General features: G+C 36.5%; 1 protein-coding gene across 2 annotated transcripts; it reads right to left on the minus strand.

Moving 5' to 3' along the window:
- Positions 1-26,406: 26,406 nt before the first annotated feature.
- Positions 26,407-96,657, minus strand: Rgs18 (regulator of G protein signaling 18). 2 transcript variants are annotated; one of them, XM_060364417.1, is made up of 5 exons: positions 96,532-96,657; positions 43,476-43,577; positions 42,070-42,131; positions 29,635-29,801; positions 26,407-27,760 (listed from the first exon to the last, which is right to left on the minus strand). In XM_060364417.1, the coding sequence occupies exons 1-5, from the start codon at positions 96,540-96,542 to the stop codon at positions 27,503-27,505; spliced, it is 600 nt and encodes a 199-aa protein (XP_060220400.1). In that variant the 5' UTR covers positions 96,543-96,657; the 3' UTR covers positions 26,407-27,502. The 2 variants fall into 2 exon arrangements, with proteins under 2 accessions (XP_060220400.1, XP_060220399.1); XM_060364416.1 differs by lacking the exon at positions 96,532-96,657 and adding an exon at positions 44,026-44,360.
- Between the last annotated feature and the right edge of the window lie 47,522 nt (positions 96,658-144,179).

The raw sequence follows: 144,179 nt of genomic DNA on the forward strand, positions 1-144,179 counted from the left end.
GATCTCAATTAACATTTTCATTTGTGGATCAATACCTCAACTTCCAGGTAGGCACAGCTATACAATGCAGTCATTTCCCTTTGCTGTCTTTGCTCTCTAGCTCTTCAGCATAATGTAGAGCACATTATTACCTTAGGAGAGATTTTACAGATGTAGGGAGGGTAAGAAATATAGCTTCATGTTATTACCTTCACACTTTGAGAGATTTCTCTTTTATACTGCCAAGCAAAGGTGTGGGTGACATTTGAAGTTTGGTTAACAGATTTAGAAGACTTTTATTTATTACATAGTTCTAAAAGCTTTTCAAAGTTTGAGTGGTTTCCTATAGCAGGTGGTGAATGACCACTGTTTTGGCAGGATGAGAATATCTGACATCTTCATAATATACACGTTTCAAAATCAAAATATGTCATGAGTGTAACTGGTAAAAATGCACATAGAATTATCATTTTATATTGTTTTTCTTAAAGTTCCTGGTGTAGTGTTTTGTATTTTTAACATAAAACTAAAAGAGTATATAAATAAATTAGTTATATAATTTTAACCTTTTTCATTAATGACATGATTATTGTTCAAAGTTTTAATGCACTGTGTATATCAAGATAGCTGAGAGGAGTTTGAATACTCTCATTTCAGGAAACTGATGAACATTTAAGATGAATACATTGGTTATTCTAACTTGTTCACTGTTATGTATGTGCATAGAAGAATAACATATTCTATAAACAAGTAGTTTTTTAAAACTACTGTATACAAATATATGTATGTATACACATACATATACATACATACATACATACATACATATGTGTGTATACATATTAGTTTGTCTTGCTTTTATACTGCAAGTTCTTCCTCTGTAGCCCTGGCTGCCCTGGAGCTCATGTGTACCTCAGGATGATCTTAAATTCATGGTGCTCCTTTTGCATCCTCCTCAGTCCTGGTATTATAATCTAGTACCACTACAACTCTCAAAAATATTTCAAAAAGGAGAAATTAAAACCACCAATCATTTCATTCCTATTTGTCCTTTTGAAAGAAATTACTGGGAAAATTGAGAGAAAATACTAATGGAAAAAGCTTTAATTTCAAAGATTGGATATGACTTCTAATCTTATTTTAACCTCTATTAAAGTGTTTAGTTAATACAGTTCAATGACAAAACTTTGTGAAAGTTGCTTTTAGTTTTTTGTCCACAAATGCATTCATTCATTGAACATTTGCTTTCCTTAAGATTTATTTTGTTTTTAATTGTCTGGTGTATTTGTGTTTGTGGCTGGAATTTGGAGGATAATGTTGTATCCTCTGGAGCTGGAGTTATAACCAGGTGTAAGTTATCCTGCAGAATGCTATGAACTGAACTGAAACATTAACAATAGCAGGATACAGTCTTAACTGCTAAGCAATATTTTTCTCGCCCGAACATTTGTTGCCTATATTTTCCTATGTATGATCTACAAACTTTGTTCATTTTTCCAATGTGGCCTTTACCTTCGTAAAGTGAAGGGTAAACACCTGCCAACCTCTACAAATAGAAATTGCTATCATCTTCAGGTCAGTTTAGAACAGAGACCAGGAAGGTAAAGGGAGGTGAAAACTCCACACTGTATATTGAGTAATGATGAATGTCTGGCAGAGAAGGGCTGGGAATTCATCAAGCAAAATATAAGGAAAAATGGCAGTAAACACTGAAAATATGCAGAATGAAAATACTCCATTAAAAAGCAAAAGTTGTAGCAAAAAAAAAAAAAAATAGTGTTAAGTAAGGGCTACAAGGTAATATACGAAGTCCCGCTGGGCCATGGCAAAGACAGAACCACAGATTGAGGACTGCCCTGACTGGTGACATCATCGTTACTAAAATATTAATAGGCTATAATTTAAGTTTTAGCATAATAGAATTGAAAAAATACATTATTTGGATTAGTATATACTTTATTTAATATGTCTCTCAAAAATTTATATGTAATAACAATGACTATTGACATTTTATTCCTGAGTAAATAAATGAATAAATAGAAATTCACAACTTGAATAAATCCTTGCAACTGTTCAGTTTTTCAATTAATATTTTAGGACAGCTTCATTATGTTCCAGCTTCTATGCTTATCACTATTCTACATTCTTATATACTCCAGGAACTGAATTCAAGCAACATGCCATTTACAGGGTCAGTGCTACAGTTGTTTATAGAATGTAACATAGAAAAATCAGGGATGCCTAAAGTATCCCTAGAAAAAAAGGGATGTCAAAAGTAATGTCAACCCACTACATGACTTAATGCAGAGTTTATAATTCATTGAATTAACTATTAAAGAAACTTAACTATTTCTTCTGTTACTGAGATTTTAATGCTGGGGTAGAATCACTCACCAGGATAGGCAATTATAGTAATCATCAAAAAACCATACACTTTCATAGAAGAATAAAAGGTCACAAAAATGAAAAAATTATTTCCTTTCCTTTGATTTGTTTCAATTTTGTTTAATCTAACCTCACCTGATATTGTAGAACTCACTTAACCTAGGCATAATCAAGTGATTTTCCAGTTATATTTACTATTTTTATTGATGTATTATTTATTACAATTTATCCACTTTGTATCCCGGATATAGCCCCCTCCCTCATCTCTTCCCAGTTCCACCCACCCTCCCTCTTCTCCCCCTATGTCCCTTTCCTTTGCTTTCAGAAACTTTTCAGTTTCATGAGGTCCAATTTTTTTTTTTGTTTGTTTGTTTTTCAATGCAGTTTATTCAGGAACCTTGAACAATCATTGGACCCTGGGGAAAGCCAGCCCACAGCTTAAATAGCCTCTGGGTAGCCAACCCCAGCATGCCACGTGGGCAATGCAGATAGGTCCACATACATGGAAGCAAGCCAGATCCTCAGCCTTAGCCAAATGTGGAGTTGTTTGTGACAGAGAGCACTCACCATCGGGAAGGTGGAAGGCGGAAACCAGCTCCATCTTTAAGGCGCGGCATTACGCAGCTCTCTACAGTTCCCCCTTTTTGTTTTAGACGCATCAGGCAAGAGTAGAGGTCTGATCTCTGATATTAGAAATAAATTGGGACTTTGTACCAATGTTCATTTAGGTGACATCCACCCAAAGAGCATCAGACCCGTCTGATACCTTTTTCTCAGAGGCGGGACCTGGGGCATCAACCCGCATGCAATCAGACTTGCTCTTCTCTGGGTCGAAAGTGGCTGACCCTGAGTGCAGTGCTTAGCCTCGCATCCTGAGCATAACATTTTAGCTTTTTATGGTAGCCAACCATGCTTGGGGAGACTGTCCTGCTTCAATGGCTGTAAAGGCCTGAATGATCATGGCTGCATTACGCTGTTGTATATCTAAGGCATGAGCTACATTGACTAAAAGATAATTCAGGGTCTGAGCAGTCTGCACAGTATGACTCATGGCTAATGCCACGGTGGTAGCTCCAACAGCCGCCAATGAGATGGCAGTAACAGTGGCGGCTGTAGTTCCAAGATCCCTTTTCTGTCTGAAGAGAGTCATAGCGTGAGGGGCATCAACGGGCACAGGCACCCAGTGAGGCATGCGAGTAACCAGGGCATACCTAAATTCACTAGCATTCCAGCATTGGGCAAAAAAGCAAGTATCATCACCACAATTACTTGGCTCTATCTGGCTAATAATGAATAAAAATGGTGGATATAAACAAACAGGTGTGGGCTTATAGGAAATATTATGAGAAGCCTTAACCCCCTCGTTGGAACATCTTGCATCAGTTCTAGAACTAGCAGTGGTGGTGTCCGAGGTCTGAGTAGGTTCAGGCGGAGGTCCAATTTTTTGATTGTTGATCTTTAATCCTGTAATGTCTCCTGTGCCAATGAGTTCAAGGCACTTCCCACTTTTTAGTGTGTCTGCTTTTATGTTGAGGTCTTTGATCCATTTGGACTTTAGTTTTTGCAGGGTGATAAGTATGTATCTATTTGCATTTTTCTACTTGTAGACATCCAGTTAGACATGCACCATTTGTTGAAGATGTATGATTTTGGCTTCTTTGTTAAAAAAAAAAAAAAAACAGAACAAACAAACAAAAAAACAACTACCCATAGGTATGTGGGGTGTGTGAGTTTATTTCTGGGTCTTCAGTTTAATTCCATTGATCCTCCACTGTGTTTTTATGCCAGTACCATATCGTTTTTATTACTGTTCCTCTATAGTACAGCTTGAGACCAGGGATGGTGATACCTGCAGAAGATCTTCTATTATATAGGGTTGTTTTAGCAACTCTGGGTTTTTGTTTTGTTTTGTTTTTAGTTTTCCATATGAAATTGGGAATTGTTCTTTTGAGGTCTGTAACTAATTGTGTTGGTATTTTGATGGAAATTGCATTGATAGGATTGCTTTTGGTAGGATGACCATTTTCACTATATTAATCTTAGTGATCCATGAGCACGGCAGATCTTTCCATCTGATATCCTCTTCAATTTCTTTCTTTAGAGACTTGAAGTTTTTTCATACAGGTCTTTCATTTGTTTGGTTAGAGTCACACCAATGCACTTTATGTTATTTGTGGCTATTGTGAAGGGTGTTGTTTCCCTAATTTCTTTCTCAGGCCATTTGCCTTTTTTTTTTAGTTTTTTTTAATTTTTATTTCTATTAATTACAGTTTATTCACTTTGTATCCCCTCTGCAGCTCCCTCCCACCGCCCCTCCCAATCCCATCTTTCCTTTTCCTTCTCCACCCATGTCCCTCCCAAGTCCACTGGTAGGAGAGGTCGTCTTCTCCTTCCTTTTGATCCTAGCCTATCAGGTCTCATCTGGAGTGGCTGCATTGTCTTCCTCTGTGGCCTGGTAAGGCTGCTCCCCCCACAGGGGGAGGTAATCAAAGAGCAGACCAATCATTTCATCTCAGAGACAATCCCTGTTCCCATTAAAATAGAACCCATCTGCACACTGAACTGCCATGGGCTATATCCGTGCAGGGGTTCTAGGTTATCTCCCCGAATGGTCCTTAGTTTGAGTATCAGTCTCAGAAAAGACCCCTGTGCCCAGATTTTTTGGTTCTGTTGCTCTCCTTGTGGAGCTCTTGTCCTCTCTAGGTCTTTCTATCTCCTCCTTCTTTCATAGGATTCCCTGCACTCTGCCCAAAGTTTGGCCATAAGTCTCGGAATCTGCTTTGATACCCTGCATGTAGAGCCTTTCAGAGGCCCTTTATGGTAGCTTCCTGTCCTGTTCCCTGTTTTCTCTCTCTTCTGATGACCATCCTGTTTGCCTTCCTGAATGGAAATTGAGCATCTTAGCCAGAGTCCTTCTTCTTGATTAGTTTCTTTAGGTATATAGATTTTAGTATGTTCATCCTGCATTATATATCTAATACCCAATTATGAGTAAGTATATACCCTGTGTGTCTTTCTGCTTCTCGGATACATCACTCAGGATGATCTTTTCCATTTCCCACCATTTACTTACAAATTTTATGATTTTCTTGATTTTATTGCTGAGTAATATTCCATTGTGTAGATGTACCACAATTTCTGTATCCATTTCTCAATTGAGGGGCATCTGGGTTGTTTCCAGCTTCTGGCCATTACAAATAAAGCTGCTACAAACATGGCTGAGCAAATGTCCTTGTTGTGTACTTGAGCATCTTTTGGATATATGCCTAGGAGTGGTATGGCTGGATCTTGAGGAAGGGCTATTCCTAATTGTCTGAGAAAGCACCAGATTGATTTCCAAAGTGGCTGTACAAGTTTACACTCCCCATTTGCCTTTTATATGCTGGAAGGGGTACTTTTTTTGAGTTAATTTTGTATTCAGCCAATTTGTTGAAGGTGTTTATCAGCTGAAGGAGTTCTTTGGTAGAATTTTTGGTGTCATTCATGTATTCTATCATATCATAAGCAAGTGTCACACTTTGATTTCTTCCTTTCTGATATGTATCCCCTTGATCTCCTTTAGTTGTCTTATTGCTCTAGCTAGGACTTCGAGTACTATATTGATGAGATATGGAGAGAGTGGGCATCCTTGTCTTTTCCTTTTATTTTTAAAAAATCATAGTTGTAAACTGATTTAAAAAAGTAAAAAAAAAGAAAAAAATTCTGTATTCTGGGGTTTGGAATCATGACTCTGTCCTTAAGGGAGCTTGCTATTCTTCTAGAGGCCCCAAATTCAAGGCCCAGTATTCACATTGGGCACTAACAACATCCTGTAACTACACTTTTTGCCTTTGCAGGCACCCAAACACACATAACATTAACTCACACAGACACACAAACACACATAAAATAATAAAAATAAATCTAAAAAAACCACAAAGCAAAATATTTCTATTTAACTTACCCAATACACATAAATACCTACATATAAAACCCATAATTCTTCCACAAATTATGCAAACATATTAGTATCTCTCTACTGACTTCACAACTCATCTGTGGTTCATTTAAATTCTATTTTTAATAACTCCTTATGCAGACAGTTCCCTGGATATTATTCAAATATATGTTAAATAGAAGCATATATATGCAAGTATATGTGTATATACACACATATATTAGTATGTACTTATGTATCTATATAAAAGACTAGCTAACTAATAAGAAGATTAGAAAACTTTTTTTATTTCTGAAACTCAGAATAAATGAACTGCAGAAATGCAAATCAACATGCTCTATTGTGATTTCCAAATTTGCCACATGAAAATAACATCAAAATAATTTCAACAAATATTTTATTTATATCTAATGTATTCATTTACACATTCAATATTATTTTTGTCAGTTTGATCTAGGCATGCTGATAGTCTTTTCCTAAATAATCAAAGGTCTCAAAACAGCTTATTGATCCATGATATACTGCACTACACTGCAGACAGGTTCCTTATTGTTGAATTTCCCAGCAATTTCATAACAATATCTGCCGAAGAACAAAGCTATTCAAACACACAAACATATTTCTTTTCTCCAGTGACACAAAAATCTGTATTAAATTGTTTGATTGTATCCTGTGAATGTAATTTCTGCCATGTAAAACTGTGGCCAGTATTGAGCTTAGGTGACCGTCGTACTCAGCAAGAGGTGTCTCTGTACATGGAAAAAGTTCTTTATCATTTCAATGTATTCTTCTCTGTTGGAAAACTTGTAGCAGCTGAGAACCAAAAGCAGAAAATAAGAAAAATAACACAGAAAGCAAGATGAAGAGTCTGCAGGCATGGACTGAGGTCCCCAGGTTTTTCAGTCTTCACATGTGCAAAGAAAATGAAGGTGTTATTTTTAAACCATTACTAGATTTTGACTAATAAATTATCATAGAATTTAAGACTAACAAAAAGCATAGGTACAGATGCCTATTTTATTTTTTCCATCTAACTTAAAGAAATTCATATTCTCAGAGAATTCAAAGATTTAATAAAAAAACAAGTGGCTAGAGTATTAGGAGCTAGGATATTAGAGTTATTACTAGCATTTCTCATCTGATATTTTTGACAAACTTCTGTATTTCAGAGAATTCAGTTGTCCAAACCCACTTCACTCTCTATTGCTTTCAGAGTCTCTCCTTCCCTCCCCTTCCACTGTGTAACAAAGCAGATGAAAGAAAACTTCAGGTGATAAGGAAACTTTGTACAATGTTTAAAGAACATAAGTATTGTTTTTTACATGAAAGCTTTTAGGTTTTTAAAAAATTTTTATTATTAGTTACATTTTATTAACTCTGTATCCCACTCCCTCATTCCCTACCAATCCCACCCTCCCTCCTTCAATTCCTCCTCACCTCTTTCCAAGTCCACTGATGGGGTGGTCCTCCTCCCTTTTCATCTGACCCTGTTTTATCAGGTATCTTCAGGACTGGCTGCCCTCCCCACCCCCCAAGGGAGGAGCAGTCCTGCTAGGTCACAGAGGTTTTGTTTGTTTGTTTGTTTTTTGTTTTTGCTTTTAAAATGTTTATGTATTCTTTTAGACATCATAGGATTACTTAAAATAATTTGAATATTCATTAAACAGTTGTTTAGAACTTCAGGTCTTAGTGTCAATTAAACTGCCTATCAGATCAGATTTTGTATGTAGAAATCCACAAGTTATAACACTCCCTTAGATGGTTCTGGAAAAGAAAACTGCTTTCTGTTTTAGATTAACTGCACAGTACTGACAGTAGCTTCAAAATGACATCGCACTTCTGGCATGTGGTGTGAAGAACTTGCCTGTTATCAATGTTCTCTTTTAAAAGCCAAATCACTCTAAGGTAGCATTGGGGTTTTGAAGATGTGTTTTCACTATACATTTTTAAAGGATCATTTTTCTACCTCTAAGTGAAAGTCAATTCAAAGCTTTTTAAAACATTCACTGTGTGTGTGTGTGTTCTTGCCTATTCATATATAGATCTATGTGCACACAACCATACTCTCATGGAAGTTCAAAGACAATCTGCAGAGTCCTTCCCTTCAGCGAGTCAAACTCTGGTCATCAGGCTTTGCAGCAAGTGCCTTTATCTACTGGATCATGTCCCCAGCCCTAACACTGGGATTTTATTTATTAAATTTGTCATGTATACCAGAAGGCAGTTAGAAATAAAGAATTTGTTATAACAGTTGTCCTTTTAAATGACTATAGGAAAGGATGGTAATGCAATCATGGCACATTGGGCTTAAATATGTTCTAGTTAAATATGTGTTTCTCCATGTTAGTCTGTTAGTCATAGGATCAAGTACAAGGTTATATCTTAATCAACTACGAGCAGAACACATGTTAAAATTAAACTTAAAAAAGCACTTATTCTGTATGCTAGCTTATCTACTTTAATCACTTGCAGTTGCCTAGAATATTCTAAAGGATGGACTTTGATATTTGGTCTGATAATATAACTGAAAATTGAATTTGTTTTTAATAAATAAGAAATTATGACAACATGTTTGGAAAAAGGGTTTTTATGTAAGATCCCTTCTTTCAAAATGCAGAAAATGTTTTCTTTTTTAAATTTAATTTTATTTATGTATTATTTACTTATTACAATTTATTCACTTTGTATTCCTGCTCTTGCCCCCTCCCGTGTCTCCTCCGAGGCCCACCCACCCTTCCTCTTTCTCCCCTATGCCCTTTCCCTAGTACCATGAAAGGGAAAGACCCCCTCTCATTCTATCTGACCTGACCCTAACTTATCAGGTCTCATCAAGGCTGGCTGCATTATTTTCCTCTGTGGCCTGGCAAGGCTGCAACTCGCAGGAGGTGTGATCAGAGAGCCAGCCACTGACTTCATGTCAGAGACAGCCCCTGGAACCCCTACTGGAGAACCACCTTGGAAACTGAGCAGTCAACGGGCTCCCGTGGTCCCAGGTAATTTGGCTCTGTTGTTCTCCTTGTGGAGTTCCTTTCCTCTTCAGGTCTTTTTATCTTCCAGAAATTGTTTTCTAATATCTTTGTTCCTTTTCACAGAAGGCATATGAAAATAAAACAAATCTGTTTCTAAAAATGTCATTGCAAAAAAGAATTTTCTCTCTGGGAATAAATGCCCTGGCATTGAATAAATAATCAAAAATCTATTCCTACCTTTCCCAGCCTTAAAGTACGCGGTTGGAATCAATGGTCTCATTGAACTTTACACAAGTCTGAAGTCAATTGGTTCCTTTATGCATTGTGGGTATAACATTTTAAAAAAGAAATTGTTGAGTATAACTTACCAGTTCATGCATTCTCAATTTTCTTACATGTTAATATATATATATATATATATATATATATATATATTTGTTCAATAAGGCTTTAATTTATGTTAGATGATGACTATACAAATATAAAAAACATTACATTAAGAGAAAATCTACATAAAATTTGCAAAATTAAAGGAACTTATTAGGTTTTTATAACACTGTTGCATAATAAATTACTACAAGCTTAGCAGTGAGTGTGGAAAGTTGGCAGGATGGAGGAATGTGTACATTTCTGCTTATTTCTGAAATCAAGATAAAAAGGAACTGCTGACATAACTATACGAAAGAATATCTTAACTCAGTTTTCTGTCCAGTGTCTATAAATTAACCTAGTGATTAACCTCAGAGCAACCAAGGGCTGTCCATGTGTTATATCCACACTCTACCGTACATGGCAACATAAAGCCTGGGGATGAGGAGTACTGTACACACACGAGGCAAGGTATGCAAAAGGTATTACAGCTTTTTAAAAATTTTTTATTAATTACACTTTATTCATTTTGTATCCCCCCATAAGCCCCTCCATCCTCCCTTGCCGATCCCACCCTCCCTCCCCTTTCTGCATGCATGCCACTCCCCAAGTCCACTGATAGGGGAGGTTCTCCTCTCCTTTTTGATCTTAGTCTATCAGTTCTCATCAAAAGTGGCTGCATTGTCATCTTCTGTGGCCTGGTAAGGCTGCTCCCCCCTCAGGGGGAGGTGATCAAAGAGCAGGCCAATCAGATTATGTCAGAGGCAGTCCCTCTTCCCATTACTATGGAACCCACTTGGACACTGAACTGCCATGGGCTACATCTGTGCAGGGGTTCTAGGTTATCTCCATGAATAGTCCTTGGTTGGAGTATGAGTCTCTGGGAAGTTCCCTGTGTTCAAATTTTCTTGTTCTGAATGGAATTTTATGTAAGGTATTACGGCTTTTATCACAGTAAAGTAAGCAGTAAGAATGTCACAAGTAGAGCGTTGGGGGTGGCACCTTGGCCCAGATGCCCTCAGGTATAGGACACCTCATGGACCTTTAGTCTCACGTGGCCTGGGGTTGCTCCACGCTGTGGAAGCTGCGCGCCACGGTGGACTTCACAGCGGCCTAAAGTGTCCTCCTCGTTGCTGCTGAGGAGCCGGAGGGCGGAGGGCGAGGAAGTTCACTTGCGCTGATTGGTGGCTCTAGGCCTGCCCCTCAGTGGGATGGAGAAAGTCTTCTTTGGTGTAGTCGTGCGCTGCAAGCCGCCATTCTCCTGAGAATTCCTATTAAAAGCAACTGCATGCGTGTGGTAGCATTAGGACAATATGCTCAGTATAATTTAATTACTGCTTATGATTATTAAAAAGAAGCGCTATAGACAATCAAGCGGGCTTGAATGCATGATTTGCGTTATTAGAACTGCTCTTGGACAGAGATCACGAACATTAAATCAAATTGATAGAGAACAAGTTGAAAATAAGGTTTTTTTGGTAACAACAGTTGTCGTCCCCATTTTCTCAGAGTATTGACAAAACAAAACAAAAACAATTAACAAAGAGAAACAAATGCTGCAATGATCTTGATAAAATAAATCCGAATATTCAAGTATGACTGATGTGATTTCCATTATATTCAAGAAAAAGCATAAAAATAGTGCAGCGCTTATAAAAATGCACCTTTAGCCAAGGGAAATGAAGGAATATGCTCTCTGCGACTTGCCCCTCTCCCCACTCAACCTGATTTTAGTTATTCTAACAGAAAGTTGGAACAGTTCTTTCTTGTTCCCTAAAAAAATGTTTTTAAGGTAGCTGCATATATTTTCTTTTCTCTGACCCCATCACCTTGTCCTCAGCCTTGGAGTATTGATTTTTTTTTTCGCAATAATTTTTTTTTCATCTAGGTAGAAATTACAAAGTCAAACAAACATCTAGGAGTCACATTCTGTGTCAGTGTTGCTGTAGGGGAGAGGTGCTGAGAAGAGAGGGGCTGCAGCAGGGACAGACGGGTGGGAAATTTAATACTTGAAAGGTGGATGCTGTAGGAAGACTTCTGAAAGCATGGCACACCTTGAAAAGCAAGACCTGTTCTTTACAGAAATGTAAACAGACAGAGGAACAGGACTGGGCTCCTGAACTATAGCATTGTAAAAACTCTTTTGCATGTTAAATATAGTATAAGTAAATAGGACTTTTTAAAAGTTATTTATTCGTTGTTTTTATTAGAAAAAAAAAAGAAAAGCAGCATGGGAATAAGTTGACCAATCACAATACAGATTGCATTTTTTTTTTATTCTAAGAAGAACCCATCAGTAGAAGTGCTACGTTATCATGAATAAAATGCTGTTTCTGTCCTGCTCTTGATATTTAGATATAGGCAGCAGAAAACAAACGAATAAACAAAAACAAACAAACAAACAAAAAAAACCTTGTTCACCATGGTTGAAATCACTAGCATAAGTTTGGTGAGTTCCTAACAGATAATCAGAATATGCTCAAAAAGTTCAATTAAAAATGTTTGATGAGGAGAGCCTAATGCCGAGATATCTTGTTTGTTAAATTTGTCTTTGATAAGTGTTTTCTAAAATCAATGAATGTGTTACTGAGGCGCTACAAAGGATAGCTAATTGTTTTTTTTGTTACTACTTTACAGAACTCTCCATTCATGGAGAGTCACTCAGGAGGTGAGTATATTAGTTGATATCATCAAAGAAAAAGTTTGTTGTAATTGCTGAGCCATTGCCTACAGTAATTGCTTTTTTAGCCCCGAGGTTGGGTTTCAAAGCTGGATTTATGAATATTTTATATTATATTTTCATATTCAATCTGCATACCTTATGCAAATTAACTTTCTTAAAGCCTCCCGCTGACCTTTACTTCATTGAAGGAAATTAAATTGTAGAATGAATCTGCTTCAGGAAATCTGTTTTTGTGAAAACGAATCCTCCTGTATATTGTTGAGCATGAGGAGAAGCCTGTAGCATATCAAGTTATCAATTTTATCATATAGTGAAAAATAGCTAGCTCATTTATAAGGAATTAACAATAAACTACTTTTACTTAGGAAGAAATTAAACATCCAGGGTTTAGAGTATCACAGTACTGTAGAGGCTTAGGCTGTAGTTAGTCTGGTGTTTCTGTTTTTTGTTTGTTTGTTTCTGTTTCACAGCTTTAATGCTGCTTTATATGCCGTACTCTGGCCCCCTCGGCAGCGTATCAGTGCTTAAGACTGGTGAGGCACATATTAAGAAAAACTATTTTTATCCTGTAAAAATCTCCAAACACTATATTTGTACTTTGAATGATATGCTCACAGATTAAAAAATAAAAAAAATTTCCTAAGCAGCTAGATTTACACTATATACAAGTTTTACATGGAATTACACATAAAGTGTTTTCTGTTGTATCTGCTTTACTTTTTAAAGCTAGGATGATTTCTGATGGAAATAAAGCTGTAAGTTGTGTGGATTTTTTATTATTATTATTTCTAAATCCTAGCTGTCTACTAAAATCTAGAAATGTGAACCAATGATGACTCATAGTACCAATGTCTTATCTTATGCACTGAAGGAGATAAATTTCAGGCTAGCCATACTTCATTTAGCTTTAAATTCACATTGAATCTTATTTTCAAGACTCCAAAATTGTGTTGTGTGGACGTTACTTCATTTATCTTAAAGTTTTGAGTCAATTTTCAAATTAAAGTGATTTTAAATATAATAGCATACATGGAGTAAAATTATAGGCATTTGATGTTTATTCTTGCTCACAGAATAAGTTTGTTTGTAAGGAAAATTGAAAGAAAAACATCTCTAAGGACAAAATATATCAATATTAAAAAACGTCAATACATATCACTACACATAGGAAATTTCTCTCCTGTTTGAAGAACTTTTCGTTATATGTGTTTGGTATCTGTGATTGGTTATGTCTATATGTGATTTATATAATTGTAATGTGTGTGTATAATGTGTATACGAAGGTATGCGTTTTGATAACTGAGTATGTGTGCATGTTTGCCACTTGACTCATGTACATGTCAGAAGACAACCTCTTGTGCCACACCTCAGTGTCCACCAGGTTTGAGACAGGGTCTCCTTGTTTCTTCATGCCTGACCTCAGAGGGATTCTCTGTCTCTGCAACCCACTCTACCTTAAAATTGCTCATATTACAGACACAGGCCTTTACTTGGGAAGTGAAGATATCCACTTAGGTTCTCGTAGTTTCCCTGTAAGCACCGTCACCCACTGCTACCTCACCTCAGTCCCTGAAACAATTGAACAATTTTTTTCTATACCATTATATGGAATATATATCCTGATTATAATTACCCTTCCTTCTATTCCTCCCAGTTCCTTTCTACCTTCCCTCCCCTCCAGATCCATCTCCTGCCTGTTCTTGTTCATAAACAAACAAGCTTGTAAGGGAAAATAAAATAAAATAATAAAAAATACAGTAAAATTAGCACATTGGAATAGGATAAAGCAAACAGAACCAAAGGAGCCCAAGAGAAGGCACAGGAAGCAAAAACCTACATTTTCACACTTTGGGATTCCATAAAAATACCAAGCTTGAAGCCATAATAAATATACAAAGAATCTATAAGGTAAAAAAGACAAAAACAATCTCTTAAGAACTCAATAAACCCTTCTCCATTGCTGGTGGGTATGTAAACTGGTACAACCACTTTGGAAATTAATCTGGTACTTTCTCAGACAATTAGGAATAGTGCTTCCTCAAGATCCAGCTATATCACTCTTAGGCATATATGCAAAATATGCTCAAGTACATAAGGACATTTGCTCAACTATGTTTGTAGCAGCCTTGTTTGTAATAGCCAGAACCTGGAAACAACCCAGATGTGCCTCAACTGAGGATTGAATAAAAAATTGTACATTTACACTATGGAATACTACTCAGCAATTAAAAAAAAAAGGAAATCATGAAATTTTCAGGCAAATGGTGGGATCTAGAAAAGATCATTGTGAGTGAGGTATCCCAGAAGCAGAAAGACACACATGGTATATACTCACTTATAAGTGGGTATTAGACATAATATAGGATAAACATACTAAAATCTGTACACCCTAAGAAGCTAAGCAAGAAGGAGGACCCAGGGTAAGATGATCAATTCTCACTCAGAGGACAAACAGGATGGACATTGGAAGAGGGAGGAAACAGGAAACAGTGCAGGAGCCTACCACAGAGTGCCTCTGAAAGACTCTACCCAGCAGTGCATCAAAGCAGATGCTGAGGCTCATAGCCAAACTTTGGGCATAGTGCAGGGAATCTTATGAAAGAAGTAGGAAATAGTAAGACCTGCAGAAGACAGGAGCTCCACAAAGAGAGCAATAGGACCAAAAAATCTGGGCCCAGGGGTGTTTTTGAGACTGATACTCCAACCAAGGACCATGCATGGAGATAACCTACAATCCCTGCACAGATGTAGCTCATGCTGTCTCAGTCTCCAAGTGGGTACCCTAGTTAGGGGAACAGGAACTGTCTCTGACATGAACTCAGTGTCTGGCTCTCTGATCACCTTCCCCTGATTGGGGAACAGCCTTACCCAGCCACAGAAGAAAACAGTGCAGCCAGTCCTGATAAGACCTGATAGGCTAGGGTTAGATGAATGTAGAGGAGGACTTCCCCTATCAGTGGCCTTGGAGAGGAGCATGAGAGGAGAAGAGGGAGGGTGGGATTGGGAGGGAATGAAGGAGGGGCTGCAGCTGGGATACAAAAGTGAATAAACTGTAATTAATATAAAAATTAAAATTAAAAAAGTTTAAAAACAAAAAATTAAAATAAAATAAGTACTATATATATATATATATAATAAAAGGTAAGGCCCTGGCATGACATTTTGAGATAAAAAAAACCTCCAAAGATGCCCTTGAGTTTGTTTTCTGTTGGTCTTCTACTTCTGGGCATGGGGCCTATCCTTAAAAGTAGTTTTTTACCCCAGTCAGACTGCCTTTAAGGAAACTAAATGTTTATTTGTAAATGGTTATCAAGTGGAGATTGTTTCTGTGCTAAGGATTGGCCATTTATTTGAGCTCTAGGATCCCATCTGTAGTAGAAGATTTCTGGCTCATTCTCTTTGAGTTTCTTATGTGTGTCAATCCTGTTTATTCAAAGTATTTTTTTCTTTATGACCTCTACCCTTTCTGGTTCCTATACTCTTCTTCTACCTCTTCTTCTATGAGGTTCTTTGAGCTCTGAGGGGAAAGAATTGATGGAGACATTCCATTTAAGGCTGAGTGTTTCAAGGTCCCTCACTCTCTGCATGTTGTCTCTGCATGGCTGGAGGTCTCTACTTGGTCCTATCTTTTTCATGAGAAAGGTTCTATGATGATGGCTGGTCAAGGCTCTGATCTAGGAGTATTGCAGAATGCCTTTAAGGCTCATTTGCTTCTTCTTCTTCTTCTTCTTCTTCTTCTTCTTCTTCTTCTTCTTCTTCTTCTTCTTCTTCTTCTTCTTCTTCTTCTTCTCCTCCTTCTCCTCCTCCTCCTCCTCCTCCTCCTCTTCCTCCTCCTCCTCCTTCTTCTTCTTCCTAGTATTATTTGGTTTCACCCCAATTTCCTGGGTTATCTAGTCTCATGTTCTTCATTACTCAAACAGTGTTCCCAGGTATGTATTCCATATTGTAGAGTGGGTGTAAAGTCAAATCAGATATTAGTTGGATACTCCTACAAGCTTTGTTCCACAATTTCACTAGCATATCTTGCAGACAAAGCACCATTGTATATCAAAGGGCTTGTGAATGGGTTGGCATTTGCCTTTCTCCTTTGGCAGGATACAGATAATCTTTCTACTACAGGTAGCAAAGATTCTAGTACTTCGAATGAAAGCTCTATGTAGGCACCAGCTTGACTTCTCATTCAATGACTTACGTTCTTCAGTAATGGGGCCTTGCTGCCAGTTTGTGGACAGCAACCTATAATCTTGGCAATAGTGAAAGTTGTTTGGAGGTTCCCATGGAGAATCTTATTGGCCATCAATTACTTAAATGCAACCCAAACCCAGTACTGGAAGCTGCATTTGGTGACAAGCGATGACCAATCAAGACTTAGACTCCTCTATTATTTTGAGATTTTGCTTAGATGGCCTTCAGATATCTAGATATTTTAGAAAGCTTCTACTATAGTACATTTCTATGCTACAGCTGTGATGACGCTTAATTTAAGCTGTCTCACGCACTATTGCCTCCCTTGACCTCAGCTTCCCTTCCTTGCCCACATGAACTTCCAATTCAAGCCCCCAATCTATTCATAACTATCGTTTATTTGCATTTCTTAATGAAATATATCTGGACCCCAGTCCCATATTCTGTGCCTAACATCTTTGGTTCTATAATTTATAGCTTGTTTATTGTTGACTTAACAGCTGATATCCATATGTGTACCATATTTATCTCTGTAGGTCTGGGAAACCCATTTAAGATTATTTTATATGGTTCCATCTACTTACCTATGGATTTCATTATTTCATTATTTTAATGACCAGGGAATACTCCGGTGTATAAATGTAATATATTTTTCTTATTAATTATTTTGTTGAGGGACATCTAGGTAGTTTCCAATTTGGGGCTATCATGAACAGAAAATCAGTGAATATGGTTAAGCAAGTGTCTCTGTGGTAGGATGAAGTACTTTCTGGTTATATGCCCAAGAATATATAGTTAGATCTTGAGGTAGATAAAGTCTCATTTTTCTATGTAATGCCCACACTGAATTCCATAGTTGCTGTAGAGTTTACACTTTCACTCACAATGGGTAAGTATTTCTGTTACTCTACATGTTTGCCAGCATGAGCTTTCACTTGTTTGACTGATCTTAAATATTCTGGCAGACGAAAGATGAAATCACAAAGAAGTTTTTATTTGCATTTTCTTGATGGCTAAGGATGTTGAACATTTATTTAGGTGTTTCTCAGTCATTTAAATTTTCTCTTTTAAGAATTTTGTTTAGATCTGCACCTCACTTTTATTTTTTTATTTTTTAATTTTTAAATTAATTTTTTAATATTAGTTACAGTTTATTAACTTTGTATCCCAGCTGTATCCTACTCCCTCATGCCCTCCCAATCCCACCCTCCCTCCTTCATCTCTTCCCTGTCCCTTTCCAAATCCACTGATAGGGGAGGACCTCCTCCCCTTTCATCTGACTTTAACTTATCAGGTATCTTCAGGACTGGCTGCAAAGTCCTCCTCTGTGGCCTAGCAGGGTTGCTCCTCCCTCAGGTACGTGTGTGTGGGAGGTCAAAGAGCCAGCCATTGAGTTCATGTCAGAAATAGTCCCTGTTCCCCTTACTAGGGTACTGAGCTAGCATGGACTACATTGGAGCAGGGGTTCTAGGTTATATCCATACATAACTTGGTTGGAGATACAGTCTCACAAAAGACCCCTGTGCCCAGATATATATGATACATATGGTATATATTCACTTATAAATGGGTACTAGACCTATAGATAGTATAAACATACTGGAATCTGTACATTTAAAGAAGATAAACAAGAAAGAGGACCCTGGGTAAGATGATCAATCTTCACTTAGGAAGACAAATGAGATGGACATTGGATGTAGGAGAAAACAAGTAACAGGACAGTAGCCTACCACAGAGGGCCTCTGAAAGACTCTACCTTGCAGTGTATCAAAGCAGATGCTGAGACTCATTGCCAAACCTTTGGCAGATACAGGGAATCATATGAAAGAAGGGGGAGTTAGTAAGACCTGGAAAGGGCAGGAGCTGCACCTCACTTTTAATTGGGTTATTTGTTTCTATGTAATCTAGTCCTTTTAGGTTTTTCATATATTTTGGATAGTAAGCTTCTAGTGAATGTGCAAAGTAAAATCTTCTCTCATTTTGTAGATTGCTGCCTTGTCCAAATAGTGGTGTGTTTGCTATAGAGAAACTATATAGTTTAATGAGTTTCCGTTTGTTAATTGTCAACTTTAGTTCCTGTGCTAATGTTCTATTCAGAACTATATTGATAGGTATGGAGAGAGTGGACAACATTGTCTTGTTCCTGACATTAATGAAATTGGTTTGATTTCTCCCAATTTAATCTGATGTTGGCTATAGGCTTGATGTGAATTGCCTGTATTATGGTTAAGTGTGTCCACTGTTTACCTAATAAGGTCAGGATTTTTATCGTGAAAGTGTGTTTGCTTTTGCCAAAGGCCTTTTATGCATCTAATGAAATGAACATGTGGTTTTTGTGTTCAGATTCTTTATATGGTACATTACAGCTACTATTCATATATGTTTAATTATCACTGCATCTGTGGTTGAAGCATACTTGATCATGAGAGATAATCTTTTTCATGTGTTCTTTGATTAGTTTGCAATATTTTATTAGGTATTATTCATTTATGCTCATAAGTAAATTTGGTGTATAATTCTCTTTGTTGGTCTTTAAGTTACCCTGATACCCAAGTGTATCAGTGTAACTGTGACCTCATAAAACAAAATGGACAATGTTTTTTTTTCAGTTTCTGTTTTCTAGAAACTGACAGGTACTGGCATTAACTCTTCTTTCAAAGTCTTGTAGAATTTGGTGCTAAAATTATCTGATCCTAGGATTTTGTAAATTGAGAGAATTTTAATTCTTGCTTTTATTTCAGTGGGAGTTATAGGTATGTTTAAATGGTTATCTGATCTTAATTTAACTTTGATAGGTGCTACATATTGAGAAAATTATCCATTACTTTTAGATTTTTACAATTTAGTGGATGTTCTCTTAATTATCTGGATTTCCTCAGTGTCTATTATAATATCATCCATTTCATTACTTATTTTGTTAATTTGTATTTTCTTTCTCCAATTTTAGTTAATTTAGATTGCGTATGTCAATCTTTTTCAATTTATTACAATTTATTCACTCTGTATCCCAGCTGTAGCCCCTCCCTCATTCCCTCTCAATCCTGCCCTTTCTCCCTTTTCTCTTCCCATAACCCCATCCAAGTCCATTGATAAGGAGGTCTTTTTCCCCTTCCATCTTATCCTACCCTATCAGGTCTCATTAGGACTGGATACATTGTCTTCCTCTGTGACCTGGCAAGGCTGCTTCTCCTTCACAGGGAAGCAATGAAAGAGCCAGCCACTTAGTTTATGTCAGAGAAAAAGAAACAGTCCCTATTCCCATTACTAGGAAACCCACTTGGACAATGGACTGACATGGGCTACATCTGTGCAGGGTTTCTAGATTATATCCATGAATGATCCTTGGTTGGAGTATCAGTCTCAGAAAAGAACCCTGTGCCCGGTTGTTTTGTTTTGTTTTGTTTTGTTTTGTTTTGTTTTGGTTCTGTTGTTCTCCTTGTAGAACTCTTGTCCCCTCCAGGTCTTTCATCTCCTCCTTCTTTCATAAGATTCCCTGTACTATGCCCAAAGTTTGGCTATGAGCCTCAGAATCTGCTTTGATACCCTACTGGGTAGAGTCTTTCAGAGGCCTTCTGTGATTGGCTCCTGTCCTGTTCTCTGTTTTCTCCCTCTCCCTCTCTTGAAAGGTCTATCTGATTTACCTTCTGAATGAGGACTGAGCAACTTACACAGGGTCCTTCTTGCTTAGCTTCTTTAGGTGTACAGATTTTGGTATGTTTATCCTATATTATATGTCTAATATCCACTTTTAAGTGAGTATATACCATTTCTGAGACAACACATGCTGGAGAGGATGTGGAGAAAGGGGAACCCTCCTCCATTGCTGGTGGGAATGTAAACTGATACAACCACTTTGGAAATCAATCTTGCCCTTTCTCAGAAAATTAGGAATAGTGCTTCCTCAAGAACAACTATACCACTCTTAGGCATATCCCCAAAATATGCTCAAGTACACAACAAGGTCATTTGCTCAACCATGTTTGTAGCAGCTTTATTCATAATAGACAGAACCTGGAAATAACCCAGCTGTCCCTCAACTGAGAAATGGATACAGAAATTGTCGTATATTTACAAAATGCAATGCTACTCAGCAATTAAAAACAAGGAAATCACAAAATTTGTAGGTAAATGGCAGGATCTAGAAAAGATCATCCTGAGTGAGGTGTCCCAGAAACAGAGATTATGTCAATCTTATTAATTTTTCCAAAGAATGAACTCTTTTGTTTATTATTTCTATTTGATTATTTCTGTCTATTTTTTTGGGTGTGATTTCTTTTTCTCTCTCTTTTTTTATTTCTATAGCTTTCAGGTGAGCTGTTGCTAGTATGAGATCTCTTATTTATTTATTTAGATTTTTATTGAAAATAGGTTCTTCTCTTTTTTTATTAATCAAAAGGCTTTAATTAAGGGAGGAAAAAAAAAAACCAAAGGTATTTACCATATATTTTAAGTATTTATTAACATTATGTAAAAACACAAAAAGTAAAGTCATCATACAAGTAAGGGTTACATATATTTTTTTCTCACATTTCATAAGCTATTTTTTTAATTATTAGTTACATTTTATTAACTCTGTATCTCAGCTCTATCCCACTCCCTCATTCCCTCCCTCTCTCATTTCCTTCCTGCTCCTCTCCAAGTCCACTGATAAGGGAGGACCTCCTCCCCTTTCATCTGACCCTGTTTTATCAGGTATCTTCAGGACTGGCTGTAAACTCCTCCTCTGTGGCCTAGCAGGACTGCTCCTCCCTTGGAGGGGTGGGGAGGCCAAAGAGCCTGCCATTGAGTTCCTGTCAGAAATAGTCCCTGTTCCCCTTACTATGGGAAAACAATTGGTTACTGAGCTACCATGGGCTTCATCCGAGCAGGGGTTCTAGGTTATATCCATGGTCCTTAGTGAAGTGTCAGTCTCAGAAAAGACTCCTGTGCCCAGATATATTTGGTCCTTGTGGAGGTCCTATCCTTTCCACTTCATACTAACTCCCCCTTCTTTCATATGATTCCCTGTACTTTGCCGCAGGTTTGGTTATGAGTCTTAGTATCTGCTTTGATACACTGTCAGTGTATCAAAGTCTTTGAGGGGCCCTCTGTGGTAGGCTTCTGTCCTGTTAATTCTTTTCTCCTATGTCCACTGCACATCCCATTTGTCTTTCTAAGTGAGGATTGATCATCTTACCCCAGGTCCTCTTTTTTGTTTATCTTCTTTAGGTGTATAGATTTCATTATGTTTATCATATCTTGTAGGTCTATATAAGCGAGTATGTACCATGTTTGTCTTTCTTCTTCTGGGATACCTCACTCAGAATGATCTTTTCTAGATCCCACCATTTGCTTGCAAATTTCATGATTTCCTTATTTTTGATTGCTGAGTAGTATTCCATTGTGTAAAAATTCCACAATTTCTGTATCCATTCCTCTGCTGAGGGACATCCGGTTTGTTTCCAGGTTCTGGCTATTACAAATAAAGCTGTTACAAACATGGTTGAGCAAATGTCCTTGTTGTGTACTTTAGCAAATTTTGGGTATATGCCTAGGAATGGTATAGCTGGATCTTGAGGTAGCACTATTCTTAATTGTCTGAGAATGCACCAGATTAACTTCCAAAGTGGTTGTACCAGTTTACATTTCCACCAGCAATGAAGGAGGGTTCCCCTTTCTCCACACTCTCTCCAGCATGTGTTGTCACTCGAGTTATTCATCTTAGCCATTCTGATGGGTGTAAGGTGAAATCTCAGGGTCGTTTTGATTTGCATTTCCCTGATGGCTAAGGACATTGAGCATCTCTTTAAGTGTTTCTCTGCCATTCTATATTCCTCTACAGAGAATTCTGTTTAGCTCCATACCCCATTTTTTAATTGGGTTACTTACTTGATTGATGGTTTTTCAACTTCTTTAGGTCTTTATATATTGTGGATATTAGCCCTCTGTTTTATCAGGTATCTTCAGGAGTGGCTGCAAAGTCCTCCTCTGTGGCCTAGCAAGCAGTGTATCAAAGCAGATACTAAGACTCATAACCAAATCTTCGGCAGAGTGCAGGGAATCATATGAAAGAAGGGGGAGTTAGTATGACATGGAAAGGATAGGAGCTCCACAAGGACCAAATATATCTGGGCTTCATTTTTAAGTTCAGTTATTTGTTTTCTTGGTATCAAGTTTCTTGAGTTCTTTATATATTTGAATATTAGTTCTCTATCAGATATGGACCTGGTGAAAATCTTTCTGTTCTGTAAAGGGCCACTTAATCCTTTTGACAATGTCCTTTTCAGTCATGAAATCCTTTATAATAATTGCTGATTTCAGTGTCTGCTCTGTTGGTGTTTTGTTCAGAAAGCCATCTCCTCTACCAATGCCTGCGTGTTTATCTTAGCATCCCATGCACTTTTGGTCGCCTTAGATGGCAGAAATTTGTGGCACTTACCATCTCAAACTCAATTTTCTCTTAAAATCCTTAGGGAAATATATGCATCAATATGTTAACTTGAATGTTTTCCTAATGGATTTTGTTCTAGCACAACATCAGGAAAAATAATACTATTCTGCAGATGAAAGAATAATTATAATTATTATTATGCTTTAAAAAAGGTAAGCTGTCTATGTAAGTGTATGGTAACTTGAAACTTTTCTTATTAGTAAATTCTTGGAAAATATGTACCAGAAGGAAATATAAAACTGACAAAAAAATGAAAAGAGACAAAACAAATTCTGGGCTGATCATCAAAAGAATAATTTCGGGACAAAAGGGAAGCTCGTTGTTTTGTACATGCTCATGTTTACATTTATTTAGTTTTGATAATGCTTTTTATTGTATGTGTCACATATAAAGGTTTATAAATGAGATCAATGTATATAATTTTAAGGAGGATGACTTTTCTAATAAATTTATTTTATAATTTTACTATCATGTATTTCATTATTTTGAACAATATTGCTTATCATTGTTTCTTAACATTCTGATTTTGACTTTTATATACAAATTTTACTTCTATAGTCTGTATATTAAGTAATTTTCTTTGAAGGCATCCTAAATTCTAGGCTTTCCTAATCAAAGTGGTTTTATAATGAGTCACATAATAAGAGTGATTCCAAAATCTAAGCAAAAGTCTGAAGACTTTCTTTAAATTTGCTGTTCAATCAGTATTTTTATGCAGCTTAGGTTAACCACTAATTTACTATCTTCCTGTTGCAGACTTTCAAGTTGGTGCTTAACAGAGTACTTAAAGAAAGTAATATGACATATTGTGAAGCAGAATAAAAGAGCAAGAAGTTGATGCTTTGTTGTTTTAAAATTTTTATAATTTTAAACAAAAGGAAGGCAAGATATTTGCAAATGTTTGAGATAGGATAGTGAAATAGTAGCTACATGTGTGTATTCATATAAGAACTCCATTGGGCATGCTATCCTTTATGTAGATGGCACTGTTTTATTCATCTTTGCAATTTCACTATTGTTTTTGATTCTTTGTGTCTAAAGAAAAACAAATCAGAAAAATGATGTCTAAGATGTGTTATTAAGCTTATGCTATGTGCCATTAATACTTGTATAATCAAAAGTATCACTGAAATAAAATTGTTCATTAAATATGTCTTCATATGCAAGTGATTGTCAGTTGGAGATAACCTCTTGATTAGTGATGGGAGCACCTGACCACTTCTCTCTCTCTCTCTCTCTCTCTCTCTCTCTCCCTCCTCCCCTGTATGGGGACCCTGTCTGTCTTGGACCTATACAGACTTTGTTCCTGCTGCCAGTCTCAGTAAGATACTTTCCTTAAAGTAAGATACTTTCCTTAAAGGTGAAGAGCAGAAGTAACTAGAAGTCCTAAGCCCTTGTCTATAAAAACACTGAAATTTTGTACATGTTGCTTAAATATCTAGAGAATCAAAGAACCATTAAGGGAGATCATTTTATGCTCATTGCCATTCACTCAGTTAGAGCTCTGTGCTGGCTATAGATTATTTTCTTCTTACTTTAGTGTAGAGGAATTTTTAAGCCAGCAACATGAATGCTCTGACCACATCCAAAAACTTTCTAGGTCTGTGTGATCCAGGTGGAATGCAGACATGCCACACACCTTTATCCTTCTGACTAGAATACAGACAATATCTAAGTACACACCATGAATTACAAGCAATGAAGGTAAACTTAGTTTGTAGAAGAAAGCAACTATGTTTGAAAGTGATGTCTAATTGAATCGTAGACAAAGTGATGAATCAGAGAAAGAACTGATAGAATAATATAAGCCTACCTCTTGCAAGAAGACCACAGAAAAGAGAGGCTATTTGAGAGAGCACAAGGATAGACAGTTTTACTGGAGCGGTTGTGCAAAGATAGGTGGCAGAGAGAGAACAAGCTAGACAACAGGTGAAGACAGAATGAGCCAGAAGTTCAGAACATATTACCAAAGTTAGCATGAGACTAAGAAGAACATTTCAGTGAGACGTGAGAGAAGCCAGTTTGAATCAATCAGCTTGGAGAGGAGTTTTGAAGCTGAGCAGCTTAGTTGAACCAACCAGAGTTCAGAAAGAAGTAGAAAGGGTGAAAGCATTCAACAGTAAGCCTGTGAGATGACAATGACATTTGTCTAAGCACTGTTTTATTTGTGTTTCTAGGTTATAATGATCTGAGATTGAAAACTCTTTGAAGTCTATACATAATGTTATATTTTCAACACAAGTCATTAAGTATTTTATAGTTTAATTAAGAATCCTGTATGAAATGTTGTTTGTAGGATCATGACTGCTTACTCCCTAGCTGCTGATGTTATTTTCCGAGAGGGTTTCTTGCTGGAAGAAGTAGGTCAATGGAAGCCTGGCTTTAAATCTTACAAGTGGTCCCTTTTCCTGTTCTCTCTCCAATATACTTTATGGATATAGACTCTGCCTCACGCTCCCACAACCATGATGTTTTGCCTCATAATGGGCCCAAGATCCATGGAGCAAAAGACTATGGACTGAAACCATGAGCCAAAAGAAATAATTCCTATGGTCAAGTTGTGTTTGTCAGGTAACATGCACAGTGAACTAAACATATAACATAAACTGATTCATTTTGAAAAAATATTACAACTTCTTATGCTTAGTTGTCATGTTACTTTCAACAGATCAGAACTGCCTGAGTTGGAAGACTCACATGAATTTCCCTGATTAATATGGGAAGATCATTCCATCGAGGGTAGCACCTTTTGGCAGACTGTGGGATTTTAAGAATTATTTTAGAAGAAAGTTTTTTTCTCCCACTTTTTACTCGCTTGGCCTTCCCTCTTGCCAGCAAGTTGATTTGCCCCATTGTGGCTTCTGCAGCTAGTAGAAGCAGGGTTTCCAAACGTTCATCCCGGAAAACAAACCGGCTGTTTTCTAGGAAGTTTCCAGGTCCAGGCGAAGTTGGGCAGACTGAAGATTCCTGCCTTGTGAACAGAGAAGCCAGTCGGTTGTTCCCTCATAACAACCATACGGGGACTCCTCTCTATGTTGAGACTCCAGTCTCTAGTACAGAGTACCAGGTCCTCACAGGCTCAAGTGTGATTTGATTGTCACTTGGTAAATTCCGACTTGTATGTGTGCAGGGTGCGTGTGTGTACATGTGTATATTTCCCATAACAATGCTATAAAATCAAACCACAAACTCCATCAGCAGGTTAGAAAGCATGTGCCGTCTTAGTTCAGTGTATAAAACAATTATATTCCATGGAACAGAGATGTTTCTTATAATAAATAAATATCCTAGGAAAAATTAAAAATCACCTTCTCAGTGGCTCTTTATAGTTTGTTTTTGCATTTAAAAATGAACTTTAATATTTAATGACACAATAGATGAATAAGATTTCCTGTCTCAGTGTAATTCAAACATAAGAACACAGAGGTATTTGGAGAAATCTTGTGAAATAAGCTTAACTGTTGATAAATATGTTTGAACAGTTTATTATTATAGATGGTTAAATGTTATTTATTTCAACAAAAATGATAGCATTTACTGATCTGAAAACATGTCATTTTTAATGCTTACATTTACAGACTATTCAAAACATTGTAATGAAGTATTTCTGTAATATAGAGACATATTTATTAGGATAATCTTATCGCATAATACAGTATTAGACAAGAATTATACAAACATAATATTAAGGGTTGGCTGATGTCAAAGTTGTCAGGTTTGTGTATTTAGATTTTCACCACCTCTCAGTTTAGATTTCTACTTCAACTTTAAATTTTCAATTTTGAGGCATAAATAGTGTGTAGAAGCATGTCATTGTCATCATCCAAGCACTGATTGGTGTTATTTCAGTGGCATGCGCATATCTGGGAGAGAATGTAGTCCCTTTAGTGTATATGTAGACATACGTTGATATGAACATGCTCCTGTCATCAGGAGTGTTGCTCTGTCTAATGGGGAATGTTCATCAGTTGGAGTGAGTATGACTGCAGAGTGCATTCTCACATATCTACCTGGTTTATGATTAATCTGTTTAACCACTAGAGAGAAATCTGTCTTTATAACATTTCTTGTTGTTGGCTTAAAAGTGGAAGTGATAAGCAGGTATCCTGGAGTCAGAATTAGTGTGCAACAATAAATGTCCATTCTTCCCCATTATAAAAAAACGGATCATTTCTATATGCTCCAACCTATTATTATGTAAAATATCATCTGTATATACAGTTACCTAAGTACATTTTTTATACCTAGAAAAATAATCTAAACTGAATGTGACATTACTGAGAAGTTTATATTTTCTTTAACAATTTACAAGGCATTGCTAATATCTTTTTACTGACTGCTATTGAAGAGATAGAGATTTATTATGAATAGACTATTAAATAGATTTTCATAAGATATATTGGGAGATATACTATGGTTTATTTTAGTATAAAAGTTTCTATATTTAAAAAAAAACACTTTTGCCTGGTATATTTTAAAAGTGTAATCATTTCTTACTATACACGAACCATATTTTAGAAGCAGATGAACACAGTTACCATCAAAACAAGAAAAATTACTTTTACTCATAGCCAAATGGCAACATCTGCCTTTACATCTTGGAAGTCATTGTAGGTAAATGATCGTGATCGTCTCCTGAGATTTGTTGGTCTCTGAGGTCGTCCTTCTAGCAAATGTAAGTAGATCTCAGATTTCAGAAAACGTGTGTAACTGTCTTGTTCCATGAGCTGATACACTCTGCTCTGTGCTGCATCAAAACTGTGGAGAGTGGGTTGTGTGATGCTCTTGGTAATTACTTCTTTGGTGTGAAAATCAAGGTTAACCTGCATAAACAGAAGGAAGGGAAAATCATAGGATATCTAATACAACATCTTTGAGACCATCCCATTACATTATTGGAGGGAGCATGCTGTGCTTGGATCCCCCGGTATTTCTTCCTAGAGTCTAAGGATGCAGTATTGTATTCTAGGGTGGTATCTCAGCTGGCTAACATAGCTCTTTATTAATAATTATGCTTATTCTAACAGCACAATTGAATAATTCAGCGGTAGCTATCAATCGATCATTACCTTAACTCAATCATTTTCACAATGGGGAAATAAAAATCTCAGGAGTTAGTGTTTAAGTTAAGGGAATGATAAGCTGGGGGGCATAGTAGTGATATCAATAAGACCCTTCTCTTCTGCCTGCTGCCTTCTTCATCATCTTATTTTTCCTACAAAGAAAAAAAATGTGCCAACATATGAATGTGTCTTAAATATACAATTTTATTCATCTTTTAAGTTTGTTCCAGTTGATATATCTGGTACTAATATTATACTTTCAAGCAGCTACCTTATTTTCTGCCATAATCCGCTAAATAAACAACTGGTTTCCTAGTATACCATAAGCACATAGAGAGCATTGCATTACACACTATGTAGTCGCTTCAGTCTTAAAGATTTCCCAGAAGGTCATATAATCAAGGTTTGGTTGACACCCTGAAGCACTATTGGACTGTGATGGAATCTCTGGTGGTGGGAGGAGGTAGGACGTAATGCAAAGAAGTTGGGTTATTGAAGTTCTGCATTGAGGCAATACTGGAATTCAGATCTTTCTCCTTCTTTGCCTTTCTATCTCCTTCCCTTCCCTGCCTTCCCCTTTCTTCTTTCAGCTACCACAAAGTGAGCACACTCTTCTGCCATGCTTCTCTGCCTTTACATACAGATTTTCTTTAGTACCTAAAGCAACAGGATGAAATATCCTCTGAAATGCGAAAAAAATAAATTCTTTCTTTAATTTCAGTGACCTTAGGTATTTGTTACAGAAGCAAAAAGCTAGTACAATCGTATTAATTTTTAGTTGAATGGTGAGAGAAAACCTGCTCTACCTTGGAAACAAAATATGATGTATTGAGTACAGTATAGAAACATCAAACCATTTAATATCTTATGACAGTTAAGCAATATCTGCTAAATTTGTAGTCAATTTACCAACAACACTGCAGGATCAATTCGTTTAGTTTGTAAAGAAAGGAAAGAATAATAGCTTTTTACTTAGAGCACTGTCACAGCAGAGTTACATTGTATGTCTATTAATTCTTTTCTTTTAGCCTATACTGAACTGCTAAAATAATTTCTTTGGAAGAACAAAACCTTTCATAGGTATATAAGATAAGCATATTTTAACTATATTTGTTATTTTGGAGACACAAGTACCATGACATGGTATGAGGATCAGAGGATAACTTTAGGGAGTTGGTTCCCTTTTATCCATGTGGGGGCTGCACATTGAACATAGGACTTCAGGCTTGGAGATAAGCACCTGTAATGAACTGAACCATGCTGCTGGCTCAGTACAACCACATAAAGCATCACACATGTTTAACATTTTTATATTTGTTTGTCTTATCTTTATCAGTTTCAGGGATCTTTAGTTTCTAATAAGTAGTTGTTTCTGCTAAGATAATACAGATTAGAGAAACAATCAAAATGATGTAAGTTTAATTACACTTGGTCTAACTCTGGAGAGTGCCTTTATACTTTAAGTCATAATTATATTATGGTATATTCTGTCAACAAGTAGAAATCTGCAATTAACCAGTTTTGCTTTTACAAAAGCAAAACTCTGTGGTAGAATGAATGAGGAGACCAATTTGGTAAAAAGAGACCCTGTAATGGTATTAAGAAATTCCATATGTTTCCAGTCCTCACTGTACCTCTTTTGGGGCATCATTTTGGATGAATTTCTCATATATTGCTTTTGCTTTTAGGACAATTTGTTGAGGTTCCTTGCATTTCTTGAAATCTTCACAGGCTACCCAAAATTCAATGTTTTCTTCACTGAATTCAGTTTTAAGAAATCTGGTAAAAGCATCCATTCCATCTATATAAAATAAATAATATTTTGTTACTTTGAAGCAGTCATGCTGGGATGATGTCCTAGTTGATATTAAAGCATATACAAGTACTCACAGCAAAACTATTATCTCCCAATTCAACACGGCCTCACATATTTATACAGTGTATGTGGCGGACTGTACATAAATCAACTTTTCGAACAGATGAAAGGAGGATGTCATTTCTATGAAATCAGACTAAATCATACTTAGGTCTAAATCTTCAAAACTAAGAGCTATAAAAGTAATAAAATAAAGTAACAAAAGAGACCATATTGCACACCTTAATTTACATTTTTTCTATTCATGTCTCTCTCAGAACATGAAAGATTATATTATAGAACTGTGAAAACTTTCTCTTGCATTCCATTTTGCCCACTACCAGATTGTGTTTCTTTTGCCGAGGACACTAAAATTCTTTCAATTGTCTCTACATTTCCAAGTTTCATATGGCCTTTTATTCCTGTCTGTCCACCAAAGTCCTGCTGGTCCTGACTATGAAGAGCCCTGGTGGATGATCGAAATGGGATGTCTTCATCAAATCCTTCCTCTCAAGTATAAGAGAACCTAGTGGAAAAGGCTGTTGAAAGAGTGCAAGAGCCAGAGGGGATAGAGAACACCAAGAAAACAAGGACATCTCAGTCAACAGGAACAGTGCCCTTAGGAACTCAGAAACCAAGGCATCACACAAAGGGCCTATATGGGTCTTCATTAGATGGGGTCTACAGCTGAAAGGAGAAGTGGGCACATTCTCATCCCTAACCCCAAAGCTATTTCCAATTGATAACCACTTGTAAATGGGTATTTAATTTCTCTAAGAAATTCTCTCTGGGGAAACAAGACAAGCCTAAGGTTAGGCTGCATGGCAGCAGGAGACAGAAAGCCAGGAAACAGACTCAGTGGCAATCTTCAGAGCTCCTTGTTTCCTAACACATCATCATCTTTTCTTTTTTTTTAAGTTTTATTCTTTATTTTTTTCTTTCTTTTCAGTTTCTGGATCCGTTGTGTGTATATTATGGTTTTCTCTTTCTTACGGGTTTCCTGAGTATGGAAATGATTAAGCATCTCTATCTATATCTGTTTCTTATGCCTTTTCTTGGGCTGATTCCTTCTATTTGTTTGTTTTTATCTAATTTCAATGTGTTCATTTTAGTTTCATCTTAGTATATTTTATTTTATTATATCCCTTAGAAGCCTATTTGTTTTCTAATGAGAAACAGAGAAGTTGTGAATGGGGCAGGACTGAGAAGAGTAGATAGAGAAGAAAAAATAACCAGGATATATTATTTGAGAACAAAAAAATTAATTTTTAAATTTATATTGACATCTTTTGGGGTTATACAAAAAGGTGGAGAAAGAGGTATTTTTTGATACCAGTATTTATAAATATGTTGTTAAATTGCAATTCATTTCATGTGTTTTCTATAAAGATCTGAATTTTTGTCATTCTAACACAATAACAGCATTACCTTTGAGAGTATGCATCATTCTATACCAGCCAGTCTTGCATTAAACAATTTAGAAGATTTTCCCAGAAGTATACTGATAGCGTTTCCTCTAGCATATTACTGGAGTTTATTCAAGCATGTTGTGGATTTTATAATGTAATACGAATTTTGGACAAGTTATCTATTATAAATACTGTTTTATTTAAGACTTCCTTTTGAACCATTCTTTAATTTAGTGACAAAGTATTCACTGTATACTGTGTTACAAGTGATGTAGTGTGCACATTATGACCATACATAGAAAAAAATAAAGAAATGATTGTTAAAACACATGGAGAAAAGGGCTTTGTCTTGCTAACATATAGCAAGGCAAAGATAAGTAGTAAGATATGAGATAAAATTATATCTTCATCAATGATATTACATTTGAATGGACTAAACAAAACCACTGTGTGCAAATCAAGAAGATGAAAAGAAGGGATGTGTATAAAGCAGAAGTAAAACTGAAGAAAGTGAATAAAATATCTAATTTGTTGAGGTGACTTCAAGATGAGGAGTATTTTTATCTCATATTTATTAAATGTTCATTCATTAGAAATATATAAAATTCATATCTATTGTTAGTTAAGTTTGAATGGTAATACACAAAACTCAAATATACAAATTGTTTACTAAATCAACATAATTGATAGTTATTGAACAACATATCCAACACATTTCAAGTGTATGAGGAGTAGTGTCCTGATACATAATAATCTGAAACATAAGATGAGTATAATAATTTTCAAAGAATTTATATTTTAGGACTTGTTTGCTTAGTTATAGAACTCTCTATTCTATCTACAAGTTCGTGGGTTTGATTTCACATGACATAGATATTCCATAATCTGGACAGAGGTTACCTGATATACACAATGGAATTCTGAAAACACGACTTTGTTAAAAATGTGAGGTAGAAAGTCTAGCCAGGTAGATCCAACCTAATCAACATCCTTAAAATGCAAGAGATAAAAAAAAAGAAAGAACAGATTTGTATCTCTGTTTCCCTCCCCTTAAAGCTGAAGGATGGCAGTCAAGAACCAAACAATGTTTAGGATTCTCAAAGGTGAAATTTTCCTCTGCTGTTAGGAAAGAACAAAGACCTTAGTGTGAAACTGTGTAAAATTTGTCAATGACCCAAATGAGTGATAAAGAGATTTTTCCCTTAGAGTTTCCAGGAAAAATGATTGCCTAATGACACTTTGATTTTATTGTCAAGGCACGTATAATAGGTTTCTCAAATACAGAACTGTCAGAATGGATTTGGGCTTAACTCATCACTAGTTTGTAAAGTTGGTACAGCAACAAGAGGAAATAATCCCCAAATTATTCTTTCTGTGTTCTCATTTATCTCTCCAACACACAGAATTCATCTGTATTGTCATGAAACCTTATGACAATAGATTTTGTGGTAATCAGTCTTACTAATACAATGAAATTATAAGAAATCAGTAGTCAGAAAAAGACTTGGAAAACCGTAATGTCCTTAAGCATGAGAGCAATGAAGGTTGCCCACACTCATGACAAAAGATAATGTGCCCTGGGCTTCTTCTACTGTACTTATTCCACTGGAATTTCACTGGGCAAAGAAGATACTTGTTCTGTAGCAAAAGGATTCTGAACACTGCATATTGGTAATTACACATTAATGAAGAAAGTATAAAGAAAATGAAAATCTAAGCTAAAATATTTTGAGAAGACAACTTGACACTACAGACAACTTAAGGCACATGTGGTTCTTACTTTTCAGCTCAAGCCAACTGCCATTTGCAGGCTGACTGCTCAGTGTTTTCTGAATGAGCCCGCAAGCTAACCACAGAGAAGCAGCCAATAGGGTCAAGTGACTGATATTTAGCTGCTCTCTTTACTTTGCTAGTTCAGTGACTGTATTATTTTATAGGTTTATTTCTCACATGAGGAATGTGTTTTACTCAGAATGTGCAGGAGAAAGATAAATGGACAAGGCTCTTGGATGATTTTTTATGAACAGTACATTATGTTCAAGTAAGGGAAAATATGCAAGTTTCTATAACAAAACTGATTGATCTTTGTCAAAATGAAATAACAGAATCTGCAGTCAAAAGTCCTCCTTTTACTGTAGTTGACTAGTATGTTGGACAGGCTACCAAGATCTCTTTCATTGTTATCTTGATTGAATTTCTTCCCCTCCCTGAATCTTAGGGTATCACTACTGTTGTCCAAGGATTTCTTCCTTTTATTAGTAGAAACAAAACTGTAATGTTCTCTCAATACTTCAGATGTCTGAGATAAGCAATGGGTTATCTTTAAAAAATAGTGAAATAAGCCTTCTTCAAGTATTGGTTGCCAACAGAAGTAAAATTATTCCTTTTGTATTTGTCTGACTAAAACTATAGCTTTTGGCCTAATCTTTGGTGGCAATTGCTTGTCTTTGCTGGGTCTCCATCTTTAACTATTTTGAACTTGGACGAGATAAGGAGTGAAAGGCAAAGTGTGCTTTATAACTTATAAGTTAAAGCTGAATGTAAAAAGGAGGGCATGACTCTGTCTATAAGAGGAAAATCACTGCTAAAGTATAACCGGATAATTAAATGGATAGAACTGAACTGTGGGCCTTTATCCCCAGCCTCTGATCAGAGTTAAAACAAAACCAACCAACCAATGAATGAAAACATGTCTTTAGGACCTAGTAAAAATGTTTGGTATAATGAAGAGCAGCCGCTTTTATCCCATATGTCCTTTGTTTTTCAAATTTCTACAGTTTGAAAATTTTCTACCAAATCAATCTCCATGTTTGTAGACTTGACACTTAAAATACTATGTCATCTTCATTTGATAGTAACTTCATTCTGATAGTAACGAGTACTATCAGAACATACAAGGTCTTCATATTTTCTAATAAAATTCTTATTTCATATTGAAACTCAATGTAGTGGTATACTTAATTGAGTTTTAATAAAATCAATTTCCATAGAAACTTTTTGAATATGTATTAGAAAAAAATTGGATTAAAGACCAAAAAGATTTTGAGAACATCTCTAGATAAGTTCAATTATAAAAACTACAGAACATTCATATGGAAATATACTCATTGCTGTTATGTAAAAAGCGGGAATATTTTGTTTATGTCACATTTCCTATGTGCTCCCATATGTAATAAAATGGGTTCCTTTTCTTCTTCTCACTCATTCTTTTCTTACAATTTAAGTGAATGCAAAGCTAGTGAAAGTCAAGTACGTGTCATATTGTGCTAATAACATTTTCTCCTCTAGTCATGTGTGATTTGTTAAAAAGAAACCAAATGTTTGCTGCTTTGGATTTTGAGCAGTTACTCTGACCCCAGTAAATGGGTAATATATTTTTTCAGTGTTTTATTTCTTTGTCATTTACAAGCATACACTGAATACTGAAATGACTAATGATAAAATTTAATCTGTAATTGTCTTTATTTCAGAACATTACAATTACTTTTCATATTAATTGTTTTCTGGTCCTTGATCACTTCTCCCTGGTGGGGTGACCTAGCTAACCCACAGTGGAAGTGGATCCAGGCAGTCATGATGGAGCCTGATAGGCTAGAAGTAGACAGTAGAGGAGGAGGACTTTCTCTATCAGAGGACTAGGAGAGAGGGAGAGAGGGTGGGACGGGGAGGAGATGATTGAGGGGGCTATAACTGGGGTGTAATGTTAATAAATTATAAATAATAATAACAATATTAATAACAGTAACAGCAACGTATTTGTAAAGATACCTAAAATGAAGTGTCCATGGATCATATATCTAAAATTTTTACCAAGTGGAAAAAATCTTTGATCTTCAATGTTACTGAGGTTGAACTTGAGGTCTGTGTTATACACTGAAATTCAGTAATATGAATTATAACAGAGTTATGAGGACTTCTAAGGACTTGGTTGCTAAGGTTTTGAAGTTCCTTTTGTTGTTATGGTTTTATTCGTTTTCATAAAAATAACACATGATTAAACCTTATGTGTTTATAGATGAAGTAGATGTCAGACACCTAATTTGCTCTAAAAAAATGGAGAGCATGGGAGATTGAACTTGAGCTTATTTTATATATTATTAAATAGCTTATCCAGTAAGTGGCCATGAAGACAATGAAAGATGAACAGTTGGCTAATATGCAAATTAGCAAACAGAACAGACATATGTGTACCAGGGAAGAAGGATAATTTAAGAGGCATTTTGTTTTGTTTGAAATCCAAGGGGAGTCAGCTTGCATTAGCTTTAATCAGCAGTTGTCCAGAACAACAACAAAAGTACAATCACTGTTTACCATATAGTCCTTTACTAGAGGAAAAGGGGGAAGTACGGCTCTTTGCCCCAATGATTAGTCTTGAGCTGGTATAAATGCTCAAGAGAGAATAATATAAAAGAAAGTTCTGGCAGGGTGTGCTGTGAGAGCTCATGACATGGTCACTCAAGTGAATGGCTTTTAGTGACATAATCATATAACCATGACAAATAAATACTAACTCAGGAAAAGGAGGAAATAAAGAAAAAAAAACATACATTTATTTTAAATTTAAGTAACTTTGTTTAAAAATTATATACAGGCAACTTTGAACATCTTGTTCCTCTTACTCTGGATGTGTGTGTTAGGTTAGACCACAATGGGACCAGCTCTCACTCAGAGGACCCAATGTCCCAGGCAGCCCTCCGTGAGCAGAAGCGGTGAGCCCAGCTGCCAGAAGTGCTTGATTGGAACCTGGGGCCAGAATTCACTCTTGGAAGAAGCAGGCTCCATGTGTCATACCATATTAAATACTTATAAGTCTGTTTCTAAATTTAACCTCTTGCATCTGTGGTAGCATTTTTCAGATGCCAAGAAACCAAACAGAACAACAATTCAAGAAACTCTGAAGCAGGAAACTTTGGTATAGCTTAAAACCTAAATATGAGATTGAATCAGTTCCCCTTTAATAATTGCTTTCATCGGTCTGAGCTGCTATAGAATGCATAATTTCTGTTGAAATAATGATTTAAGAATGTAATTAATTTTTAATTAAAGACAGATTTTTTTTAAATTATTCTTTAGCTACATTATAAAACTATTGATAGTGGTTATCATGAGTCAGGAATTTAACCTTGTGGGTGCACCCCTTACTATTTATAAAACTTGTAGAAATAGAAATGTAAAGAATAACTTTAAAAACTATAAGATAAAAAAAATCTAAAGAGAAATATTCATTTCCTTCCCTGAAATTGAAGCACATGCTTCCTTGCTGCCCCTATTCAAAGTCTGAAACTAATAATTTCCACATCAGTCCATATCTTTAAATCCAAGGGGCAATGACTGGCTTATTCTGTTCTTATCCTTACATATTATAAATGGTTTTCCACAAAATACTCAATAGAGCCAAAATGGAAGATATGAAAGTCCACAGCAAACGAATCATAATGAAAAGAATTAAACATTGTGAATGTTTGCAGTGACTAGGAAAAGGCTGTACATTACAATAATCAGTTAAGTATTTTCTAACTGATGGAGACTCAAAAAGTACCATTGCAAAAGGTTGCATTCTCTTTCAAATCCCTCTGTGAGAGTTTGCACCATGTCTAATGCCAGAGTCCCATATATTCTCCGTGTGGGCCTACAAAACTCTGACAAACTCCTAGAAAGGACTTATGTTCACGAAACAGTCTCTAACTGTAGCCAATTACACTCTACATGCTTTATCCTCCACTTCTCCTCTAAAACAGGAACATTATCTTCCAATTAATAGAGAGAAGATCTAGATAATATTGGTTGAGCCTTTTCTTTTGCACCTTCTGAGCACATGTGTAACACCAATATTTTATTAAGTTCCTTGAATTTCCTATCAACATGGGCCTATCCTCAGAACAAAATTTTTGTTTGAAAGAAACTTGTAGATAGCCCTTTTGATAAGTTTCTGCCCTTCTGTCCATCAGAGGTAGCTTTCCAACATAAAAGTCTCCCAAAGTTTGTCTTTAAACTGATTTTTCAGTTTTTTGTTCATTGTTATCCAACTGTTTGCATTTTTGTATTGTGTAAGAAGTATTGGCTTTCTCTAAATATATATGTGTGATATACATACAGAATATTTCTTTTGCATTATTTCATATAAAATATTCATGTTCCTAATGATAAGATTCACTTCTATAAAGGTGATCAATGCAATTTGAAATTAATGGCTATGAATGTCAGCTATTCTGTGACATTATTTTAGATACATGAATACATTTTGATTCACTAAACATATATGTTTACATTATAGTTTACATTATAATTCATTTTTGAACTTCAGATAAATTTCCAATAAACAAAGATTTAGAGTAAGTATATATGAACATTGTCACAGAAACAAATAAGGAGCAATCGTAATTGTTGAATTCTGTTGTGCCAAAATTTATAATATAAGTTTACCTCATTTAAATAAAAATTTATTTTAGAGCATATTTTTATTTATATTAGGTTTTGATGCACACACATTATTTTTATGTTTTCTACATTTAATTTTCCTACCAATAATACTTTACACTAATTGACATATAATAAAATTAACAAAACTGTTTTGACATATTAACAACAGTCCTTATCACATGCATATTTAATTGGTTCAACTTTGTTATGTATTTCAGTTTTTAAAATTAAACTTTGAATAAGAAAATCATCAAAACTGGGCTTTAGAGTTGGCTCAGAAGTTCATAGAACAGACAGTCCTTGCAGAGGACCCAGGTTCAGTTCCTAGCATCCACATGGAGGCTCACAGCCATATTTAACTTTAGTCCTTAAAAAAGGAGGCCCTATTCTTACAAGAGGTGTACGTACTTGCGCTCAGGCAGAACACTCATACACATAAATAATAAAATAAATCAATAAAAACAAACTTTAAAACAGTAATTATCCAAATGTCTCTTAGACTCTTTCTTTAAGATACAGGGATTTCTTTTTCTTTTTCTTTTCTTTTTTTCTTTTTTTTTACTCTAGTACCTGGTAACATGTTGCAACAAAGAAATGCTTTGTTTTTTTGTTTTGTTTTGTTTTTTATTTTTTTTTTAATTTTATTTTTTTTATCAGTTACATTTTATTAACTCTGTATTCCAGCTGTATCCAGCTCCCTCATTCCCTCCCAATCCCACCCTCCCTCTCTCATCTCCACCCTGCCCCTTTCTAAGTCCACTGATAGGGGGAGACCTCCTACCCATTCATCTGATCCTGTTTTATCAGGTATCTTCAGGACTGGCTGCAAAGCCCTCCTCTGTGGCCTAACAGGAAATGCTTTGTTTTTAATTTTCTAAATCCTTCAGACAATGTAAAGTTTCAAGCCTAGACTGCCTGCCCGCTTGGATCTTCACTTTCACTTTGTTGAGCTAGCGAATTTCTGTGAATCCTTTGAAACGGGGGTCAAAATGCCTATCCTGTGGCTCTATTGCTAAAACTACTACTTCCTGTTAGTCGACACTGGTGTTTATAGCTGCTTATTTTATGAAACAATGAATTCATATTTCCACTGCACCTTGTTTGATAAATAACCTAATTTCCTGTTTGACTAAATTTGATGCTTTATTACCTTTACACAGATATGCCATACTGAACTTGAGTAATCAACACATTTAGTCCAAAAGAACTTACATATAATTCGAGGATCGGGATCTTCCTTGAAATGTGTGTTTATGTGTGCATCTTGTTTGTTTGTTTGCTTGTTTTGCTTAGGATTGCTTTTTAACTATGTATACAATTTCCCTCTAACACACACACAGGGTCAAATTACTAGAAATGAACTGAGTTAAGTATTGTAGTCAAAAGTATTTTGTGTAATTATTTGAAGTTTCATACTTTAGTGTTACAATTATTGCAATGAAAAATAATTGAATCAGTAAAAGAATTCGAGTAGCATAATTTTTAAATTCATTATAATTACTTGGTATTTTGGCTATCCGAGGTGATTACTGACATACAGTTAGAGGAGTGGAGACTTTTTAAAATTCACATACTTTCTTATAATTTCGCCTGTGGTAGTCGGTACTTTGTTACTACTTCTACCACTGGGGAGAGAATGAGTGTCACATCCTGTCCAACCCATTTGTTTTTCAGTACTAGTAATGGGGAATTACAGAATGTGACGTGAGAACTACTCCACGTCCTAAGATTTCTTCACTTCGGATGAATAGAGTATGATGAAATTGCTATATAGCAATTTGTTAATTAGAGTAATAAATCCAGTTCAAGCATCACTTCTCATAGAAATTCCAACCCTCTTTGTTGTCTAGTTTATAACGTACTGGAAATAGAAAAGGATTGTTTTAATGTGATAATTACTATAATTCATTATAGCAGCAGTCACTAGTCTTTGTATAGTTGGCACTATTTATTGGTTTCCTAACACATCATGTCATTTAATACTTTATGAATCTGTTGTTTTGATAAATAAAAAGTCTGCAGTGTGGGAGATGAAATCCAATGTGATTATAGAATGAAATTAAGGTTATTCAACCATTTATGTTACAGAAACACCTCACACATAAAAGGGGTCTGTTCATAACTTCTATTTTAGTCTGTAAGAACTTAATATTTTTCAGTGCATATTACTTTAAGGCTCCACAGGTAAAACCATATATGGCTACTCCTAATATATTGTCATTCAATTATAAAAATTAATCTCACAATTTTAATTTATTTCCATTTATCTAGACTAAAGAATAGTATGTACAAAATGTTGGTTAAAAAAATCTAAAAACGTAACATTTTATAAGTTAAAATTATGAAGGAAATTTTATGTGAAGTAAAATATTGACAGCAAAAACTGAAGATGACCTTACACGCGTTGTTTAAGTTACAGAACTAACTTAGTTTAATCAATAGATGAATGGATAAGAAAATGTGAAATGCATTCATAATGAAATGTTTTGTATCCCCACAAGTAGGGTGCAGTTATCTAATGTATGACATTAAGGAGTAAAACGGGAAGATGCCGTGTCAGGCATTAAGACAGGCCCTTTACATAGAACATAACCAAGTTTATCTCGTAGAAGTAGAAGATAGAAGTAATCACATACTGATTAAACACTTAGAGTAGAACATACAGAATAGACAGGCTAAAAGGGTTACAAGGTAATAGAAGATACATAAAAGTTAGTAATTGAGTGTAAATTTAGTTCTGTTGGAAGAGAATGGCTTTTATGTTCTAACCTATAGTGCAGTGATGATTAACAATAATTTATTGTATAGATAAAAATATTGGATACAAATATTTTAATAGCTTGATCCAGAGTGTCATGGAACCCACACTGACTTCAAACCTACTACGTAAACAATGTTGTTCTTAAGTCTAATCCTCTGGGGAGGGGCATGGGAGATGAGGGAGGGAAGGTGGGGTTGGGAGGGGAAGGAGGAGGGGGCCACAGCTGGGATATAAAGTGAATAAAGTGTAATTAATTAAAAAATTTAAAAATCTGATCCTCTTTTGTCCAGCACAGAAGAAAGCATTTTTAAATGTTCCCAAAAAACAATAAAAATATTTGGCTTCATGTGCACACTATGAAATGAGAAAATAAAAGGGAAATTTCTTTTTCCTACTGATGAAAGATGTAGAATTTCTGATATTCTGCTCAAATTCCCCTGGACAGAGGAACATTTCTTCTAGCACCAGCTGAAGATGATAAGCCCACAGGATTTTGCCATGCCTGGGATGAAGTGGTGGACTGCCTGTTCTTAGAATGGTCTATGGAGAAGCATGGAAAACAGAGTGCTTCAAGGAGTAAGGTAAGATACACCATTAGCGTGTGGACAAAAACAAAACAAAACAAAACAAAACAAAACAAAACCAAAATCGCTGTGGCTGTGGACACCTGTGTATCTGGATATGGTAGTTTTACTTTCACAGATGAACAGTTAAGTAAAGAAAATAAACTCTGTGTTTTTCCATCAAGTAATAATTGCAAATTGTTGACTTTGAAACTTGAGAAAAATGAACTGAGTTCAGAAAAAAATAAATTAAAAGTTTGAAAGTAAGAGAAAAAAGAAAAAGAGTTTGAAAGGGGCAGACCAGAAAGCAAGAACCAGCTGCTTGCCTCTTATCCACACTTAGCTTGTTGAAGAATTAAGCCTGTTCTGATTCTGCTTTTTTCAGCCACAATGCTCAACATTAATACACTCCCGGATCTCAACTTCTCTACAAGATTCTGCACTATGCAGGCATATGACAAAAATTAGTGAAAATGTTAGGGCATGAAACTGAAAAAGAGGAACAAGGCCTCACGGGACTGTTTATAGGAAGGAAAGGGAAACAGGAAATGATCCAATTAAAATATCAAAAAAATGAAAAAAAAATTTTTAAAAACCGATCTCTGATAGAGCTAGCCATAGGAATTCATAAGAATTCTGATACAAAGCTATGCTCATGAGGGTTCCTTAAATATCTCTCAGAATAGCTACTTCATGTCTTTAATCACTAAGAAGAAAACAATGTGGACGATGTATTAAATACACATTTAATAAAACTGATTCTCTTTTAAATGTCAAGAAATTTAAAATTGAAATTAAAATGTTGTAGTGCTTAACTGGAAGAAAAGGAAAAGAAATAATAGAATGCACCAATAAAAAATAATTCTGAATAAGTAGGAAAATTAAAAATACATCTTCCTTTAGCCTGCCTACCCTTTTCCTTAGTTACCTCTGTTGACTAGAATTTGGACTACTGACAAGTACTGATATACAAATCTGATGACTATTTGCCTTTTATCATTGCAGGTATCTAAGCTTAATATTTTGTTAAAACATGAAGGTTTGGTGAAAATACCACTAACCTCTATGAGAAAGCAGTTTGTCAAATGATTCAGCCCATTTCACTGCTTCTTCAGGGCAGACTCTGTGCAGAAAAAAAAAAAGAAAAGTTTGATGATGGAGTGAGCAGACTTTTGACTTCTGAGTCCCTGCTGTGACTGTGGCCTGAACGCTCCACCGGTACTCTGTAAGCTACCCTTTTAGTTTTATAAGCCTAAGTCAAAATGATTTTCAACATTACTCAAGTTTTTTTTTTTTTTTAATTTCCTCATTGAACAAAGTGTCACAATTGTTTTAGTTGTTAAGTAAAAGTAATCATGTATTAAGTTAAAAGTACAAGAGAAATTACATTTAAAAAAAAATCAACAAATAAGAAAGCACAAACAGGATCTTTCAAAGTCCTCTCACCAAATAAAGAGGCAATTTCCTTGAACCTGTAACCACAATGTGCTGGTGTTTTCTTATGCATAAAGTTTGATAAAGTTTCAAGAGGGGTAAGAAAAAGTGCATTCTTGATATGATTGAGGATATTGATAAAGCACAGAGTAGAATATTTTTATATCTTTAACTAGGCATATTCAAAATTTGAATAGCTGTAAGCTGAGAGATGAGGCTACTTTTAGGTTTTTGAGTTAAGGAAATGCTAACCAAATTACAAAATTTGCCCTATTTGTCTTTCCTTGCTGTTTGCCATAACATATTAAGAAAAAGAAATCTTCTCAGGAAAGAGATTCATAACTTCTCATGGCAAATGTATAGTAAACAACTTAATATTTTAAACAATATTAAGAATATTAATATTAAGTATATCAGTACTTAATATTAATATTAATATTAATATTAAGTATATCAGTACTTGTCAGTAGTCCAAATTCTAGTCAACAGAGGTAACTAAGGAAAAGGGTAGGCAGGCTAAAGGAAGATGTATTTTTAATTTTCCTACTTATTCAGAATTATTTTTTATTGGTGCATTCTATTATTTCTTTTCCTTTTCTTCCAGTTAAGCACTACAACATTTTAATTTCAATTTTAAATTTCTTGACATTTAAAAGAGAATCAGTTTTATTAAATGTGTATTTAATACATCGTCCACATTGTTTTCTTCTTAGAAAACAATATTAAACAATATTAAGTTGTTTAATATTTTAAACAACTTAATATTTCATCAATTTATGGGCCACAAAGTATATTATTTTAAATGTACAGGTTTAACATTTATGAGAGAAAAAAATTAAAAGATCTTGTAATAATTTGATTTATGAATGTGGTTGAATGCTGTGGGTTTTCTTAGTTTGGGGAATATAAAATTTTGAATTATGTTCATGTTACTATGTAATTTCTAATAGCATATCGATTCTTACTTTCTTCTTCCTTAATCATTAATTACAGAATCAGAAAACAACCCTCTCAAGAAATTGATGGTCCCCACCTTGTTTCTTTGGCGAAGAGGGCAGATTTACTGGTGTTAGTTTCTCCGTGGAATTCAGGCCTCTGCAGAAGAAGACTTAATCTATTTCTTTTCTCTTTAGCTCTGTAAAAGCAATAATACATTCAGGACAATCTCTGATGTCCCAGAAGTCCTATTTAACCTCCTAAATACATTTGCAATTGATAAACACACATTCACCACTCAAAAAAATATCTTTCTTTACTTACCAGCTGTAGTTAAACAGTAAATAGAGGAATTAGCATACAGTGCCCATGCACAATTCTTCACTTCAACAACAAACAAGTATTTGAGCTTCTATTTTATTAATTATTATTTTAATGCTTTGATGTAGCTAAAATTGTTGACCTTTAAAGAATGAAACTACATTAGACTCAACATTTATTTCCAATAATAAAAAAAGCTTCCCCCACTGTTTGCAGCACTACAATCAATATATTTTCAACAGAGTATTTAAGCGGTGAGAGCTAACAGATACTGATCAATCATGGTTCATAAAATACAAAGTTGACTTGAATATCTTCAATTTTACCTCATTTTGGCCTCGATACTTGTTTCTTCTTTTCCTGACCCATGTATTAGTTTGAAAAAAGTTTTCTCTTTTGATTCACACATATTTAATTGAGAAAAGACAACCATTGACATTTTCATATTCTGTCGCGAAGATCAAGAGATGTCAGATTTACTTAGTCCTTCTCTCTTCCACTGATGAATGCTTTTTCATAGTTAAACATAGTGAATAAAATAGTATCTCGAGTCTTTCCACTGGGCTTACAAAGGAGAAAAGACCAGGAAAGAAAGCGATGAGCTGTGTTTCTGCCTCTGCAACGTAGAAATGAGGAACTCAAGAGTGGTCCTGTACTGAGTTGTTAAAGGAAATGATACCACACATTCTCACAACCGCTTTTGTCCGTCAAGATAAAGACCAGTATTACCACAGCACAACTTCCCTTTCAAGCTTGCTGAGAGAGAAGTCAGTGTGAACGGTGCTGTCATTCACCGTAGGACCTAATATGTCTTGTGGCAAGGCATTATCAAACATTAGCAGCTCATTTTTGCTCTCTTTAAAACCATAACTTTATTTAGTTTATAGTTAATTGACTTAAATTACATTTGTTCACATAACTCAGTGTAGTGTTGATTAATTACATTAGCTTAATATATTGCATCAATAAGGCAATAGATCACCATTTACGAATGAAAGGAAGAATAGAACTCACATAATTGAATACATTTAAAGCCATCAGTTCATAAAATGATCAAAGACAAATTGGAATTATTTGGATGAGTATGTAAAATGAGCTGAGAAAAGTAATATGGAAAATTTAACACTGTATTTTTATTTTATAATATAATTTATTTCCTTCAAAGTTGACTTTTATTATTAAAATGTTCTTAATGAAATGTGTCAACTAATAATGATACTTTGTATGTTGGGATATATTATATCCTTAATACAATAGAAAATTAGGTAACCCAAATTGATTTAAAAATTGACTTTTTTTTAATTTTTAATTTTTACAATTTGTTCATTTTATATCCTGATTGTAGCCCCCCTTCATCTCCTCCTGGTCCCACCCTTCCTCCCTCTTTCCTCCTATCCCCTTCCCCTATTCCACTGAAAGAGGGAGACCTCCTTTCCTTGTCAAATCTCATCAGGACTGCCTGGATCCTCTTCCTCTGTAGCCTAGATGATCAAAGAGCAGGCAAATGAATTCATAACAGAGATATCCACTACCTCTTACTCAGGAATCTACATGGAGAGTGAGCTGTGAATGGGCTACATCTGAGAAAGGGGTCTATATCCTCTTCATGCAGGGTCCTGGCTTCTTGAATAAGTCTCTGCAGGACCCTTGGGCCCAGATATTTTGGCTCTGTTGGTCTTCTTGTCTGTGTCCTTCTATGCCTCCATTCTTCTGAAAGACTACTTGTGCTCTGCCAAAGACTGACTGTAAGTCGCAGCATCTGCTACCATCCCATGTTGGATGGAGCCTTTCAGAAGACCTCTATGGTAGGCTCTGTCCTGTTCCCTCTCTTCCACTGTTTTTAGTGTATATCCTGATTGCAATTCTAAATGAGATTTAAGCATTCTCCCTAGAGTCCTTATTGTTTAGCTTCTTTAGATCTGTAAATTTAGTATGGTTATCCTATATTATATAGCTAATATTGCTTATAAATAAGTCTATACTATATGTGTCTTACTGCTGCTGGGTTACCTCACTCAGGTTGAACTTTTCTACTTCCATCCATTTGCCTGCAAATGTCATAAATTCCTTGTTTTAAATAGCTTTATGTATCCATTCTTCTGTTGAGGGACATGTAGCGTTTTACTATTTTTTTTCAGATTCTGGCTATTTTGAATGAAACTGTTATGAATATAGTTGAACAAGTATCCTAGTAAAATGATTATCTTTCAGCTATATACCCAGGAGTGGTTTACCTGGGTCTTGAGGTAGTGCTTTTCCCAATTTCCTGAGATTGCACCAGATTGATACAGGACGTGTATGTGCAAGGTTACATTCCCACCAGCAATGGAGGAAGGTTCTCCTTTCTCCATATCCTCTCCAGCATGTGTTGTCACTGGAGATTTTTTCTTTTTTTAAACTTAATTATTTGTTTAATTACAATTTAGTCACTTTGTATCACATCTGTAGCCCTCTCCATTGTCCTCTCCTAATTCCATCCTCTCTCCTTCATCTCCTCTCAAATCCACTGATAGAGAAGGTCCTACTCCCATTCCATTTGATCCTAGCCAATTAGGTCTCATCAGGACTGGCTGCATTGTCTTCCTCTGTGGCCTGATAAGGCTACTACCCTATCAGGGGGAGGTGATCAAAGAGCCAGCCACTGAGTTCATGTCAGAAACAGTCCCTGTTCCCATTACTAGGGTACCCACTTGGACATGGAGCTGCCATAGGCTATATCTGTACAGGGGTTCTAAGTAATATCCATGAATGGTCCTTGGTTGGAATATCAGTCTCAGAAAAGACCCCTCTGCCCAGATATTTTGGTTCTGTTGCTCTCCTTGTGGAGCTCCTGTCCTCTCCAGGACTCACTATCTCCCCCTTTCCTTATAAGATTCCCTGCACTCTGACCAAAGTTTGGTTATGAGTCTCAGCATCTGCTTTGATACAGTGCTGGGTAGAGTCTTTGAGAGGCCTTCTGTGGTAGGCTCCTCTCCTGTTTCCTGTTTTCTCATTTTTCCAATGTCCATCCTGTTTGTTTTCCTAGGTGAGGACTGATCACCTTACCCAGGGTCGTTCTACTTGCTTAGTTTCTTTAGGTGTACAGATTTTAGTATGTTTATCCTATATTGAATGCCTAATATCCACTTATAAGTGAGTATATACCGTGTGTGGTTTTCTGCTTCTGGGATACCTCACTCAGGATGATCTTTTCTAGTTCCCACCATTTGCCTGCAAATTTCATGATTTCCTTGTTTTTAATTGCTGAGTAGTATTTCATTGTGTAAAAGTACCACAATTTCTGTGTCCATTTCTCCGTTGATGGTCATCTGGTTTCTTCCCAGGTTCTGGCCATTACAAATAAAGAAGCTATGAACATGGTTGAGAAAATGTCCTTATTGTATATTTGAACATCTTTTGGATATATGCCTAGGAGTGCTATAGCTGGATCTTGAGGAAGCGCTATTCCTAATCGTCTGAGAAAGTGCCAGATTGATTCCAACGTGCTTGTACATGTTTACATTCCCACCAGCAATGGAGGTGGGTTCCCCCTTTCTCCACATCTTCTCCAGCATGTATTATCACTTGAGTTTTTGGTCTTAGCCATTCTGATGTGTGTAAGGTGAAATCTCAGGGTCGTTTTGATTTGCATTTCCCTGACGACTAAGGATGTTGAGGATCTCTTTAACTGTTTCTCTGCCATTCTATATTCCTCTACAGAGAATTCTCTGTTTTGCTCTGTACCCCATTTTAAATTGGACTGCTTGATTTGTTGTTTTTTAACTTCTTTAGTTCTTTATATATTCTGGATATCAGCCCTCTGTCAGATATAGGGTTGGTGTGTGTATATGTGTCTGTGTGGGCATGCATGCATGCATGCACACATGATAGATATGAATTGTGTGGATGATAAGATCTCCACCATCTGGTAGAATCTTGAGAGAGAGAAAAAAATTGTAGTTATAATGGCAAGTTCATTACTTCAAAAGCAGATGTGTATTGACTATGTGTGGAAGAGTGGAGCCAGAGCTGGTGTGGTAAAAATGTGAGTGCTAAGTGTTGACTCTACCTAGTCCACTCCCTTTTATAAATAGTCAGTTGTCTTCTAAATGGTTGTTAGAAAGAATAAAGAATAGCCATTTTTTTTCTAATTTGCACATGTTTCTTTTTCCTGCTTTCTTTATTCCTTCATATAGATAAGAGTTTCCATCTGGCATTTCATTCTAAAGACTCTTTTTGAACGTTTTCCTTACATAATGTCTAGTGATTCCACATTTTCTCAGATTCAGAATTTCTAAAGCTCTTTGTATGTCTGTATTGTGGGGTGACCAAATTGAGCTATTTAACATATGCATTATCATGCAAGCTTTTATTTCAGGAACTAAAACTATGTAAAATCTATTCTTTTATCAAATTTTTATATATAAAATTGGTGAAAACACATGTCTTTTCATCATTTTTATTTAGGGAGGGAGTAATTTCTCAGGATAGAATGGATTTTTTTCTTCAGTACTATTAAAGATGTTACATGTTTGTCCTTTATGTGATTTGTATAATAATTCATGTTGTAGATATATTTTGTTCTTATATGTTCTTTTCAATTATTTTAAATATTTGTTTTAGAAAATTATTTGAAAACAAATAGTCAATTTAAAATTACTTAGGAGTTAATTTTGTGAATCTTATATTAAGCAAAATGAGTTAATTTGAGCATCAGTAAGTTTAATAAGTATATCAAAAGAGAATTGTCTATTAGGGTAGCTTACATAAATAATCTATTTTCATAAAAATTAGTTAATTCTCAGGGAAAGTATTGTACATTCTCCATTAGCTGACTCTATCAGTTAAAAATACAGTGATCAGAAAGAAATGTTCTCATAAAAGTGTCCTTAAATACAAATAGAATGGACAAATAGTATTAGAAACTTACTGGTTTTAATTCCAACAAATTTGTTTTCCAAAGTTATTAAGCTTTCTTAATTGCTACAGTCACTAGGAAATATTTAGGCATTGTAATGTCTCTATAACCCTATTATTTACTACCTATAGCTCACTAAAGAACCAAAATTTGATTCAGATTAAGTCTCTGGACCCATTCATCAGCTATCAGTAGCAAAGTAGAATAAATGAGAATACTGAACTGTCAGTAGGATGAACTGTCCATAGTCTCTAAGACTTAGACTGTGGGGTACACTTCAGTCCAGTCATCCAGTCCTTCAACAAGAATGGGTGGGAAAGGAAGGTAACAGAAATAAACAGAACTCCTGGCTATCTCTGTGGATTTAACGAAAGCTGTGTCTGTAATCCAAAATTGTCTTTGCAATTAAAAGATAGACTATTCCCTAACAAATATTACCTGAAAGTTTAAATTCTATATTTTTTTCTGTGAAATCTATCTTCAGTTATGGAACAATTAGTCAAATTTAGCACAATATATTTTAACAATCTGGTTTGAAAGTTAATTCTGTCAAAAGCAGTAAGAAAGGAAACTTAAAAGGAAACCATTTACTAAGAGATAATCAGGTTTCCTTTTGAACAATTATTTTAATACTATTCCCATTTGTAATAATCCAAATACTTTCCAGCCCTGAACAACAGCGAAAACATTGAATTTCACTTGGCCTTCCATAATATGCCCTGCCTTAAATAACAGATAGAATTATGACATTTTCTGATTTTTAAAAATCAACGTTGCTACTGCTTTCACTAGTACAAATACCTCCATAACTCAAATAGAAACAAAATTATTGACATTATTACAAACATCAAAACACTTTTAACATCACACAGTGAGCATGTTAAGTTGACATTTAATAAGGAACTTCAGACAGAGAAGCAGAAAAACACATATGATCATGTACTTGTATACATCTTTGGGAGCCAAGAGCGAAGAGAGTCCTCTCCCTACAGATTTAAATAGGTAGAAAGACCAGTAGAATCTATTCAACAGTGGGAGTTTCTTGGTTGAAGATTTCCATTGTTAGAAATGAGGAAACTTCAGGGCTGAATACACCCTTTGGTAAAGCTAACACAAAATGTTTTCAATAGTCTCCCTACGCTGAAGATGCAGAAGTGGAAATGACCACTGTGTTCATTCAAGCATGTTTCTGCCCATTCCCTAAAGTCAAAGATAAATGAATTTTCATGGGGTGGTACCTACACATCTGCTTAACTTCAATCTGTCTCTTCTATCCCTTTAGCTCCACGAAAACATTATTCTTTACTTTTATATTATGAGTGATTTTTATTTTGTAAAGCATAGTTTTTATTCTGTCACAAACAGTTTTTGAAGTCTTTGAAAAGAGGAAATTATTACTGAGCATTCTATTGAAGACATTTTACCCTTTCACTGCTTTTTAGGTATTAGACAATTCTAGAAATTGTTAAATATGTGCAAGCTTATTTACATCAATGCAGATTTATTTAATGAAAGTGCATTTCATTGCTGTCTTAGGAATACTGATGAATTTTGTGACATTAATAGATCCATTTCAGAAATCTAATGACTAATATGCATTTCTATTGAGACTCTCTTTGCAACTTTACATAACATCTTACTTATTGCCTCATCTGGTTATTTAAAATTGTAGCTATATATTTTATTTACATGTATAGAAGAGTTACGGCTTTACCTACTAAAGTGTTAAATAATAATAACTGAAATTGTCATTCTGGATTGTTTATTATTTTACTTATTTGGAGACAATGATTAATTTTTAAGCTGTAATTTTGATATCTACATATCTTTTTTCCAAAGCCATTCATTTGCTTAGCTAGACAAAACTGAGTGATGACCTGTGCTAGTTTTATTCCATGTTGTTCTAATAAAAATTCTCAGAGAAAAACAGCTTAAGGAAGAAAGGGCTTGTTGGTTCACAATTTCAGGTTACAATCCACCATTTCAAGAAATGGGATGGGAACTTGAAGGTCACATTTATAGAGTGTACAGAGAGAATGAAAGCATGCATACATACACACAACTCACTTCCTTTTTTCTTTATATATTCCATGATTCAAACAAAGGAGTGGTGTTGTTTCCATTTAGGCTGGGTCTTCCCTCATTAGCTAGCTAATAAGGACAACCCCCAACAGATATACCACAAGCCAACTTTAGACAATCAGTCATTGAGTCTCTCTTCCCAGATGACTTTGTGTCAAGTTGAAAATTAAATCCTTCACAATAACATCTTCATGCTCCAAAGACCTGTGTACTCCAGTTAGTGAGAGCTCAAAAGTATATAAGACAGAGTAAAATAAAATCTTACAATATTTGGGAATTAGTATGAGAAAATCACATATTTGAAGGATATTGCTTTATTTGTAGTGTGATAGTTTCTTTTCTTTCAATTTTGGTATTATAATTACTTCATCCTACACTCTTTTTCCTTCCTCCAAATCATCTATACCTTTTCTTGCTCTTTTTCAATTTTATGCCTCTATTTTTTTTAAACATTAATGTATTTGTGTGTATATACATACATATTCCTAAGCACAATCTTCCCAGTCTGAGTAACATTACTCATATATTTACATTCTCAGGGAAGAGCATTTGGTAGTGGAGTGCTGGTTTCTCCTCCCTGGAGACTGTTTATCCTACTTTCAGGATTGCTTGGTTGCTTACACTTTTTGTGTGCAGGTTTGTGGCCTACTGTGCTTTTACATCATCCACTTTAGCATATCTAATGTTGTTCCTGTCAGCTCACGTTCAGATAGTCATGCTGGTGACACTTTACAGGTGTATCTTCTGACTTCATCAGAAGACAGTCTCACAGCAAACTTTCTGATCTCCTGCTCTTACAGTCTTGCTGCCTCTGCTTCCATAGTCTTCGCTGAGCCTGAGGTGTGATAGCGTTTGTTGATGTGCCCAGTGGGAATGGCTTCACAACAGCGCATTTTGAGTGTTTGAAGTTTTCTGTAATGGTCTGCTGCAAAGAGAAGTTTCTTTGATGAAGGGTGGAGAGTACACTTACCTGTTTAGAATATTGTTAAGGATTATGGAGCTTTAAGAAAATGGTAGTTTTAAGTTCTCCGTCATCCATGATTTCATATCTGGAGAGGATAGTTTTTTTAATTCCCTCCATCCTTTGCAAGCTCCTATGACTCCTCTTTTGCACCATAAAATCTAGTCCTCAGGGAGGACACATTCAGCTCAGTTACAGCTCAAGGGTCTCTAGGCCCTGTGTCTAAAGTGTATAGTGTCTTCATATTTGGGAGGTATCCAAGGTCAGTAGCAATACTCGGGAATGTTTTGAGAGTCTCTTGAACAACCATTATTAATATCTCAAAAAAGTGCTTCTCATGCCTGATATTATCGGTTTGTTTTGTGGTCTTTGTCATTTACGTGGAACATTGCCAGCCAAGATGAGAAAAGTTTGTTTAAACTATATGCGTATATTTATTAAATTGTAACTTCACACAGCCTAGAACCATCTGTGAAGTGCACCTCAGGAGATGATTCTGTAGATCGAGTCTCCCTACAATTCTGTGTATAGGAGATTGTCTTAAATAATGTAGCCTGAAGACACAACCTGAAAGTAGGTAGCATTATTCTCTTGTTCAAAATTCTGGATGAAATGAAAGCACAAACATACTCATTTCTCTCTGTTCTTGACTACAAATGTGATGTGTCTAGCTGCTTTGAGCTCTGGCCATTTTTCTTTAACCTCCTTTACATGAGAGACTTTGTCCAGGAAATGTGAAATAAAATAAATCTTTTCCACTCAATTTTTTTTCCAATATATCTTATTCCAACAACAGAAATGAAATGCGGGCAATAATATTCATTATATTCCATATTCCTAGAGGCTCTGAACTTCAAGATAAAGATTCCTGGAACTCAGGATCTGGTGAGAACCTTCTTCTAAAAGTTTGTCTTTCAATGTCCTCATGTGGTTAAACCATTAAGAGCTCCTTAGTCCTTTTTCGTTAGATCACTGTGATTACCTTGCAGCATGACAAAGGCCCACGTGAAAATAATAGCATCATGTTAAGCACTAAGTTTGGATCTAAGGATTTGAAGTGACAATATTCAATTGCTTCTATAAGTCTGTACATGTACTTCTGTATTGTTTTGAAAAACTATGACAGAGGGTTGTATAATCAGGAACACTGTGTCTTTACTGAGAATTCACTTTTTTCTAATTTGAAAATTAAAGCTTTACTGTTCTTATATGTATTTCAAGATTATTTTAAAGTTCGTTCTCAGATTTAGTTTTCATAGTTATTTAAAACTTTAAGAATAAACATCTAAAAGAACTTTCTTCTAGTTGTATAGTCTAATTTTGAAGATTATTATATATTTTAATTATTTTATTTTATAAAATGTTTGTATATGTGAAGTTTAGAAAATGTATTAGTTACAGATTATTTATAAGTATAAACATATATTTTGGCTTTCGGGTTTTTGCTCCAGTAAGAGTTGGGAAGACCAATGTTTTCTTCCAGAAGCTCTATTTTCTTAGGTGTCAAATTGAGGTGGTTGAATAAATACTGGTCTAATTTCATTTTTCTGCTGTGGTCATCTAGTTGTTACTGCACAGTTTGTTTAAGATGTTGTCTTAACAGGAGCTCAATGGCAGGCTCTTTGACTCCCCACACCCCAAAGGAGGAGCAGTCTTGCTAGGTCACAGAGGAGGACTTTGTAGCCAGCCCTGAAGATACCTGATAAAACAGGGCCAGATGAAAGGGGGCCAGTCCTCCCCAATCCGTGGACTTGGAAAGGGGCAGGGAGAAGCTGAGGGAGGGAGGGTGGGATTGGGAGGGAATAAGGGAGAGGGATACAGCTGGGATACAGAGTTAATAAAATGTAACTAATAATAATAAACAATAAAAAAATTTAAAAAATGTCTTAATTTACCTGCAAATTTCATGATTTCCTCATTTTTGATTGCTGAATAGTACTCCAATGTGTAAAAGTATCACAATTTCTGTATCTATTCCTCAAATGAGGGACATCTGGGTTGTTTCCAGGTTCTGGCTATTACAAATAAAGATGCTACAAACATGGTTGAGCATGTCCTTGTGTACTTGAGCCTCTTTTGGATATATGCCTAGGAGAGGTATAGTTGGGTCTTGAGGAAGCACTATTCCTAATTGTCTGAGAAAGCATCAGATTGATTTCCAAAGTGGTTGTACAAGTTTCCATTTCCACCAGCGATGGAGGAGGGTTCCCCTTTCTCCACAACCTCTCTAGCATGTGTTGTCACTTGAGTTTTTGATCTTAGCCATTTTGATGGGTGTAAGGTGAAATCTTAGGGTTGTTTTGATTTGCATTTCTCTGATGGCTAAGGATGTTGAGCATTTCTTTAAGTGTTTCTCTGCCATTCTGTATTCTTCTACTGAGAATTCTCTGTTTAGCTCTGTTCCCCATTTTTTAATCAGATTGCTTGATTTCGTGCTTTTTAAGTTCTTTAGTTCTTTATATATTCTGGATATCAGCCCTCTGTCAGATGTAGGGTTGGTGAAGATCCATTCCCAGTCTGTAGGCTGTCGTTTTGTTTTGATGATGGTGTCCTTTGCTTTACAGAGCTTTTCAGCTTCATGAGCTCCCATTTATTGGTTGTTGCTCTTAGAGTCTGTGTTGTTGGAAAGACACACATGGTATATACTCACTTGTACAGACCTATAAGATAGGATAAACATACTGAAATCTATACACCTAAAGAAGTTAAACAAGAAAGAGGACCCAGAGTATGATGATCAGTCCTTACTTAGAAAGACAAATGGGATGGACATTGGAAGTAGGAGCAAACAAGTAACAGGACAGGAACCTACCACAGAGGGCCTCTGAAAGACTCTATCTAGCAATGTATCAAAGCAGGTATTAAGATTCATAACCAAACCTCGACAGAGTGCAAGGGAATAAAAAAAAGGGGAGGGGAGTTAACATGACCTGGAGAGGACAGGAGTTCCACAAGGACCCAATATATCTGGGCACAGGGGTCTTTTATGAGACTGTTTCTCCAAACAAGGACCATGTATGGATGCAACCTAGAGCCTCTGCTCAGATGTAGTCCTTGGTAGCTCAGTATCCAAATGGGTACCCTAATAAGGGGAACCGGGACTGTTTCTGACATGAACTCAATGGTGGGCTCTTTGACCTCCCAACCCCCCCCCCCCAGGGAAGAGCAGCCCTGATAGGCCACAGAGGAGGATTTTACAGCCAATCCTGAAGACACCTGATAAGCCAGTATCAAATGGAAGGGGAGGAGGTTCTCCCTATCAGTGGACTTGGAAAGGGGCAGCAAGGAGATGAGGGTGGGAGGATGGGATTGGGAGGGAGAGGGAGTGGGATACAGCAGGGATACAAAGTTAACAAACTATAACTAATATTAAAAAAATAAAAAGTATTTTAAAAAGGGTAATGCTGTGGGAAGTATCACTCAGACTTCATTCATAGCATGGTTGTCTCTGGTACTTTGGTCTGAGAGTGAAAAAGGAAGATTTAGTGAGAATAGCAATGTGCCTCCCTAGACCTTGAAGATGACTACAGACAAAAATAACAAATAGTGAAACAGCAAGCAAAGAACAAGTGGGAAAAAAAATCTGAACTTTTAAAGCTCTTAAATGGAAAATATTTGTTAACTGATTGGAGACTGTATCTACTGCTAAATAAAAGGACTAGAAAAAAAAAAAAGAGCAAGCCACTGAGTTCATGCCAGACAGCCACTGCTGCCCTTACTAGGGAACCCACTTGGAAACTGAGCAGGGGATCTAGGAAAAAAAAAAGATGTCTTTTCTGCAGTCAAGGTTTTTAGCATCTTTGTCAAATAACAGATATCTGTAGTTATGAGTACTTATGTTTGGGTCTTCAATTTTATTTCCTTGGTTGATATGTCTGATTTTATGCTGGTACCATATAGTTTTCATCACTGCAGCTTGTTTATTTGTTTATTTATTTATTTCAACTTATTTGCTTTGTATCCCAGCTATAGCCCCCTCCACCTCCTTCCGGTCCTACCCAACCTCTTTCTTTTCCCCCTATGCCCCTTCCCTAGTCCACTGATAAAGGAGGACCTCCTCCCCTTCTGTTTGACCTTAGCCCATCAAGTCTCATCAGGGCTGGCTGTATCATCTTCCTCTGTAACCTGACAAGGCTGCACCTCCCAGGGGGAGGTGATCAAAGATCAGGCCACTGAGTTCATACCAGACAGCCACTGCTGCCCTTACTAGGGAACCCACTTGGAAACTGAGCAGGGGATCTAGGCCCTCTCCATGCATGGTCCTTGTTTGAAGTATAGGTCTTCTGCAGGACCCCCTGGTCCCAGGTTTTTTGTCTCTGTTGGTCTCCTTTTGCAGTTCCTTTCCCCTCCTGGTCTTTTTGTCTCCCTTTTCTCCAATAAGGTTTCCTGCACAAAATGACAGCCTACAGATTGAGAAAAGATCTTCACCAACCCTACATCTGACAGAGAACTAATATCAAGAATATATAAAGAACTCAAGAAGTTAAACACAAACAAAACAAGTAATCCAATTTTAAAATGGGGTATGGAGCTGAACAGAGAATTCTCAATAGAGGAATATTGAATGACAGAGAAACACTAAAAGAAATGGTCCAAGTCCTTAGTCATCTGAGAAATGCAAATCAAAACGAACCTGAGATTGCACTTCACACCCATCAGAATGGCTAAGATCAAAAACTCAAGTGACTTTGCTTTGAAAACACTGCTAGTTAGAGTCTTTCAGATGCGCTCAGTAGACTCCTGTCATACGTTCAATGCACATCCCATCTGTCTTTCTAAACGAGGATTGATCATCTTGCCCCATGTCCATTCAATTGATTATCTTTTTTAGGTGTATAGATTTCATTATGTTTATCATATCTTATAGGTCTATATAAGTGAGTATATACCATGTTTGTCTTTCTCCTTCTGGGATATTTCACTCAGAATGATCTTTTCTAGATCCCACCATTTGCCTGCAAATTTCATGATTTCCTCCTTTTTGATTGCTGAGTAGTATTCCATTGTGTAAAAATACCACAATTTCTGTACCCATTCCTCCGTTGATGGACATCTCAAAGCAAAGACTCATGACCAAACCTTTGGCAGAGTACAGGGAAACATAAGAAAGAAGGGGAGTTAGTCCGATGGGGAAAGGATAGGAGCTCCACAAGGACCAAATATATCTGGGCACAGGGTCTTTTCTGAGACTGACATTCAACCAAAGACCATGTATGTATATAACCTAGAACCCCCACTCAGATGTAGCCTGTGGTAGCTCAGTAACCAATTGGTTTCCCAAAGTGAGGGGAACAAGGACTATTTCTAACAGGAACTCAATGACTGGCTCTTTGGCCTTCCCACCCCCGGAAGGGAGGAGCAGTCCTGTTAGGCCACAGAGGAGGGCTTTGCAGCCAGTCCTGAAGATACCTGATAAAACAGGATCAGATGAATGGGGAGGAGGTCCCCCCCTATCAGTGGACTTGGAAAGGGACACGTGGAGATGAGGGAGGGAGGGAGGGACGAGGAGGGAATGAGGGATCGGGACACGGCTGGGATACAGAGTTAATAAAATGTAACTGATAAGAAAAAAATAAAATAAAAAAAAAAAAAACTCAAGTGACAATACATGATGAGAGTTAGTGAAGAAAGGGGAACACTCCTCCATTGCTGGTGGAAATGTAACCTTGTACAACTACTTTGGAAAACAATCTGTAGCTTTCTCAGAAAATTAGGATTAGTGCTACCTCAAGATCCAGCTATACAGCTTTCTTTTGAAATATGGAATAGCAATTCTTCCAATATTTTTCTTTTTGCCTAGGATTTCTGTAGGTCTCTCAAGTCTTCTATGATTCAATGTGAATTTTAGGATACTTTATACTATCTCTGTGGAGAATGTTATGGGCATTTTTTTTATTAGTATTGCATAGAATTTGTGCATGGTTTGGGTAGAGTGGTTGTTTTAACGATAATAATTCTACCAATCTATGAACACAACATGTCTTTCTATAGTTCAGTATATTTATTATCTTTCCACAGATATTTTCAGTTTTCATTGCAGAAGTGTTTTGCTTCCTTGGTTAGGTTTACTGTCCTTGACACTACTGTGTGAATGTGTCTGTGATCTTCTTTGTAGTTTGTTTGTTGTTGGTGTTCCAAAAGGCTCCTGATTTTCCTAAGTTGATTGTGTACCCTGCCTGTTTGTTGAAATTATTTACTGTTTCCTGAAAATTTTGGTAAAATTTTTGGTGTCTCTTATGTGTAATATCATATCACCCAAAAATAGGGATGATTTAACTTTTGCTTTTCCAAGTGTATCCCTTTAATCTCTTTCTCTTATTGATCCATCTAGTGTTCCAATCTTAGAGTGAAAAGGACTGACGATACTGGACATCCCTGTATCTTTCCCAAATTTAAAGGAACCGATTCAAGTTTTTCTCCATTTAGCATAAAGCTGGCTGTGTGTTTTTGACATATAGCCTTTATTGTGTGGAGGTATATTCCTTCTAGTCTTATTTTATCTAGAAAGCTTATCATGAAAGAATTTTGGATTTTGACAAAGGTGTTTTTTCAGTCTATTGAGATGATCTCAAAAGTTTTGTCTTTCAGCTCATTTTTATGATCTAGTTTATTTATTAACATACATATGTTGAACAATCTTTGTGGTTTTGGCACAAAAGCAATTTTATTGTGATGATCTTCTTGATATATGCTTGTGTTTGGTTTGTTACTATTTTATTGGTTATTTTTGCTCATCAGGTGTATTGATCTATAGTTGTTTATTTTTATTTTTAAAATGTCTATGTGATGTGGTTTTTGGAGTAATAGTGGCTTCATATAATGGGGTTGGGAGTAATTGCTATTTCTATTTCTTTAGAAACTGGGTGCAGTTAGTTTGTAGTTTTTCTTTGAAAGTTCTGCTGTAGATCCATATGGACTTTGGCATTTTCAGTCAGGAGACTTTATTTCTGTTCATTCTCCTCTTATGCTCTGTGTCTGTTTATGTTGTTGCCAACTTCTTTATTTTTTTTAACTAAGGAAGTTGTTATGAATTAAGAAATTCATCCACTTCTTTGAGATTTTCCAATTTAGTAGGATACAGGTATTAAAAGTATTCTCACATTACATACACTTTTTATATTTTTGTCTATTTTAATATCTTCCTGATCCTGTTCAGCGAGTCAGTGTGGGTCATGGACTTCCTCTTGTGGTATGGGCCTCAGATTAGACCATTCATTGGTTGACCACTCCCATAAGCTCTGAGCCATCGTTTTCTCAACACATCTTGAAGGCAGGGCAGGTTATGGGTTACAGATTTTTGTGGCTGAGTTGGTCTCCCAGTCCCACTGTTGACAGCCTAGCCTGGTTACAGAAGAGGCTCCATATCTCTTACATGCCTATTCTTACTGCATCTTGTTATTCTGTGCTCTTTTCTTTAGTTTGTCTGTTTACCTAGTTTACATTAAAAAAGAATCAGCTCTCAAGTTCATTGATGTTTTTGTATTGTTTCTTTGTTTCTATTTTATTAATTTCTGCTTTAAATTTTACCATTTTGTGCCATCTACTAGGTTTGGGTTTGTTTTCCAAATTATTTATTATTATTATTATTATTATTATTATTTGTTTTGTTGAGACAGGGTATTTCTGTGTAGTCTTGGCTGTCTTGGACTCACTTTGTAGAAGAGTCTGGCCTCAAACTCACAGCAATGTGCCTGCCTCTGCCTTGCTGAGTGACGGGATTAAAGGGGCATTCCACCATGCCTGGCCATTTTCTACATTCTTAAACTGCATCATTAAGTCTTTTGTTTGTGTCTCTTATGATTTTAATGTAGGCACTCAATGCTATAAATTTCCTTTGTACGACTGCTATTAATCTTTCCTATAGTTTTGTTGTGTTGTTTTTTATTATGTTTTGTTTAAATCATTTATCCTTTAATAATGATTTGCTTAATCTTCATTAGTTTATATGCTTATAACTTTTTTATTTTTTTTAGTATTTTTTTGGTCAATTTTACTGGTAAATTTGAATACATGATGTTATTTTAATTTTTTATTGTTTATAGAGGTTTGATTTGCCTCCAGCAATGGAACTTTAGAGCAAGAATATATATGCCAAGGAATTAAAGTCAACAATTTAGATCTGAGACCATAAAACTGAAAATTTTCTGTATAATGTAGGAAACAATAAAGTGAGTGAAAAAGAAATCTACATGGAAGAGACTAAATAAACAAGACTCTCTAAGTCAACACAAGCAAAGCTCATATGAACTCACAGAAACTGAAACAACACGCAGCACGTAGGTTCATGTGTGCACTAGGTCCTCTGTACTTTTAATAAGCCTTCCAGTTGAGCATTTTCATGGGATTCCCAAGCGTGTGACCAGCTGTGTCTGTGACTCTTGTGCTTTCCCGAGCTCTGGCCCTTCTGTTTGTGCGTCTTGCACTACTTCGATGTGATGGTTTTCATTTTATCTTAATATATTTTATTTTGTTATATTAAAAAATGAGTGAATGTTAACCTAGCCACCACAGTAAAGATTAATAAATGAAACTGTCATTTATGCCTGCTGAACAAGAGAAAATCAGTTTTCTCCAATGGAATGATCCTAGGTATATCAACCACTCCAGGGACAGTTTCAGGGTAAGGCATAGTTGATCAACAAATAACGGAATCCATTGGTTTTTTTGTTTGTTTGTTTTGGGGTTTTGTTGGTGGTGTGTGTGTGTGTGTGTGTGTGTGTGTGTGTGTGTGTGCATCTATTTGGTTTTGACGTTATTTGTTAGTTTATTTTAAGTATGTATTTTGTTTTATAGTTTGGAAGTATTGGTTTTTGTTTGTTTGTTTGAGAAAGAACTTAAAATTGGTTGTGTAGGGACGAGGAGAGGATCTTGAAGAGACAGGGAAAGGAAAGAATATAATCAAAATATATTGAAATTTAAAACTGTTTTAAAAAATAAGAATATACTAAAAATGCCTGAAATATATTTACCATACATAATAAGTAGGTAAAGTCAAATTAAAACAACTTTAGATTTTATATTACTTCAGTTAACATGGTTAAGGTAAAAAAAGAACTAACAAGAAATTTTGGCAAGGTAGTGTGAAAGACAAAACTCTCATTCATTGTTGGAGCTAATGCAAATTGGTGCACTGGGAAATTCTCAAAGAGTTAAATTTAAAACTATCATATAAACTAGCTGTATATGTAGTGTAATATACCTAAAACACTCAATATTGTATTCTGTTGGAGTGACCCACAAATATTGCACTTTCTGGTTATGAAAAGGTTGATTCTAATTGTTATTTAAAGCTGGCAATAACCAGCTGGCAGGATCTGTAAAAGTAACTTCCTCACCTCCTGTCAAAAGTAAGGCAAACTGCTCTGAGGTAGGTGGCTTTTTGAATTATAAAGAGCTTGCAGGCAGTCGCTGGGGCAGGAAGTATGCTGGGAAAAACACAGGTACAGGATGTGCATGGATGGAGGCAGAAGAAAAATGGAAGAATGGAACAGAGAGGTGTGGATGGAATGGAGCAGAAAGGTGTGCAGTGAGACCTGTGTGGGGAGACAGAGTGCCTGAGAAGTTGGGTTAAGTTAGTAGCTGGCTGTGAAACTGCCCTGGCAAAGAGCCAACACCTTTAAACTGTATAGATATGTCTGTTTTCTTTGCTTCTTTCATTCTTTTTAAACTTAAATTTATTTATTTATTATTTATTCACTTTACACCTTGACCATAGCCCACTCCCCCTCTCTGCCAAGTCCCACCCTCCCTTTTCCCCTTCTCCTCCTCTAGTTCTCAGAAAGAGGGCTTCTTCCTCCCCTACCAACTGACTCCAGTTTATCAAGTTTCATCAACGCTGCATGCATCCTCTTCCTTTGTGCCTTGGCAAGGCTGGCCTGCCAGTGGGAAGTGATCAAAGAGCAGGCAACAGAGTCCATGTCAGAGACTGCTTTTGTTCCCCTTACTAGGGAACTTATGTGTAGACTGAGCTGCCTAAGGCTCATCTGCACAAGGTCCTCTCCATGCATGGTCCTTGGTTGATGTATCAGTCTCTGCAGTCCCCCCGGGGCCCAGTTTTGTTGACTCTGTTGGTCTTTTTGTGGAGCTCCTTTCCAGTCTTAATTAAACCTCAAGACCCACAATAGTATTCATCAAATACTTGCTCAATAATCTTCATTCCTGCCCTATTCACAGTATCCTGGAAATGAAAACAACCTAAATGTCCTTCAAAAGATAAATGGATAGTGGAAAATGTGGTACGTATACACAATAAAATACTACTCAGCTGTAAAAAAACAAAACAAAACAAAACAAATGAAATCATAAAATTTGCAGGTTAATTGATGGATCTAAAATGTTATTTGAGTAGGTAAGTGAGAGCCAGAAAGACAAAGTGTCTCATGTTTTCTCTCAACTCTGCTTTCTGGTTCCAGATCCTCTGATGCCAGGATATAACATAGATTAACCAGAGACACCAGAAAGTTTAAAAGACTATAGTTAAGGAGGTGAGTTGAGAAGTTAATGGCAGAATACAGATGGGTATGAAACAGGGAATGAAATAACAAGGAGGGGTACTCCAAAAAGAAGGAGGGAGGGAGGTCAGTATAAAAGCAAGGGAGAGATGAGGTACAAATATAACACCAAGGTTGCTTAATAAAGCCTTAAGGAATTGGGATATTTTATATTTACCTAAAAGTATAATCAACACAAACATATATATGCATATGACATATAAATATATATATACATACTATATATGTACATATATATACATATACACACACACACACACACACACACACACATATATATATATATACACATAGTTACAGAAGAGTAACAAAAGCCTCACTAGTGGACATGAGAAACTTCATTTTTAATTGTTTGTCAGGGTAGTCCAAGTGACTCCCCAAACAATATATATTATTGATATAGCCCTTGGTTACCTTTTAGGACAATAAAGTCAGCTGTTTCAAGCTATGACTAACATGAAATTCTATCTCTTGCTGTTTAGCTTCTTTGGTTCCATAAAATACAATGGGACCTATCAATGGAAGGGTACCATCAAACAATCTTACGCAGCTTCAAAACCTATTAATGATGACAATTACTGGCATGACAAATTATGAATAAAGGTAAAATAGTAGCACTCACAAATCAGTGACAACCAATAGCTGTGTAATCAGACTTACAGCCCAGTTTCCGAAGGAAGGACATCGTGTCTGGTACTAGAAAGCTTCCCAACATCAGGACCTTGCAAGGTTACGAACCTTAAAAAAAATCTACCATTTTGCTAAACCAGAATAACTACATTATATATCTTGTCCTTGTATTCATAATAAGTTCAGTCACCACCCCTCATCAAAGAATCTTCTCTTACAGAAAATGGAAAGCATTACAGAAAACCAAAACTAGATACAATGCAGAGATCAAAAGATTGTGGGAGCCCAGCTCCAGCAAATGCATCTATATCAAAGCTTCTGTACTTGTGGATCAAGGACTATTGCAGAAGATGTGACAGAAAGATTGTAAGAGACAAAAATCCCAGGAAGTCTGCTGTGAATCACTCTTTCATAGAAATGGTTGCATAAACAAGACTAGAACAGTAGTAATGTCATGAAAATGTTAACATAGAAGAGGGTAATTTTGAGGGGTCTCACCCCTAGACATGGACCTATAACTGCTGAAAAAAACAAATTGGCCTCTCCCAAGGATAAGCCTCATTATACAGTGGACAGTGGTAAGTTTTGAAACTATACACACAAAAACAGACTCAGTAAGTTATATTTGTGTGTATTTGTGTAGACATATGCATACATGCACACATACATATAAAAATGACAATCAGAGAAAAAGAGGCTATCAGTGAGGGGTGTATGTGAGCTGTTTGAGGGAGGAAAGGAAGGAAAAGTGATATAATTCTATTTCATTTGAAACATAATTAAATCAAAAATTTATAAAGTTTGAAAGACATCCTTTTCAGCTTAACTAGTATGCCACTAAAGCATGCTGTCTTAGATCTATTAAAGAAGTGAAGTCACAGAAAAAAAATCATCATCCCCAAATCCACAGATATGAATACATTTAGAAAGAGACCCACTCCAGTGGGCTTACCCAGAAAAAAAAAGTTTCTGGAGTGTTAAGCATACAAAGTCATAATATATTATAATTTTAATGAATATTTAACACTGAGTGGACACTAGTATGTGAATGAGAAACTCCTAGAGACCTCACTGTTAGGGCTCTTCAATTTTGTACCTCACCTTCCAAGATCAGCACCTGATTTTTAAAGTGTAGGTAGGAGAAAGATCTCCTTTTGGGTGTAGCTGGGAAAGGAAAAGAACAAAGCTTATAGTGATGGAGCCTTTAACATAATAAATGCCTAATTTTTATGGGAAAGCAAACTTTTGAAATTATTTCAACTGTAGGTAAGGAAACTTCTTTGTCTCCCTTTCTTTTTAAAATTAATTAATTATTTTTGTGTTCCTTTCTTACCTATAGTGTAAAAACAGGCATCAGGGATCATGTGTACAAAACTGATGGAGAATGAATTCTGCATCCGACAAAAGGAGGAAGCTGAAGGAGGAACTGCAACTGCAGAGACACTTATGATAGTCACAGGCCACACATGGACCTGAGATTACTAAGATTTAATCAGAAGATGGTAAGTTGTTCCTTTTCCATGCTTTATCTCCGTCCTAACTGGATACGATAGTGGCTTGTTGCTGAAAGTGCTGCCAAGTCCAGACTATCCAAAGCACTCAGCGAAACCTTGAGTCAAGAGAGGGTACAAAGGCAAGTGTACTGGAGAAACTCGCATTGAGAACCTGCGAGTGGGCTCATTTTACGAAATGCTGGGTTTTCCTTTCTTTTTCAAAGAAGGAATATAAGAAATTGCTTTCATGATCAGGGATCATGTGGAATTATTTGGCTTGTTCTGCTCTAAGCAAGAATAAGCTGTCAGTCAGACATTGATGAGTGTGCATATCTAGAAATACAACACTCACAACTTTGTATCATGAAAAGTTGTAGAACTATTGAAACTATAGAAAAACCATGAAATCCAATCATAGCCAATTATAGCACTGAGATATGTATTTATTAATGTTAACATTTCCTCATAAGCCTACAGTTTATATTACTATGGATGAGTGGTAAATCAGGCCTTCAGTAATATCTAAGATTGTACTGTGATTGTGGGCATTGCTGTTGAAAATTTTCAATAATTTATTATTTTTAATTTTATGAACATTTTGCAAAAAGTAGTGCAGTGTTTATTATGAAGCCTGCTCCTATCTCCACATGTGCATATTTAAAGTGCTCTGATTTTAAATGTAAAGATGGCTGCTGTTTGGTGATGTTTTTATATTTCCTTTGTGTTCTTGATTGGATGTGCTGATGTTTATCATAATTACCTATGATTTGGAGTTTCCTTCTGGAATGAGATGTGATTACGCTTAAGGAGCTATTAGAGAGAAATGACCTTGGAAAAATAGACAATGAGAACTCTCTTTCATCACAGCTCTACATTGTTACTTGAATATGGCAGTTTAAGACCTATATTTCTTGTGTAATAATAACAAGAAAATGTTTTCTCTGTTTGAGGGGGTCTATGCATGTTGTGTGTGTGTGTGTCTGCATGTGTGTCTGTGCATGTGTGTATCTTACTGTGTGAATGTTACTTTGTGTGCACATATGTGAGTGTGTGTGTGTGTGTGAGTGAATGTGGGCACATGCTTGTTATGGCTTGCATGTGGCAGTCAGAGGACAACCTTTGATATCAGTCTTTGCCTTCCAGCCTGTTTCAGTTAATGTTTCTGTATTATTATTATTATTATTAAATTTTTATTATGTATATTTCATTTATATCATTACATGCCTTCCACACTTCTCTCAAACTCCTCCTTGTTTCTCAAATTCATGGTCTCTTTTCTTTACCTATTTTTGTATATAGAAACACTCATACCACCCACACATTTGTGTGTGAATAAATACATAAATATGAAGTATTTTTTTTTCTTTATGCTTTTAGGGCTGATCACTTGATATTGGATAATCAGTTAGGGAGCACATCTCTGAGGAACTGAATATGCCTCCGTTAACAGTCATTAATCATCATGGATGATTATGGGTGGGGAATTGTGAGATTTCCCCTATCACTACAGTCATCTACTATTGTCATTATTCATGTCCTGTCTAGGTGGCTGCACTGTTGATGTTTTGTGGGTGTGGTTTCCCTACCCTATAAAGGAGACACAATCTCACAGCAGACATTCTGGTCCTCTGGCTTTTGTAGTCTTTCTGTCATCTCTACTGTGTTGTTCTCTGAGACTTGTATAGATGCTTCAGTTGGTGTTGGGCACCCTGTGGCCAGTTATTTCCATTTGACCAATTGTGGCTGTCTTTGGGGTTTTGTGTTGGTGGGGGGGTTGATGAGCAGTTAGAGCCATATCTATCTGGCTATAAGGATAGGTATTTAGAATGTTGTTGGGATTTATATTATTATAGGATAGTGGTGTTGGCCTCATTCATTGTTAACATATTAATCTCTAATCTCACCATAGACACATTAAAATTACAGATATGTACTGTCCCAACTGCTTTTATTTTTACTGTAGATATCTGAATTGCTGGAATTTTATCCATTTTGTCATATCCTTAGCACTATGTTTTTTTTTTGTTTTGTTTTGTTTTTTGTTTTTTTGTCAAAGACTGTCATATATTCTAGTGCTCACTGTTTCAGCTAGACTGGATGCCCACCAGTCTCTTTCATTCACTTCCTACAGCCCACTAATTCTGCGGTCACAGGTGGATACCATGACTCCCTGATTTCTTATGTAGCTTTTGGGGATTGAATGCAGTTGCTTATGTGTGTTAGGCAAGCATTTTAATTATCTGTCATTAGTGTGTGCATGTGTGTGGGTGTCACTCTCAAAATGCAAGTCCCTGAATTTTTACCACTAGGGAGGAAATAAAAGTAAAAATAGTATATAACAAATAAATAGTATTTTGTGTTTTAAGCATTTTTTGTAACTTTGTATCTAAGTCTTCCATATAAACTATATAAAAATTATCTGAATAATAAAGTTTGACATTTTCATTCTGGCTCAGTTTAACAAATTGAGAGAAATAGTAATTCAAGTGACATTAGTTTTCCGCTCACTGGACTTAGGTTTAGAATTTGAGTAAGGATAATTCATCAACCATTTTCAAGATAAAGATAAAATACTTTTAAAGATACTGTGATCTGAATAATTCTTAAAATATAGGCATCTAAACTTAATGCTTACTCTAGAAATACTGGAATGTAAAGCCTCATAAAAAGTGATAAAGTAATGAAGATTCTATCCCCATAAATGCATCACCTCCTTCTTAAAGGACTGTCAGTGGAGGAGAAAATGCTCCTGCTTTCTCCTCTGGGAGATCTCCTGAACTGCACAGTGTGGAGAGAATGGGCCTTCACCACACACTAGCTGTACAGGTACCCAAGCAGCCTCAGGGCCTGTGAGGAGCAAATTCTGATTGCCTACGGGTTACACATTGTGGCTATTTGCTATAGCAGCATAAATGGATGAAAGCAGACACTTAGCTCTTGTGATCTTATTCTCTGATTCTTTCTGAGTTGACAGAGAGATAACAACATTAAAAATGAAGTCAATGTGTTTTGACCAGTTGTGGCTTCTTAAAACAATCCTTGTCTGTTTATAAAATAAATAAATAAATGAAAAAACAAACAAACAAATATTAAGAAATCTAATTTTTTGATGAGGAGTGAGGGTTATACATATCTGAGTATAAGTATATGTACTTAGTACACTAGTGTAGAAAAGTGGTGCTGGCCTCATGTATTGTTCATATATCAATCTCTAATTTCACCACAAGTTGGCAGGTTGGAATTAAGGGTTTATTCTGCCCAAGGTGTCTTTACTTATACTCTAGACATCTGAACTGTGGTCCTCATTTTTGCATGGTTGGTATTTTGTCCATTAGGCCATATACTTATTTATATGTTGGATACCTTGCTATATCTATCCCATCTACACATAACCCTTTCTACACTCAAGGATGGGGCCTTTATGTAAATAAAACTGTAGCTACTTAGGGTTTCTACTGCCTTTCAAAGTCATAATTTATTTTCTAGATTTCTATTGAGGAAATCTTTTTCTCCAAAGACGCCTGAATCAATTCACGTATTATTCATACATGTATTCTCACTGCTCATATGCATTCTCATACATACTCATTCATGTATTCATCTGAATTCTCCAAAGTGATTCAGTCCTTCCCCCTCAGAGAATCATTGCTGTGATGAGTAATTTGAGGACTAAATGGTTCTGAAATGGCCCTCCCTGAGACTTTTCATCAGAGTGCTCTGCACCACCAACCTGACTGAGACAGATGTCTGCTCATCCCAACAGTGTGCAATGTTCCCTCAGGAGAAGGCGGGCATGGGATTCACTATAATATTCCTGGTTCCACGATGAAAGTTGTGTATTTAGCAATTATAAAAGAGGAGACTGGCCTAATTCCTTATTTCCCTTTGACTCATTCTGTATTAATTTGGATCATGCACCTTGGCATACTGTGTTACTTGCCTATGGCTGCTTTAAAGAATGGCCATGACTTTTGCAGTAGCAATGGCTAGGGAGTAATGAAGACTTACTGTTGTTGTAGAGGAACAAAACTCAACTTGCGCCAGCCACATGTGAGATCACATCCACCTGTAACTCCATCACCAGGATATTTGGCACTCTTCTAACTTCCGTGGGACCCCTGCATGCCTGTGATCCACATATATGTGGATCACATACATGCAAGCAGGCAAAACACTCTCGTTTAAAAACAATAACATCAGTGTAAAACTGCAGATTAATTATCTGACATTTCTGGATGCTGGAATTCTAAGATGTGCCTCATCAACCTGAATCTAAAAATCAAACTATCAACAGAGTTTTTTTGTTTTTGTTTTGTTTTTGGAGATGCCTTATTCAGTATATACTTAATAGATATAAAGATATATTGAATATACATGTATTCACATCTCCTTGGTACTAGCTGTCTGAATCTCTTGGTTAACATCTCACTGTGAGACCATCAGTGTCTGAGTTTTTCTTTCTTTCTTTTTAGACTCTTTGCTTTATATTCACAGTGTTTGTTTTTATGTTGGCCTCACCTGGCTAACACAAGTTGATACCCTTTTTCTAAAGTCAACTGACTAGCTATTTCTCTCCCATCTACTATTTTAATTCTATTTTACTATGTAGAGTAAAAGAACAAAAAAAAAATTAAAGAATGGAAAATGAATTTTTTTAGAAGGTTATCATTTTCTACAACACATATACCATAACAAGAAAAACACGGATACACATTTGATGATTAATAAAATCATCTTGACAGTTCAAAGTTTCACCAAATGACAATGTATCCTGTCAGTGTTAAGAGTGATTTTTGCCCACATGTATTTTACTCTTCAGATAGATTTCTGCGCTGGTGTCTCTAAGGGATACTTCCACTTAAAATTTGAATTACTAATGAAAATGACATTATGTAATCAATAGAATTTTTTTTTTAGTTTCCAAATCCATTTATTTCCTTTGTCTTTTCAGCTCTTGCAAAACATGAATATTTTTGTAATATAGTGATGCATTAAAGTTATTCTCCCATTCGCAGCCAAATGGGTGATAAATACTTTGAATTGAAGAATATGAATAATTTTCACATCAACATCAGGTCCTCCAAAGCAATGTATCTCTTGTGTTTGGAACACAATTTATCTTGAAAATAAATATAATTTTATGCCATTTAAATTTGTTAGTTGCATCATCCATTGAGTGAGAAATACTTTGAGGAAAAACTGCAGTGATTTCAATAATGGTTTTCAGTAAGTATGTACCATTATTCATCATGACACATACATATGTTTAAGACATTGGGATATATTAATGAATGATATAATAAGATATATTTATTTTATGTAAATGTTTTTGTGCACAAAGAAATTCAGGATACATAAAAGCTTTGTAATAACACTGAATTTTAAAAATCTACAATAAATCAGATTTTAAACTACTTTTTAAATATCCTAAAATTTTAATATCTATCTTTTTAATCTCATCAGCAATTATTTTGAACAACTTTAATGGTTCTTAAATGCTGTTATCTAATTTTTTTAATACTTTAGCTAAAGAAGAAAAAAATCTAAATTTCTTTAAATCTACATAGAAGAATTTGAAAAATATTAAAGCAAATTTATGTTTTATCTTATTCCTCAGCAGATGCTTAGCATAAAGATGAAAACATTCACTCTTGTAAAGTTCTCATTAAAATGTTTTCAGAGAGACGGCTTAGTGGCTAAAGATACGGCCATGCACGACCATCTGAGTTTGATCCCTGAACCTACATGGTGGAAAGAGAGAAGTCCCACAAGTTGTCCTCTAACCTACCATAAATGTCATGGCATTTACATACTCACACCTATAGGCACAGCCTCTGACACACATTCACATGCCTACAAACACTAAATAAGTTAAAAATGGCTATAGATGTAGTTTGATAAATAAATAAAATTGTTCCAGTTTAAGCACTGAACTACTCATGTGCTCATTTGTGATAAACCCATCTTCTTGAGGAGGGAGAATCAATTGCTGAGCTCCCCGATGCTATACTGACCATTGATTCATGAAGAACAGTCTCAACCGTCTACAACAGATAGAAGCTGCAGCTTATGGAGACTTTACAAGAAAACAACCTTACAAGGAACACACTTGATCGGATTCGTAAATTCACTACACTCAATAGGCAAAACAATATAGTCATTTTCCTACCATAACCTCTCTTGAGTAGGCCTTTTTCTTTAGAATTTCACGTTTTGCTAAATCTATTGACTAGGATCTGTACAAGAAGAAAAATATCAAGAGAAGTTAGGACATTTTAAAAATCTCTATTTACATGTTGAATTTTTACTTAGAACAGGATAATACAGAAAGAAAACCATGCAAACAAACTAAATTTGGTTCAGTAAAAAATTAAAAAAAATCAGGTTAAGTAGTTTGACTAAGAAAGTAAACTCTTAACCATCTGGAAGTGCTTTATCTTGCAGGTAGGTTTTTGACCTGACATTTCTGCACTTAAAGTTAGTCTCCAGGTATATGTAGATGATGTGTTAAATCTTCTTTTGGTTAACTATATCTCAGATGAGTCCTGGAAACCTTTTTGATGAGGTGATTATTACAAAGTTTGATTTCTTTAGGAAGAGGTGAGGTAATTGTAACCCAGCAGTAATGTTAACAATTTATACTTTCATAATAGTTAAATTTACATCAAAACTGAGAGGGAAGAGGGATGATATAAGAAAAATGTGCCAGCATATTTCCATTGCTAAGGGCTAAAGACACAGAACATTTACAGATTAAATAGTGCGTAAAGTTTAACAAATGCCTATTATAGCCACTGTCGTACAGGAGAAGAGATGCACACAGTGTGAAACATGCCTTGCGGCCCCACTGGAGGCTTGTTCCATGAGAGTTACCAATTTTACTGCCATTAACTGGATGTACATTAGGAGCCTAACATTGTGGTCCAATTTACACAGTCAAGCAATATGCTGAGAGTTTGAAATTTATCTTATTTCTTTCATAAATAATAATTATGTATTAATCAAATTATATTAATTTCTGAACTCTATTAACAATAAAAAACCTACAAATTATTTTTAGTGTGTTAACTGCACTATTAGCCTGATTTTCCAATATGTCAGAAAGAAAGTCTGCATTGGTTGCATGCAAATCCTATTATTGAGTTTCTTAATGAAAATATTTTATTGCCAGAGATAGGAAAATTATATTGTATGTTTGAAAAATGTAGTTTCTTTGAAAACTATTTTGAGACAAAACAGAATTTAGCCCAGATGATGAGATATCAATATGAAGTATGAAGTGTAGTTTGTGTTTTAAATCAGCCAATGTTGTTGTTTAATATTTAATTCAAGAAATGCAATGACAGATGATAATGAGGAGCACACATTCTAGCCTTGCTTGGTCTTAGCGTTGTAAGTTGACAGCTGTGTGACTGAGGTCACTTGGCCTCATTTCACCTTAGTTTCCCAATTTTTACAATGGTGACAATAATAGTACCCAGCTCCATGAGCCGTCATGAGGATTGAAGGAGGTAATAAAGCTAAAACCATTAAAACTTTGCCTGGCATCTTCTAAGTGCTTTTGGGGGGTAGAAAATATTAACTCATTTATTGTTTTAAGAGCCTGGTCCATGCCAAGCATTGAACTTCCTAGAGTCTCAAGGGCAAGCAAGTTATGTGTTTCATCCTAAAATAACTTATAATCTGGCAAAGTGGGTATGTGTTAAGGCTTAGAGAATGAAGCCTGTGTTGTATGTTATGGGAGAAGCTTGGCTTTGAGGTTGAAAGCATCTAGAGGGAGTGTGTGTTATCTGCTTTTAGTAGATAAGATGTTATCCAAGTGAGGAATCTGGAGAAGAGTCTTTCAGTTAGAAAACAGCACGTGAAGAGACAGGCATGCAAGAATGTATGTGTGATTTGAAACTTCAAGCACTTCCATTTCAGAAAGCTATAAACAGGGACATAGCTCTTCATTTCTCCAGCCCTTGGCTTGCGTTACTTCAGTCAAGTGCCTTTCCATACTTCAGTGCCATTTAGCCTTCCTCTGAACTTCTAAGATAATCAGGTAGGGAGTGAAGACCTGGAGATGGGTTCCTTACAGTGATAATAGAAAACTAGAAAACTCATGTTAAAAGTATAGAAAAGAAGTAGTAAGGAGGAAATAGAAAAGAGGTCTGTGCTAGTAAGATTTTATTATGGACAAGGGGGCCTCCAGTCTAGTGGAGACTCTTATGAAGAGCCATGTGGGGGGAAAAACAACAACAGCAACAAAACCAAAAATGACTTGAATTATTCCATGGAAAATAAGAGAGATGAGGTAAGATTATCAGTGTGTAGTCACAGCGTAAACACTGTGTTTGAAGCTGACACCAAGGTTATCTCTTGAAAGAACTGTGGTGGCACCAGCATGAGTCTTGGAATTGCTTTTCCTATTGGGAGAAATACAGGGTTCACAGGATACAACTATTTTTTTCCCCCAGAGGCAAGTAGAGTTAAAAAAAAAAAGACTTAGCAATTAGGGTAGGAAGGACCACCTGTACTCCACATATTTACCTTAGTTTTTTGTGGTCAAAGGACGTTTGATATGCTTGACTCTGGTATGAGGAAAAATAAAAGAGTTGACTGGGCATTTGAGGTAAGTAAAGTGGAGAGAAGGCAGAATATTTGTGCATCTTCAAACCCATCTAATGTCTGCAATTTATTTTATATTCTGAAAAGAAACCTTTAAGAAGGTCTCAAGAGAGCGTAAAATGTGTGCATTTGCATTTTGGATCATTTTCTTAGCTTGCAAACATATCATTAAGTGGGAAATTATATATACTTACAGTTAGATATTTGACTGAAACTGACTTAAAATGGGTCTTGGCCAACACATGGAGATCTAGATTTAGGGGAAAAAAGGATTCTGCCTAATTTTGGCAGGACTAAAATTATTTTAGCATGCTTTAAATAGGTTTTAAGAGTAAGCAATCATAGATTAAATTTAGTTATTATGGAATTTTTTCTTATTTACTTTTTAGCCATAATAATAAACTTCACTCTGCAATCCAGCTAGACTTGAAGGGGAATGAGGAAAATAGGGAATCCGAAGAAATTCAGTGAGAGCAGAAATTACAGGGTACTGTGAGCAGATGAGGTGGGGGCGCTCTCCTGAGCTGCAGAAGGAATGGTCTGGTAGGTAAAATACCCTCAAGCCAAAAGTATTATCCGCAGTAGGAAATTGTGATCTTGCTGGTCTTGCCATTCCTGGACCCAAAGCGCTGCAAGTGTTTCAAGATTTTCATGCTTTCTTTCACCTTCCCAAAGACCACATGCCCTCCAGTCCCTCAGTCTTGGCAGTGCAGATAAAAACTGGTAGCCTTTTGTGTTTGATACAGTATTTGGCATGGACAAGATGCCAGGACCTGTACGCTTCAGGATGAAGTACTCATCCTCAAAGTTCTCCCGGAAGATGGACCTGCTGCCAGTGCCGTTATGGTGTGTGAAGTCACCATCCTGGCACATGAATCCTAGAATAATTCTGTGAACCGACCAACCCTTATATCCAAATCCTTTCTCTCTAGTACTCAGAGCGTGAAAGTTTTCTGCTGTCTTTGGAACTTTTGTCTGCAAAGAGCTCAAAGGAAATGTTTCCCAAGGATTAGTCATCGGCCTAGATGTAGAAGTACGAGGTAGCTGCAGCAAGCACCAACAAGGGACAGGGAAATCTGCAAAGCCTTGCTATGTTTTTTTTTTTTTTTTTTCAAATTTAATTTTTTTAATTTATTACAATTTATTCACTTTGTATCCCAGCTGTAGCCTCTTCCCTCAATCCCTCCCAATCCGGTCCTCCCTCTTCTCCCATGACCCTCCCCCAATCCACTGATAGGGGAGGTACTCCTCTCCTTCCATTTGACCCTAGCTTATCAGATCTCATCAGGACTGGACACTGGTAAGGCTGCTTCACACTCAGGTGGAGGTGATCAAAGAGCCAGCCACTGAGTTCATGTCAGAGACAGCCCTTGTTCACATTACTAGGGAACCCACTTGGAGACTGAGCTGCCATGGGCTACATCTGAGCAGGGGTTCTAGCTTGTATCCATGCATGGTTCTTGGTTGGAGTGTCAGTCTCAGAGAAGACCCCTGGGCCCAATTTTTTGGTTCTGTTGCTCTCCTTGAGGAGCTCCAGTCCCCTCCAGGTCTTTCCTTCTCTCCCTTCTTTCATAAGATTTCCTGCACTCTCTCTAAAGTTTGGCTCTAAGTCTCAGCATCTGCTTTAATACCCTGCTGGGTAGAGTCTTTGAGAGGCTCACTGTGGTAGGCTCCTATCTTGTTCCTTTTAAATTGAAATTTTATCAGTCTAAATCATAATGTCATATGGGGGTCAACCTTACCAGGCCACAGAGGAAGACAATGCAGCCAGTCCTGATGAGACCTGATAGGCTAGGGTCAGATAAAAGGGAAGAGGAACTCCTCTATCAGTGGACTGGAGAAGAGGCATGGGAGGAGAAGGAGGAGGGAAGGTGGGATTGAGAGGAGATAAAGGAGGGGCTATAGCTGGTATACAAAGTGAGTAAGTTATAATAAACAAAAAATAAAAAATAACTCAAAAATGTAAAATTGCTGCCTGCATTAAAGAGTGAGCATATTTAGGCTCTTGTGTTTTTCATAGTATATTGAACAAACAAACAACCTTTTAAATTCTTATTATGAGGGTATTCTATTGATGACATGAGGATTAGGACAAGACAGCCATCTTATTCAACCTATATGTATTAAGTGAATGGAGACATTTCCTAGAAATTAAAGTTTTACAAAATAAATTACTGATTTCTTCACAGTATTGCCTCTTAAAGGATTTGGTAGTGGTAATTTGTGGACAATTTATAGATTAAGTAAATGAATGATTGCTTTGAGAATTATTTTGAAACAAAAGAATTTGTAACATGTATGAATAAATAAGTCACTTTAACTTAGTATGTTGAGCTTCTATTGACACTCTCTTTAATAGTCCTGTCTATTTTCTATACAGTTCATAAAAATTGATACATGGTTTCTAAACTTATATGCAAACCTTTTAATAAGGTAGATCATTGTCCTCCTTATTTCTAACTGGCATTTGCTAATATGCACTTTAAGAATATTAAATATTTTCTTATGGAAAGTAGAAGTAATTTAAATCAGGAATTCATACATAAAATATTCATACTTAAAATGTTCATGAAAAAAAGTGAACATTCAAAGACATTTAATTATTTCAAACCAGTTAAAGTTTGTACTAAATTTAATAATTACAGTTATGCTGTCAAATTGTTAGAAATGCTTTTGTTTCTTTTTAATACTGACACACATGTGTGCATGTGTATTGTGAAATATTTATGTACGTGTGTGTATAAAGATGTACACTAGTGTTAATTCGTTAGCATTGCTAGAATTGTTACTTAGAAGACAAATACTTTTGAGATCTTTTCATAAATTTCTTTTAAGTTCTAAGTATACACTATTTCCATTGGACAGTATTGAAAGACATTTAGGTACTAGGTTGGGGCAAGGAGGAGTGTCACACATTTTCTATAGTCCTATATTGTGGATGAGGAATCTACTGCCTGGGAGTGTCAACTTATCAGTTTCACTGCATGTTAGGAAAATATATAGGGAAAAACTGGCAGGTTGTTGGTACTGGGTAGTTTGGTTTGGTAGTTACTTTTGTGTGGCTTCCACAAAAACAAAGAAGAGCCTTTTCATAAAGATTCTTCTTTCAATTGAAGAAGATATCAGACGATGGAAAGATCTCCCATGCTCATGGATCGGTAGAATTAACATACTGAAAATTACCATTCATCCAGTTCCCATCAAATTCTCAACTTTATATGGAAAAACAAAAAAATTTCCAGAATTTCCAAAACGATCTTGTACAACAACAGATTGGAGGTATCTCTATCCCTGATCTCAAGCTGTACTATAGAGCAATAGTAATAAAAACTGCATAGTATAGGCATAGAAACAGAAAGGTAGATCAATAGAACCAAGTATAAGACCCAGAAATAAACCCACACACCTATGAATAATTGATTTTTTTGACAAAGAAGCCAAAACCATTCAATGGAAAAAAGACAGCATCTTCAACAAATGGAGCTGGTCCAACTGGATGTCTACATGCAGAAAAATAAAAATAGATCCATATTTATCACTCTGCACAAAACTAAAGTCCAAGTGGATCAAAGATCTCAACATAAAACTAGATACACTAAATCAGTTAGAAGAAAAAGTGGGGAACAGCCTAGAACTCATTGGCACAGGAGACAACTACCTGAATCAACAGCACAGGCTCTAAGAGCAACAATCAATAAATGGGACCTCATGAAACTGAAAAGCTTCTGTAAAGCAAAAGACAGGTATCAGAACAAAATGACAGCCTACAGACTGAAAAGGATCTTTACCAACCCTATATCTGACAGAGGGCTGATATCCAGAACATATAAAGAACTAAAGAAGTTAAAAAGCAATAAATCAAGCAATCCAGTCAAAAAATGGGATATAGAGCTAAACAGAGAATTCTCTGTAGAGGAAGGAATATAAAATGGCAGAGAAACACTTAAAGAGATGCTCAACATCCCTAGCCATCAGAGAGATGCAAATCAAAATGACACTGAGATTTCACCTTACACCTATCAGAATAGATAAGATAAAAAACTCAAGAGATACTGCATGCTGGAGAGGTTGTGGAGAAAGGGGAATTCTCCACTGCTGGTGGGAATGTAAACATGTACAACCACTATGGAAATCAATCTGGCGCTTTCTCAGACAATTAGGAATAGTGCTTCCTCAAGATCCAGCTATACCACTCCTAGGCATATATCCAAAAGATGTTCAAGTACACAACAAGGACATTTGCCCAACCATGTTTTTAGCAACTTTATTCGTAATAGTCAGAACCTGGAAACAATGCAGATGTCCATCAAGGGAGGAATGGATACAGATATTGTGGTACTTTTACACAATGGAATACTACTCAGCAATTAAAAACAAGGAAATCATGAAATTTGCAGGCAAAGGGTGGGATCTAGAAAAGATCATTCTGAATGAGGTATCCAAGGATCAGAAAGACACACATGGTATATACTCACTTATAAGTGGGTACTAGACCTATAAGATAGGATAAACATACTAAAATCTGTACATACACTTAAAAAAGATAAACCAGAAAGAGGAAGTGGGGTAAGATGATCAATCCTTACTTAGAAAGACAAATAGGATGGACATTGGAAGTAAGAGAAAATAAGTAACAGGACAGGAACCTACCACAGAGGGCCTCTGAAAGACTCTACTTAGAAGTGTATCAAAGCAGATGCTGACACTCATAACCAGAGTGCAAGGAATCATATGAAAGAAGGGGGAGTTAGTATGACCTGGAGAGAACAGGAGCTCCACAAGGACCAAATGTATCTCAGCACAGGGGTCTTTTATGAGACTGTATCCCCATCCAAGGACCATGTATGGATTTAACCTAGAACCTCTGCTTAGATGTAGCCCATGGTAGCTCAGTATCTAAGTGGATGTCCTAGTAAGGGGAACAGGGACTATTTCTGACATGAACTCAATGGCTGGCTCTTACCCCGAGGAAGGAGCAGCCTTACTAGGCCCCAGAGGAGGACATTACAGCCAGTCCTGAAGATACCTGATAAGCTAGGGACAGATGGAAAGGAAGGAGGTCCTCCCCTATCAGTGGACTTGGAAAGGGGCAGGGAGGAGATGAGGGATTGGGAGGGAATGAGGGAGTGGACTACAGCTTCGATACAAAGTTAATAAACTGTAACTAATATAAAAAATAAATAAATATTTTTAAATGAAAAAAAATGATTCTTCTTTCAGGTTCATCCATGTAGTTGACCACATAAGGATAGCATAAGGAATGCTTCTCCATATAAAGTTAAAATATTCTTCTGTATAAAAATTATTATTTTTCATGGATGTAAGATTAAGCACAAAGGCCTTTGCAATAGAAACAATCCTGAGCCAGTTACATTGAAATAACAGGGTATTCATGACTTTAAAATTTGAGTTTTAAAAGAATTCTAGCCTTTCCAAAGAGTAAAGTTTGTGATTTGAACAGGATGAAACAAACAAATGCACAGAAGAGCAAAGAGCCAAAGAGGAAAAAAAAAATATATATATATATATCTATATACGTATATATTTAGAGAGAAAGAGAGATGAGTATTCTGGTTTGTTTTTATTTTTATATTATTTATTATTAGTTTTATTCTGTCTTTCTCTCTCTATGATTCCTGATTTTATTTTAATGAAAATAAAAAATAAGAAAGGATGAGGATTTGGGTGCATGAAGAATGATCTAGGAGAAGTTGGAGAAAGGGGAACCATAAGCAGAATATATTGTTTGAAAAATGTTCCTTACCAGGCCACAGCAATAGACAATGCAGCCAGTCCTGATGAGATCTGATAGACTAGGATCAGATGGAAGGGGAGCAGGACCACCCTATCAGTGGACTGGGGGGGAGGTGGATGGATGGAGAAGAGGAAGGAAGGGTAGGTTTGGGAGGGGACAAAGAAGGGGGCTACAGTTGAGATACAAAATAAATAAACTGTAATTAATAAAATTAATTAATTTTTAAAAAATAAAAATCATACACATACAAAAATAAAAATTGGAAAATAATTTGTTATATTGATCTGATAACAGAAAGATCTACTTAAAACTGTGCAAATAATTTTTATTTTTTATTTTTTTATTTTTGCAAGTGATTTTTAAAGTCTTTCTTTTTTAATTTAATTTAATTTTTTTGTTAATTACGGTTTATTCACTTTGTATCCCAGCTGTAGCACCCTTCCACATCCCCTCCCAATCCTATCCTCCCTCCTTCTTCTCCTATGTCCCTCTCCCAGTCCAATGATAGGGGAGGTCCTCCTTTCTTTCCATCTGACTCTAGTCTATCAGGTCTCATCAGGACGGGCTGCATTGTCCTCCTCTGTGGCCTGGTAAGGCTGCTTCCCTACCAGGTGGAGGTGACCAAAGAACGAGCCTCTGAGTTCATGTCAGAGACAGTACCTGTTCCCATTACTAGGACACCCATATGGAGACTGAGCTGCCATGGGCTACATCTGTACAGCAGTTCTAGGTTATCTCCATGCAGTGTTTGGAGTATCAGTCTCAGAAAAGACCCCTGTGCCCAGATTTTTTGGTACTATTGCTCTGCTCATGGAGTTCCTGACTCCTTCAGGTCTTTTATCTCCCCATCTTTCATAAGATTCCCTGCACTCTGCCCAGAGTTTAGCTATAAGCCTCAGCACCTGCTTTGAAACCCTTTGGGATAGTCTTTCAGAGACCCTCTGTGGTAGGCTCCTGTCCTGTTCCCTATTTTCTTCCTCTTCTGATGTCAGTCCCATTTGTCTTTCTGAATAAATAGTCTTTCTTTTAATTCTTTCTGTCATTACTAGGTATCTTAGAAGCTCATTCAGAACATGATTGATCTTCACTGTACTATTTAGTGATGTTAAATGCTTTGATACACTGAGAATAACTGTATTTTTTCCACTGCGGTTGGTTCTTTTTATATACTTTTTTCTTCCAAATTTTTATTTTTTATATTAATTACAGTTTATTCACTTTCCATCCCAGCTGTACCCCCTCCCTCATTCCCTTCCAATCACCACCCACCCTTTTGAGCACCAAGAATTTTTACTCAATTTTTTAAAGAAACATTGTTTCTATGGCTAAAATATTCTAAAAGAGGCAATTTGTACTTTTTAGTGGCAGGTTGAGAATGTCTGAAGACAACCTGTATGGAATATATATCCACTTTCATTTGGATCCAAATCCGTGAGAAAAACCATTTACCCACTACATGTTTAGGATATATTATGCATTCTAGCTAATTATATAAGGCAGGGCTTTTTTAACTTTTTCACTTGCAATCCTTTTTCACCTAAGAAAGTTTTAAAAGATTATATATGTGTGTATCATATATGTATAACATATTATAGGAAGAAAAATTAATAATAAATCATAAAAATACATTTTAGAACAATTCCTTGATCTACACATAATTTTATCTCTGTTAAAGAGAAAAACCAATTTGCATAGCAAAGAAGTGTTGTGCTTATTTATTTTTACACGAAGTAGCAAATCTTGGCTGTTGGCTACTTCAGGATGTTGTAGGGTGCCTTCAATTTTTTCAGAGTGCATTGATACTTTGATTTTGGAATCATCTTTGCTGAGAATACTATTTTACATAAATACATTTTACAAAGTGCCAGAGCAATGCCTAGTACCATTTTAGAAATTATAATAAATTCTTTACCAATCCCAAGCCAAATTCATTTAACCATTTTTAAAGGAAATTTAAGTCAGAAACTCAAACAGCAATCTTCAAGCAACTCATTACATGTAGCACTGCAAAGATATTCTAATCATTTTCAAGCTGATGAATTCTGCTTATTTTCTTGTGTGTGTGTGTGACAGCCTCCATCTCTATCATTACCTGTAATTTAAGTAGCTCATGTGTATGAAAATTGCTTTACAGTTACAACTCTACCCTGAGCACTGTATTTAATTTGCGAGATTCCTAAGTACAGAATTATTCTTTTCTTGTGGACCTAGTCAGAAGCCAATCAAATTGGAGGTGCAGAAGACAGCTTCTTGGTAGTCTGATAAATGGGGAGCAAGGGCACTCAGGCCTTTGTAACTCAAGATGAGACATGCTTACTTATATTTATGTAATTTTAGTATTGGAATTTTAGTATTTTTTTTTTATCCACCTGGAATAAACCACCATCCTGCAATTTCCTTCATTAAGTCAGAGGTTGAGAAAGTAAGAAGCCAGATTCTGTGGAAAGTTTCATAAATTTGTATTCAGTCTTTGTTCAGGAGAACAAAAGAATAGAAAAGGTCTTGAGACAACCTATGGTAATTGTATAAATAACTAATGAACTAAATGACTGTTAGGTATTTATACATATAATAAAATTCATGGTAGTTTAACAATGAATAACAGACATCAAAGACAGCATACCAATCACCTCAAATAGATTTCCATGTTTAAGCTACAAACAGCATGTAAGGAAAAATAGGTTGTGCATCTTGTTCTGAAGCTGAGCATCGTACTGCTATGACAGGCTTCGTGACCTACTTAAAATCAGCTAAGGGGTAGTAGGAAAGATACCCACATAGATCCCTATACCAATTCTTTGCATTTATTTCTTTCGTTTTGACAGGGGCTCACATTATTATTTTTAATTAGTTTTTACAATTTATTCATTTTCTATTTCTATTTTCCCCCTCCCTCAACTCCTCCAAGTCCTGCCCTCCCTCTCTCACCTGCCCATCCCCTTCCTCTATTTGATTGTAAGGTGGAGTTTTCCTCCCCTGTCATCTTAAGCTAGCTTATCAAGTCTCATCAGGACTGTCAGGATACTCTTCCTCTGTAGCCTGGCAAGGCCTCATTGCCAGGGGGAAGTGATCACAGAGCAGGTGAGTTCATGACAGAGGCAAACCCTGTTCCCCTTACTCGGGAACCCACATTGGTGACTGAGCTGCCATTTGGCTATATCTGATCGGGGGGGGGGGGTGTCTAGGACCTTGCAGTGCATGGTCCTTTGTTGGTGCATCAGTCTCTGCAGGACCCCCTGGGCTCAGAAATTTTAGCTTTGTTGGTCTCTTTGTGGGGCTCCTGTCTCCTCCATGTTCTTATAAGTTATGTTTTAAACCATTGTTCTTCAGTGGCTAGCTCTTTGACTGCCTCCGCTAGATTGGGGAGCAGCCTTGCCAGGCCACAGAGGAGGACAATGCAGCCAGTTTTAATGAGACCAGATAAGCTAGGGTCAGAAGGAAGGGGAGGAGGACCTCCTCTATCCATAGACTTTGAGAAGGGCATAGTAGGAGATGAAGGAGAGAGGGTGGGATTGGGAGGGGAGAAGGGAGGAGGCTATAGCTGGGATACAAAGTTAATAAACTGTAACTAATATTAAAAAAATAATTAAAAAAACAGGGTTTTTTTTGTTGTTGTTTTTTATTTATTTATTTATTTTTGTCTCAACTTTCCTAGCACAAATTTCTTATTTCAGAAAACTCAGAGCCTCTAATCCTGGAAATGCTCTGAATGTATTCCTCCTCAGTTTCTTCAGATCCCTCTGCTGCCATAAACTGACTTCTGTGCATATCATCTGGCACAAATCTCATGGCAATCTAATCCATTATGCTTCTTAGAGATGATGAGAACCTATCTGCAGTGTTTCTTCACATCACGGATAAGTTCCAAACAATTTTCTATTATACTATATTTGGCCCCAATTATGTACAAAATGGATCTTAATGATGTTATGTAATTTTATTTTGAAACAAACAAACAAAAAAATCACTCCTAGGTTATATCCATGCAGTCCTGCTAGGCCATAGAGGAGGACTTTGCAGCCAGTCCTGAAGATACATTATAAAACAGGGCCAGACGAAAGGGGAGGAGGTCCTTCCCAATCCATGGACTTGGAAAGGGGCAGGGAGAAGCTGAGGGACAGAGGGTGGGATTGGGAGGTAATAAGGGAGGGGGATACAGCTGGGATACAGTTAATAAAATGTAACTAATAATAATAAACAATAAAAAATCACTCCTGTTGCATAAAAATCATAGCGGAAATTACGTGATGAATCAAAGAGAGCACTCTAGTCATAATGTTTTTTTTGTTGTTGTTAAATATCTTTTGTTTAATGATCTGTTTTATTGATTTTACAAAAATATATGGAATTTTAGTATATTGTGTCAGAAAGCAGTGCCTTCATCATCTGCATAAATACTTTCTTGATTAATTGTTTGATTAATTGATTTTAATAAGTCAATCAAACCTCGTTGTTCCTGAATATATTAGTAATTATGCACTAGTACCCTTACTTGATATGTTTATCAATTTTTGTTTAGGGTATATTGTTCTCTTCTTTTGTGACAGTGTAAATACATGCCAGTGAAATATACCCTTCTTTATAGGAGTCAATATGAAATAAATACCCAAATAATTTCGATTTTGAAAACTGTTAAAAATGTAAGGAGATCATCAGTATTTAAAAACTTGTTTCCCATATTAAGATTATCTATATAATATGCTTACTGAACTATAGAACATCTATAAAATGGCAAATATTAAAACTATATATTTTTCTTTATTAATTGCACTTTATTTACATTGTATCCCCCTGTGGTTCTCTCCCTCCTCCTGTCCCAATCCCTCCCTTCCTCCACCCTCTGCATGCATGCCCCTCCCCAAGTCCACTGATAGGTGAGGTCTTCTTTTCCTTCCTTCTGATCCTAGTCAATTATGTCTCATCAGGAGCGGCTGCCTTTTCTCTATATATTTAACCAAAAAAATTAAACTATATTACTGGAATCCTATAATTTGATACCAAAAAGAAAAAGAAAACTATAGTGACATATTGCATAGTTTCTATTTAAGATATTTGCTTGTTGTAATAGTTATTAAACAGTAGAAAGATATTCATATTTATAACATCACAAGGAAAGAAAATAGAATAGTCATCATTTACAATTATTATTTAAAATATAACAGATACATAATATATAGTATGTATCAAAATTACTACTATTACAATAGTAATTATTTACAATTTAAAACCTTTTTCTATTGATCTAGTAACTTTAGAGTATTTTTGATATATTTAATATTATTCATGAACATTAATGTCTTGAATAAATTTAGAAAATATGAGAAAAAGATGGATTTAGAAGGTATTTGTTCTACTTCTAAACAGGAATGAAGAGAAATAAATCCAAAAAGGTAAATGCTCCTAGGACTGATAGAAAAAAAAAAAAAAAACCTGATACTATCTAAAGAAACACTGAGATTTAAGCAGCAAAGGTTAAACATAATTCAGCCATAGAGCATGAACGGAATAAAAGGTTTTTTTGTCTCATCTTTCATAATTGTTCCATAGTTCCAATGACGGGAGGTAGATAAATTTGAATGAATGAAAATGTTGAGGAAAGGAAGACTAGTATTTTCAGAGTACAGATCTCTCATTAAGCCTAAAATAGCAAGGTATTTAAGTAGCTGTTCTTTGATTTCTGATGGTTTAGTACAACAATGTTTTTACTTTACAATGGTATTGAAAAATACCTGTTCAGTAAGTATTTCAAAGTTTTCTTCCCCTAAGAGATATATAACCTGTTTTGTATCCAATCAGGTGTCACCGCCAGTGATAACAGAGATGCAGTTGTTAGTCACCTACAGTTACAAAGGGAAACAGCAAATTATCTGGATCATGCCACAAGCTTTCCTGTTTAGTGAATTACAACGTTACTTTAATTGTCAACTTGACATAACTTAGATGCGGAATCAATAGCATTGGGTTGGCTTAGGTATATGACTATGGGAGACACTTTAAGTTAAATTTATTGATGTGGTGAGACCCAGGCAACTGTAAGTGGCACCATTCTATAATCAGGGGTCCTGGACTGTATCATTGTAGAGATTGAGCTATGCACAAGATAACTGAGTACTAAGCCTGCATACATTCATTTCTCTCTGCTCTTGACTGTGATGTGATAAGACCAGCTGTTTTAAAATTCTGCTGCCGTAAATTACCTCAGTGATATAATGTAATATGGAATTGTAAGGCGAAATGAGCCATGTTCTTCCTGTGTTGGCTTTTGTAAAAGTATTTTACAGCAGCAGAAATGAAACTAGAAGAATGATCAAAATGCTTTTGTATTTATAATATTATCAACCTCTGAGATTACAGGGACGTAACCCTATTGTTAAGTTCAGACGTTGAACAAAGACATAGATTTGTATACCCTGCTGGGTAAAATCTTTCAGAGGCCTCTGTGGTAGGCTCCTGTCCTGTTCCCTATTTTCTCCTTTTTCCAATATAATCATGTTTGCCTTTCTGAATGAGGATTGAGCATTGAAGCAGATGCTGTGACTCTTAGCCAAACTTTGGGCAGAGTGCAGAGAATCTTATGAAAGAAGGGGGAGATAGAAAGACCTGGAGGGGACAGGAGCAGAACAAGGAGAGCAATGGAACCAAAAAGTCTGGGCCCAGATTTTCTGAGACTGATACTCCAACCAAAGACCATGCATGGAGAAAACCTAGAAACCCTGCACAGATGTAGCCCATGGCAACTCAGTGTCTAAATGTGTACTCTAGTAAGGGGTACAGGGGCTGATTCTGACATGAACTGATTGGCCTGCTCTTTGATCACCTCTTCCTGAGGGGAGAGCAGCCTTACCAGGCCACAGAGGAAGAAAATGCTGCCAGTCCTGATAGGCTAGGTTCAGATAGAAGGGGAGGAGGACCTCCCCTATCAGTGGACTGGGATAAGGGCATGGGAGGAGGTTGGAATTGGGAGGGTATGAGGAAGGGCACTATAGCTGGGATACAAAGTGAATAAATTGTAATAAACACAAAATAAATAAACAAAAAGGAAAAAAGAAAGAAAAACAGATTTCATTACTTTGACTGTAATTCATAGTCCATGGAATTGGTATGATTAAATGTATCTGAATCTATTATTTTGAAAGAGCAAAGATTTTTAATTAAAAACATTTGTGATTTAATTTTTTGCTAGTCTAGTTAGAAGTGTTCATTTTTTTATTGTCAAATATTTGATTTGGATAGACTATGTTTATAAGTAATGTCAACTTTTAGTATTATTTCTTTTTACTGTATCTTCTGTGCTTTAATTATAATATGACAGTGCAAACCCTTTTCTAGGCTTGTAGGTTTGGCATTTTAAATGCTTTCTATATCTGAACAATCATCTTTTTCTCCATATTTTTGGAAAATTCTTGCTATGATATTATTAATTATATACTCAATAAGATCCTCGGGCTCCCTGGCTGATACTGACTTAATAAAGTTTTGTCGAGCAAGTGAATGATACTTTGACTTTTAGCTATAAATGAATCTTATCAAAATAAGTCACAGAAGAAAACCCAAAATGAGCTGAGGTAGGATTAAGAGAATGATCTTCACTAACCCTTTATCTGACAGAGGACTAATATCCAGTATATACAAAGAACTAAAGAAGCTGAAAAGCAGCAAACCAAGTAATCCAATTAAAAAATGGGGAACAGAGCTAAACAGAGAATTCTAGACAGAGGAATATTGAATGGCAGAGAAACACTTAAAGAAATGCTCATCCTCATTAGCCATCAGGGAAATGCAAATCAAAACGACCCTGTGATATCACCTTACACCCATCAGAATGGCCAAAATGAAAAACTCAAGCGACAACACATGCTGGAGAGGTTGTGGAGAAAGGGGAACACTCCTCCACTGCTGGTGGGAATGTAAACTGGTACAACCACTCTGGAAAGTTATCTGGCGCTTTCTAAGACAATTAGGAATAGTGCTTCCTCAAGACCCAGCTATACCACTGCTAGGTATATACCCAAAGTTCATTCAAGTACACAAAAGGGATACTTGCTCAACCATGTTTATAGCAGCTTTATTTGTAATAGCCAGAACCTGGAAACAACCCAGATGTCCATCAACGGAGGAATGGGTACAGAAATTGTGGTATTTTTACACAATGGAATACTACTCAGAAATCAAAGAGGAGGAAATCATGAAATTTGCAGGCAAATGGTGGGATCTAGAAAAGATCATTCTGAGTGAAATATCCCAGAAGGAGAAAGACAAAGATGGGATATACTCACTTATATAGACCTATAAGATATGATAAACATAATGAAATCTATACACCTAAAAAAGATAATCAATTGAGCGGACATGGGGCAAGATGATCAATCCTCGTTTAGAAAGACAGATGGGATGTGCATTGAACATATGACAGGAGTCTACTGAGCGCATCTGAAAGACTCTAACTAGCAGTGTTTTCAAAGCAAAGACTCATGACCAAACCTTTGGCAGAGTACAGGGAATCATAAGAAAGAAGGGGAGTTAGTCCGATGGGGAAAGGATAGGAGCTCCACAAGGACCAAATATATCTGGGCACAGGGTCTTTTCTGAGACTGACATTCAACCAAGGACCATGTATGGATATAACCTAGAGCCTCCACTCAGATGTAGCCTGTGGTAGCTCAGTAACCAATTGGTTTCCCAAAGCGAGGGGAACAAGGACTATTTCTAACAGGAACTCAATGACTGACTCTTTGGCCTCCCCACCCCCGAAGGGAGGAGCAGTCCTGTTAGGCCACAGAGGAGGGCTTTGCAGCCAGTCCTGAAGATACCTGATAAAACAGGATCAGATGAATGGGGAGGAGGTCCCCCCTATCAGTGGACTTGGAAAGGGGCACGGTGGAGATGAGGGAGGGAGGGAGGGACTGGGTGGGAATGAGGGATCAGGACCGGCTGGGATACAGAGTTAATAAAATGTAACTGATAAAAAAAATAAATAAAAATAAAAAAAGGATTAAGAGAATGAAAAATAAAAGTATTAAAAGTAATATAGATAACATCTAGTTGAATGAGGGGGATAATGAAGGATTGAGACATTATAGTTGTTTCGTTTTCACAAAAACTCTTAGGTGAACGTTTATAGAGAGATCCAGATAGGTTAACTGTAATCTATACATAGTAGTCTATAATAAAATTTCCTTTTATTTCTGCCTTCCTACTTCTGTTCTTTCTTTTTCTTTTTTTCTTTTTCTTCAGTTCCCTCTCTCTCCTTTCTTTCTATCCATCTATCCCTTATCCCCTCCCCTTTCCATTCATACACACTCACAAAATCTCCTGGTTTCTCTTCTCAGATTTGTCATGGCACTGTGTTCAAAGAACTAATGAAGTAGCAATTGCTGAAAAAGATACTTGTGTCCAGGACAGCTTCACAGAATCTCACATCCTATTATATGACATGAAAAAAACATGGTATGAGTTGCTGATGCTAGGATACAAAGAACTACTGAAACAATTCTATGACTGAAGAGTCTAGAGTTGAAACAAAAGCACTATAGGCACAATTTAACTAGGGATATTGAGAGGGTCTAAAGTTAAGAGTGCAAATGTCAGAATCAGAACATCCTACCTAATCCTCACAAAAAGCTATGAAAGAGGTCCTTGACAGTTTTCGAACAAAGCATTCCAGCTATAAAAAGATCTTAGGAGAGAGCTAATTTAGTATTTTGCTGTGCTATAGATCTCTGACAACTTAGTCTTTTTCTCACATAATTTTTTCAAATTATGTTAATATTTGCACTTAATATAGATGAAAATTTATATTTAATGTTCTTTTTTGTTTCAATGGGTCTATTTAAGCATGATTCTGAAGAGAATGGAGGTGGAAAACAACTTTTTCATGTTTTGTTGAAGTTAATGGAAGGCTGGCTCACAAGAGCTTAAGGAAATATGTAGTTGACTGTTTGATTATAAATAATTAAAGAAAATTCTATATTAGCAGACTTGACTAATCACTCATAAAAGCTCTTAAAGAAAAAATAGATGTCTTTATCTAATGGGCTTGTCTATGAACAAAAGATTTAGGGTTTTGAAAAATGTTTCCCTCTGATTTTAGTGCAATATAGGAAGGAGATGAAATGGCCAACAGAGTGATGCAAAATGTGCTAACAGTGACATTTTATGATAGGAAAGGAAGGCCATTCAACTGTAGCCTTTGACATTATTCAACACCGATTTAGGAAATGCTTATAAAAGTTCTGCTACACAGCTGAACAGGAGTATTATAGGTCAGGCTTTACTAAGCCCAGTGGTGTAGCACAAACAGATATAGTATTGCAGATGTTTTTTGCTGAATTTCAGGGGGCGTAATAAAGATAAAGTCAATTTAAAATTCTATTTCTGACTTTGTAGGAAGTATGTGCTTTTTGCCAAGTAACCATTTTTTTTTCTTTTAGTTATGTAAAATACCCTTTGCTCGGAGGAAAGTACTGGAAAAAACAACTGCATTATGCATAAAAGTACTATTCCCTATATTGAGAGAGAGAGAGAGAGAGAGACAGACAAGAGGGAGAGAGAAAGTGAGACACAGAGAGAGAATTTTAAAAATCAGCATGAAGTTTCAAGATGGGCTGCCTGCACAATCTTTAGCTACTAGATTTAAGAGCACACTCCACAAGGCCTAACACTGTATATAACACATCAGTTAAAAATGATAAAGATCAGCTGTGAATTTCAGAGAGATGTGAGGGACTCAGATTAATATGTGTATAGGTCAGAGAATATGCATAGGAAATTAAAGGAAACAATGTATAGAATGTGAAAAAATCGTATTCAAGAACAAGGAAGAGGAGTGTACAAAAATTTTGCACATATTTTGACAAAGATTGAGTTCAAAGAATGGAAAACAAGGACTAAAAGATAAACATGTAAAGGTTGAATCTGAAATTGTCATCAGATACTTGAAGAAAAATTTAATCCAGAGTTCCTAATTTCACTTTGCCTTAGGTAGAGTCTCCACAGAAGAACCAATGTTACAGTTGACAAATGACTCATAATTCATTGAAAACAAGAGCAGAGTCTACTGACATAAATTCTTTTTTCCTAATTTTAATTCATTTCCTTTTAACCCACTTTTAATTGGCCTCACCATTGGACCTGTTTTTTTAGCAGACAGGCATAGCTTTAAGAATCTTTCTTGGTGAGGTTAGTGAAAGTTCACTACCCTTCAGGTGAGAACTGGCCTGACTAATTTATCTCCTTCTATCACTGGTTTCTCTACTAAGCAACTTTCCTCTCACTAACTTCCTTTTTCTATTTACTATCTATGAATCCCCACTTCCTGTTATAATGAAGCTCTGTTTCTTTCCCATGTTGTAGCTGTCTTGGTTATCTTATGTTTGGTATTTTAATAACATGTTCTTTACACGGTTGACAAGGGCAAGAATAATTTTTCTTTAACATTCTATAAAGCTCTTTAACTGGAAAGGTGAGCTTTCATTTACATGCAGACACTTTATCCAGTGAGTTGGGAAAATTCACAGAGAATGCTAAGTCCCACTGTCTTTATGAAGAGAGTGTTGGGAAAGGAGGATTCTATTGGATGGAGATTTTCTATTATAAAAGGGATGACCTATGAAAAGGACATTTCAGATTGGAGGATAAAGGTCAAAAGCCTGGGAGGGATAACCTAGAAGTAATATTAGACAAATGTCAGCATTCTGTTGAAATAAATGAAGTGAGGATGAATCCAATGGATGAAGATGCAAAAACTGAAGAACCTCGACATTTCAGGGCTGTCAGGGAATGATTGCTCTGAAAAACTCCTTGTTAAATCAGAAATGAAGATCTGACCTCAGCAGCATTTCACTCACAGAGAATAATGCAGGGTCAGGAATACCTTAGGGACAAGGATGTAATCTCCATAGTCTGATTGCGCATCTTAGTCCGAATTTAGAATTTATCACGTTGTATAATAGTACTTTCTAAATTTCCTGTTAAAAAATAGTAAAAGATTTAAGACTTTCCCCAACTAATTTTGTCTTAACTTGACCTTTGGAACTGATAGCTCTACAGTGCATCTTAAATATCCTGTCTTGTTTAATGTCTTCTTTTGCTTATAAAAATGAAATCATTTTACTCAAATATCTCTAATGTACATGTTGTACTTTTGAGTAAATTTATGATATGGATTGTTAGCCATCATACATCTAGAGCCCTTGTGTAGCATGTTTCATGATCTTGAAGATTTTAAAAGGTAGTAATAACTTTTGCTGAAATTTATTATAATTCAACAAAATTTGACATTGAGAAAAACCACAGACACATTCATCCTTTCATCCATGTTTGTGGCCTAGTACTCTCATTGCATGGTAGGAAAAATGTCTAGTTATATAACTAAGTCCTGGTAGAATCATCAATATCACCTTCCCACTCAGGAACAAAAGCTGTGTCTTTTATCTTAAGTTATTCCCAAGATTTTTCATACTATGACTTTCAAAGATATAATTTAAGTGAGCATTGAGGGCTATAGTCTAAGTACAAGAAAATTGCTTTATTTCAGGAACTGAAGTGGTTTGATTTATGACTTCTTTCCTCTTTTAGATTGGCTATATATTAGAAACTACTAATTTTGAAATTTTCCCTTAGCCAGGGCTCTGAACTACTTCCTTTACAGTTAGGCAGTCATGGCGGTGATGTGTGGAAGAAGTCAGTCACATAGTCTAGATGACAAACGCTGGACTATGGAACTCATTGTTTAGCCAAGCCTAAACTTTTGGTATTTCTAGTATAGATTAAAGATGTATCACTATCTTAAGAAATATACTATATTATGGGTTTTTAAGAAACAGCCCCATCATAAAATGAAATGTCTTCAATTTTTCTTTGCTTTAAATTAAATGTATATGTGTTTTTCTCATGACTATAGAAAAATACTTAAAATAGTTTGTGGAAGACATAGAAATTATAGTGCTGAAACTGATAAGACACTGATTTGTTTATATTGCTAAACAAATGTATCTGCAAAGTTGAAATAATAACACAGAAACGAGGACCTTGAAAATCATAAAGCAATTTTCCTGTTCATAGAGGGTCCTTGGCTCCTTGGAGGTAGTACAGATACTTACTAAGGACTCTTTAAGACCTTTTCACTACTCATCCTTGTGTCAACTGCTCCTGTCCTACTGAATGTCTTTTGTTATACATCAGTGACTTATGGTACAAAATAGTCTTCTGAGACTTATGTTGTGTCTGTGTTAGATTCATTAGGCTAAAATGGATTTCAGAGATAAAGCTAATTTTCTTTGTCCCCTAATGTAATTGAATTAAACTAGAAGTAGCCTTGTATACCGGCCACTGTGTTCATTCCATCATTTTTTTCTCTCTCCCTTCTCTATGTCTCCCTACCTTCTTCTCACCCTCTCAAACTGAGATATTATTATTTCAAAGAATACCAATAAAAATTTCAAAGTATTACAAAATATAATTATATGAGAGCATCCACATAAGCAAAAAATTCAAAAGACTTTTAGACTCGGTTGCTTTGTATATCATGCCAAACTTCACCCCCTTCCTCAACACATCCTCCCATCACCTGTAACCATGGTTGCATAATCCCCATGTCTTAGTGAGTATTCTATTGCTGTAAAGAGATGCCATGACCATGACAACTCTTATAAAAGAAGGCGTTTAATTGGGGCTTGCTTACAGTTTCAGAGGGAGCATAGTGTCGTGCAGACAGACATGGTGCTGGATAAAAGAGCCAAGAGTTATTCATTTGTATCCACAGACAGCAGGAAAAGAGCAATACTAGGCCTACCTTGGGCGTTTGAAATCCCAACATCCAATCCCTGTGACACACTTCCTCCAACAAGGCCAATTTCCATAAGGCCACACCTCTTAATCACTGTGAAGTAGTGCCACTCCCTAATGACCAAACATTCAAATATAAGTCCTGCTGTAGTTTTGAAGCTCTATGATCCAGAGGCCACCCAATAAGCTCCTCAGTGCCATCTAATATACTTAGCTCCTCCATACTCCACCCTTCTCATGGGAACCTTCTTATTTTCCTTTCCTGTTGCATGGAGGCTCTGTCATTGTTGGCCCAGGCACAATTCCTTGCTTCTCACAATGATGCAGTTATAGTAAGTTTCTAATCTTATTACAGTTAAAGAAAAGCTTCACACAGTGATATGTGATTGGAATTTCAACAAATGTTTGCAAGGGATTGAAAGAAATATCAGAGAAAAGGCATCAAAGGAATACATGAATAAATCTGAAATGGTCTTAGGCAAATGGTGATTAGCATAGATACCCTGCAGCCAATAATGTATACAGGAGAGTAGTGGAGAAAAGAAGTATGCTTTAGTTTGCAAAGTTTTAGTTTCATTGATCTTAATTTTATAATTGTAAAATACAAACAAAAATGCAGTGTGAGATAGTTTTTACGAAAACTGGATAAGTTTTGTAAGACTTTTGTGTATTTCAGATACATGTATGAATTTAGCATATTTTCACACACTTTACTGTAACCTTTTCAGTGTTCAGCTGGTGAAAATTTTTATGCACATGTACTGCATGACTTAAATACCTTCTATAGTACTTAAAAACTTACCATCTTTAAGCATTATTTCTCATCCATTTTATATCCAGGTATTTCTGAATATTCTGTGTAGATTATATGATAATTTCTCTATACATACAGGTATAACCTGATTCCCTATGTGACTTTAAATGGCAAAACACTGAACACTAAGAGCAATTTAAAAAAAAAGGCATTTTTTGGTAGAAGTTTTTTAAGAAATAAAATTGTCCGGAATCACTTTATGAGCAATAATAATGAGTCCTTGACTGTTCAAATATAGAATGCTTAGATAGAGGATGTAATTCTAATGAGTTCCCTTTTCTCTTATGTACAGTAATTTATACTAACCTAAAAATCTGTTCTCTGAGCCCAAGGAGGAACTTTTCCTTGAGGTTGTTGTTGACTGGCAGAATAAGGAATCAGCACATTTCTCAGCATGTGTCCTTTTCTTCATTATAATTTTGGAAGTTTAAAAGTAAGGAAGTCATATCCTAAACAAATATAATATTTCTCATATTCATTTTTAAAAGCTATCCAAAAACAACAACAACAACAACAAAAAAAAACCAACCAAGAACACCAATTTCATTGTATAACCTGTTTTGTTACGAGTAATAACCTCTTAGCTTGACTGACCACTACCATTTCTCAAGGTTTAATTTTGGTAACTAGAGAACACAGAGGACTTTTAAGGAGTAAGAGCAACTGTGGTCTTGGATGAAAATCTAGGGAGAACTGGGAACTGAATCAGGGATCAGAGTTACCTCTTGCTGTTTGATCTTGTCCTGTACGTAGGAAAACTTACTAATGCATGTTCTGTTATTAGCTTTTTTACAGAATCCTGGTTTCTTATAGACTGTGTGTTTCTTTCACTCAGAGACAACACTCAAAAGCTGGATCAGAAGAAACCATTGTAAAGGAGCTTTTTGCTTGACAGCAATGCCTGAAGGCTGTGAACAGCTTGAGCCAAAACCACTGAAGCACTTGTGCTAGCAATAGTCATCATTCTAACACTTGAAGCTATTGTAAAAGGCATTCAAGATAAGGACATGATTCTGCAGTCTTTTTATTACGCTCATTTCCTGAATGCCAGTTATTTAAGTTGTTTTATGTTTGATTAGTTTGGAATTGCATGCCTTTTATATGTGTTGGTCAATTTATCTGCAGGAAACTGATGTTTCCCCAAGGTCATAGCAAATATATGCTGTTTTGTTTGTAAGTATGTATTGCTAAGAGCAAAATGTGAACATCAGTCAGAGATCACCCCATCAGGGTTTATTCCAGAAGTCTGCATCTCCATGGTAGCTGCACTAACAGCAATAACAATATGTTATTTTCTTATATAACCACAATAAAATGCTACTTAGCACAACATTATACAAGCCTACTTGGTTTACAGACTCTTCTGTAATATCCCCTTAGCACTGTATGCTTCCACGCTGAAGTTCTGGTCTAATGCAAATATTAATAGAAAGTAATTACACACAACTATGCCTGATAGACCATTACTTTCAATTTCCCATGAGTCACTTAATCCAAGTAGAATGGGTCTTCCTTGATCATTTAATTATTGGACATAATTACTTGAAAGTTTGTAAGAGGATGTCTGATGTTCATTTAAACAGGTCATAAATTAAAGAGTGTATCTTTAATATTGGGTCTTTTCTGAGATGAAAACAGGGTAGTAGATCCCATTTTAACACACAATTTCTAAAGACTGTTTATAAAAACACCTGTAAAGAGGAAATAAGAATTGTTTTATTTGGAGTGGTACATCAACCATCCATCACTTAGTAGAAATTCAAGAAGTGTGTGTTGAATAAGATACTTAGTTCCATTAAATGCTTAAATTTGCATATTACACAGTTCAGACTCTTCAGCACTGTATGTGTAGAACATACAGTGTTAAGGGGCTACTACAGAAGAGTCTGTAAGCCAAGTAGACTTGTGTAATGTTGTACTAAGTGGCATTTTATGGTGGTTATCTTTTTGTGTGCACGTGTGTGTTCTTGCTTTTGATTTAGGTCTAAAAGACAAACTAACTTGTGTAACTTACAGGACATTTTCTGAAGTATCTTTGATAGTGGTATTTTGTGGTCAAATTGCTATAAAAAACTAGACCAGCCACGGATACCACGTGATCAGTGAGAGAATGCTAAGTCCATACACTATATTTACTTACTAAATGGAAAAAGTTCTCAAGAAGTATAAACTCATCTCTATGTTCAGGAAGGCTGTAATCCAGGGAGAGAACCATGAGGCATGCATGAGTGACAACAGAATTTTATAAAACAGCATGATGTAGAAGGCTAAGTTCTCTAAAAGCTTTATAAACATTATTATTTTAAAAACTTTCAAATAAAAAAAAAAAACACTGCACACCACTTTAACTTGACCTTCAAAGTAAAATTTCAGTAAACTTCTATACAGTTAGAAGGGCGATTGTGAAGCTTTACACTGAAGTTTACACTTTCATTAAATACTCAGCCTTTTAATTAATTAAAATTCTCATCTAGCAATATATCACTGTATATTTGTCTTCCTATTTAAGCAGAATATCAAGGACTTTCATAACCAGAGGTGGTGAGCAGGCTGCCTCAGGCTGCAGAATTGTATTGCTTTATTAGTCCAATTTTATGAAAGAATAAATCATTGAGAATATTGAAGAAATTAGATTAAAATATGTTTAAACAACTTAGATCAAAAAATAATTTGAAAAATCTTGACATTTTTAGACCTTCCTTCTTTCTGGGGAGAAGCTCGGTGATGTTTCATTTTTCAGATACTGATACCTTTGAACCAAAGGAGTATACTTTTCTTCCCAGGAATGAAGCTAACTATGCTACACTTGGTTGACCCACGGGAAGTGTTCCTGCAAGGAGACATTTCATTTTATGATTCTGAGTCACAAGCTTTCTAAACACACAGAATGACACAGACCAATAGCCGATATTAATCTAGTGCTTTTGCATTTTGTGACATTTATTGCTACACTAGTTTTAGTTCTATGAAAATATTTTTATGGCAGTAGAATACAATATTTCTTAAACTGATCTTTTTGTGTTGTTTGACGTTAAAGTTCTAAGTGGTTTTTAACTTAAGCTGGAGGAGCAATTGTTTAATTTGATCATATGAGCTGCTTCTTTAAAGTCGGATACTGCTAGGCAGCACCGTCACTTCCCTGCTCACTCACTCGGCACATTACTTGTACTTGCTCTGCTATAGAAAACCCCACCGAAGTAGAACTCTTTGTAAAGGCCAAACCTGTTTGTTTTTTGCTCAATTTTGAGCATCTTTCACCATATATGATACTTGCATTTCCCTTTCCACACTTACCTTGTTTTCATTAAGATGTGTTTGCATTTCTCACATGGAGAGAGGAAAACTGTGACGGCTGTGCAGCAGTTCAGATCTTTGCTGCTTCATGTCCCAAAGAACTCACAAAGCTGACTTCCTAAATGTTGCCTCAAGTAGGATCTGAAACTTAGAGTGACATACGGAAGTTTGGGAAATCCTGACCGTCAGATTAAACCAGTCAGGTTTGGTAAATAAATGTATAGTTCTCTTTTTCTTAAAATTATATTCTCATTTGTTTTTGAAATTTCCTTCATGAATACAATATATCTTTTTCATATCTGCCCACCCTACTTTCCCACCTCAACCCTGACCAACTCTTACACACCTTTTCCCCACATAGCTTCATTTCATCTTCATATCTTGTTTTCACACATGTGAAACACTAATTGAACATACTGGGTTAAAATGAACATATAAAACCTAATTTTTAAGGCTCTCCCTTGTTTTCATAATGTTATTTAAAGGAAGTCTCCCCAATATTCCAATATCCTTCAGTTATTCAACAAATACAGTTAATCAAAGTTGCAAGAACTTTCTTAGCCTTTTTATATGTAGAATTTAAACTTCGTTTCCTTTGAACTCATAACTCAGAGCATATACTACACACAACTAAACAAGGAATTTGAAAACAATTGCCCTCAATAATACCATACATTTTAAGATAGAATGGTAGAAATCTATGTAACTGCCTCTTGATGTAGACAAGGAAGGATTAGTGGAACTGAAAAAATAGCTGCATGTTATTTTATTAATATGTCAAATGTAAATACTGATGTAGTCAAACCTATATTTTAATAAAGACTCAAGTATATTGCCATATTTTAAATCTTCTATGTAAGTTTTGATGACTTCTTGAATATAGAATTAGAGAAAGAAGGATCCATGGCGACTTCTAAGCTTTAAGTGGCTTTTGTAAAGTTAAGTGTAGAAGAATCTATGGAAGAAAAGGTGTTCCTAACAGAAAAGATAACGAAACTGTTCCCATGTAAGATATCTATCGAAGACCAAGTAGACACATCTACAACAACATTTGAAATGTTTCCCTACAATTCATAACAAGAGGTTACAACTAAAGAGCTAGTAACACTATGAGCAGAGAGGTGATTTAATGTCTGTAAATTCAGTCATTTTCAGGTTCAGAGAGGAAAAAGGAACAATGAATGAGTATTGTGGTTTGGATGTGAAATGTCCCCCATAGGTTCTTGTGTTTGAACATGTGGTCTCTAGGGGCTGTCCTTGTTTTAGAAGGTTGCAGAACATATGAAACATGTTACTGGGGTGGGTCCTGGGACTTTATAGCCAAGGCCACTCTTCTATTTACTCCCTGCTCCCTGAGGGCATATACTATGACCAACTATCCCCCAGTTTTGGTCAGATTGCCTTCCCTGCCTGTTGTCATGTCTTTCCTACTATACACATCTCGATCTAAGCCTAAATAATCCCTTTCTCCTTTAACTTGCTTGGATCACAGCAGCAGGAAAAGAAACAAAGACAGAATATCTATCTTGAAATCCACAAGATACTAAATGCGGTATGGAGACTCACAGTTTGTGGTACTTGATACAGTAAACCTAGAAAATGAATGTTAAATAGAGATCAGTAGAATTCAGAAAAAAATCCCAGGTCATGAAGAAGGATAAGATGATTAACTATTTAAAGACAGGGTTTTGGACGTTCATTGAATTTAAAAACTAGGAGGTTAATTCATGGTTTTCAAGAAAGTGTTTTCTGTGAAGTGGTGATCAACACGTTGGAAGAAGTTAGCATGAATCAGTAGAAGTAAAGAAAACTGCTGCTTACTTATTTAAAAGATTTAATTCATTTGTTTATTTATTTAATCACATTCTATCCTCCCAGACCCACCATCATGACTCCCTATCCCTTTTCCTTCCTCTCCATCTTCGATGAGCAGAGAAGCCTCCAAGGGGTACCAACCCACCCTGGCATCACCAGTCACTGCAATATTAAGTACATCCTCTCCCACTGAGGCCTGACAAGGCAGGCCAGCTAGGGGGAAGGAATTCAAAGGCAGGCAACAGAGTTAGAGACAAACCCAACTCCTCCTGAAAGAAACAAAACAGTGAGGAGGAAGGAAAAAAATGGACTAAAGGGAACTTTCACGGAGGTATGAATGTAATCGGTGAGGGTGAGCAGGCTTTCTGACTTCTACTGATCTCCGTTTAACTGACATTCATTTTCTAGATTTTCTGTACCAAGCACCACCAACTGTTGAGTCTCCATACCTCAAAACTCACTGCTCTAGAAGCTCGAAATCTAAATTAAGCTATCGGTAAATCTGGTTCTTTCTAAGCGGTGTGAGAAAACATTCTGCTCTATGTTCCTCTCTTGTTCTTTGGTGATTGGCTGGCAATTGGCATTCTCTGGCATGCATAACGCTCATCCCTATTTTGAATTTCATGATCACATGGCCTCCTCTTTGTGTGTTTTAGTGGGAAAGTACAATTTATCTTTAAGGACACAAGTCATGATTGATTACAGTCTCTTTCTGCCTCTCTACTGTTTCAGTACAAAACACTCCTAACTAATTATATCTACAATGAAAGTATTTTCCGATCTTGGTACTTGAGGTTAAAACTTGATAATGAAATTATAGCTGTTAATATGGTTTGCGACCTTCTTTGTTTTGTAATGGAAGAGGCGCAAGTGTAAAGCACAGTGTAGAGTAACCTGGCCTATGACTCAAGGTCCTTCTGCTTTCGCATACTATCACTAAGGTTATAGCCTAGAAAATATAATCTTATTTATCAAATTCTAGTAATCATTTGATACAAATCTTCCAAATGATTTTAACTTACAGCCATACCTAATTGACTCCTTCACTGTAGAGAAACACTGAATTATCAGAACTAATCCCACACAGCTCCCTGAAGTAGGCCATTTAGATAGGTTCCCTTCCCCTTCCCCCTTATTCCTTCTCTACACATGGACACTGCCAGAGACTTTAGGGAGTTATTGGACCAATTTATCTTCCAGTACTGCGCCTAAATACCTTTTCTTGCCCCAGTAGTGCATCTAAGAGTTGAGCAGTTGCATTTAATTTCCTAACTTGTCCTGTTTATAAAGCATTAAAACAAGATCCATATGCTTGGTAGTTTTATTAATGTCAAAAAACACTTTTAACCTCTTTCTTGTGTTCTCCTAACTGATGTTTCATTTGAAATTTCTCAATAACATGTAGATATGTAGATATCTTTTCATAAAAAGATTAGAGTTTGTTACAGGAGAAAAATAAGGTCTGGTATTTTGTTGCATAGAGGATGACTATAGATAGTGATGATGTATTACATACTTTGAAAGTGCCAGAAAGAAAGAGTTTGAATATTTTCATCCTATATAAAGATAAATGATGAAACTTCATAATTGATAAAACTTGTGTTTAGCCTTACTTGAACATTATACTTTGAATATACATATAATGATATATATATAGTTGTATATAGTTATATATCTAAAACTGTCATGTGATACCACATAAATATGCACAAATTATGTCAGTTAAAGTGAATGAAGTATTAGCAACAATACTCACTGATTACATATGCAAATATCATTACTATGACAGACTGTATATCTCTGCATTACAAAATAATTCATTATCTGTGGGGTGTGTACTTTTTCATGCAAGGTGACCACAATGACTCACTTATTATCTTATCTATGTATTTATTCAGTAGCTATTTGTTGAATCTCTATGTTGCAGACATGTTCATTCTTTAGGCTGTCTAATTCTGAGAAGTTTTCTAACTTATGTGTTTAGGAGGGAAGCCATCCATTTGTCCCCTGAGAGGTGAAGTGTACCTGCAAGGCCTGAGAATAGTTTCTCGGATGTGACTTCTGAGAGGTTCATTCTGTAGGAACAGACTTAAAATTAACAGTGAAGAATTATTGTAACCATGTGCAGAACTGCATTAGTGACTGAGACAGCAGTGTCAGTGATGGTTTCAAGTTGTGATGATAGCAAGCAAAAGTGACATCTTGGCATGGTTTGGGATCTTGTTATGGTTCCTCGGTTTCCCATTTCTGATAGCCTAATTTTCCAAATTTCCTATAAATTTTATAAACTCTCTTATACATCTTGGACATGCAACCAGTTCTACTGGGCTCATAAATAGACATTAACTTAACTTCAGAGATTCAGAGATGAGTGTTTTCTGAAGGGCCAGAAAATAATCTCTACATTTTATTCAGAGAGATATAAAAAGAAAAATCTTCCACTAGAAATAACTTCATAACTTCCAAAGTTTGTTTTTGAGATAGGGCTTCTCTATGTAGCCTTGGCTTTCCTGTGCTCACTTTGTAGTCCAGGCTGGCCTCAAACTCAGAGTGATCTGCCTACTTCTGCCTCTCTGAGTGTGGGGGTTACAGGAGTGCACCACCGCAACCAGCTCAATGTACATTCTTACTACATTCCTGCATCGTTATAAAACATTTTCATGCTCAATTTGTCCTAGGGTGATGATTAGAAAGTTTGAGTTGCCACTGTCTTTGTTTTAATAGCAGACCATTCATTATGTCACTCTTGAACAAATGTCCTAGTTTGCCAGGGCAGTGCCAACATGTGAGTATGAAACTTATCAGCTTCAGCAGCTTCCCTGCGCCTGTGTGTGTCATCACTTGCTCTTACATGCCCATGGTTCTGATGATTGTTATGTATACTTACTGAAAATATGAGGAAATAAAGTCATCTTGAACATTCATCATCTCACAGAGCAGTGGTAAACTGCATCAAGGTTCTATTAAATAGCTACAACATCTATGTGAACCATCAGGCTATACAGATAGACTCAGTTACATCAACAGGTGTGAATGAATTTGTTCCCTTAATCTTTGAAATGTCTACATTACCTTCAGGCTCTTCTAACAAACTATACATTTTGATTCATAAGCTGGCTATCTAGCAGCTATGGGAAAACTTTTCCAAGTGTTATAGGCTTTTGGAGAACTAGTGAATTCATCAATGATAGTAGTTTGTTTCATCTGCAAAAAGAAACTTGTTGAACACAGAAGTTATCCTCAGGCAGTAACTAAATACCTGGGTAACTCTTGTCTCACAGAGAACACTCAGTGCTTTGGCTCCTCTACACCATTAGTTTCAGAATATCTGCTCCCATTGTGTGAACACTTCTGGAATAACCCCGGAAGCTGGGTTTTTAAATTAATAAAGCTACAACTGCTCAAGCAGAGGCTTATTACTGTGCCAGGTTCTCCACTTTTTGTATTAGTACAAACTCCTTGAAAGCCTCTTGGCTTGCTCAGGAACTTTTTTTTTAAGACAATCAGCTTATTCAACTTTAGTCACACTGAACTTCTGGTTATTCATTATTTCCTTTATCGCTTTTCATTTTTACTATTTTTGGTTATTGCCTTTGTTCAAGATTTAAACTTTGAACAAGAATTAATGCTCCTTTCTGAAATTTCCTAACATGAAATATTTCCTATCATTCTCTTATCTTGCATTCAGTGTGTGTGGATTCTACCATCTAGAACAGCACTGATCCACATAGAACACTGTGAAGGCTGAGAACTCTTATCATCTCCAGATGTAGTCAAAATCAAAGCAGATGCTGAGCCTGATGGCCAACTCTCAGGCAGAGTGAATGGAATTTTGTGTAGGAAGTAGGAAATAGTGGGAGCTGGAGATGACAGGGTCTTCACAAGGAGTGCAACAGAACAAGAAAATTTGAACACAGGGAACTTCCCAGAGACTCATACTCCAACCAAGGACTATTCATGGAGATGACCTGGAACCCCTGCGCAGATGTAGCCCATTGCAGGTCGGTGTCTAGGTGGGTTACCTAGTAATGGGAAGAGGGACTGCCTCTGACATAATCTGATTGGTCTGCTCTTTGATCACCTCCCCCTGAGGGGGCAGCAGCCCAACCAGGCCACAGGAGAGGACAATGCAGCCACTTTTGATGAGAACTGATAGACTATGATCAGAAAGGAGAGGAGAACCTCCCCTATCAGTGGACTTGGGGAGGGGCATGCATGCAGAAAAGGGAGGGAGGGTGGGATCAGGAGGGGAGGAGGGAGAGGCTTATGGGGGATACAAAATTAATAAAGTGTAATTAATAAAAAAATAATAAAAAAATAAAAAATATATATATTCATTTACCTCCAACTGATAAAGACTGACAACTAAACAAGTCATTTTTAACTGTATATGTAGAGAGCTCCTCTAAAAATGGCTATAATTATAGTAAAATATTTGCAATGTCCCTTCCACATATTACTTTTGTAAAGTTGGGCTGTCAAAATACATACATTCTTCTAGAAAGTGTCTTCTGTTTTCCAGTTGAATTTATACAATACACATTTAGGGACATCCTATGAGAAGATAGTTTCTCAACAACAACAACAAAAGTAGATCTTAGTGAAGATGGAAACAAAGATAGGATATTTTTTGCTTTTTTAATTTTCATTTTTTATATTAATTACAGTTTATTCACTTTGTATCCCAGCTGTGGCCCCCCTCCACAATTCCCTCCCAATCCCACTCTCCCTCCCTCTTCTTCTCCTATGCCTCTCCCCCAGTCCACTGATAGGGGAGGTCTTCCTCCCCTTTCTTCTGATCCTAGTCTACCAGGTCTCACCAGGACTGGCTGTATGTATTATCTTCCTCTGTGGCCTGGTAAGGCTGCTTCCCCCTCAGGGGGAGGTGAATGAAGAAGGAAACAAAAGCAGCATACTAATGAGCTAAATATTTTCTAGAAATCTGAACAAAAACCTTGCCAGAGCATGGCTAAGAAATTCTGATAGTGGGGTTCAATCCACCCCTTTCATTGAGTACACCTGTGAAGACCAAAAAGTGTCCACAAAATTAACTCTATGAGAATGGAAAACAACAAAAGTAGGCAGATTATGAAGGAAAGATTTTTAAAATTGGTATGAAACTCATGCTTCAAATATGGGTCCTAGTCAAGTAGCTATAGTCTGCTAGAGGCAAAACACTGATAGAAATCTGGCAATATCCTGGGCATATGGATACAGACAATGCAAATACTGATGACCTGGGCAGTTTCAGTGATGTTCTTAAAGTGAAGATGAAGATTTGAACCTTTTGATTTGAATGATTTTGTATAGTTTTCTGGATTAAGAGTGAAGCAAATAATTTTTACATGTCACCTCAGACCGCTTGCCAGGTGAGTTAAATAATATTTTTTATTCTTTGGGCATTTCATAGAATGTATCTTGATTGTACTCTGCACATGCTTTATTATTTTTTTGTGTCCTTACATGGTATAAAGATCAAAGTCAGTTTTAGTCTTTTTTTTCAAACTTATTGATCTTGTGTACTATACTCAACCCTTGTCATCAATTACTCTCTCAAAGAAATATCAGGATATTAGCTCACTAGTAATTTCCACAAATATTGGGAGTTTCAGCACATGACTTCAGAGAGTAGATAAATGTTCATAACAGCAGCAGCCTTGACCTTAAGCTTTCACCTTAAGCTCAAAGACTTTAAGTCTTTTGTAGTCAGAGAAATGGGGGTTTTACGTACAAGTAAGTTAAGCACACATAAGCCTTCCTTCATCTATATCTTTCACAAGAATCAGCTGTTTCTGAACGCAAACTGTTCATCACACCTTTTCAAATAACCTAACATTTTTCTTATGCCAAACCTTTGTCAATTTTATGTATCAGATTGACTGAATTATGATACATCCAGGCAGCTAGAAACACAGTGGTTTTTAGTGTTTCTGCGGGAAGCTTTCCAGAAGATACTGACATTTGCACTGGTAGACTGACTACAAAGAATCCACTGGGGCTCAAAGAAAAATGGAAACAAGGAAGAAAAGGATACTCTAATCTCTTATTCAGAAATGAGCATGTGTCACTCTCTTAAATTTGGAAACCTTCATCCTGGAAGTCTTGGTTCTGGGTCCTTCAGATATTAGGACTTACACTAGCTATCCTGTGTATTATTCAGCTCTATCAATTGTGACTTAATACTTGAGACTGGGAACTTAAAAAATAAGTAAAGTACTTGTTTTATCTGTGGTTTTCAGGATATGATCCTATTGCTTTGGGCCTGTGATTGAACAATAGTATATCATGGTGAACATGTATAGAAGAGGAAGTTATTTCCTCTTTTATAAGCCAGGAAGCAAAGAATTTGGGTAAAAGGGCTTGGGGCCAGTATCTTCTTCATGTTAACACACCTAGTGACCTAGTTTCTTTTCACTACCCATCAGGTTCCCTGTAAATATTCCATCTTTCCAGTAGTGTCATGGGCTTGGCATTATACTGTGAGCCCAAAGAGATTTATTTCTATCAAAATTATTGGCCTTCACCCCCTTCTCTAGTATTTAGCCTCAAGCTGAATGGCATCAATACTTTTCTGGCTCTTCAAATTTCTTAACTGTATACCAAAAGACTTCTTGCCTTTCTTGAGTATGTGTGTCAATGTCCATGAGAAAAGATTCTATTTCATATCCATGCTATTGGTTTTGTCACACTGGAGAACGTTCACCAACTACCAACAACAACAGCAATAATAATCTCATCTCTTCTGTGGGTTCTCATCTATACATGATCTCAGATATTGAGATCCACAAGACAACCTGATTCCCATTATCAAAATAAACCCTCATCATCAGTCTAGGATGTTTGAAAATCTACATTTTCATGAAGACTGAGTTTTGCTTAAGGATGTTAGAAAAAGAGTTATTAAGCTTTATAATAGAAAAGTGAAACTTCCCTATTTCAGTGTCATTCAACATAACATAATAAAATAACTAAAAATTTATGTTTATATAATTAGTTAATATCTCAATGTTTTGCATTGACAAAAACACAGAAAAACAATACTGAGGGTGAAATTGTGACTTTAGGTACAAACCAAAATTATAGACTCTTCAGTAAACTTTTCAACTCAGTGGCTCAATGACAATAGTGACAGCTTTTGCAATTAGTTTAGGCCCTTTGTTTCTTGAGGCAAATGTAAAATCTACATTCATGTATTCATTTTCCAGTGCAATTGGTACACATCATAAAAACTGTAGTTGAGTTAATTGGTGCATTGGCTGACAGATTCAGCAAGGAGGCCAAGCCCTGAGCCATCCAGTTATTGCTTAAACTGCCTTGTTTTAACTGTGCTGGCTGGGATCACTGAGAAGGTTGCTCTTCCCCAAGGCTCAGATAAGACACAACTGGAGAACTTTGGTATCTAGGGATATCAGTCTGACACTTTTGATAAGCATCAGGTCCTTATGCATTATGATAAATAAAAACACATGTTCTACTTGAGGATATTTTATAAACATCAAGCAATGGTGTCATGCTCAGAAGGATATGTTGAAAAAACTCCCTAGTAACTGAATAAAGAAAAAGACATAACTGACATACAATTTTGTCTAATTTTTTTAAGTTTAATTTAGCATATTCTGACAGTATATCAGGAGACTTTTTGCCTTTCTGAGAAATTTGCCTCCTTTTTAACATTGATCGCAAAAAGTTCTTCTCATTCACTTAGTGAAAATAAACTTTCAACTCATTTTTTATAATATGTATTGTTTATTCTGATCAATTTTATTAAATTTACGGCTTATTAGATTATTATTAATTTCTCACAAGATGTACAAAGAATATGTATATTTTCTATATATTGCAGAAGATATATTCAAAATAATATTCATTTAAGTTTTATGCTTTATATTTTGTGGAAAACTACCTCTTTTGAGTACTTTTGTAAATCAAGGATTCATGGTATATTTTGTGTATAAAAATGACTTCTGAAATGATAATTATTCTTAAAACTGGAAGCAATAGGGAAGAATCATTAGTCAATGACCACTGGTTTCTGCATTTTCAGATTGATTGACAGCAAAAGGAAGACAATATTTCCTAAAAGGTACTCATAATAATTAAGAAAAATGATGGTAACTCAAAATAAAATAGATTAATCTAAGGACACTAAAGAAGTAATATATGTTTCAAATATAGGGTATTAACCATTGGGTATAGATTGGACATTTAAAATGCTGTCTTAGGAACTGCACACAGAAGAATAGCAAGCCAGTAAGTGTAGCTGCAAATTAATTTTTTTTTAAAATATACAATACCTTTTAGAATAATTTTATTCTTTTCCTGATATTTTAGATTAATTCCAAAATAAAGCTTTGTGAGGACACTGGCACTTTTATCTCTTTGGAGATTTTGATTTTTGTGTCTAGAGCCTGAGATGGTTTTTCAGTGGTAACCACAATGCCTTCACATAGACACCAATGCCTTTAAAATATATTCTACTAATGAGTTTCTGTTCTTGATAAGTTCTGGCAAAGTGAGATTATTTTTCTTTTTACATTTATCTGAGGCTCAGGTTATTCTACTTCAGCCTTTCCTCTTTCATGCTTTCTTTAATTTTGGGAGATCCTGGACTATAAAAAAAAAAAAAAACTTGTTAAATCTGCTTAAGGAGAAGCTCAATTTGAGATTGTTTTATTTTATTTTTTTCTCCATTCTAAATAAACATTTGTGTTTATTATTAATTTTATTTTGTAATGTATTATCTTTAATTAAAGAAGATCGCCCGTGTTTCTATTAAATCATGGGATCATAGATGATAGAAACCTTATTATTTTTAGAAATCTTAATCTTGATTTTAAAGACTTTTTAACCCTTTCAGCTTCTTGCACTTTTCATTGTTACCTGTTCTCTTTCTAGCTTCCATGACCTCTTTGTCTTCTGTTCCTAGTGATTTTTTTTATTCTCTTTAAACTGAACAATAGATTCTTCTCTCATAAAACACATCCTTACCACAAGTTCCCCTCTCTCCAATCTTCCCAGCTCCCCTTAACTTTCCCACTACTACAGATCCACTTCCTTTTTTTTTTCAGAAAAGAGCAAGCCTCCAGAGAAAAATAAAATAGGACAAAGGAAGATACAAGAGGCTGAACAAGGGAACCCAATAAGAGTGAAAGAATCGCAAGAGTAATCAAGAGTCAGAGAAACACCCACTCCCGCCGATAGGAGTCCCACAAAACCACCAAGCTAATAGTCTAACATAAACACAGAGGTTTTCATGTTGCAGACCCATGCAGGCCCAGTGCTTGCTGTTCTGTCTCTGTGAGCCTGCATGAGCCCTGCTTACTTGATTCATTGGGCCATGTTCTCCTCATATCTTCATCGCCTCTGATTCTTTTTTTTATACTTTTTTTTATTTTATTTTATTCTTAACAGTTACATTTTTTTTTACTTTTTTTTTTTTTAATGCAGTTTATTCAGGAACCTTGAACAATCCTCGGACCCTGGGGAAAGCCAGCCCACAGCTTAAATAGCCTCTGGGTAGCCAACCCCAGCGTGCCACGTGGGCAATGCAGATAGGTCCACATACATGGAAGCAAGCCAGATCCTCAGCCTTAGCCAAATGTGGAATTGTTCGTGACAGAGAGCACTCACCATCGGGAAGGTGGAAGGAGGAAACCAGCTCCATCTTTAAGGCATAGCATTCCGCAGCTCTCTACAGTTCCCCCTTTTTGTTTTAGACGCATCAGGCAAGAGTAGAGGTCTGATCTCTGATATTAGAAATAAATTGGGACTTTGTACTGATGTTCATTTAGGTGTCATCCACCCAAAGAGCATCAGACCCGTCTGATACCTTTTTCTCAGAGGCAGGACCTGGGGTATCAACCCGCATGCAATCAGGCATGCTCTTCTCTGGGTCCAAAGCGGCTGACCCTGAGTGCAGTGCTTAGCCTCGCATCCTGAGCGTAACATTTTAGCTTTTTATGGTAGCCAACCATGCTTGGGGAGAATGTCCTGAAGCCTCTGATTCTTAAAATCTTTCCTTTTCCCCTTTTGTGGTCCGTGGAGACCTCCCGTTTATATTTTCTGCAGAATGTCTGGCTGTGGGTCTCTGCATCTGTTCCAATCTATGAGTATACCAGAATTCTTTTATTTTATTTTATCATTCTAATTTTTGCAGTTGTGTTTGCCTCTACCCTAGGTTCCTGAGCTATCCAGTATCTGGTTTCTGACCATCCAACAGTGTAGGGGATGGGTTCCCCTCTCCTACCATGGGCCTAAGTTAAACCAAACATAACATGAATATTCCCCCAAGTTCTGTGCCACCATTGCCCAAACCCATCTTGAAAGCAAGACAGGTGAAGGGTTTTGAGGTTGGATTGGTGTCTAGGTTTCTCTTTCCATAGCCTGCAGAGTAGTTTCTTGAGTCAAAGAGAGGCTGCTTCTAGAACAGAAAGTTGCTGCTGGTGATTTTTTTCTCTTATCTTGATACATTCCTATAATAGATACTGAACCATTGAAACACTTTCTCTATTGGTCACACACTCCAAATGAAAAATTTTCCCTCTTTGTTAAAATCTACTTTCCAGAAACTTGTCATAAAGTCCAAAGTCTTTGCTCTGTTTTACAAGATGCTGTCTATTATATCGGATTACTCCACTGCTCCTCCTTTTCTACTCAGACTATGTTGCTCCCTCTTCCAGCTGTAATGGTACTCCTTTAGTAATCACCTTTCAGTAAAATTACACTTAGCTGTGGCCAGAAGGCCTCAGCTCTATTCTCTTTATAACCTCTTTAGACGAGAGTTGGGTTTAAGATGGCCATCTGACCCCGTTAGAATTTGTATCCATGATACCTTAGATTGACGAACAAGGCCTCTGAACAGGCTTTTCTGAGCCTCTGAAATCAATAGTTGTATAGAAATGAAGCTGGTTATGTGATACTTCCATTATATTTAATGAAAAGTAGACCAAATGTAGAAACATTATGCAAGAGAGAAAAATACATATTGCATGGGATGAAGAGTAAGAATATTTTGTTCAAGTAAATAACTTACCTATCTAGCTGAGCTCTTCCAAAAAAAATCCCAGTTAAACACATTGGGTCACAAGAATAAAAGACAACAGTGTAGAATGAGAACTTTTTTTTTTTTTTTTTTTTTTTTTTTACTTATTGTTTTGATTATTATGTAGCAGGAGAATTTTCTTTTCTGGTCTAATTTATTGGGTGTTCTGTAAGTCTCCTGTATGCTTACAGGCCTCGCCTTTATTTTATTTTATTTTTTTACAGTTTTGTTGTTGTTGTTGTTGTTGTTTTTGTTTTTTTTTAATTTTTTTTATCAGTTCAATTTTATTAACTCTGTATCCCAGCCATGTCCCAATCCCTCATTCCCTCCCAGTTCCTCCCTCCCTCCCTCATCTCCACCGTGCCCCTTTCCAAGTCCACTGATAGGGGGGACCTCCTCCCCATTCATCTGATCCTGTTTTATCAGGTATCTTCAGGACTGGCTGCAAAGCCCTCCTCTGTGGCCTAACAGGACTGCTCCTCCCTTCGGGGGTGGGGAGGCCAGAGAACTTCTTTGGAAGAAGAAATGGTTCACTGTCAAGGTGAGTGGGTTAAGTGAAGATAATGGAAGATATGGTCAAAGTACATTATATAATTCTTGAGTGTGTGTGTATGCATGCCTGTGTTTGTGCTTACATGTGTGTGCACGTGCGCTTGTGCACACAAGGAATTAGAGTAATTAGAATATAATATTAAGATGTTTTCTTCTGGGAATATCTAAATAATTTGAAAATTTGAATAATCTATTTTAGTGAAAGACTGTGACTCATGATTTTATCTGCAAATTTCACTTAAAAACACAGATATTCCTAAAATATAGGTGGTATATTTTAGGTAAGTATATTCCTAAAATACTGTGCAACATTTTCTGTTTGTGACTTCCAGGTGACAATAAATGTAAAGTCTTATGGCATGTTCTCCTTCCTTTTTTATGATATGGCCTTTTTATCCCTTAACCAATGGGTAATAATTCTAATGAATGTATCAATATGATTACTTCTTACCCTAATTTTAAGACACTGAATTTTGTCTACTTAAATTAGATACATTTGACTAATAAACAGCCTGATTGTTAGTGTTCCAGGCAGAGCCAATTAACATGAAATCTTAAACCATTTCAAAAATATATGAGTGTGTGTGTGTGTGTGTGTGCGTGTGTGTGTGTGTGTGTGTGTGTTTGTATTGTTTTCTAATTGCTTCCTAACCAAATGTCTTTAACAATTACATGCATTTTTAGTGCCCCCAAATGTTAGGATTAAAGAAAAAGAAAAAAAAAGAAAGAAAGAAAGGTCATGAGTTATTAGAATCCTATAAATATGGAACCTCAGCAAAATTTATTTTTGTAGTTCAAAATGTTGTACTGTATCATTTATTTTTATTGTATGGTTTATATAGTATTTGCAAAAACATAAAACTTACCAGTTTTCTGTAAAACACAAGCATGTGTGCACACTGCACAGATGGATTTTAGATTCCTGTCAGCCAGAAGAGCTTCATTAAGGATCAAATACAAAGAGAGCTGCACATTTAAGCATGAATCCATTTTTCATGTTTATTTCTTGGCAAACATTATAAACCACCCAAAGTGTCAGTTTGGAAGAAAATACTCCTTAATTAGCATTTGTTTGTCCTAAGCTTTCTGTCATGTTTTGTAATACAATGGATCTTAAGTCAGAGTTATAGAAATGCACACATACGTAAAATTTGCTTTTGTCATTCTTAAATTTTTAGAACCTAGCAGGGAGCCTAGCTTTCTGTAGATGTTTATTGGAGGTGAAAGAAATTAGCTACAGTGATAACAAAGGCCAACTAATTGAGTTCTCATGAACCAAGTTAATTATAGAGTTTATAGCTTTTAACACTATAATGTGATACACTTAAGAACCCAATGTGGAAATGACTTATTTTTTTAATGACATGTACAGAAACTAATAGAGGTTTACATAATTTCTATATTCAGCATGTATATTTAGTTACATAAATATCATTAATTGGGGAGAAACATATATTATTAACATTTTCTAGAGGAAAGAAATTACCTTAAAGCTTACATTTCTAACTGTATTACTCGGCATATGTTTCTGGCATCTTTCAACACACTGATAACTAGCATGGTTGCTTGAATCTGGGAACAGAGCTCTAAAAATAGTGGGGTTTTGCTGTTTCTATAGTAACAATGAAAATGGCTTCCGACTCTAGCACTGATCCCACTGTGTTTAATGCTCTCTCCTGATTTCCTGTACTCTGTGCTACCATTTTATTGCAGGAAAAACTACCATTATTTTTCCCATTGTATATTTGAAGTATCATAGTAATGGGATCACTTGTGTAACTGTGTAGATGTTTATTTGATAGCGATAAATAAATGTAGCAATCATTTTGTAGTTAACTAAGTTCCAATTCCTTAAAACAAACAAACAAAACAAAAGGACCAGGAAAGATTTTTACATGGTGTGATTAGAACTGTCCTCTCACTCTCCTAACACTCCCATTTGTTTCACCATGTGACATTTTGCCAGTAGAAAACACGTTGTTTTTAATGTGCTGATCACCACTGGCTGTTTGGGAATCTGTCAGAAATTTATTAATTTTTTTTTTTAGGGTTTTTTTTTTCAATGCAGTTTATTCAGGAACATTGAACAATCCTCGGACCCCGGGGAAAGCCAGCCCACAGCTTAAATAGCCTCTGGGTAGCCAACCCAGGCGTGCCACGGGGGCAATGCAGATAGGTCCACATACATGAAAGCAAGCCAGATCCTCGGCCTTAGCCAAATGTGGAGTTGTTCGTGACAGAGAGCACTCACCATCGGGAAGGTGGAAGGCGGAAACCAGCTCCATCTTTAAGGCATAGCATTCCTCAGCTCTCTACAGTTCCCCCTTTTTGTTTTAGACGCATCAGGCAAGAGTAGAGGTCTGATCTCTGATATTAGAAATAAATTGGGACTTTGTACAGATGTTCATTTAGGTGTCATCCACCCAAAGAGCATCAGACCCGTCCGATACCTTTTTCTCAGAGGCGGGACCTGGGGCATCAACCCGCATGCAATCAGACATGCTCTTCTCTGGGTCCAAAGCGGCTGACCCTGAGTGCAGTGCTTAGCCTCGCATCCTGAGCGTATCATTTTAGCTTTTTATGGTATCCAACCATGCTAGCCAGATAGAGCCAAGTAATTGTGGTAATGATACTTGCTTTTTTGCCCAATGCTGGAATGCTAGTAAATTTAGGTACGCCCTGGTTACTCGCATGCCTCACTGGGTGCCTGTGCCCATTGATGCCCCTCACGCTATGACTCTCTTCAGACAGAAAAGGGATCTTGGAACTACAGCCACCATTGTTACTACCATCTCATTGACGGCTGTTGGAGCTACCACCAGGGCATTAGCCATGAGTCATACTGGGCAGACTGCTCAGACCCTGAATAATCATTTAGCCAATGTAGCTCATGCCTTAGTTGTACATAAAGGAATTAATGCTCAACTAAAAGGAAGCTTGATGGTGTTCAATCAGAGGATTGACCTCTTGCAGGAGCAAATTGATACCCTATGGCAAATCGCTCAACCAGGCTGTCAATGAAAGTATGCTGGACTTTGTGTCACTAGCATACAACATGAGAATTTTTCCTGTGCTGCAAATCTGTCTAAACAATTGTCGAGCTATATTTTAGGTAATTGGATTGGAGAATTCGATACTACGATGGAGCAGCTGAGAGTGGCCATTGTCACAGTAAATTCTACCAGAGTGGACGCAGGACTAGCCACAGGATTATCAACATGTATTGCTGCAGCCATGAATCATCTGAAGGAATGGGCGGGCATGGGAGTGTTAGCAGGCCTTCTGGTGTTGGTCTCCTTGGTTTGCCTGTGGTATATATGCAAGATTAGAGTCTCACAACAGTGTGATGCAGCCATGATCATTCAGGCCTTTACAGCCATTGAAGCAGGACATTCTCCCCAAGCATGGTTGGATACCATAGAAATTTATTAATTTGGTGCAAATCTCTTCCTCTTTGTAACATCTACATCACTCAAGGAAACATTTTCCATCATGGAAATATCTTGATATAACTGGGTTTTTCCCTATGTTGTTGCTTAAGGAATTCTTGGTGTTGCCTGTAGAGCAGAAGCTTAATAAACGTCAGAAGGAAAAAACAAAACAAAACAAACAAACAAAAAAAACTTTTTGAGTGTTTACTTGGTTTCAGTGTCATTTATATTTGCTGAAACAATTTAATTTTAATATATCCCCGAAAACTCGGTGTAATTGCACTCCAGTGATGGTTGTGTCAGGAAGCACCATGATTCATCAAGTATGTCCCAATACCTGGGTCTATAACTAGATTAGATTACTTGGCAAGTGAGGTTTAAGGTATAAGTGGAATAAACTCACTATTCAATTGAGTTTATGTTAGGGAGAATATCTTTGTTTTCACCTCTAGGTCAGTTTCACCACACAATAAAAGTTCAAGAGGGAGACAGAAGACTCTCCATAGGAACATGAAGCACTGTATCATGGGTAGGGTTTTGCTAAGTGGCGCAGGTATAATCATGGAAGAAGCTAGGCATACATGCCGATGTTTTGTTTTATTCTAACTCACTAAATTTCTCTTTATCTGATGCCAGGAATATGTTAATATGGGTCAATTAATAAGAATTTCAAATAGTGAAGACTCTGGAAACAGTAAATTAGATGATTGTGTTTAATAGATAACTTTGATGACTCCAGGGAATAATGTGATAATTTGGGTTTAGGACACACATCACCTCACAGAAAAGCAATCTCTGGTATAAAATAAAATGAAGTAAAAAGTGTGTGTGTGTTTCTTTAAATTTATCATTCTCTATTGAAAAAATTCCTTTGATTTGTTATATATTTATTGGAAGACTCAGAACATAATATTTAATACACTATTTGAATGAGAAATAAATTAATGGATCATAAAGAATGTAAATAATTCTTAATTTCATTTATTATTTGCAATTGATACAAGTATTTTTCTTCTACTGAAAGATTTTTATAATATGAATTGTTTCCAAAAGATAATGTACTATAATTTACCAGCTTTATTGGAGGAATTTAAAATACTATCTTTAAATGCATATTGATGTTTATATAGTTACATATGGAACTTCTCATTTTTTTGTACTCAACTATATTGTGTTTTTTGTCTTACTTTAACCAAAACCAGAATAATAGTAAAATAGACTACATCCTACATTATTGAAAACATACATTATATTTAATGTAAAGACAACTGCATTTTACTACTGTTAACATTTTAAAGTCTGTCAATACATTTTTACTGTAGAACATGTGATGTTGATGCATTTATTCAGCACATGTATTGTATATCTGTGTGTAACATATATATATATTACATATATAAATAGTTCAAATTGATAATATGCAAATTCTATAACATGTGCTTCAAAAAGCAAGCATTATGACATCAGAATATAATTTTTTCCCAAGCCTGAACCAACCTAAAACCCACTTCTACAAATACTATTCACTTAAAATATTTCATTTAGTATCCACTTATAAGTGAGTATATACCGTGTGTGTTTTTCTGTTTCTGTGAAACTTTACTCAGGATGATATTTTCTAGTTCCCACCATTTGCCTACAAATTTCATGATTTCCTTGTTTTTAATTGCTAAGTAGTACTCCATTGTATAAATGTACCAAATCTCCGCATCCATTCAATATAGGATAAACCTACAAAAATCTGTACACTTAAAAAAGGTGAGCTAGAAGGAAGACCCTGGGTAAAATGATCAATCCTCACTCAGAAAGACAAATAGGACAGACATTGGAAGATGGAGAAAACAGAAAACAGTACAGGAGCCTACCATGGAGGGCCTCTGAGAGACTCTACCCAGTATTGTATAAAAGCAGATAAGGAGATTCATAAACAAACTTTGGGCAGCGTGCAGGGAATCTTAGGAAAAAAAGGGGAGATAGTAAGACCTGGAGAGTACAGTAGCTCCACAAGCATAACAACAGAACCAAAACATCTGAGCCTAGGCGTCTTTTCTAAGACTGATACTCCAGCCAAGGACCGTTCAGGGATATAACCTAGAACCCCTGCTCAGATGTAGCCCATGGCAGCTCAGTATCCAGTGGGGTACCTTAGTAAGGGGAACAGGGACTGTCTCTGACCTAAACTCAGTGGCTGGCTCTTTGACCGCCTCCCCTGGATTAGGGAGCAGCCTTACAAGGCCACAGAGGAGGTCAATGCAGCCAGTTTGGATGAGACCAGGTAAGTTAAGAGGACCTCCCCTATCCATGGACTTGGAGAGGGGAATAGGAGAAAATTAGACAGGAGGGTGGGATTGGGAGGGGAGGAGAGAGAGGGCTACAGCATGGATACAAAATGAATAAACTATAATTAATATAAAAATAAAAATTTAGTTAAAATATTTCATTAAAAATTTTTAATTTGAAATATTTTTAAATGTTCAGTTTTCAGTAGAAGAGCAAATCCTTGTTTACATTTAAAACTAGAACTTTTTCTGATATGTGTTCAAAGGCTAAAAAGGGTTCTCAATGAAAAAAGAAATAATACCATTAAAGCTGTTTACTCTATTGTCCAGAGGAGTGAGATGGTTTCTTAGCTTGTATTGATTATAAATTAGATCCAGGGGTAAGCCAATTTGGAAGATAGTGACTTATATACGGTAGCAGACACATGAAATTCCCAAGACTGTCAGGATCATAGGCCAGATCCAACGTGCTTCATGACGACAGTTTCAGCAGAGAATCTATGCAGTAACCTGAGAAGTCTGTCAAGCAGAGAACAAGAAAGTGGGGAAACAGAAACAAAAGAAAGCAGCAGTGTACCTAGTATTGACAGAGAAAGAAATCATATTACATTTAAATAAGACATTTTCCCACCAAATTAATCATTATGTAGTTATTATCTTTACTTCACATCTCTAAATCCTGGATTAATTGTGTATCAAATTGAAATCTTCAAAGGCATTATCTTAACAGTTCATAAGATTTTTGTCATGTAACAATTTTGTTGACTTTTTAAGATACCTGAAATTTATCTAACAGTATCATTTGACAAAATTCATGTTAATATTTTTGTTAATGTTATAAACTTTAACTTATCACTATCCAAATTTATTTCATGAGTGTTAATTTACTAAAACCTGTTGAACAAAAATTTCACTATCTTTTTATAAATGGAAACCAATGTGATTTTCATTTTAATTTTGTCTCCATTAAATGAACAACTACTAAGAACATCCTGGGCTTCCCATTTCTTTCATTTTCTGGAATTCAAAACATACAAAAACTCATATTTTGTACTAAAATAATAGCTGTCAAATAAATCAGATATTTATTATTTATTCCTATGGGAATTCAAGCTAAATGTTAATGACTTGCTGAAAAGATTCAGTAGAGTATGTTTTCCATACACAAGATTTTAGTTTCAATTTTCAGGCTCTGATAAAAGGTTTTGAAAACTGTCAGTGTAGTTAGTCCAAGGTCCATAAATAAAATGAAACCCCAGGACACAGCCAGTCATGACATTTTCTAGATTTGTTTCTGTCATATGGTACCAATTGCCTCTAGGTTTCATAATCTCACAGTAGATTACAGGAAGTAGGAAGGGTGAGGACAGAATCATTCTTTCAGGAAAAGTGCTTCCTGGAAGTCTATTTTACATGCCCTCTACACAGAACATTTACATCAAAAGTTAATCACATGGCATGAGAACCCAGGAAGTCAGCACAATTGTAGTCTTTTATGACATGAAGCCCTACTGCATGTGTGAATATAAGTTTCTTAACTATAATTGGGAAAATAAGCAGTTACTAGGGACACTTTACATTATTGACACAAATCAAGATGGTACATGCCCACAGTTGTTCTGTTGTGATAGGCTGTGTTGTGAGTTGCCTCATGTAAATGTTGGGAATTGAGCTTGGGTTCTCTGGAGGATTAAAATGTTCTGTGAACCACTTAGCCATCCTTCCAGCCCTACAAAAATATTTCTTTTGATAAAAAATTACTAACGGTAATTTATTGAATGGTATAAGAACACACACACAGTACAGCACAGCATAAAATGGAATTAGATTGTTAATTGAAAGTCCTAAGACATCAAGAACTCTAGAACAAAATATACTTACACGTTACAAATACCAACAAGTAAAGAATTAGACGATACTTTGCTCAAATTCCTATAGTCTCTGAAGTAAGGGTATGTACCAATTGAAAAAAAATCTTGAGAATTATAGAGCAGAGTAATGTATAATGGGAAATTGAAGGAAGGAGGCATACCTCTATAGAGCTAACCTGGTTTCACCTGAGAGATGCAGGTCAACTATAGGTTTGGGATAGGTAGATAATCTATGAAGAGAAACATTTTGATCAGTTAGAGGTGTAAGCAAGATGTGGTACCTATAGGGTTATAGCTAAGGTTTTAGTACATACTAAAGATTATAGAACAGTTTCTTACATTTACATTTTTCTGTGCCTACAGCTTGCTACTAATTAACCTGCTCACCATCTCTCATGCTTTACTTTCTTTTGTCCTTTGTAATTAAAGTTAGGAAATCAGGACTGTTCTCTTATCACCACCTAACCTGAGTAGCATAAGGAAGATTTAATTCCACCTAGCTGCATCTGAAATTATGTTATCTTGGAATTAGGAGTATTTTTTTTAAGTTTATCTATAAAGATGTTAAAAGTAATGGTAGCCAAAATATAAATACTTACTATGTTAGTAGGAATATATGATTAGGTAGATTTTTGGGAAACAGTGAGTAAATTGGAAAGTACATGGGACAAAAGAAAAAGAATCCATATTTGCTTCATACAAGTCAGTAAGCTTTTACAGAAAATTTTGCAGAGATATGATTGTTCCCAATTGCATTTTAGCTAAATTATTCTGGAAGAATCACAGAGCCTGGATATGATAAAAAAAAAAAAAAACACTTTGGAAAAAGGAAGGTGATTGGGGTGAAAACAAAATTTTCTAACAAGCCAGAAACCAGAGGCCATGTGCTTTACATGTGAAGAAAAGGAGACTCTCGGGGTCCAATGCACGTTCAATGATTTAACAAGATGGTCATGGTATAAACTCAATAAAACTTCTGCGCAAGAAAGTTTGTGTAAAAATATTTTGTGTACATTGTTATACTATGGTCAAAGAAGGGTGATGTCAATCAAAGGGTAAGGACAGGCAACATCCATGCATTAATTATTTTTCTCCTTGAAATAAGAAAGTCGCTAGCAAAAGCAACTTACGGAAGAAAGACTGGATTTATTTTGGTTTGTGGCTTTAAAAGAAGACACAGTTTTTCAGAGTAAGGAAGGAGTAGTGGCAGGAATTTTAGGCAGCTGGCAGTATTTTATTCTCCATCAGGAAATAGGAGGAGGAAGAAAAGAGCTGACCAACCTCCTTCCCTGAAGTCACACTTCGTAAGTTTCCACACAGCTTTCATGACCATAAAAGCACTTGGAGACCAAGTGTTCATGCACACTCACTTTTAAATAACAATGACTAGCGCATTGTGAGGACAGTGACTTTATTTGAGCCCAGGCAAAAATGATCATTTGGGCAAACATTTATTATAGCTATTCAGAAGTGCTATGATGGCTTCTGGAAAGTCTGGTTTTATAGATAAAGGACAAGAAGGGAATTGTAGCAAATTGGTTGTTACTATTACATTGAACAATGCAACTAATGCACCTTGATTGTTCATTGCTTATTTGGGCTGTAAAGACTTGTGGTAAGTGAAAAATAGCCTCTATTAAGGTTACTTTTGTATCCCTTGTGTAAGGAGTGAAGGAAGACTATGTCAGAATGACCTGAATGACAGTGGTCTCATCCCCCCTATTTCTCCAGGAATAACAATACTGTGACCTTTTTTTGTGATGCTTTATAGTATTAGAGTCCTGATTCTACAGCAAGCTCAGCATTTGAGACCCTCTCAGACTGACTCTATGCTTAATTTGTTATTGTTTAGGTTGCTTTTGTTTTTGTTTTATTTTATCTTATTCTAATTTGGATGAAGTAAAATTTTAATCACAATTATATGATTTCTCAAATTCTGTATCATCCCAGTAACTGGTGAAAGCAAGAAGGATGCTGATAACTGAATATATTTGGAGACAGTTTGTCAAAAGTGAGACATGGTTGGAAACACAGATTTGAGGTATACGTCTGAAGTTATATTGATTCTCTCTTAATCTGTGAGGTATAGACCAATGTTGAGTACCTAAGCAATATATTTTGCATTGCAAAGCACAAAGGAGAGAGAGGCTATGTGAATACTTCAAGTAAGAGAGAGAGAAAGACACACAGAGAGAGAAACTGGACTAGTTGACAAGTAAACTGTAAACAACAGAAAATGAATACTCCGTCAAACGCTTGAGTTAATGGATATAAGGCTTTCTGTTCAATTTTGTGTATTTCAGATATTTATCATCATGGAAGTCTCTTGAACTTTTAGAAGCTTTCTATACTTTGGGCAGTTTTCTGCCACATGAACTATGTCAGAGACTGTGGAAGAAACATTATAACATTATAAGCAAATTTGTTAAATTCGCTTTGAAACTCATAAACTCTAAGCATGCTTCAATAAGCTTCCAGAAAATACCATTCATTGTTGATGATAACCTCTGGTAGACATAGGCTGAGAAAATACTACCTAGACAGAACAAAATGCTGAGAAAAAGAAACTTAATATAATAGAGAAATATGAAAGTCGGGTGTCTGAGAATAAATAGAAAAATCAAAGAAAATATGATATGGATGACAAGGGAGGCTAAAGTAAATTTCCTCACTTTATAAGTTACCTAAGCTATTTTAGGATGAAAAAAATTGTAAATAGAATCTAAACATTTGGATATAAATGACAATTACTGTCTGTAAATATATATATCCATGTATATAAAATTACGCATTTGATAGGGATAATGACTTAAAAGAAGGAATACTGTATTTAGGTCATATGTTGAGGATACAGTCCTCCATGGTGGAGAAAACAAAGTAGCAGAAACTTCTGAGAGGTGTGAGAGTAGGAGTTTGTGCATACCTGGGCAGATATGGAAATAGAAAAAGAGAAATGCTAACATATATCTGGCTGTCATTTTTTTCTTTCAATTTTTATTCAGTCCAAAATCCCAGCCATAGATTGCAATGAAGCACATTCAGGATGGGCATTCTTTCCTTAGCCAAATCCCTCCTAAAATACCCTCTTAGACACACCACCTGTGTCTAAATTGCTCCTTTCTACAAGCACAGCACAGTAATGTTAATAGTGTCAGGGGTTGGCTCTCTCCCATGAAGTGAGCCGCACTCCCCCCTCAGTGGGAGGTGATCTGAGAGCCTGCCACTGAGTTGATGCCAGAGAAAGCCCCCCCCTTAATAGAACCCACTTGAAGATTGAGTTTATGGGCTACATCTGAGTTGGGATTTTAGGTCCTCTCCTTGCATTGTCCATGGTTTGGTCATTCTCTTCAAGGCTGCCAGGGCTCAGTTTTTATGGCTCTGTTGGTTTCCTTTTGGAGCTCCTATCTCCTTCAGGTCTTTCTATCTCCCCCTACTTTTATGAGATTCCCTGCATTCTGCCCAAAGTTTGGCTATGAGTCTCAGCCTCTGCTTTGATACATCAATGAGTAGAGTCTTTCAGAAGCCCTTTATGTTAGGCACCAGTCCTGTTCCCTGTCTTCTCCTGCTTCAGAAGTCTGTCGCATTTGCCTTCTGAATGAGGATTGATTTTCTTAATTGAAGGTCCTTCCTTTCAGGTGACAGCAGTTTGTATAAAGGTAACATAAAATTATCCACACAAGCAATTAGATTTAGAACAATATAGTACAGCCCTTACCATTAAAGATACATTAAATTTTGGGTCCTTCCATTAGAATTAAGCAACTTATGCAGTAATATGCCTTGTTAAATGAGTATGACATATCAGAGTTTGTAATATTCATAGTGGAATAACAGAGACTCTATCTTAATGCCATGGTTATATCATTGGGGAATCACCTGCCTTTAACTCGTATCAACTACGTTCTGGTGTCATCACTATTATTTAATGTTCTTAATTTTTTGTATAGTAATGATTTTACTTAAAATTTCAATTAAACTCATGATATTTGCTTTCTATTGAATTTGGCCAGATCAACAATGTTGATTCTGAGAGATTTTTCTTTAGTCTATAACACTGAAAGCTAAAAACAGAATAATTTTGCTCAAATGTTTAGCAGGCATCCTGATATTCAACATATTTTTGAAACATGTAAATTAAAGAAATAAGTGGTCATCATGAGCGAAGCGCCCCAGAAGCAGAAAGACACACACGGTATATACTCACTTATAAGTGGATATTAGACATATAATATAGGATAAACATAATAAAATCTGTACAATGAAAGAAGCTAAACAAGAAGGAGAACCTTGGGTAAATGATCAATCCTCACTCAGAAAGGCAAATAGGATGGACATAGAAAGAGGGAGAAAACAGGGAACAGGACAGGGGCCAACCACAGAGGGCCTCTGAAAGACTCTACCCAGCAGGGTATCAATTCAGATACTGAGGCTCATAGCCAAATTTGGGCAGAGTGCATGGAATCTTATGAAAGAAGGGTGAGATAGAAAGACCTGGAGGAGACAGGAGATCCACAAGGAGAGCAAAAGAACCAAAAACTCTGGGCACAGAGGTCTTTTCTAGGCTGATACTCCAACCAAGGAGATAACCTAGAACTTCTGCTCAGATGTAGCCCATAGCACCTCAGTCTACAAGTGGTTACCCTAGTAATGGGAACAGGAATTGTCTCTGATATGAACTCAATGGCTGGCTCTTTGATCACCAACCCCTGAGGGGGGAGCAGCCTTACCAATCCACAGAGGAAGACAATGCATCCTGTCGTGATGAGACCTCTCTTAGAGGGTTAGAGGGAAGGGGAGGAGGACCTCTCTTTTCAGTGGACTTGAGGAGGAGCATGGGAGGAGATGAGGTAGGTGGGTTGGATTGAGAGGGGACCAAGGAGGGGGCTACATCTGGGATACAAAAAAAGTGAAATAAAAGTATGTGGACCTATCTGCACTGCCCACGTGGCACGCCTGGGTTGGCTACCCAGAGGCTATTTAAGCTGTGGGCTGGCTTTCCCCAGGGTCCGAGGATTGTTCAAGGTTCCTGAATAAACTGCTTTGAAAAAAAAAGTGAATAAACTGTACATAAAAATAAATAAATTTTAAAAAGAAAAAAAAATGCACTCCAGTATCTTCGTTACCTTTGAAATTTTCTCTCCATTATCCTGAGATGGAGAACGTGGATTGTCAGTATCAGGTTCCCTCTCTCTCTTTCTCTCTCTCTCTCTCTCTCTCTCTCTATTTTTCCCTGTCCCTTATATCTCTATATGTCTCTTTTTCTTTGTCTTTCTCTGTCTCTCTGTTTCTCTCTATGTCTCTATGCCTGCCTTTGACTCTCTCTGACTTTTGTGTATATGTACACACATCTCTATCTGTGTTTGATGGTCAAGCTGAGTGTTTGTTATACCTGTAAGTCACTTCACATAATATGTTGTTTGGAAATACATTTTTAATGTAAAATAATATCTTTAATGAAAATGCTTATACTCTTTATAACTGTTATAAAGTGAATACATGATTTTTTATTTATATTATATATTTATACTAATTAAAGCTTATTCACTTTGTATCCCAGATCTAGCCCCCTTCCTTTTCCCCTCCCAATCCCACACTCCCTCACTCATCTACTCCTATGCCTGTCTCCAAGCCCAAGGATAGAGGAGGTCCTCCTCCCCTTCCATCTGACCCTAGCTTATCCGGTCTCATCTGGCTGCATTGTCCTCCTTTGTGGCTTGGTAATGCTTCTTCCTCACCCAGGAAAGGCTGTCAAAGAGCTAGCCACTGAGTTCAGGTCAGAGACAGTTTCTGTTCCCCTTACGAAGGTACCCACTGGATACTGAGCTACCATGGGCTACATCTGAGCAGGGGTTCTAGGTTATAGCCATGAATAGTCCTTGGTTGGAGTATCAGTCCCAGAAAAAGTCTTTGTGCCCAGATATTTGCTCTCCTTGTGGGGCTCCTGCCTTCTTCAGGTCTTACTATCTCCCTTTTCTTTCCTAAGATTACCTGCATGCTGCCCAAAGTTTGTTTATGAATCTCATTATCTGCTTTTATACAATGCTGGGGAGAGTGTTTCAGAGGCCCTCCGTGACAGGCTCCTGTCCTGTTTCCTGTTTTTTAGCTCTTCCAATATCCATCCCGTTTGCCTTTCTGCATGAAGATTGATCATCTTACCCAGGGTCCTCCTCCTTGATTAGCTTCTTATGGTGTACAGAGTTTTGTAGGTTTATCCTGTATTATATGTCTAGTGTCCACTTATAAGTGAGTATATACAGTGTATGTCCTTTTGTTTCTGGGCTACCTCACTCAGGATGATCTTTTCTAGATCCTGTAAATTTGTCTGTAAATTTCATGTTTTTCTTGTTTTTACTTGATGAGTAGTATTCCATTGTGTAAATGTACCACAATTTCTGTATCCATTCCTTTGTTGAGGGACATCTGGGTTGTTTCCAGGTTCTGGCTATGACAAATAAAGCTGCTACATACAGGGCTGATCAAATAAAAATGTCCTTGTTCTGTACTTGAACATCTTTTGGATATATGCTTACGAGTGGTATAGCTGGATCTTGAGGACGCACTATCCCTAATTGTCTGAGAAAGTGCCGGATTGATTTCCAAAGTGGTTGTACAATTTTACATTTCCACCAGCAAAGGAGGAGGGTTTCCCTTTCTCCACATCCTCTCCAGCATGCTGTCACTTGAGGTTTTAATCTTATAGATTCTGATGGGTATAAGGTGAAATCTCAGGGTCATTTTGATTTGCATTTCTCTGATAGCATTTCTTTAAGTGTTTCTCTGTAATTCTATATTCCTCTACAGAGAATTCTCTGTTTAGTCTGTACCCTATTTTTTTAAATTGCATTACTTGATTTGTTGCTTTTTAACTTTTTAGTTCTTCATATATTCTGGATATTAGTCCTCTGTCAGTTATAGGCTTGGTGAAGATCCTTTCCCAGTCTGTAGGCTGTCATTTTGTTCTGACGATAGTGTCCTTTGCTTTACAAAAGGTTTCCAGTTTCATGAGGTCCCATTTATTAATTGTTGATCTTAGAGTCTGTGCTGTTGGTGTTCTGTCCTGAAAGTTGTCTCCTGTATCAATGAATTCTAGGCTGTTCCCCACTTTTTCTTCTAACAGGTTTTGTGTGTCTGGTTTTATTTTGAGATCTTTGATCCACTGAGAGTTTAGTTTTGTGCAGGGTGATAAGTATGGATCTATTTGCATTTATCTACATGTAGACATCCAGTTAGACCAGCATCATTTGTTGAAGATGCTGTCTTGTTTCCATTGTATGATTTTGGCTTCTTTGTCAAAAATCAAGTATCCATAATTGTGTGGGTTTATTTCAGGGTCTTCTATTGGATTCCATTGATCCACCATTCTGTTTCTATGCCAGTGTCATGTAGTTTTTATTACTATTGCTCTGTAGTACAGCTTGAGATTAGGGATGGAGATACCTCTAGATGATCGGTTGTTGTACAGGATCATTTTGACAATTCTGGGTTTTTTGTTTTTCCGTATGAGGTTGAGAATTTTTCTTTCAAGTTCTATAAAGAATCGTGTTGGTATTTTGACGGGAATTGCATTGAATCTGTAGATTGCTTTTGGCAGGATGACCATTTTCACTATGTTGATCCTACCGATCCATGAGCCCAGGAGATCTTTCCATCTTCTGATACCTTCTTCAATTTCTTTTCTCAGAGACTTGGATTTTTTTTTTTAACAGGGCTTTCACTTGCTTGGTTAGAGTCACACCAAGGAACTTTATGTTATAAGTGGCTATTGTGGAAGTTGTTCTTTCCCTAATTTCTTTCTCCTTGGCAGCCTCAACGTCGTTGCTTTGGGTTCAGCTGCCCCCTCCACTCACCAATGTTGGAGTTTCAGATCCTTTGCCCCTCAGATAAGGTGTGCACTGATTGCTGCCGTCGTAGATCTCAGTCATCTAAATACACATTTTTGATGAAAATGATATCTTACTTGTTATTGCACAGTGTTCAGTTTCTGGCTAAACAGTCTTTGCACACATAAAGATCTTTCTCCTGTCTTGCTTTGGTCAGGCAATTAGTAAGTTATATTCACTCTATTTTCTTTTTCATTCAGCCCACGAATCTCTTCTTCCAACCTCTGTTATGGAAAGAGAGAATGTACTTAAATTTTAATCATGTGGCTACAGCTAACTACAAAGACAACCAAAATGTTGTCTAGTCCATGTGTATATATAGTCAAAGAAGTAAAATATTTCATTAAAAATTAACCAGTCTCTGTTTGCACAAGTCATTCTATTAACCAAATCTCTTTGTTCTTTGTTAGCCTTCCTCCATGCCCAAGGTGCATTCATCTTCTTCCTCAGTAAAATGATTCAATATTATTTTCACCAGCCCAAGCCATTGGGCAGTCTACACGATGCAGAAAATGTTGTTTAAATCTACTGTTGATTTTTTGTGTGTATGAACTGCAAAGAATTATAAAAAATTTGTAGATCCTATAAAATTACAAAATGCAGTGTGATATTTATTTTATTTTATTTGTCAAACCCAAATTTGGAAGAACAACCTCAATTGAGAAAAAAAAATTCTCAATGACATTAACTTGTAGGCATGCCTTTGGGGCAGTTTCTTGACTAAAGATTAGTGTGGGTGGGCCCATGGCCTACCCCATTCTTGGCAATGTCATCCACCGAAGATAGTACTGGGTCATGTAAAACCAGGGGAGCTGTGAACAGGAATCAGTAAGTAATATCCCCCCAAGTTCCCACTTTTGTTCATGCCTTCAGGTTTCTGCCTTCATTTCCTGTCTGTCAGGAAATGTGTGCCCTTGCTGTGTGCCCTTGCTGCAGTCAGTATAGAACTGTGGAAGGAGTGTATCACTGGTGTGTACTTTTGGGTCTCAAAAGCCCATGTCACCATTTCCCTTTTTGACTGACTGTAGTTCAGATTCTGTAAGCCAGATAAACTCTTTCTTTCTCAAGTTACATTAGGCCCATATTTCATCACAGCAATAGAAATCAAACTGAAACATGAAGGTGTTGTGATTATCGTAACAATATTTGCTTAGAAAAAACAAAAGACCCACATATGAAATAGTGGTTAAAACTTTTAAGCTTGTCTTGCTAAAATTCCTTCACCAGAGTTCATGAAAAGGTCCTGTTGAACTTGATTTTGTTTTGCAAAAAAATTTTCTTATACACTATTTTTGCAAGGATCTTGCCTTTACTCAAAAAAACTACTTTCTGGTCTGTTAACCTCTATGGCCACATCTAAAGTAGGTGATAGGGACTGTGTCCTCTTTGGGGAGACATAGCTGTGGCAGCTGCTTCATGTCAAAGCCTCATCTAATACCCGTGGGTTATTTTAGTAGAGGGTTTTAAGACTCAGCAAACAGTCATAGACTATTTTTAGACCATACTTGCAGTTTCCTTGGCAATATAATTTCCTAAAAAACTTAGGAAGCATTTTATCTGTTTTCTTCCAGATAGTTCTGTGTGCCAGTAAATACAAATTTGTTCCTAAAATTATTTCCCAAGGATTTTCTATGTATTTCTACCTACTTTCTTTCTGATTAATGACAACTCGAGTATTCACAGAAGAAATATCTTGAAGTAATATTCTTAATTACGTTTTTCCTGCTAAATTGAGTCCATTTAATTTAAAGGCTTTTGTATACGTGTGTTGATGTGACTTTTGGTGCTTCCTCTGCCCACACTTCTCTTAACTCACTATTCATGGCCCTGAGAGTTAACTTATCTAAACTCTTATCTAAACTCTTAGTACCTTGCTGTATAATAGCTTCCTTTTCTCCTTTTCTCTTACCTCTTCCTAGCAATCAGCCAATTATATCATAATTTTTGATGAGTTTTAAAAAGTACTCTTAAAAACTGATAGTACCCTGGATTTTCAAGGTAATACTAAAATTATAGGCTCTGTAATATATATATATATATATATACATTATATACATATATATATACACAATATATATATATACATATATATACATATATGTATATTCCCCCTTAGGTAAAATTTTACCAGATTTTTTTTTCATATATAACAATATAGATCACTCATCTTTTAGATACATTTCTTTTTTTTTTCTTATTTCTGTCCATGACTTCATGCTGCCTAACTACTACATCAATAGCCCATAAATCATCATGTTATTTTTTTTAAATAATCTTTGTAGAACGGAACTTTGGTATTGAAGAGGTTAGGCCTCACTATAGTGAATGACTACAAAATTTCAGTAGTTAAAATCAACAAATATTCATTTCTCACTTTTGTTTAATGTGTTTGTGATTTACTGGGTGGCTTGTATGATGAGGGCTTTCATATGATATCTATTTCATATTCTAATACTTCATCATCACCTGTCTGCAATTTGGCAAATAGAAGAGAGAGAGGGAGAGAGAGAGAGAGAGAGAGAGAGAGAGAGAGAGAGAGAAATGCAAAAGAAAAAACTCACTGCTATATTAAAGGATCCAGGCTGATCCTAATTAGAGATATTCATTGTATAACTCTTAACAGAAAAACAAACACATGCAAATAGACACTTTACACTCCCACATGTTTAGTTTGAACTGCTGTGAGAAATGTGTGATTGCCTGAATGAGAATGACCCTCAGAAGGTCATATACTTGGCTGCTTGGCACCAGAAAGTAGAACTATTTCAGGAGGATCAGGATGTGTGCCCTTGCTGGAGTCAGTATAGAACTGTGGAAGGAGTGTATCACTGGTGTGTACTTTTGGGTCTCAAAAGCCCATGTCACCATTTCTCTTTCTGCCTGTTGCCTGTAGATCAAGACGAAAAGCTCTCAGCCATTCGTGCAACACTGTTTTTGTTTGTTTAATGATGAAGAACTAGCCCCCTAGAACTGAAAACAAAGCCCCAGTCAAAGGCTTTCTTTTATTAGAGCTGCCCTGGCCCGCCTGTCTCTTCTCTGCAATACAACAGTAACTAAGACAATGTGACAATTTTTCATGATGTTAAAACTACATTAGTGAGAGCAATGTAGTTTGGGTAGGAGGGATTTGAGTGCTCCTCACGTGCAGAAGTGGGAAATCTTTAAAAGACAATTAAGTAGAAATTTTGATTAATCAGTTGTGTGTTTCAGGATCAACTTTAGGAATTCTTTCGTATTAGTTATATTAATTTTAAGATAGACCAGGAAATTGAAGGTTTGTGACTATAGGGCCTGATGAAACCACACAGATATTAATTGTAGCTAGGGAGATAATAAAGGCCAAAGACAGACTTCTAGAAAATTCCAGGATTAGGATGCATCTCAGCAAAGAATACTTTTATGAGTTAGAAAGAGAACTGGAAAGCTGGTGAATCCCTAAATGCTAAGCATGAAAATATTCCAAAAGTGTGTTGGAGAGGTAGCTATTAGTAAAATTCTTACTTAAAAACATAGAAATCCATATTTGATTTTCAGATTCCAAAGAAAAACAAGGCATGTCTGTTGGTAAACATTTATAAATCTCATACTAGGAAGAAGAAAACAAGAGGGCTCCTGAACTTTCTGCTGGACAGCCTAGCTTACTTGGTAGGTTCTAACCCAGTAGGAGAATGTCTCAAAAACAATTTTAAAGGTAGACAGTACTATAGAAATGAAAACCAAGGCTGTCTGATGACCTCAGCATCGATACCACACACGCATACACAACTGTACACACATCTGCACCTATGCACTCATACACTCATGAACACACACACACACACACACACACACACACACACATACATGAAGAAGCTTGCTTAAATGAAGGTGAGGCGGGAGGGGGCCACAGTGGAAACACAAAGTGCATGAATTGTAATAAATAAATAAATAAGACTTAAAAAGATATTTGCATGCTAACCATTATAAGGACAAAACATTTCTTGTTTCACAACCTGCACTATAGCAGGTTTTGCTACTGGCTACATAAAAGAGAAAGAGGCTCATAACATCCTGGCAAAAAGTAGCTGAAATCTAGGGAACGTTGACTGGCTTTTCAGATGTATGCTGTCTAATCTGAAACCACCACAAAAAGATAGGCCTTACTTACTCTTTGTTACTTTTTAGATTAAATGCTCTTTCTAGGTTTATAAGACGTTTGCATACTTTTGCCTATATGAACATTTTCTCATGTTTTTCAAGTTGATTAATTTATGCTTTTTTTTCTCAATTGCAAGAACTTCTAAAATTTCAGATTTATAGTCGCTGTTAATGCTGCAAATATGCTTTCAGCTTGTGTTTATGTTATATTTACTTTGCATCTTGTGGGAGAATAAACATATTTACACATTTAAAAAATGAAGGTCAGACAATAAGCCTGGGGATCCAAGATGGCAGCGCCAGGAGGACACTGTGTCTGAGGAGCAGGACAGCAGTGTGGGCACAGGGACTAGGAGACTGAACTCTGGGACCTAAAACACCTGCAATTGTGTTTCCCAGGTGAGAGAAAATCCTATGGTGTGGAGATCAATTGGGACTGACCTCAGGTCACCCAGTCAATCCCTGGAAAAGGTCCTGGAGGCAGGCGGGCACACAGCCCCTGGCCCAGATTGTAGTGCACAGCCTCCCACCCAGAGCTCATCATCCTAGACCAGGACACGCAGCCTCCAGCGCAGAGTGAGGCACCCAACCTCCTGACCAGAGCGGAGCCCTCAGTTGCCAGCCCAGATGGGCGCGCACAGCCTTGGGCCCAGAGCAGCGCCCCCAGCCACCATCCCATATCAGGGCCAGCCCAAAGAGGGGCGCACAGCCTCGGGCCCAGAAGGGGACGCACAGCTGCCAGCCCAGAGTGGGGTTCACAGTTACCAGCTCAGATTGGAGTGCATAGCCTCAGGCCCAGAACTGCGCCCCCAGCCGCCCACCCTTCAGCCCAGAACGAGACTTCCAGCCTCCAAACCAGAGTGGAGCCTTCAATTGCCAGCATTGAGAGGAGCACACAGCCTCTGGCCCAGAGCTGGGCACACAGCTGCCAGTCCAGATCGGGTGCACAACCTCCGACCCAGAGCGGAACCCTTAGTTGCCAGCCCAGACAGGAGCACACAACCTCTGGCTCAGAAGGGGATGCACAGTTGCCACCCCAGAGGGAGCTCACAGCTACCAGTCCAGATCAGGGTGCACAGCCTCCAGACCAGAGCAGCACCCCAGGACCACAGCGGGCACCCCTGGCCCAGAGCAGGGCCTTCAGCTGCCAGTCCAGAGCAGAGAACTCAGCCTCTGCCCCGGAGACTTGCTGTGCACTCAACTCACCTTCTCAGACAGAACAGTGGGCCCCAGTACACCAGAGACTGAGTTTCCCTGTTGGGGAGAAAACCCCACAGCTAGGGAATCAGCAGATTCTTCAAGAGGGCTGTGCCTGGAACATGGTTTAACAACAGCAGCAGCTCACTAAATTCAGAATGAGAAACCCAGCAGCAGGGCAGCTATCTCTAGGACTTCTACTGGTAAGAGGAGAGCCCCCCTGACTAACAAAGACCACAGCTAACACTCACGTCTATACACCTGAGGTGAGCAGTGGCAATTCCTGAGAAACACTGGCCATTCAGTGACCATACCCAAAAATCAGAGGAGGCCTCTTTCAGAAAAAATCATGTTCCTGCCAAGGGGATTATCCCTACCCCAGGATTCCAGGAAGCACCAGAACATAACACCCCACATCTAAAATAGCCCAATGGGCACAGGTCAGCATAAAAGCTCAACCAACAAAAGACAGAGCAATATGGCAACTTTAGAACCCAGTTATCCAGGAGCAAGCAGCCCTGAACACCCCAGCATAATTGAAATCTAAGAAGATGACCTTACATCTATGCTGATGAAAAGGATAATAGAGGAAACAAATAAAATATGTAAAGAATTAGAGGAAGATAAAAATCAAACAGATTATGGCCTTTTGTAAAGAAATGGAGGAAGTTAAAGACAAGCAGATTCTGGCCTTTTGTAAAGAAATGGAGGAAGTTAAGGACAAGCAGATTCTGGCCATCCGTGAAGAAATACGGGAAGATGCTGCCCAACAGTGTGTGGCCCTCAGAGAGGAAATAATTAAGTTACTGAAGGAAGTAAAAGAAATAGAAGAATTTTCAAACAAAAAGTTAAAGGAGCTAAAGGGAAAACAAGAAAATATAGACAGGTGAAGGAAATAAACAAAACAACTCAAGATCTGAAGATAGAATTGGAAAAATTAAAGAAAACACAAATGGAGGAAATCATGGAGAGGAAAAATTTAGGGAAGAAAACAGGAACTACAGAGGTAAGCATAACCAACAGACTATAAGAGATGGAAGAAAGAATCTCAGGTATAGAAGATACAATGGAAGAAATATATGTATCTGTCAAAGAAAATGCTAAATCCAAAAAATTCCTGACACCAACCATCCAAGAAATCCAAGACAATATGAAAAGACAAAACCTAACAATAATAGGAATATAGAGATAAAAGAAGATTCCCTCTTCCAAGATCCAGAAAATATCTTCAAAAAAATCATAGAAGAAAATTTCCCCAACTTAAAGGAAAGGACTATAAGAATATAAGAGAACACTTAATACATTAGACCAGAAAAGAAAATCCTCCCGCCACATAATAATCAAAACAGTAAGGATAGAGAACAAAGAAAAAAAATACTAAAAGCTGCGAGTGAAAAAGGCCAAGTAACGTATAATGGCAAACCCACCAGAATCACACCTGACTTCTCAACAGAGTCTATGAAAGCAAGAAGGGCCTGGATGGATATAATGCAGACCCTAAGAGAACACACATGTCAGCCCAGGCTACTATACCCAGCAAAACTCTCAGTCATCATAGATGGAGAAAGCAAGATGTTCAATGACAAAAACAAATTCAAACAATACCTACCCACAAATCCAGCATTACAGAAGATAGTAGAAGGGAAAACAGAAGACTAACTTAATTCAGGAAAACACAGGAAGCAAAAAAACCTCACTACAGTAAAGTTAAAAGTAGCCAAGAACACAAACACACTAACATAGCCAAAAGCAAAATCAAAACATCTAACAGCCACTGGTCATTAATCTCCCTTAACATCAATGAACTTGACTCTCCAATAAAAGACACAAACTAACAGAACAGATACATAAACAAAGACCCAACAATCTGTTGCATACAAGAAACACACGTAAGTCACAAAGATAGACATTACCTGAGAGTAAAGGGCTGGAAGACAGTTTTCCAAGCAAATGGGCCCAAGAAGCAAGCAGGAGTAGCCATTCTAATAGCTAATAAAATAGATTTTCAACCAAAATTAATCAAAAGAGATGGGGAAGATCATTTTTTACTCATCAAAGGAAAACTCGACCAAGAAGACACCACAATTCTGAACATCTATGCCCCAAATACAAGAGCACCCACATTTGTAAAAGAAACATTAATAAAACTGAAACCACACATAGATCCCCACACATTAATAGTGGGAGACTTCAAAACCCCACTCTCAACAAAGGACAGGTCAATAAACCAAAAATTAAACAAAGAAACAATGACTCTAACAGAGGTCATGAATCAAAACAGACATCTACAGAACCTTTCACTCAAACACAAAAGAATTTACCTTCTTCTCAGCACCTCATGGAACTTTCTCCAAAACAGATCATACAGTTGGTCACAAAACAAGTCTCAACAGATAAAAAAAGATTGAAATGATACCATGCATCCTGTCTGACCACCATGGACTAAAGCTGGTGTCTCAAAGACAACAGAAATAACAAAAAAAAAAACAAACCAAACAAACAAACAAACAAAAAAAAAACAAAAAAACTTACACATACATGGAAATTGAACGACTTGCTACTCAATGACAGTTGGGTCAGGAAAGAAAGAAAGAAAGAAATTAAAGACTTCCTAGAATTCAATGAAAATGAAAGAACATACCCAAACTTATGGGACACAATGAAAGTAGTGCTAAGAGGAAAGTTCATAGCACCAACTGCTTTCAAGAAAAAATTCGAAACATCTCATGCAAGCAGCTTAATAGCTCACCTAAAAGCCCTAGGAAAAAAAAAAGAAGCAGACACACCAAAGAAGAGTACATGGCTGGAAATAATCAAACTCAGGGCTGAAATCAATCAATTAGAAACAAATAAAACAATTCAAAGAATCAATGAAACTAAGAGCTGGTTCTTTGAGAAAATCAACAAGATAGATAAACCCTTAGCCAAACTAATTAAAAGGCAGAGAGAAACTATCCAAATGAACAAAATACTGAACATAGTCAAGACAATATACAGCAAGCCTATAGCCAGCATCAAACTAAATGGAGAGAAACTTAAATCAATCCCACTGAAATCAGGGACAAGACAAGGCTGCCCACTCTCTCCATATCTCTTCAACATGGTTCTTGAAGTCCTAGCTAGAGCAATAAGACAATTAAAAGAGATTAAGGGTATGCAAATCGGAAAGGAAGAAGTCAGAGTATCACTATTTGTAGATGATATGATAGCATACCTGAGTGACCCCAACAATTCTAGCAGAGAGCTCCTACAGCTGATTAACACCTTCTGAAAAGTGGCTGGATACAAAATTAACTTAAAAAAATCAGTAACCCTCCTGTATAGAAATGACAAAAGGGCTGAGAAAGAAATTAAGGAAACACACCTTTTGCAATAGCCACAAAGGACATAAAGTACCTTGGTGTGACCCTAACCAAGAAAGTCAAAGACTTGTATGAAAAAAATTTCCAATCTCTGTAAAAAGAATTAGAAGAAGATTCAGAAAATGGAAAGATCTCCCATGCTCATGGCTTGGCAGGCTTAACATAGTAAAGTGACCTTCTTACCAAAAGCAATCTACAGATTCAATGAAATTTCCATCAAAATACCAACACAATTCTTTACAGACCTGGAAAGAAAAATTCTCAACTTCATATGGAATAAGAAGAAACCCAGAATTGCTGAAACAATCCTCTTCAATAAAAGATCTTCTGGAGGTATCTCAAGCTGTACTATAGAGCAATGATAAAAAAAACTGCATGGTGCTGGCATAGAAATAGACTGGTAGTTCTAATATCAGAGATCAGACCTCTACTCTTGCCTGATGCGTCTAAAACAAAAAGGGGGAACTGTAGAGAGCTGCGGAATGCTGTGCCTTAAAGATGGAGCTGGTTTCCGCCTTCCACCTTCCCGATGGTGAGTGCTCTCTGTCACGAACAATTCCACATTTGGCTAAGGCTGAGGATCTGGCTTGCTTCCATGTATGTGGACCTATCTGCATTGCCCACATGGCATGCCTGGGTTGGCTACCCAGAGGTTATTTAAGCTGTGGGCTGGCTTTCCCCAGGGTCAGATGATTGTTCAAGGTTCCTGAATAAACTGCATTGAAAAAAAAAAAAGGAAATAGACTGGTAGATCAATGTAATTGAATAGAATACCCTGAAATAAACGCACACACTTATGAATACCAGATCTTTGACAAAGATGCCAAAACCATACCCATACAATGAAAGAAAGATAGCATCTTCAACAAATGGTGCTGGTCTAACTTGATGTCTATATGTAGAAAAATGCAAATAGATCCATACTTATCACCCTGCACAAAACTAAAGTCCAAGTGGATCAAAGACCTTAATATAAAACCAGACACACTAAACCGCTTAGAAGAAAAAGTGGGGAAGAGCCTGGAATTCATTGTCACAGGATACAACTTCCTGAACACAACACCAACAGCACAGGCTCTTAGAGCAACAATTGATAAATGGGACCTCACAAAACTGAAATGCTTCTGTAAAGCAAAGACCTTGTCCTCAGAATAAAACGACTGCCTACAGATTGGGAAAGAATCTTCACCAACCCTATATCCGACAGAGGGCTAATATCCAGTATATATATATATAAAGAATAAAGAAGCTGAAAAGCAGCAAACCAAATAATCCAATTAAAAAATGGAGAACAGAGCTAAACAGAGAATTCTCAATAGAGGAATATCTAATGGCAGAGAAACACTTAAAGAAATGCTCAAAGTCATTAGTCACCAGGGAAATGCAAATCAAAACAACCCTGAGATTTCACCTTACACCATCAGAATGGTTAAGATCAAAAACTCAAGTGACAACACATGCTGGAGAGGTTGTGGAGAAAGCGGAATGCTCCTCCACTGCTGATGGGAATGTAAACTTGTACATTCACTTTGTAAATCAATCTGGCAATTTCTCAGACAACTAGGAATAGCACTTCCTCAAGATCCAGCAATACCACTCCTGGGCATATATCCAAAAGAGGCTCAAGTACACAGTTAGGACATTTGCTCAACCATGTTTTTAGCAGCTTTATTTGTAATAGCCAGAAGCTGGAAACAACCCAGATGCCCCTCAACTGAGGAATGGATACAGAAATTCTGGTACACCTACACAATGGAATATTACTCAGCAATAAAAAAAAAAAAAAAAAAAAAAAACAAAAAAAAACAAGGAAATCATGAAATTTGCAGGTAAATGTTGGGAACTGGAAAAAGATCATCCTGAGTGAGCTATCCCAGAAGCAGAAAGACATACAAGGTATATACTCACTCATATAGACATATAATATAGGATAAACCTACTAAAATCTGTACACCTGAAAAAACGAATCAAGAGGGCAAGAGGGAAGACTCTGGCTAAAATACCCAGTTTCCATCCAGAAAGGCAAAGAGGATGGAGCTCAGAAGAAGGAGAAACCTGGGAACAAGTCAGGAGCCTGCCACAGAGAGCCTCTGAAAGGCTCTACCCTGCAGACTTTCAAAGCAGATGCTAAGACTTATGGCCAAGAGTGCGTGGATTCTTATGAAATAGGTGGGAAATAGTAAAAATCTGCAGAGGATAGGAGTTCTACAAGGAAAGTAACAGAACCAAAAAATCTGAGCACAGGGCTCTTTCCTGAGACTCATACTCCAGCCAAGTACTATGCATGGAGATAACCTAAGACCCCTGCACAGATGTAGCCCATGGCAATTAAGTATCTAAGTAGGTTCCATAGTAATGGGAACAGGGACTGTCTCTGACATGAACTGATTGGCCTGCTCTTTGATCACCTCCCCCTGAGGGAGGAGCAACCTTACCAGGCCACAGAGGAAGACAATGCAGCCACTCCTGATGAGACCTAATAGACTAGGATTAGAAGAAAGGAAAAGAAGACCTCTCCTATCAGTGGACTTGAGGAGGGGCATGCGTGGAGAAGGGGGAGGAAGGGAAGTATTGGGAAGGGAGGAGGGAGGGAGCTACAGGGAGGAAACAAAGTTAGTAAAGTGTATTTAATAAAAAAGTTACAAAAATGAAGGTCATCTTAATAGTGAATTTGGAACAGTAGAATAAAGAAATTCTCATTTAAGAGGCAGGGTATAGGTTTTGTTAAGGAATTAAGCATGATAGTATGTTTTTGAATGTTCCAGTTGATAGAGGAGCCCTGGAAAGAAGAGAAAAAAAATGACAAAACAATATATGATTGAAAAGGAAAAAAGAATTTCCTTTCTGTTGCAACCATACCATCCAGACAGAAGAAGACCCAATAATTCTGGGACATGTGAGCCACAGCCACGGCCACATAGGTAAGGAGTGCAAGCACCGAGGAGGTAGTGGGAATGCTGGAGGCATGTGTCATCACAGGATCAACTTCGACAAGTATCATCCAGGTTACTATGGGAAACTTGGTATGAGGTGTTACCACTTAAAGAGGAACCATAACTTCTTCCCAACTGTCAACCTGGGTGGACATTGTTCAGTGTGCACACACAGGTTAATGCTGCAACAACAACAACAATGCTGCTCCCATCATTAATGTGTGATCTGACTACCTCAGTGTTCTGGGGAAGGAATAGCTCCCTAAGCAGCCTGTCATTGTGAAGGTCAAATTCTTCAGCATAAGAGCTGAAAAAGATTAGGGGTATTGGAGGTGCCTATGTCCTGGAGTTTGACACTACCCAGGGAGATTCATTAAATGCTAACATTTCAAAAGAAAGAATGAAGGAAAAAAGAAAGAAAGAAAGAAAGAAAGAAAGAAAGAAAGAAAGAAAGAAAAAGAAGACTTTTGTACAACCAAAAAAGGATAAAATGATAAAGAGCACATTCCTGATTTTTATTAAGTAAATTTGCTCAGTTATATGTATGTATCTAATGCATTCTGATTTCTGTCACTCCACTAAGTTTTAGCTCCATCTTAGCACTGACAACTGTCTCTGCTCTCTATAATTATTTTCTTACATTCATAAGGTTTTCTTTTGCTCTTCTGATCCACTGAATTTAACCCAGACTCAGACAACTACTGTTTTAAAACTATTAGAGCCTGATGAGCTCAGCAGCAGATACACAACTGAAGACAATAGCCACTCCTACCTCAGAACCTATCCATAGGCAATAGTTCAGTAGGGAGAGGTAGGTTCCTATTAACCAGTTTTGTTTAATTCAATTTATATATCTATCACAGCCCCCTCCTTCCTCTCCTCCAGGTCCACCCACATTCTTCCTCCTTTTACACCTCTCCTTTTCCTCAGAAAAGGACATTCCCCATCACTAACCAGCCCAGGCACAACAAGTTGCATCAAAACTGAGCTCATCCTCTTCCTCTGGGGCCCAACAAGGGAGCACATCTAGAGAAAAGAGATTCAAAAGCAGGCAACATAGCCCATTCAGGTGATAGACCTCCCCCATCTAATTGCTATGGGACCCTCATGGAAACCAAGCTGTCCATCAGCTACATATTTGTATGGGACTTAGGTCCAGTCCATGCTTGCTCTCTGGTTGGTGGTTCAGTCTCTGTGAGTTCCCATGGTCCTCAGTTACTTCAAATTGTTGGTCTTCTTGTGGAGTTCTTATCCCCTCTGTATCCATGTAATCTCATCTCAGCTCTTACACATGATACCTGAGCTCTGCCTAATGATTGGCTGTGGGTCTCTGCATACTTTCTAAGGGCTGCTGGGTAGAGGACAGTTACGTTAGAATTCTGTCTGCAAGCATAACAGAGTATGATTAATACTGTCAAGGGCTGACTCTCTCCTATAGGGTGAATCTCAAGTTGGGTCACTCATTGTTTGGCCCTTCCCTCCAATCTCTGCTCCATCTTAATCCCGGCAAACATTGTTGGCAGGGTAAATTTGGGGTAGAAGGTTTTGTGGGTGGGTTGGTGTTCTATTCTCTGCAACTGTACACTGTCAATAGAACAAAATTACAGCCTAAAAAATGGGAAAAGCTCTTCATCAACCCTACATATGACAAAGGGCTGATATCCAAAATATATAAAGAATTCAAGAGATTAAATATCAATAAACCAAATAATCCAATTTAAAAATGGGGTACAGAGCTAAACTGAGAACTGTCAACAGAGTAATCTCTAGTGACTGAGAAACACTTAAAGAAATGCTCGATTTTCTTAGTCATCAGGTAAATGGAAATCAAAACGACTCTGAGATTCCATATTACACCAATCAGAATGGCTAAGATCAAAAGCTCAAGTGACAACACATGCTAGCAGAATGTGGAGCAAGGGGTCACCCCTCCATTTCTGGTGAGAGTGCAAACTTGTACAACCACTGTGGAAACCAATATGGCACTCTATCACAAAATTGGGAATAGTTTTACCTCAAGACCCAGCTATAATACTTCTGGGTATATACCCAAAAGATGCTCTACCATACCACAAGGATACCTGCTCAAATATGTTCATAGCAGCTTTATTTGTCATAGTCAAAAATTGCAAACAACCTAGATGTTCCTCAAACAGAAAAATGTATAAAGAAAATATGGCGCATTTACACCCATGAACCACTTTGTCATCCATGACTGACTGTTGGCTTGATGGCCAGTTTCCTGCAGTCCTGCTAAAGGTAAATTCAGTTGCTGTGAGTTTATGATTGCAGTTTCTGTTTCATGACAAGAAGATGAAATTTTACCACGCTTCTCCCCATTTTCTCTCTCTTAAGCCTTTCCATTTACTCTTATGCAATGTTTCCTGAGCTTTTGTGGGAATTGCATAAATGTTCTGTTTAGAGCTAAGAACCCAGCCATTCTTTTTTCTCAGGAGTTTGAGCTGCCATGGGTCTGTGCACTCACAGCTATTCACTGAAGAGAAGCTTCTCTAATTAAGGTTGAGAGAAGCATTTGCTTATTCAGATAAATAGACATTTAGAAGGCAGTTTGAGTTCCTGGATTTAGGACAGAAAGTAAAGATTTCTGAGGCCTTCCTCATAGAACGCTACACGTGACCAATTTTGAAAAATGAGTGGGTAATTCAAAGAACAACAAGATCAGAGTGAAACAAAGATGTCAGACACCCTTTGCAGGAAAAGTTGACAGTATTCTCATGATGCAACTGGATGTGTCTGAGCTTCAGCTGAGGCTTGAGGTCATTCAAGCTTCCGCATAAGCCTACCTGGCTTTAGTGTGGGCAGATCTTCACTGGACACTGATCATGGTGTGTGAAGAGAGCTGGCTTATGAAAAAGCTTTGTTTTGTCGGGCTTGAATAGCTTTGGGTTACAGAGTACTGCAGTTCAATCTTGAACTTCACTTGCACTGGAGAAGCAGAGCCTGAACAATAGATAATAGAGTCTTTCATTATACCAGCCTTTAGGAAGGGAAGCTACAAGTAAGTGTAAATTGAGCACAGCTGACTCCCACATGCTCTAGACAGCAGTGCTTCTCCAACTAACTTTGCAGAAAGAGAGCTTTTTAATGTTTAAGCCTCAATTTCATTTTGGACATTTCCATAAAGTAGAACACAAGTTAACTATTTAAAAATTTAATAAAACCTCATACAAGATGAAAGCCTGAATAGTTTTACCATTAGATCAATGTAAATACAAAATATACTCCAATAAATGTAATCAAAACAACATACAACAGGAGAAAAGTACTAATTGAAGTTCGTTATTCATTGAAAGCTTTATAAATGATTAATGCAGAGAATAATTTGTACGGTTAGCTCTATATTGCAAAGCAATGAATGCTGTATATACTCAGTCATACTTGCATCTTTGATTAGACTTTTCAGGTTTCTGTGTTTCAGTGCAGTGAGAGTCTATAGAGAGTGAAGAGAGCCACAAGAAGAGTTTTTAAGGAATATTAAGAGGTCTAAATAGGGACAAATAGCAAAACACATGTGGTATAAAAGTAGAGTGCAAGAATAATTGGGGTGGAAATGTTTGTACAGAAGTAAAAGCAGGAGAATGAAGAAAGGGCAAGGGTCAACCCTATCTAAGGATTATGAAAAAGCTGCAAAGCTTTGGAAAAAAAGGTACATGAAAAACCCACTATTTTATAAACTAAGTAAAATATAACTTTTTTTAAAAAAGGAGTAAAAATGTAATTTAAATACATGGTATTATGTATGTATGGATGACACTGTTCCCACAGGTCATGGATTTTTAAACCAAACTCTTGTGCCATGCACAAGGACCTTCCCTAAATATCATGAGCCAGGGAGCCTCCATGTCTCACCAAACAATACTGTTATTAATTAGAACTGGATAGTTATATTCTATTACTGAAGATACCACACACTTTTGATAAAGAACATAGAGAAATCAAGGTAGAAGAAACAAAAAGTTGTCTTTCTGGTGATTCCTGTTCATTTTGCTGTAAGGTATTGTTAAGGGCACTATGTGAGAAAATTATCAGTGGTTTTAACTGGCTATTGATACCATGTATTACAAAACACACACCTGCTAGGCTAATTTTGGTTTCTGGTACAATAGTGGCATGATTAAACATTATCTCTTCATATTTGAGGCCCACTACACATTTCTACTTGAGTGAAGATATAGTAACAAAAATTCTTTTCCTGTGTGTGTGTATGTATGTATGTGTGTGTGTGTATGTGTGTGTGTGTGTATGTGTGTGTGTGTGTGTGTGTGTGTGTCTGTAGGGATTTTAATCCATCAACATGGTTGTTCCTATCACGATCAAAGATATTCTAGGCCTGTGTGATCTGGCTGCAATGCAGACACATTGTTATTATAAATCTTTGGTCACGAACAATGAAGGTGAGTTTAGTTTGTAGAAGGAAACACCCATGTTTGAAAGTGATGTCTTATTGAAGGGCAGACAAAGTGACAAATCAGAGAAAGATGTGACAGAATGAGTCAGACGTAGGATCTGACCAACTCTTGAAAGCAGAGAGGAAAGAAAATTTACTTGAGAGAGGGCAGAGTGAGAAAGATAGAGGAAACAATATTACTGACACAGTTTTACAGAGAGCAGATTTTAAGAGAGCAAGCTAGACACAGATGAAGACAGACAAGCCAGAGAATGAGAAGGAGCCAGATGAAAGGGTGAGCTTATTTAACAGTAAATCTCAGAGGCTGAAAGTATTCTGGGCTTAGATTAGATTGTAAAGAGGCTAGAAATTTCCAGGTCTAGACCTAAGTTAGCAGACAGAGGCAGTACACATTGGAGTTCACCGTTAAAATTGGGCAAATAAAAGTTGCTTTCACAGTGGTAAGTAAGGCCTTCTGGATTGACATCACTAAACTATGGACCAATGATTAGTGATATGTTGGGCAATGTTGCTGGAGGCTTCAATGAGCCTAAAAATAATCCTGTGCTTATGAGGATTAAATAAGATAACAGAAGCCAGAATGCATGCAGTGTGAGACACAGAGTAGATTTACGTTAAACTTTAAAAAAAATATTCTAATTAACATGATTTAATGATTTTTTTCTTTAAGAATGGAATTTTTCAGACTGAGGAGATGGCTTCTGCCATCTTGGACTAAAGAGATAGACATATGTTGTTGATTTCCACAATCAATGCGTCCCATGCCTGCATGATACAGAATAAATAAATAAATAAATAAATAAATAAATGTGATAAAATGAAAACAGAACAAAATTCTTTGGCTAGAGAAACAAACAGGCTCTACAAGGTATATCTTGCTGGAATTTGGCAAAATAGACGTGCTGTCAAACTTCGTTCTGTATATCTCTATTTCTGCTCATAAACCAGTGCTGCTGTTAGCATTTGTCAGAGAAGCTTCTTTCTGAAGTTGTCAACAGATAAAGAGACTCATCACTAGTCCAGGCACTAAGAGCAAGTGTTCCTGGGAGTGATTAGCTCTAAATGACATCTTGATCATCATTCCTACACCAATGAGTCATCACAGAACAGAAATTGAAAAGACTATGTGACCTAGAGGATGGAGAAGTGTGCCAAAGCAAACAAACAAACAACAAACAACAACAACAAAAAAAACCAAAACCAAAAACTGACTTCTAGACTTGATATGGTTGTTGCAAGCCTGAACACACAGCAACTGTGACCACCCTCACAAAAACAAGAACATAAAAGAATGTAGACTAGTTGGAAGAACAAGGTGAGTGGAGGTAGGAAATGGATAAAGGAGTGTAATGGGATGAATAATATCACAACACATTGGGGCTGGAGAAATGGCTCAGAGGTTAATAGCACTTTACTGCTCTTCCCAAGGACCTGCATTCAGTTCCCCAGTACCCATATAGCAATTCACAACTGTCTGTTAGCTCCAGCTTGGGGGGATTCAATAGACATGCTTACATGCAGGCAAAATACCAATGCACATAAAATAAAAATAAATAATAAATCATTTTAAAAAGCACAACACATTATGTACATGTATAAAAATGTCAAAAGTTATAAAAGCATAATATGGGCATTAAAAGTAGTGGCATGCTGTAGTTTTATAACTCTGTTCACCAATTTTGCATATGTTTTATATTATTTTAAATGAAAAAATTACTTATCAAAAATGTTTTCCTCATATTAAATGCCTGATGGTCCTGTGAGGTTATTAATAAGATATTTATTTATTAGAGGGCAGAAAATAAATCATACTAAAATTATAAAGTATTCTACTCAGTGAACGTCTCTGATTCTGGTGTTAAGGTATTCTTTCTAAGGTGAAGGTAATTTGTTTCCTCTAAATTTTCTCATAACCACCAAAAATACCTAATGTTTCATGGCCTATTTGGATTTTAGAGACAACATATTCTTTTGGCTATTGCTATTGTCTTCTTGCTCCTCAGTACTCAGTACTCAATAAAGTTACCAGTTTTGGGTGTGGCCTAGCACCGCAGTGTCCTCTGCCAGGGATCCACTCTGCTCTGAAAGCTCTCCTTCCCCTAAGGCATATACCCCAGTGAATCCCATGGTGCTTCACTTAGAAAAGCAGAAAGGAATGCTGTTTGTCGGCTGCGGAGGCTTTACAGATGTATTGCAGAATACCTCTACGATTTCCCAGGACAGTTCTGTTTTCATCCACAGAAAAGTGCTTACATTTTAGAGGGCTTTATCTGGCTACTATCTATGGTCAAAACTGCAGAAAATTTTATGTCTATACTCTGGATATGGAATTCTACCCACTTGAAAGACATGTCTACATTTCCAAATGCTTAATCTATCCACAGCAAAACTAAATCTGAGACCTCAATATGCTATGAGTAATATTATTGTTCCTTTAACCTAAATTTTGCTTAAGGTTTTCTCAACTTTGTATTCTGCTAGCTTAGAAACCCTAGTTCCAGAGGAAAGAATATTGTCATCATAAGCAGCAATAATAACTTCATTGAATCAAAAGTTAGGACTAACAGCCTATTTTTGTTCCTTGTGACTCCAACACAACTAGATTAGAAAGACATTATAGCATTGGCTTGGATGTTTACCCTGACTACCAGGAAGAAAGTGGACTACTATTACAAAGTAGACACAAGGAGGGCTCTGTCTTGAATTTCATCACACCAGTTG

Source organism: Meriones unguiculatus, chromosome 11 (genome assembly GCF_030254825.1).
Source record: "Meriones unguiculatus strain TT.TT164.6M chromosome 11, Bangor_MerUng_6.1, whole genome shotgun sequence".
Classification (NCBI taxonomy): domain Eukaryota; kingdom Metazoa; phylum Chordata; class Mammalia; order Rodentia; family Muridae; genus Meriones; species Meriones unguiculatus.

Coding starts and splice junctions, on each gene's coding strand:
- Rgs18 (XM_060364416.1), bottom strand. CDS start 44,144: ATGAAAATGTCAATGGTTGTCTTTTCTCAATTAAATATGTGTGAATCA. Junction 43,578..44,025: donor AGTATCGAGGCCAAAATGAG/GTAAAATTGAAG, acceptor TTGCTTTTACAG/AGCTAAAGAGAAAAGAAATA. Junction 27,761..29,634: donor AAAATGATGCCCCAAAAGAG/GTACAGTGAGGA, acceptor CTGTTTATGCAG/GTTAACCTTGATTTTCACAC.